Below are 139,287 nucleotides of genomic sequence, written 5' to 3' on the forward strand. Positions count from 1 at the left end.
ACTCTACCTCTGCAGAGTTCACACTGGTCAGAGAGACTATGTGTGAAGTACACGGACTGCAGCAGGGAACACTAGCCTTTGTGGCACGTAAGATGAACACAGGGCTTCAGGGTTGCATGTGAAGGACTCACTCTCAGCCTGCAGCACCAAGATTCTATGTATGCCACTGCTGACTGTTGAACTAAAGGATACTAGTAGCTACTTTCCACAACTGGCCAAATAAAAAACCTCTAGGTTCTAGACTAGGTCAGAGTGCCCTCTACTGAAACAGGGAGCCAGAATTAGATGGGAGGGAGGGGAAAATCTGAACAGAAAAAACAAAAACACACTGCCATATTTGACTTTTTGGTTTTGTTGTTGTTGTTTGTGAGTTTTTGTTGCTTTGTTTCTTAGAAGAAAGAAGCAAAAACCCTCCTCTTTTAACAACAATTCCCCAAAAACCGTCACTAGATGCTTAGTAAAATGGAAAGCCATGGAGGATCATCAAACAAATGTGAATATCACAATGACAAAGCAGGTTTAGAATAACTAGCATATAAGAGCTTCCCAGACATGTTGGTAGATTATCAAAACCTGAAGTGTGTTAGCATGGAGCCTGTGACATTTGTCCACACAGTTTGCCCTCTGTTTTCACTATCTTCAAAGAAAAAGAAATCCAGCCTTGAAAATATTAAGGAAGCTAAAAATACATGTCACCAAGCGACACACAGCTGAAAAGACTGTGCACAGGTGTCCAGTTCTATGATGTTCTGGAAAAAGGTAAACCCAGGGGCTAAAGGGGACAGAGAGATAAGCAGGCAGAGGGCAGGGGCTCTTTAAGGCAACGAAGTAACTTTACAATGCTATAATGGTGACTATGTCTTGTTTTGCATTTGTTAAAGTCTATAGGACATAAAAAGCTGAAGTAGAGCCTAAGGAAAAGTACATACAGGCTTTGGGCAATCGTGACACATCAGGGTAGGTCTGCCCTGGAGCAGATGTTGAAGAAGAGTCTGGCAGTTCTGTGACTGGGGATTTGGAACATGTATGGATTTTAAACTTTCTGCTCAGTCTTCCTATACACTTTAACTCATCTTTGGGGAAAAAGAAGTCCTTTTCATTTTGTTTAAATTCAGACTATCATGAACTAGGCCTTAAAAGGCAACATTTTATAAAAGCACAGTTTGTCTCGCCATCTAAAGAGACATGAATATAAATGTATGTATGTATTTGTGTATGTGCACATGTGTGTGCTCATATGTGCTTTTGTGTATTATGCATGTGTGTGCGTGCATGTATGTACGTACGTGCACATGTGTATATGTGAATGTTTGTGTGTGTTTATGTTTGTGTATATATGTGTGTGCATGTGTGTATATGTGTGTGTGCATGCTTGTTCCTGTGTGTGGTGTGTGTGTGTGTGTGTGTGTGTGTGTGTGTGTGTGTGTGTGTGTAGTTCCATGGCAGGAGGAACTTGGATGAAAGTCGTTTTATTTCCCTCTTCTTGCCTAATCTCTGTTCGAGCAACAATCTATGGAGACAGTGATGACTGTTATTTGTAGTAGCAACCGGTAGCTGTGATCACAGGGAAGTGGAAGCACACACTCAAAAATAGCAATGGCCTTAAGCTCTTTTTCTTGTTTGTTTGAGTTTGTTGACTCATCATGTAGGCCTGGCTGATCTGGAACTTGTCATGATCCTCTTGCCTCTGCCGGTCCTCCAGCGCTGGGATGACAGCCATAACACTTATTTTCAGCATAGGTCCTGAAGTTCAGAGTTCACACTGCCATTCAGACTGAAGTAAGCTACAAAAGAGGTGGTTTGCTTAAATGAAATATCCATCCCTCACAGTGTGTGCTCTGCCTGCTGGTGGACAATGTGCAGGGGACAGGGACATGTCAGCTTCTGGAGAGGGAGAGGTAAAAGGAGTTCCACAGAAATTGCACTGACCTTCCCAGAAAAATTTTAGAAATACTGGCCGACAGACAGGCAGCATGTGAGAGTCTGAAGGAAGGGGCTTCAGATCTATTCTGAGAGGTTTCTGGGAAAAGGAGAGATCCTACATTGCAAGGAAGCAGGTTTACTTCATCTGTATCTAATGCTATGAGACAGAGCTTAGGAAGCAGAGTACATGACCTCAACTACAGGAATCACTCTTTATTGGATGGGGGCAGAGCTTGATTCAACTCCTAAGTGGCAAGAAGGCTAGGTGTGTCTGCCCTGCTCGTAGCAATCTATGCTTGGAACCCAAAGGGCATGGATGTTCTAGCAGTACTTAGTCTTTATATACTGTGTTTACCAGGAAAAAAAAAAGGCAATCCTTTGGTTTATATGAGTAAAGGCTTTGTAAGTCAGAAGCTCTTTAGCAAAGGAAATTCATGTAGAATTGGGGTTACTTTGTTTATAAAGGAGAACACCATGCAAAATGCCAGTGTTTGTCCTTGGGGTTGGGTTATGTGGTATGAAACCTTTGTTCTACTTTGAATTAGCTTCAAAAAATGGATCCCAGATTTTGAAACAATATGGTTAATAAATCTCCCAAAACTGTCCCAAGAGGCACACTACAGTCATTTACTTAACTGGCTCTGAAAAAAAGTAATTAAGAGTCTTACATTCTTCCTAGCCCCTCTAATTATGAAGTGAGGCCTAAATATTCCATCATCCCTACATGATTAGCATCCCAATATAGATGAAACGGGATGAGGGAGGCCTCTGGGGAACAGGTGCGGAGTATTTTACATGCACAATAAACATCCCCAGCCACATGAGACTGGACATCTGGTAGAGATTTTGTAGTAATGAACATCTGGAACTTAATTTGCTGCATGTAGTAGAAACTGCTTCTCTAAGAACATATCTACTTTACTCAAAGCAATTTGCAGACTTACAATCAGTTCACACCCTCCATCCAGCCCCTTGGAAAATGATCTCCACAATGCCTCTTGCAACAACCTTTAGACTGTCTTACAAAATAACAAGTGGATGCATTTCATGCAGAGCTGTTCCTGTTACTGCCTTTATCCCATTGATGAGCACTGGCTTTATAATTAAAGTGACCTCAGATGACTGTCCAGCATCATCAGTTAATGCTGTCATCTGGCCACGGCCTGTGGCTCCAACAGTATATGTTAAGGCACAGCAGGAAGTGGGGAGGTACCAGGCAGGGAGTTCACTTGTGTTCTGTGCACAGTGTTCCTTTCCTGTGCACATGGACTTTTGCAATTACCCTTCCCACAGTTCCTGTTACTGCTTGCACAGCTATTGATAGCTGCTATCAATAAACACCCTAACCTTTCGTTTGTGAGACCAACCTGTACTTCCTGAAGATAACAGTTTCGATTTCAGGACAATGGAAAACATATCCCATGACCTTTCTTGGACAGTCAGAATATTTTTTTTTTTTTTTTTTATTTCCTTTTTTTTTTTTTTCTTTTGTCGATCCCAGTTCCCTCTCCCTCCCTCCCTCCCTCCCTCCCTCCCTCCTTCCCTGCCTTTTACCCTCTCTGCCCTCTCACATGCACTCTAACCACCCTCCCCTCCCATCCCCCCACCCTAATTCCATATGTAGGGGAATGCCATCCATTTGGGGTCATGTAGATCTGACAGGTCCTGTGAAGTAGGGACTAGGGCTTCTCTCCGGACAGTCAGAATATTTAAAAAACGAAACAGGCAGACTTCAGATAAGATAACATTTCCTTTTCTCTTTTCTCCCTCTCTATCCTTAAATACAGGGTTAAAGGAAGCTGTTAGATAATATCTACCCTTCTTGAGTCTAGGATATGGCTACACTTGCCCTGTGAGTGGTGGGGTGCCCACAGGATGAAGCTGACATTTACCCCTGGCGTGCCTTCCTCTCTTTTCTAGGTATGGACTTGAAGTGTCATGTACAATAGCAAGCCTGAGTACTTCTCTGAATGATTTACCCTCCCTTGAAATATCCTGAAAGGAAGTGTCGACTACAAATACTATCAGCATTTCTTGCCATCATCAGGGTACATCTCAGTAATGAAAACTTGGGACCTTTACAATCATTTTATGTTCCTTTTTTTCATCTATTTCTCTTCATAAAGAATTTCTCCTTTGGCTTTTATACCTTAGATTTAGCCTTTGAAAGCACTTATTTGCTCAATAATTGAAATGTGTATTTATTGCCATAAAAATACATGTTCTCCCAGGGAGAAAAAAAAAAGTGTGTGTGTGTGTGTGTGTGTGTGTGTATGTGTGTGTGTGTGTGTTTGAATTAGGACCTTTTGAAATGTAAAAGTTACATATGGGAAGTATACAGTATGGAAATGATTTAAGTTGCTCTCAGTCAAAACCACATGATTTTCTGCTAATCACTGGCCCTCAGACAAGTGAAACCTAAAGCTGAGGGAGTACAAGCGGATGTGGAGCAGTCAACATGGATATACACTTTTTAACAAAGGAAGATGGATACAGTGAAACTTTGGACACAACAAAGGAAGGAAATCTATCTGAGTGTCCATAACTTGCCACTTACCATGACAGTGTCTCAGCCACACCTGATCCGGGTGTCTCTGTATCAGGCCATTTCCTTTGATAATGCATTCCTGTCTGACACACCATGCCTGGGAAATGACAGGATCCTTTACCCCCACCAGGCAGGCCCAAGCTGATGATGTCATCAGAACCCCCCATGTTTCCGTTATTTGTCACAGTGCCGACTGCAGGCTTAGCATCTTTCCCTATTTACTTCCTGCCCATTTAAGAGAAATCAGTAGTATGCTAAGTTTTAGTTTCAAGATGAATTAGCAAAGCTAAGCGAAAAGATGAGACTGAGAGGGAGTAGTTCACAGCTCAATGCTTAGAATCAGAAGCCTATGGAATTCACCTTGCCACTGGAAGAAGGAGACAGCGGCATATGGAATGATTTTAGACAATCAAATTGAGCCCTGCTAGAAAGTGAACTGAAAAGAGGGGTAACACAGAAAGATTGAAGAAGGACATCTATTTAGGAGATGACTATGGATCCAGACAAGAGACATCAGTATCTTGAATTAGAGGGTAAACAATAAGGATGCAGACAAATAGCAAACAAGGCACATATTATAAGAGTGAGTACATTCACTGATAAACTAGTCCAGAGGAATGAAGTGGAAAAACAACAGAAACAACAACCTCTAGTGTGCCTTTCTTTTGCCGTTGGTTGGTTTTGTTCCATTGGAACAATGGAGTTAAAATTATCACAGTTTACTGAGAGAATAGGGTGGGAGATTGGGAATGTTGAGTTTGAATCACTCTGGAGCTATCTCTTCAAAAGTCAGCAAACCAAAGTGTCTGTGATCAAGCCAGAGTTCAGTGAAGAGATTTAGAAGTAGAAAACATGCAGACGAAATGAATGGCAAGAGAATGAACGGAATCGCCCAGAACAGCTAAGGGACCTTTTGTTCCTCAATGGGCCACAGTCACCTGAAAAGCTTGAAGGAAAATACACGACCAATGCCCGCCTCACAAACAAACCAGCAAACGCAGGAGGAGTGGGAACTATCCTCCTAGAAGTCAGAGAGTGGGTGCACCTTGGTCTTTGCTGCACTGAAGCAGAGGCCAAGAAGAGGAGAATCCAGGCGGGACGGTGAAGACAGAGGTAGGAGAACAGGGAAGGCGTGCTTGCTGTCCTGGAAGCTCAGACAGCATCTTCTGATGGATGGAGAGGCCACTTAGCTGCTGCATTAAGACAGATGAGAACCAAGAGTCAGCACCATGGCAAGCAAAGATAAGCAAGCTGCCATCTGTTTGCTTTGAAATGAGAAGGGCAATGATCAGCTGAGTGAGCATAAGAACAGGGATGGTAAGGTTAGAGAGAAAAGGGAAAACGTTATCTTTAAGAACCAGAGAGAAAGTAGGACCTTCATAACAGAGAAAATGGAAAGCTGAGAAATATCAGTATTCTTTTGATAACTATGAACATCAATTTAAAGTGGGACTGTTATGTCAATTTGTATTGATTAATCTGGCCCCATTCAGACATTCTGGGCAAGGAGACAGATGAGCTTAATCATAGTGGTGGTTTTGTTTAGGGGGCTGTTTTTGTACTTTTTGCATTTGTTTGGTCAAGCATGATGTGAGAAGGAGGTGGTAGATAGTTAATAACTTTAGCCTCCCCATTTGCCAGGAGATACCATATGAAGGAGTCATCAGTGTGGAAAGGCTCTCACCGAGCTCTGCCACACACTGTCCTGACGGAAAGATCATTCTTCCAGGAGGCCTAATTGGTAAATAGTTAATAAATAGTAAATATTAATCCAATTTTCAAGATGAGGTTCTGCTTGAACGGGATAGAGGAGAGCAAGTCTAGCAAACTCTCCTAGTAGCAAATTAGGTAGTGCCCACATTCTTGGGATCCAACAAAACACAGGGATCAGTAGGGGGAGTGACCCTGAGGCCCCACATCCCAAGAATTTCAACCCTCCTATTTTTCCTGTGTTCACTGTGACTGTCGCCAGTGGTTCCTCTGTGTAAATAATTTGATTTTCAACTGTGCATGCTCTGCTTTTTGTTCTTTCTAATTTATGTTTCCAATTAAGTTTTATAATGACATTGTTTTGTTTAAGTTGTTCCCTCTGCTCTGAAAGCTCCTTTTTCATTTTGTTCTGCTGTTTGTTGGGGTTGGGGGGGTGATTGTTTTTAGCCTTGTCTCTTTGAATTCTTACTTTATACACTTTATTTATTATTCTTAATAAGGAATTCTTATTCAAAATTCGTTTATGGCCAAAGGGTCCATGGCAGTAAGGACCAAACTAGTCTCTTCTTTTCCTGGCACCACCCACTTTATATTCCCTCTTTCTTCCCTCTGTTCTCTCTGCTTTCTCTGCAATGTTCCTTCCTCTTTCCCTTCACTCATCTTCTCTCTTCTTCTAGCCTTCCTTCCCCCACCTCCACTTCCCCCCTCCATCCCATCCTTTCTTCCTTCCCCCTCCTTGTTCTCTGTTTAACTGGCACTATGGCTCATTTTTTACATATGGTTAAGACAGAAAATTCTGAGCAAAAATTCTCCTTGCATGGGTAGGATGCAAGCCAGTTGGGTCTTGTTGAAACTTCCACTCACTGAAACTGCACAATTTCAAGCCACAATGATTTAAAAGGCAGCCGGAAACTACTGGGTGTTTTACAATGGGCTCTTTCTTATGAGCCAGGCAGAGGCAGCAGAAGCCATACTCTTCACCAGGATCATTAGTGCTGTTCCTCTGGAATTCAAGCTCCACTTCTCATTTCCAGAGGCTTGTTGGGTGATTGAGCCTTTCTTAGTTCCTATCTTTATAAACAGATCAGTAATCTGCAATAATACAGATTGATGGTAACAAAATTAAAATAATATTTAGTTCAAAAAAATCTTCTAAATTCATCATGAACATCTATTTTGGGACACTCCAATAAAGTGAAAAAATGTCTATAATTTCATCATGATGGCATTCTCTTTCTCTTCCTTCCTCTTTTACACACACACACACACACACACACACACACACACACACACACACACGCTGGCTAAGCCGCTTGAGTGTCTGATGCAGAGAGTTCCGTGTCTTGCTTTAGCTCCATTCCTTGGGGCATTCTGATCAGTTATTCTGGCTTCTGGCCCTGCCACTTCCTCATTACGCAGAGGAAGTACATTCTTAGCACTCACACCCACAAACCACACAGGAAATGAAAGGTGGGATTAAGTAAAAACCCTCCACAGCCTCTGGTCTACTATTGCATCTGCCCTTGCCATTCCTATTCCCCAGAGGCTCCTGATAGAGAAACCCACAAGAGCCACTGGGAAGCTTGGATGGAAATGTGCCTTGGTCATGACTGCAGCTGTGTATGAGCCAGCATGATGCTATGGAGTTCACACCCTGCCTGTGCATGGTCAGCAAAGCCAAGATCAGCATTCCAAGAAAATCCTCTTCATTGACAGAGGGAGCACTAGGCAAGCTCTTCATTGGGTAGAAGCCTCTTCATTGATGGACGGAACACTCGGCTTCTACCCAGCTGATATGATAGAAAAGCTGCCGGATGTACCCAGTCTATATTCTCCACCATGCCATATAAAGACCGAGATAATGGTTATGAAATACTCAATATATGTCAAAAATGTTACATGGTCTACTCATATCATAGAAGCTGAAGTTGCATACATGTAACTTGATTTGTGTATGCCAAGAAGGAGCCTGATGAGATGGAGCCTTTTCAGACTCTCCTGTCTTCTGAACCATTTCTGCATTTCTAAGTGCTCTCTTGTCTTCACTTTATTTTTTGCTAAATGTGTTCTTGTGCTGTGCCTTTACCTCAGTTGCACTTCACTTAAAGTTACCACACATCTGCAGCATGTTGCAAGCACTAGAAGAAAATCACACAAAACCAATGTTGAACTTAACAAATATTCATTATTTCATACATAAAGCACAACGTAATGATTTTCAAAGCATCATGCATTGCTTGGAAATACTTGGTCTGAGGGCTAGCAAATGAGAATCAGTGTAGAGTATTTGCTTTGTAGTTCATTAGGCTCAGGTTCAACCTCCAGCACTAGAAAAGTAAAGCCATATATATACTTGTAACATTCAGTGTGTTTTTACTTGTTATGAGAACTGGCTACCATGGGTTAAAAAGAACCCACCACAATTTTTCCATTAACATGTGAATATTTCCTTTATTTAAAAGGCTCTTAGCAACATAATTGGATGGAAGTTATTATAAGAGGGACAGATATAATAAAAATTGGAGGGTGGTAGAGCATGAAATGTGGCTTCCTTTAAGATGGAAGATTAGTTCATGTAATTATATACCATGAAAGATAATATATATGTGAGAAAATGAAGTTAGAGAAGTTAGAGAGCATCCCTGACAAGGATTTTCTGAGACAGAAAAAAAAAAGAAGAATGAGGAACAGATTGCTGGATTAAGTTGATAAGTTGACTGATTGACTGAAGGCCATTGTTGTATAGAAAATGAGAGAATAGTGAGAATCCAACAGATTCCAGTTGGTGAGTTGAGAGAAAGAAGGTATATCTACTTCTAAATTTATGGATAAGTTTGGCTACTATTCTGTTATTATCAGACATCAGCCTCAGTGATGTCAAGGCATTATTTTTTTTTTTTACATCTAGTAAACACTATATTGATGTGGGATGTCATTCTGTACACTGTGAATATGTGTTGCTTGTATTGATGGATGAATAAAGCTTCTTAGGCCTATGGCAAGGCAGGAAGGGCCAGGAGAGAAATCCAAGCAGACAAACAGGAGAAAAGGGGCAGAGCTTGGGAGACACCATCCAGTCACCCAAGAAACAACATGCCAACAGACTGGTAATGCCATGGCCATGTGGCAATACTTACATTAAAACAAAATGGGTAAATTTATATGTGAGAGCTAGCCATTAGCCAAACATTTACAATTAATATTAAGCCTGGGGAACTAGAACACAGAGAGACAAATTTCCAGCTACACTAAGTCAGCTGTGAATAAGTTAGATCACCACTTTTTATAGGTAGGCTTCCTTCAATTGGGGAAAGTCTTTCAGACTAAGTTCTCCAAAGATGGAATCATCTCCATCCATACCTTCAGGCATTACAACATATATTCCCCTAGGAATGCCCACACTGCCAGCCTGCCCTGCAAAACTCTAATACTAGCACAGAGAGAGGTCAGGTGTAGTGGGATATTTACTTTGTCTCCTTCTTTGGCACTGACCACGCCCATTGGGGGTGGAGCCAGAGACTGAAGTGACCTGGGTTACTAGGTCTAAGGAGGAGCAGGGAATGCTCTCTTGCAAGCCACAGGGGAACAGGAGGACTTCCGGAGAAATTCTTGGAAGCAGGAACCTGCTGGTGTTCACCTGTCTATGTTGTGAGTTATTTCTCCCTGAATAAACATCTGTTTGGCCTAATTGTTTATCCTGATCCTTATTAAACCATGATAGTCCGGGTTAAGGGGTACTACTGTTGGGTCTGTTTCTCTGGAGTGGTTTCATTAGGCTTGGAAAGGATCACCTCTTTATGACACTCTGAATAGCATCAGCTGACAGTTTTAGATGCTGCTCAGGGAGCATCCAAAGATTGGTCACTTCTTATGGGATCATCAAAGATAATCAAGAAGTCACTAGAAGTGTTCAGACATTTCTGAAGCAGTAGGAATATGTCACTTGCTCACTCCTATCACAGCAGAACACTGACATCCCTGCTGTAAAGAGTTTGTTAAATATATATATACATATATATGTATGTATGTATGTATGTATGTGTGTGTGTGTATGTGTGTATGTGTGTGTGTTATATTTCTCATATATAATGTATATGAGAAACATATATGGTTTTACAAATGTATTTATGCATCTTCTATAACCCAGTAGGGGTATAATGACCTTTTGAAATTCTAAGCACCCATACATCTAAGTTCCCACACTATATTCAACAAATGTCATTTGCACCCTATTTCTATCAGATCATGTGTTTTTTTCAGAAGTGTATCAGATACCATCAAAACCCCTTCTTCCATCATCAAAACCACTGTCATTTGTATTTCATAATCTCTCATCAAGATATATTATGAATGGACATTTATAGTCCCCTAACAATTTGGTTTCTGGTAAAAGAGTAATGTATGGAATATCCTTAGGATGGTCGTCATTGATTTCATTGTTTAGATAAACAACATCTTATTTATTGCTCATAGTCTACAATTTTTTATTTCACATCCTAATTTTGGCTATTTTACTATATTACCATATATACCTGAAAAATTAGTATTTTCATTATAGTTTTTAGGTTAATAATAGAATCAATAATAGAATCACTCCTAATTTTAATAATAGAATCACTGATTTTCTAAAGTTATACATTCCTAATTTCAATGAACAGTTTTTATCTTCTGCTTGAAACAAGAGCAGAATGGCTACCTGTTATTGTTGTTTTCACTCTTTGGCTCTTTGAGCTCCCCACCCCCACCCAGGCTCCCAAATAAATCACACAGAATCTTATTTCTTATGAATGCTTGGCCTTAGTGTGGCTTGTTGCTAGCCAGCATTTTTCTTTCTTCTTTTTTTTTTCTTTTTTAATTTAAATTTGAAACAATCTTATTTTACATATCAATCCCATTTCCCTCTCCCTCCCATTCTCCCCCACCGACCCCCTTCTTCCTCTTCTGCTCCATAGAAAGGGTGAGGCCTTCTATGGGGGATCATCAAAGTCTGTCACATCATTTGAGGCAGGGTGTCCCCTGTGTGTCTAGATTGAAAGAGTATCCCACTATGGGGAATGGGCTCCCAATGTTCATTAATCACTACAGATAAATGCTGTTCCATTACCAGGGGCCCCATAGACTGCCCAGTCCTCCTAACTGACACCCACATGCAGGGGACCAGGTTCTGTCCTATGCTGGTTTCCAAGCTGTCAGTCTGGGGTCCATGAGCTTCCCCTTGTTCAGGTCAGCTATTTCTGTGGGTTTCCCCCAGCACGGTCTTGACTCCTTTGCTCATCTCTCCTCCCTCTCTACAACTGGATTCCAGGAATTCAGCTCAGTGCTTAGCTGTAGGTCTCTGCTTCTCTTTCCATCAGCTACTGGATGAAGGTTCTATGATGGCATAAAGGTAGTCATCAATCTCATTATAGGGAAGGGGCATTTAGGGTAGCCTCTACACTATTGCTTACATTCTTAGTTGGGTCACCCTAGTATATTTCTGGACATTTCCCTAGTGCCAGATTTCTCTTTAAACCATAATGACTCCCTCTATTAAGGTATCTGGTTGGGTTTTTTTGTTTGTTTGTTTGTTTTTTGTTTGTTTGTTTGTTTGGTTGGTTGGTTGGTTGGTTGGTTTTGGGTTTTTTCCCTCTATTCTTCCCCTAGCCAGCTTTTCTTAATTAAAATTATCCCATCTATCTTTCTCATTTTCTGTATATCTTTTCTTTACTTCTTGCTCTGTGGATGGATGACTGGCCTCTTTTGTCACTCCTGTTTGCTCTTTTCTCCTCCTATTTATTTGCTCTCCTATCCTTTCTTCTGCCTTGCCATTGGCCATCCAGCTCTTCATGAGACCAATCAGGTGTTTTAGAAAAGCAAAGTAACAGAGTTAAACAAATGCAACATAAAAGAATGCAATACATCTTTGCATCATTAAAAAATGTTCCACAGCATAAACAAATGTAATACATCTTAAAATAATATTCTACATCTGTACTGTTCTGTCCTTGGGTTCTGACAGGATACACTCTCATCAATAGCCACTAAGAGTACCACCTGTGCATATTCACTATGTTCCCTTTTAAAAAGGCCCTACCTACTTCCTATCCTTCTCTCTGTCTCTCTTTCTCTCTATTTCCCTCTCTCCCCCTCTTTCTCTCTCTCCTCCTTTTCCCTCTCTCTCCCTTTTTCCTTTCTCCTCTCTCTTACTGTTCCTGTCTCCAGAGGCTGGTTTTCCCTCATCCCTCTCTCCTGTCCCCTTTTTATGATCCATTAAATTGTTCAGTTAAGTGAAGGCAAACAACCCCATGCCTGACTCCCAGGAACTCACATGGTAGAGGGATAAAAGGAAAAGTTACTTCCCCCTCAACACACACACACACACACACACACACACACACACACACACTCACACACACACACACCTTAAATAATTACAATTTTCTAATTTTACAAAATAAAGTATGTGGAGTGAATTACATGACATAGAACATTAAAGAATCTCTATGTGAACTCTCTAGTCATGTAGAACTTTTCATTTTGATTGATAGTATTCTGAGTGAGAGTCCTGGATTGAATCCACTGCTTGGTTTTAGGGTCATCTTATTGCAGTTCTTCCTAATCATAAGCAATGCTGCAAACATTTACAGACACACCTGAGTGTACAAGTTTCTATGGCTTCCTCATAAGTGGGTTTGAGATTCTGGGCAAAAAGAATGGGTGCCTTTGCTTCAACGTGATACAACACCACCCCATCTTTACTAGAGATGGTTGAATATTCCCTGCAGGAGTGCCAGCAGCCTAATCCTAGTGCTTCTATGTGAGATACCTACCTCACCTCATCACACCCCCATCCCCACAAGCTTTCTCTTGCCTGCAGTACAATTTATATACACACATTCTTTTCCTCTTTGGCTTGGAAGATAGATGCAGCCTTTGTTCATTTTTATTTTAAAAATATTTATTTATTTGTATATGTTAGTCAGAATGCATGAATGTATACTACATGTGGGTCTGTTACCTACAGAGATCGGTAAAAGCATCAGATCCCCTCAAACTGAACTTACAGACAATTATGAGGCACCATTTGGGTGCTGGAAATTGAACTTTGAGCCTGTGGGGAAACAGGGAGTGCTCTTAGCTACTGAGCCAACTCTTCATCCTCTGAAGTTTTATTCTTTAATGTTCACTCTTAGGTCTCTAATATGATGCTCAGTTGTATTGTTTTACAAAGGAAGCAAGTTGGACCCCTGGATGTAGACTACAGAGCAGCAGGGCCTCCCTCCTTGGGAACTGTCAGATGCTCCCAGGGGGAGTCCATAATCATACATTCGCAGTGATTTGGAAGCATGCTAGAGCTTGAGCAGCATTCTACCTACCTGTACAATATCCAGCAGACCCCACACCACTCCACCTTCTTTGACATGCCCAGCTAGATGTTTTCTTGAATGTAAGGGGAAGGGGCAGGGAATGTGTCAATGGTGAATTAAGCATAACAGCTTTTGAGAACCATTAGTCTCTTGTTTTTGTTGTTTTGCTTCCCAACCCTTGGTTATCTGCTAATGGTTCTCTCATTAAAAGAAATTTCTTTCTTTCTTTCTTCTTGATTATGTTCCTTTGAACCAGTCTTCCTATGGTCTTGATGTTTGCATCACTGTTATCTGGGTCCAGAGCTCAGTGTTTGCAGTAACTTTCTGTCAGCAGCTTAAAGAAATGACTTTGCTGTGCTCTGGCATCTGGGGCAGATATGAAGTCTGTTGTTTGTCTAATGAGCGCTTGTTAACAGGAATTCTGTCTTCCTCTGTGTGGCTTTTGAGAATTGTTCCCTTTGTGTGAGGTTAGCATCTCCTCTATATGTGCACTTCTTTCTGCCTATCCCTTTCACTTGTGTGTCCTGTTAATTGTATGGATTGATGAATTTCTTCAACTCTGAAAAGTTGGGCTGCTATTTCTGGTGAACATTGCTTTCATCTCTTTTGTTCCCTTCCTTTTGAACATTTTGATGAAGGCATCCTGGGGGTCTGCACCTTATCTTCTCTACCTTCTACTTTCCCGTGTTTTCTCCTTTTAACTTTTGCCTCTTCTGTTGCCTCTTCTCTGTTTTTGCTAAATTCTAACTTAAGAGTTGCATGCACTCTTTTTGTCTGTGGCTGTGAGTTGGTCTGGAGCATTGTGTATTTAATGTTCCTGTCAGAAGCAGCAGCTTAATATAAGAGGGGGCAAATTTCTATGTGTCAGGTGTAAAACACAGAACAAGAAGAATCTAGAGACAATATGTTGATTTTCTGGGGAGACTTGGGGAAGCCCCAGAGGTGGGGTGAGAACTTTATGGCTTCATTTGCCTTTACCCTATGTTTGGGAGATGTGTCCTTACTCTCCAGAGGAGGGGACAATGATTTGGGCTCCTTGAAAAGAAAGAGAAGGATCGAGATATGTATACAGAGCCGAGGAACCTGAATTTATTCCCACTCTTACTTTAGAGTTATGGGGTCCTGTATATAATTCCATAGATCCTTGGTCATTTTCTCACCAAATGGCTGAGTCTGGCCTCATGTCATGCCCCCTCAATTAAAAAAGAAGTCAGCAACAAATTACTCCATCCTTTGCAAACTTATAAACAAATCTATAGAGCTACCTTAAAGGCATAAAGAGAACTGCCTGTCCAAGGACAAAAAAAGCAACAAAACAAACAAACAAACAAAAATTGATCACTGAGATTCACCAGGTCGCAAAAGCACTGTGCCTATACTTGTTGTTCAGCTCTTACAAGCATCCCTGAGGGATGCATGTTACATGGGGAGGGTTGGATTGGGTTTTGTTTTGTTTTGTTTTGTTTGCTGTGATTTGTTTGTTTGTTCGTTTGTTTCAGTTTTTCCAGTTTTTGAACAGGATGACCTGTATAGCTCAGCTCAGGCCAAGGGGTACTGGATTTGTTTCTGTCTCTTCTCAGCCAGGTTCCAAAAATGATGCCACTGGACTAGAAGTCAAGATCTATCAGGAGCACTTCAGAAATAAGGAAAGGGAAGACAGCAAGAGCAAGATAAAGTCCTAAAAGGAAATGGATTATTGACATTTGCACCGCCATGTCAAGGAACCCATTGCCTTAGACTTGTGGAAATAGCAAAAGCTTCTCCTGGTCAATCTCAAAAGAAAGACAAAGCCTTCCTCTGGTCCAAGTATGGATGATATTAACCTTTATCTTAAACCAGTGAATGCAGAAAGAGTCAATCACAGCTCCCTCCTCCTCCATGACTTTAATCTGAAAATGCCTGCCAACAGAGACCACCTACTCAGATTCAGTTACCCATCTCTTCTTCATTCAGCTACATATACACTTATATATGCATTCATACACACACACACACACACACACACACACACACACACAATCCCACCTCCTTGCTAACCAATATATAATAGATAAGTTGAGTTTGGTGCTGTAGTGGGAATAAATCCTTATTACCCCTTAAACAGATGCACATGGATTTCTCATTACAGGGGGGCTGCTGGTGCATCTCCGTCAGAGTGAACAGCTCACTCAATCCCAGATTTTCTGTACATGTGTCTGCGTGTCTGTGATTTCTTCAATCTTTCATTGACCCAGTAAGGTCAAGTCTAAAGCCATGCAGGTCACAGACTTTGTGGTGCTAGAAACTAAACCCAGAGGCTTGTGTATGCCAGACAAACCCCTCAAGCACCAAATTTCATTCCTGGCTCTCAAAGAAGGAATTTATAATGCTTCCACACATAGGTATAATCTGGCAAGAATCTTTGATTTGTTCTCAAAGCCCCTGAGGTATACAGAATGGTGCTGATTTATAGTTTCTAGTTACATGTATGAGCTGGGCAGTTATTATCCCATACTAATAAGTAAAAGACTAAGCAAAGTGAAAATTAACAAATCCTCTTAAATCCACCAGAGAAATGAGGTCACAGAGCAAACAGCAGCCTCTGAAAAGGAAGATCCAGATGGCGGATTACAGAGAATAACACTTTACAAGAAGGTAAAGCTGTGAGCAGCAGCCTCCAAGGGGATGGGTAGGAAACCCTGAGATGTAGCTGGCAGGCAGCTTTGATGTGGACGTGTCTGGGAGTTAAAATTCATACAGGAATCCATCCATGCTGCAACATGAATATGATTTTGTGAGTTTTTCTTCCAGGAACAATCTCCCTTCAAAGGAGCTACTTTGAAACACTCCAGAATATTCTGTTCTGCTCATGTATTGCCTAGAAGACAGATGACTTAGGCTGGTGATATGACTCCACAGGTAAATGACTTGCCATACAGTGTAAAGGCTCAAGTTCAAATCTCCAGAGTCAGCACAGAAGCAAAGTTTAAAACATTCACAAATCTTCACTTTTTTAAAATACACAAACAAAAATGAAAAGGATTGTGAGAAATGAACAGGAGACGGCAACATTGTAGAACCTCACACAAAGGGAACAATTCTCAAAGCCACATAGAGGAAGACAGAATTCCTATTAACAAGCACTCATTAGACAAACAACAGACTTCATATCTGCCCCAGATGCCAGAGCACAGCAAAGTCATCTCTTTAAGCTGTTGACAGAAAGTCACAGCAAACACTGAGCTCTGGACCCAGATAACAGTGATGCAAACATCAAGACCATAGGAAAACTGGTTCGAAGGAACATAAGCAAAAAACAGTTCTTTTAATGAGAGAACCATTAACAGATAACCAAGGGTTGGGGGAAAAAAACAACAAAAACAAGACACTAATGGTTCCCAAAGGCTATTATGTTTAACTCACCATTGACACATTCCCTGCCCCTTCCCCTTATACACAATAAAAAATTTAGCTGGTTATATCAAAGATGGTGAAGTTGTGTGGAATCTGCTCATTGGCTAGGAAAGAGGGCTTTGTGTAGGTAGGTAGACACTGAGTAAGTATACAGATTCGTTGTTCAAAGTCTAACATGCTTCTGAGTAGCTATGAACACATAGGTATGACCAATAGCTAGTATGTAAAGGTCTTTAAAAACAACAACAACAAAATGATAGCATACAAGGTCAGATGGGTAATGTGAACAGAGAAACAGGAAGTCTGAGAATCAAAGGAAAATACCAGAAGTTAAGAGCTCTGTAGTAGCAGAAACAAAGAATTATTTTGCTGGACATAGTCTGGGTTTTCAGGGCATGTCAAAAGAACTTTCTGATAAGCAAAGAGAAAAGAGACTGGAATCGGTGTGACAGAATAGCCAAGGACTATCAGGTAACTACAAAAAGGTGTAAGACACATAATGAGACTAAAAGGAGAATGTTCTCTTATCGTTACTTTCCTTGCTACTATAAACAAATGCCTCGCAGAAATCGCTCATAGGAGATGTTTATTTAGCCCACAGTTTTAGAGGGATTTCAGTCGACCATAGCAGGGAACTCATAGCAACAGCATCAGCTCTGTTCATAATAGCAGAAACATGAGGCCGTGGCTACCCATATAGCACAGACCAAGAATTGGAATAGCAGACCAGAACCTCAAGCACACAAAACCTATGAAGGTCCATCCCTAGTGACCTAGCTTTAACAACTAGACCCAACATAACAAAACAGCACCACTAGCAGGAGACCAAGTATTCAACACACAAGCCTGTGAGGGACATTGTAGACTCATAACAGATACATAGTAACCCTGGAAGATTAACTACAATACTTTCCTGTGCAATCTCTTCATGGCCCACAACAAATACTGTCCTGAAAGTTTCACCATTTATGAGCAATATTGACATCCTTTATATTATAACTGGGAAGGACTTTGAAAGCACTTTAAGTAACTGTGTGAGAACTCACAGGACATAAGTCATGGTTGATTGAGGTCAGCACTGATATATAATTTCCTTGTGTTCCATGTGAGGGCCTCATGACCCATCTTAATATAATACATTTGACTTCTAATTTTTTTGAAAATAGTGCAAAAAATAAATTCAGTTAAGCAACATTTCTAAAGGTGTTTCTGTGGTAAATTTCTTCTGTTGAACATTAACTCATGAAAAATATCAAAGAAATAACAAAAGCATATCAGTTCTTGATCCAGGCATGATGGCACACACTATAATCCTTGCACTTGGGAAGGTGAGGCAGGAGAATTATGAGTTCAAAGCCAGCCTGGGCTACACAGTAAGTTTGAAGCAGCCAGTGAAAACCAACAAGGCCCTATGGATAGTCGATTCCATCTCAAATTCATGGCTTGTCCTTCCTCAAAGATGGGTTGGGCAGAGAAAGAAGCAATACGGGGCAACTTTGTCTTGCCAGGAGGAAACAGTTTACACAGGAGAGTGGAACATTGAATGGGAAAGTAGAACAGGATGCCAGCCAGACAGTGGAGGTTGGCAGTGTGGCATCCCTTGATCTCAGCAGGTTTCAGGTGCCCAGCTGAGAGAGCTGCTAGCAAATGTTATGGGGTGCCCATCACAAACAACCCTGTGCAGAGTAAGTTGGTAGAAAGCAGGTCACCCATTGAGTAGCAGAAGCAGAGCATCTCCCACCTCTGGCAGATGTGAAAAACTCCCTGCTTGCAGCTGAAGTAACAGATTCCAAAGGCCAACCCAAGAATAGAATGCTGGCTCTCAAATCAAGACCAGAGGCTTCTTAAGGCAGGAACAAACACCCTGACTGAAGCAGACACAGAGGGATCCAGGTGAGTTTACCTATGTGTGCTGGGTTTGTCTCAAGACATGTCTTTCTTCTCCTGAGAGCATCAAGGAGCCAAGCCCCTGGCCAGAGCCAGTATCTCTGGCTGAGGACCCAACTCTGGCCAGAAACCAGACTCCTTTCTTCAGGCTTTTCCCTTCAGGGCACGAAGGCTTGGGAATCAGACCCCGACCAGACCTGGGAGCTGGAATGCAAAACCGCTGTGTGCATCTTGTTTATACAAAGCCAGGTGGACCCTGAATGGCTATGTGTGTACTGAAATGTACAGAATGGGACTTATCAGGAGTGAGCTGTCAAAGCCCAAAAGGGAAAGAGAAAAACCTGCCAAAACCCAAATGTTTTCAACCCCGCTGCTACTCTATGCCAACCATACATGGACCCACTCCCACCACCCACTGCCTCCAAGTGTTAGAGCAAAGGCTAGGAAACCAGAAAGAGAAAGGCACAGAAAACACGTTTACCCACCCATTCTGGCTCCACTGTGCAAGAATAGCCAGGGGCTTTGGCTTGGTTCAGCACTGGAGCCATCTAACACAGCCTTGATGTTGACCAGGAAAAACTCTGTGTGTGTATGTGTGAGAGAGTGTATATGTCTGTGAGTATATGTGTGTGTGAGTATATGTGTATGTATGTGTGTGAGTGTACGTGAGAGTGTATGTGTGAGTGTATATGTGTCTGTGAGTGTATGTATGTGTGAGTGTATATATGTGTATGTGTTTGAGTGTATGTGTGTATGTGTGTGAGGGTATGGGTGTATATGTGTGTGTATTGTGTGAGTGTGTATGTATATGTGTGTGTGTGTGTGTATGGCTTAAGGAGGGATTCTGTGCTCTATCACTAGCTTTAAAAAGCAAAAATAAATAATATAAATTAACTGAAAAAATAATAACCACAATCAATCTATATTTTTTATACTTCTTAACATAAGAAAGGGCAACTCACAGAAAAACCACACCCTGGGGAAAATATATCCTTGAAAAATGTTCTAGATATATGAGAAGAACCAGCTTGTCTCCATATTAGGCTTTTTGTTTGTATTTTGTTTTCTTTTTGGTTTTGGTTTGGTTTGGTTTGGTTTTTGAGACAGGGTTCCTCTGTATAGCTCTGGCTGTCCTGTAACTCTTTTTATAGACCAGGCTGGCCTCGAATTCACAGAAATCCTCCTACCTCCTGAGTGTGGGGATTAAAAGTGTGTGCTACCACCCCTGGCTCCGCTTAGGCTTAAACCCCATCTTATAGCAAAGACAAAGTAGGTTCATATTGTTTATGATTAAACCTCTGTCTTTCAAGGACTGGGCTGTAACCATAACTACAAATGGCTCTGTACTGCCTGTTCCAGGAATAACAATCATGTCTTTGTTTCAAAAAGTTGTTTATAACCATCTTACAACCTTACTTTGTTTCAAAAGGTTATATGACTACATTTGACTATCTTGTTACAACTCCTGTGGGTATGACTGTTTTACACTGGCCTGCCCTTGGGGACCAAACAACAGCAGGGCAAGTCACCAGCAGCAGCCAAGATGTGACACTATGGCTATTGCCATCACTAGTCATGAATTCTGCTTATGTGCATGTACTATATCTCCTTATAAAAAGCAAGCACCTTCTCGACACCTCTGTCTTCCTCCCTTCTACTAGCTCAGAGGCTGCTTCTGAACTCCTCCCCTCCCCAAATGTAGTGCCGTTGCATGGTGTGACTTTTTGGAACCCCTTGGCTCCAACCTCCCAAGGTATCTTCTGCCATTAAATCATTGCAATGACTACCTCGTTATGCCCACCTTGCAACCACGTCTTTGTCTCAGATCATTAGGACTAAAGTGTATGCTTACGTCCTGCTCCTGTAACACCTTCTTCTTTTGCCTGCAAATCCCACATTTGGAAACCTGTTGTGGGATATTTGTACACTGTGTGAAGGTGCAGTGTCATGACTTGTGTAATAAAAATCTAAACAGCCAGTAGCTGTGCAGGAGAGATAGGCGGAACTTTGGGGGGAGAAAAAGGAAGAGGCAATGAATCTGGGTGATCAAGAGACTCCATGGAGACTAAGAAAGTTGGACACACAGAATAAAAGGTAAAAAACTCACATAATGAAACATAGTTTAATAAAAGCAGGTTAACTTAAGTTATAAGAGCTAGTGGGACAAGCCTAAGCTAAAGCCGAGCTTTCACAATTAGTAAAAGTCTCTGTGCTATTTGTGAGCTGCTGGCCTAAAGAAAAATCTGACTACAGAAACCTCCTACCCCTGAACTATAAAAGCCTTCCTCACATCCAATGCTGACCTCTTGAACCCTGTCTCAGGGGAAGGAGGCCCATATACACAAATTAAATGGCTTGTTTTAATTAATTGCTTGATTAATTCAGCCACGATGATTTGGGTCAGTGCTTCCCCCCACACACACCCCTATCTTTGGGATTAAGATATGCAAGGCTACATTGTTCACAGGAAGGCCAAGGGTCTGGGCGAGTGTGCCTAATAAAGCAATTAGCTTTAGACCATGCGGCCCTTCCCTGTCTGTGGATGGGTTCAGGGACCAGATCCATCCAGTTATTCAGAGGCTGATCACATCTCCATATCCAGGCCACCAGTCCTCTTGCAGAACTTAAAGCCTGGTCAGCAAAAAGGGAAGAAGAGATGCTGTTTGTTGCAGGTTTTTCATTAGTGTTTTGTTTCAGAACCCTGGTGGAAAAGCTTTGCTTCGACCTGGCCAACCTTCACCCTGCAAAACTTTCCAGACAAGGCTTCAGGGCTTGGAGTTTTTCCCAGGTTCTCTTGATTCCTGTAAACTGCTTGGGCTTTGTTCCCATCACCTCAGCTTCCGTTTCCATGCCTGCTTTCCTATACCAGCTCTTTAGACCGCAGCTTCCTATATCTGCTTCCCAGTTGCATGCCCCTCCCAACCTGGAAAGAGTGAGCCTGAGAAGACGTCACTGGGTAATGTGTGAGGAGGACAGAAGTGGGAAGCGGAAGTGATTGTCAGGAAAAGGGCAGTGAGTCATGTTTACCTTCTCAAGCTCTGTCTACCGCCCTTCCTTACTATGATCCTGTGAATAGGACTCACAAAAGAAGCCAGTGAAGGCCCATAGCAGCAAACACCAAGTTTCCCTTGTGAAACAATTAGCATCGCAGCCAGACATGGGGCTCCAATTCAAAGACTGTCAACATTCCTCTGGCTTGGCTGTCCTGCAAGCCACAGAATCAGCCACCAGAACAACCAATAGCACAAATATTGCCCACTGCCTCAGCCATTTGCTCTTCTTCCTCAAATCCCTTGGAAATTTTCCTATGAAATAGATCAGAGAAGATGAACAAAGAGCTCCCCTTTGAGCAATTATCTTCCACTCCCTACCAGATCACACAAAAAAAAAACAACAAAAAGTCACTCTCAGATTTGCACAAACAAAATTTAGTTCTAAGGCGTATATGAGACAAAAGAAGTGGGCAAGCATTCTCCAGTTGGTTCAACTGTCTGATCTAAATGAAAGCAAATTCCTAGGATTCCCCTTCAGCTAGCATCACAGAGCAAAGCCAGCCCATAAACAAAAACACTGGCCCAACCCGCCAACAGGGACTGTCACCACGAATAAACATCTGTAGACTTAACTCACCCCAGAGCTCTGGGGATCAGGAAATCCAGGCATTTGTTCTTTCCACAGAACAAACCAACCTTGACACAACAAGAGACAAAAACAAGGCAGAGCAACTGAAAGGAAAAGACATAGGTGTGACTGATGGAAGGCAGAGGAGAAACAAGACAGGTGGGGTGGGGGGCGGGGGGAGGGGTCGGGAGGGGGGTTGTTCAGGACCGTGCAGTGTAAGGAACACCTGATTGCATTCTTGCCTTCTAAGCACGAGGTTTTACTTACTAGCAATCCAACTGTGCTTGCTTAACCTGGTTTGACTTTTTTCCCCCTTCACATCAGAGAATAACTGGGAGAAGCATAGCTCATGTATCACACTGTGCACAGTAGTTCAATAGGTACGCATGCTGTTCTAGCACGAGGCCTCCAGCCTCCTTTTCTGGTCCTCCAGCACTACTCACCTATGAATCACTGGATTTCACAAAGTCATTTCTTTTCCTTTCCCTAAAAATTGAGAAGAACCAGAGGCTAGATAGCCTAAAGACCTGGGGTACAACCAAACACCACTTAAAAAACAAACAACAAAAACTAATAAATTAATTACTAATGGTGGTGTTCTGCTGTACTCATAGATGAGTGCCTTGTTGTCATCGGAAAGGATCCCTCTGGCAGAAGATGGGAACAGATGCAGAGACCCACAGCTAAACATCTTGTGGAGAGAGTCTGAGTTGGGAGGTCTCCATCGGGCCCCTCCCCTCAACTCAGGGAAGAGGCAGAAACACTGTAAGAGCCTGAGGGCATGGACAATACCAGAACATCACCTTCTCAGTCAACTAAGCAAGGTTCACAGGAGATCACAGAGACTGAAGCAGCACATACAGGGCCTACATGGGTCTGTACCAGATCCTCTGCTACCAACTTAGTGTTTTTATTGACTCCTGACTATGAGAACAAATGAGTCTCTGACTCTTTTGCCTGTCCTCAGAACTCTTTTTCTCCTGTTGGATTACCATGTCCACACATGGGCACGAAATACAAAGTGTTTATTTTCTCCACTTCCCAGAGAATTGTCTCTTGGGTAGTTCATGTCAACTTAATTAGCATCTATCAGAAGTGCTAAATAGAAAGGAGGAAAGTATTTATCAGAATTATGATTGAATTTTATAAATTTCAATGACCACATTCATATAGAAATTACTTTTCCTATTTCACCACTACTAACACGCACATATCTCTGAATGTGTAGTCCCATCTTTATAATTGAGGTTGTGTTTTACAGTCCCTGTTATCAAGACATAGTGAAAAAGTTGTCACTGTTAGTGCAGACTACACTGAGCCACAGCTACTCTGATGTCACCAGATGATGACCATTCAGACATAGTTTACAGCCAACTGAAACTCTTTATTCCAGTCAGCTGGGACTACACCCAAGTGTTTGGAGACTGAGGTGGAGCCCTGAGTGTGCAGAGCACAAGGCTTTTGAAGGATGAGAACATCTGGCATCCCGCTTGGCAGCTGCAGCAGGGCTTCACAGAAGCAAGCAGTTTAACAGAAGCTGAGATAAGCAGTTAGCTGGAGGGAGGGTCTGTACAAGCAGGCAGTTTAACAAGGAACAAGCTAGAACATCCTGACCTTGGGTCCCTAGAATAGAGTTTGCTAATTTTCCATGAAATTCTCCATCAAGGAGGCCAAATTCTAGTTAAACCTGAAGCAGCCTCGGTAAGAGTACAAGATGCTGGAATTTCTGCACTATCTTGCCCTGTCACAATGAAGGTCAACATCTCTATGGCAATTACACAAACCGGTTCTATGGTGTTGATGTTAACTGTTGCTTAGGTGCTTCTGAAAATATTTCAATATGATCTGACAATTAATCAAAAGGTTTTGATAACGGAGAAAGTCACAGAAGCAGGGCAGAGTAGGATGAACACCCAATGAAATGACACTGAGCAGAAAGATAAGCGCAGAGGGAATGAAAAAAGGAATGCATTCCCATAACAGCTGAGAACTTTGCAGAAGCTAAGAAATATGTGGACAAAGTGTGTGAGTGAGATGCATGAAGAATGACTGCCTATCACAAGCCAATGTGTCAGTTGAAAGCAGGACAGATTATTAAACCTATTGAGATACACAAGAGAAATTCTAAAGCAATAAGATGCTGATGTGACCAATTTATATCCCACCAACATCTCCATATCTGCAGACCAAGCTCCAGGGCTGTGGCTCAAGAACTGGCTTTACCTGGATGAGTCCCTCCTCCCTTCTCCCATCTGCCCTCTCCACACCCACAGGTCTACCTCCAGACTAGGTTCAAATACTCAAAACTGGCTTTGCCTGGCCATCATCCAGTGAAGCAGCTTATGCGCCAGCTTTACCTGGCCTAGCTACAGTCAAATGGTTCCTGTACTAGCCCAATCTAAGGCAGGCTAGAATCTCACTTCAGGCACAAAACCAAAAGCAAGAAATCCACATGTCCAGATCACATGGCTAAACCAAAAACACGAAAGATCAAGACAGCATATCTTCTACCAACACCACTAATCCCATAGAAATGTTCTTTAATAGGAACTACCTACATAAACACCAAGCCACCAAATTCAAAATAATAATCTTGAACTTTATCAAACTATTCAATGAATTTAAAGAAGACAAACACCTCATTGAATTTAGAGGATAACAATAAATGTATGAGTGATGTCCAAGAAAACACACATTACTGGATGAAATAAAAAAAAAAATAGGATTTGGAAACTGAATTCGGTAAATAGAAATATCGGTGAGAAGTCAAGCTGAAATTAGGGTAGAATTGAAAAATTTAATAACCAAATTTAAAAACTCAAGGGAAAGCCGCACAATAGAGTGGATCAGAATCAGCAGGGCTTGAAGATAAAGTAGATTGGAACACTCAAAGAACACTAAAGAAATCTGGAAGAACCATGGGAGATCATGAAAAGACCAAATCTTTAAGCTACAGGATAGATGAAGGAGAACCCCAGGTCAATGGCAGAGACTAAATCTTCACTAAGAACATAGGATGAAACTTCCCCCAAATTAAAGAAATGCATGCCTTTATAGATACAATAAACATGCACAACACCAAATAGGCAGGACCAGAAAAAGACATCCCCCCATGGCACATTATAGTTAAAACACCTAATATACATAGCAAAAACTATATATTGGAACCAGGCAGTGGTGGCATGGCACACATCTTTAATCCTAGCAGGGACAGGAGCAGGTAGATCTCTGTGAGTTCAAGATCAGCCTAGTCTATAGAGTGAGTTCTAGGACAACCAGGGCTACACAGAGAATCCCTGTTTCAAAAGACAAACAAACAAATCTATTGAAAGCTTCAAGAGAACACACACACACACACACACACCAGATATAAAGGAAAACCAATCAGAGCAACAGCTGATTTCTCACTGGAAACTTTCAAAGACAGAAGAGCCTGTAGCAATGTGCTTCAAATTCTAGAAGATCACGGATGCCAACCTAGACTACAATACCCAGCAAAACTCTGTCATAGCAGATGGCGATAGAAAAATTCCTATGAAATGAGAAGAATTTAGTCCAAAAGTCAGCCTTAAAAAGAATGCTGGAAGCAATACTGTGGAGCAAAGGGAGACCTAAATATAGCCAACATTGCCACCTGCACCCACTACCTAGGTACCAAATTCTCTCCTCTGGGCAAACCCATCCTTACCTACCCCACATAGCTTCACCAATTTTATTCATACTTCAGGGTCCTTGTTGTCAAAAACCTTAACTTCCTCTCTAGGAAGCTGGGAAGAACTTCTGGAATACAGACTTTAAATCTTACTTCTGTTCTCACCACATATTCAAAACTGCCTTTTTTTGTGAATAAATCTTTGTGGGGAATCCATATTGGAATCCTCTGAGCTCTGTTGGATTATAATTATAATTAAATGTCACTGAAGACTCTTCTGGAAACTCTTTCCTTTCTGACATCTAAATGCTGCTTTTATTCTGTTTGCTTCTGATAGAAAGCTTTTACTTACCTTTCTATAATCTTTGCCTTGAATCAGTCATAAGTTTAAAATGGTTCTCTTCATGCACACATATTTTCTATTGATCTTGTTTTCTTGTTCATTTTAACTGGCACAGGCGTACGTGTTTTTATGAAGTATAATGTGATGCTTTGTTACATGTATACAACAGGCAATGATCAAATCATGGTATTTAACACACCTATCACATCAAATGCTTGTCATTTCTTTCTGCTAGAACATGTCATATCTTCTAGTTGCTTTGAAGTAAATAGCACACTCTTATTAACTGTAGTATTTACCCTGTTGGGCTATATATATATAATACATTTATGCCTGTTCCTCCTACCTGGCTATAATTTTATCTTCATTGACTTATGTTTCATAGTTATCCCTGTCATGCCTTCTCAGCCTATGGTAACCATTAGTCTATTCTACAGTTCTCTGAAAACAGATATGATTTGACACAGATATGATTTGACACAGAAGTAAGATCAGGAAGTATCAGTCTTTTTAGTACCTGATTGATATCATTTTATATAGTCGTCCAGGCTTGTCCATGCTGGTACAAAAGACAGAATGTCATTCTTTTGTGGCTGAGTAGCTGTCTATTGGCTCCATGCGGCAATGTATTTTCCTTATCCACTCATACATTGGTGGACACCTACCTTGATTTTTATCTTGGCTACAATGTAAATAGTGACAATAAACATAGGAGTTCAGATACCTTGGTGTCTTGTGTGGGAATCAAGATTCACTCGGCTCAGCCCTGTTGAAGTGAAATTTATTTGGGGAGAAGTCACTTACATAAAAGTCAGGTGACTGCCACAAGTCCCGCTCTAAGCATCATATGCCAGGCTGCTGTCAGTGACCAGACCAGAAGCAAGAGAGAGTGCTCTGGTCGAGGGACCCCAGACCTAACCTAACCCTCCATCATGTCCATACCTGTGACTACGCCCAAACAGGCATGGTCAATGCTGCAGGTGCAGGCAGTGTGGATATCTCACTACAGGTGTCTGATTCCATTTCCTTTAGATGGATGCTCATAGTGGGAATGCCAGATCACTTGCTAAGTCCACTTTTATTGTTTGAGGAAATTTCATAATGACCATACCCATTTACACTCCCAGCAACAACATATAAATAGACATTGTATTTCTCCACACCCATGTCAGAACTTATTATTTGGGGTCTTATTTTTATGTTTGCCACCCTAATTAAAGCTAAATGACAGGGCTCTCATCGTGGTTTTAATTTGTATAAATGATGTGCTTTTTACATGTACTTGTTGGCTATGTGTATTCATTTGACATCTACTCAAGTCCTTTGCCTGTGTTTAATTACATTATTTGGGTTTTTGTTGTTGTTGTTGTTACTAAATTCCTTATATTTCTAGACATTAATTACTTTCCAGGGACTTAGTTTTTAAATATTTTTTCTCCCATTTTGCAAGTTATATTTTCATTCTGTTATTTTCTTTATTGTGCAGAAACGTTTTATTTGCTATCACCCAATATGTGCAATTCTTGCTGTTGCTTCTTGTGCTTTTGAGTCTCCCCTCTTCCCCCAAAAAAAACTATCATGAAATTTTCCAAATTTTACTAATTTTATTGTTGTCAATCTTATCTGCAATTTTCAATCTACTTTACTTTTTTTTTTAATATTGTGAGAAGCAGAGGTTATCAATACAAAATGGAGTTCCTGCTTCAATGAGAATAATGATGATTTGTTCTTGAGCCATCCATGAAGACCACTGGCTTAGGGACTGGATTCAGTTGGCAACAGAAGACATGTTCCACTGACAAAACAGTTACGTGAGACCTTCTAAGTCATATTGGCCCTCAACATTCTAGCAAAGATCAACTAGAGATTTTATTCATTCCAGAATAAAGTAAATCATCAATGGTGACATTGACGAAATACATTGGTGGGGACTGCAAGTAAGCGGGTTACAGAAAAGTGAGGAACGTGGCATAGGTCTCAGACATTGTCAGATCACATTCTTAGTTTTTGGCTTGGTGGAAAGCTGGTGGTCTACAAAGAACTGCTTTTAAAGGTTTTCATAGTCATAAGGATGTTAGCTCAGACAAGGGTGTAAAAATGAAGAGGCTTAAGGGGACTAAAAATAGCTGGAGATCACTTGGGCTCTGTCTGCAACATTGTAACTTTACACAAAGAGTTCCTTTGACCTTACAAAAGCTCAAACAGACTTGGCTTTTGTTTCTTTTCTGCGAAGTTCAGGTTTTAGGATCTATTTTACTTTTGTTTTACAAGTAGGGATCAAATTTTTCCTGGAAACATTTGTTGAAGAGTTGAAAACACGTCACATATCACTGGACAGACTGGTTCCTGTTTGCTATGCTCAGTTCCTTTCAGGGGTGCTGGGAGAGCATGAACATGTTACTATGCCTTATTTATGTAGTGTCGGGGTTGAACCTAGGGCCTTGCGTGCTTTGTAAGCTACACCCTGAACCCAGTTTATTGTTTTTAACAAAACAACTATCAGTGTGGTGTGGTAGTGCTATGTCAAAAGGATCACAAGTTCTAGGCAAGTTTGTCAAGACACTGTCTCAAAAAGAAAAATAATAGTAATTCTTCATTTCATATATTTTTTGTTTTACATGTTTTATTTTACTCTGATCATGTGTGTGTTTGTGTGTGTGTGTGTTTGTGTGTGTGTGTTTGTGTGTGTGTGTGTTTGTGTGTGTGTACACCTATGGAGAACAAGTAAAGTTCTAAGTGAATGTGTGTTGTTGACATGGGTGTAGACATATAAAAATCCCAACATCTTAGATCCATGGGAATGACAAAGTATTCCCTAGGTCAGTCTAGCAAATTCTTCTCCAGGTCAGGCTCAGGAGAATGGCAAACCTTCCCCTGATGGTGTGTGGATGCTGACAGTGTGTGCAGAAAGCATGGATTGTAGCTACCCCCTCCCTAGTATGTACAGCCTGAGACCGCTTCCTAGAGAGACCTCCTTCAACATTAGCTAAACCCACCTCCTTGCTCGACTATATCCAGCAACTCCCCCTCCCCCGATTCAGATATATAAAATAAATGTGCCGAGCTTCCTGGCCCCTGCTAGAGCATCTAATCAAAAGCATGTGGCCTACTTGGTCCCAGCTTTTCTGTATATGTGTCACTTCCTCATTTCCTGTCACCCAGTTAGGTCCATCCTTAATCTGTTCAAGTTATAGCACACATGAGTATGTGTTCATTTATGTATGGGTACACTTGTGAGTGTGTAAGTATGTATAAATGTGTGCACACATACATGTGGAGGTCAGAGGTCAAGCTCAGGTCTCATTTCTGAGATGTCATCTACAGTTTGTTCAGACTGACCAGGATTCATCAAGTAAGCTAAGCCGTCTGTTAGGAATGGTAAATTGAATATTTATATCCCGGCCTTCCAAGTTTGAAAGTGAGGCATAGAAATAAAAAAAATAATTTCATTAAGGTCTGCAACCCAAAGGAGGCCCCCAATGAGCATACACACAAATACACATATGCATGCATAATCATTAGCCCCATAAAAGTCTACTTCATGGTCAACCTAAAAGGAGTCTGCAAAGCACATATATGTTCAGCTAGCAACATGAATGATGGCGTGCTGCCTTGCAAGCAGCAAGCCTAAGAGCATCCAGAAAATAGGTACCACTGATCAGGTACACTCACCTGATGGAAAGGAGAAATGGAGGAACACATCTGTAATCCTAGCACTTGAGAAATGAAAGCAGGAGGATCAAGAGTTCAAAGTCATCCTTAGCTTTATATGAGTTCTATGCCAGTGTGGGCTACATAAGATAGTGTCTCAAAAACAAACAAGCAAACAAAGCAAAATGTGCTATGAATAGCCCCAATGTACTCTCAGTGTTTAAACACATGTAGGGTATTCCTTGTCTGTAGATTAAAGTTTGTGCTGAATGTGACATTTCAGGCCCCATTTATTGATCCCAAATCTCTATCTTAAGCTTCATTTTCCCCCATCTTCATTGCTCTAGACACCCTACATTGGACTAAGCAAAATGCCCCATCATGATTTACCAATATACCCACAGTGTAGTGCATCTCTCAACATCATCAGAAAAGCTTTCTTCTACAGTGTATGATAATCAACACAGGAACAAACAACTGGTCAGGGTGCAGCAATCAGGAGACTTTGGAATGCTCATCCCAAACTGGAATTCTGTTATCACACTTCCACCTTCCAAAACTCAGGGATCACTGCAGAAAGGAGGATGGAAGACTATAAGAGCCAGAGGTGGTGGTGACCACAAGCAAACAGTGTCTTCTGGACAGTTCTATCTATGAATTTACACCTGTAGTGACAACATGGACAAGACCTGCACAAGCTCAAGCCAGTTAAAATTCCAGTGTGGAGAGAGGTGAGGGGAACAAAGCCCCACCTAGCTAAGAAGTCATCGACAACTGATCACTGCTGGCAGAGGGAAAGCCAGTTTCCTTTGAGGGCAGGTGGACTACAAGCCAGCAAATGGGCACACATCCAAGAATGTAAAAGCAGCACAAACTACTTGATGAGTTTTAAAAGGGAAAAACAGGACACAAAAATGGATGGGTAGAGAATGGGGAGGGGGGGAGAGTATGAACCTGGGAGGAGTTGGGGTGAAGAGTAAATATGGTCACAATATAATGTATGTATAAAATTCTCAACAGACTAATAAAAGGATGGAGGACAAAACTGTCCTGCCAGGCCAGGCCATTTTACCTTCCATTCCTTCTGCCTGGGAAACACTTTTCCTCACTCTCCATGTTTCCTTCTTAAAGGTCATTTTCTCTTTGAAGGCATTTCCCTCAGTATTAATCCCACCCTGTGTGAGCACACAACATCTTTATGTAACTCATTTCTTCGGGGACGGATTACCTCCGAGGCAAACCACCTGCCTGCCATCATGCTGCAGCGAGAGGCCCTGCACAGCCCCTGTCCTGGGAAGCATACCAGTGAAGGACACAGACAAGAGGCAGGATGACAAATGCCACACTGCAGGGAAAATGAGGTGTTACGGGAGTCCATGGCACTGGGACAATTACCCAAGAATACAATCTGGAGTGAAGCTTAAGTCTTAGACTATCAAAAAATAAATAAATAAATAAATAAATAAATAAATAAATAAATAAATAATCAACCTTGAAACACTGTGTGGAGGAGAGAGACTCTGGGTGGAGAAAAACCCAATGAAACACCAAGATGAAAGGGGGGTTCCTGACAAGTTCAAGAGCTAAGACGCCAGACTTGAGCACGGAGATAATCGGGCATGTCTGGCATGCAGCGCAAGCAAATTGATGGTGGGAGCCCTGAAAAGTGACAGTCCTATTTTCTTTCCTTTGCTTCACTTAATTTTTTATTGAATTTTTATTGATTCTTTGGGAATGTTACATCACATACCCCAATCCCACTCATTTCCCAATCCTTCCATATCTACCCTCCACCCTTATAAAGTATCCCTGCCCCTGAAAAAAAATAATTAAAATTAAAAAAAAAAAATCACTGTCTTAGTTTGGGGTTTCTATTGCTGTGAAGAGATGCCCTGACCACAGCAATTCTAATAAAGGAAAATATTTAATTGGGACCAGCTTAGAGTTTCATAGGTTTAGTCCATTATCTTCATGTGTAGGCAGATGTGGCGCTGAAGCGGGAGCTAAGAGTTCTACATCTTGATCCACAGGCTGCAGAAGCAACAGTGTAACTCAATGAGCATAGGTTTAGCAAAGGAGAGCTCAAAGCCCAGCCTATCCACACGGTGATACACTTCCTCCAACAAGGCCACACCCCCCTAATAGTGTCACTCCCTCTGGGGGGCCATTTTCTTTTAAGCCACCACATTTGCCAAAGCCTCCAGGCAACGGCCTGCTCCTCTATTAATCACACAGCCTTCTCTCACACCAGTCACGGCTGTCACATCTCTACTTCCGCTGTGCTTACACCACTCCTCTGCTCTCTCTTGAAAACTTCCTCACTACATGTTCCTTCATCATAGCGGCACTGGGAGCTGCAGCATACCCTTTTGCCCCTACAGCTTTACTTGCAAATGTTCATTGCAACGAGTCATTGGTCTGGTCCAGAGACTCTGCTCTACCATTAATACTGGGCCCTCACTGGATATCCGTGTTGCCATGAGTCACGGAGATCCTGTGGCTATGGTTCCTCAGGCTGGCCCCCTTCACATGCTCCAGCAGCTCATAGATGGAATGCGTGTTGGGGTAAGCCATCTCAAGGCCCTCGATCTGGGACTGGGTGGAAGCTGAGGTGGTCAGCCCAAGCATCCTCTGAGCCTCCCCTCTCCATGAAGGGTGGGACCAGCTTTCCTTCACCCACCATCACTGCTGATGCTGTGGGCCAGTGAGGGTTAGGACCTGCCCTCCCACAGCCAGTAAGGGGCAGGGCCAGCTCAGCATAAAACTCAGACACCAACATGGCTTCAGGTGGCAGCCATATGGTTCTTGTTGGCAACGTGAGCCTTGGACCTCAACACAGACCCCAGCTGCAGTAGGATCATGGACCCAGACATGGCCCTCAGCCACAGCATGGGCCAGGGCATCGCCATGGCCTCGGTAGCAACACAGGCCACTCGGATCAGTTTGATCCCTGGTGGCAACATGGTCCCATGGACATCACCGTGGCTGCTCAGGCTCACCATATCAGCCTGTTCCTCACTGCTGTCCTGTCTCCGGTTCCATGTCTCCACCTCGAACTAACCATGCTACTTCTCTTCCTCTCCCACCTCTCCACTGTGTACCCTTTCACAAGCATAGTGATGGGGTGGGTGTCTTCCAGCTGTCCTGAGCCTCAGGAACAGGAAGAGCGCTATTTTCTGTACTCAAGATCCATCACAGCAACTAGCTCCTTCAACTGACACCATCGATGGGGGAATTTCTGTGTTTGTGTCTAATACACTCTCCTATTGTCATGCTGTGCTTAATTTCCCCTAAGAATTCTATTAAGAGATTGTTAATATTGTTATAGCAACTTTTATAGCTAATATAGTGTATATGCTGTTTTTAATTATTCTGTAAGTTTAATTATTCTGTAAGTTTATGTACAGAAGCAACAAAAAATATATTTTACTTCTCAATACCATTACAGGGTTCTGTAACCAGTAGTTACAAAACTTAGTAACTAATAGTTTAACCCTTATTCATTTTCATAATTGTTACTATCTACCTACCCTCAGTATTTTATTCTCTGATTTTCATGTTTCTTTTTGCTAGCAAGCACTAGACAGAGCCATTTCTTAACCTTCTTTCTTTCATCAATGTAGAAATTATGCAACTGAATTCATTTTTAGCATATAGTCTTAGATTTCTAATAAAGTCTTATAGTCTAATAAAGTCTAATACAGTCTTAGATTTCTAATAAGTTGACAGAGTCAAGTTCATCAGCATCTCCTTTCTATACTGAAAACACCTGTAAATTCTTTCTCATTTTTACCTCATGATTCCTTCTTCATTGCAGAATACTTTCTTTCCAGTTTCTTATGAAACATGCATAGTTCTGAAGGGACCGTAGCCAGCCCAGGCATGGTAAAAATGGCTCTGGCAGGCCTTGCCCTTCTCTCCTATTCCCTCTGCCTTGCTAAAAAAACAGACTACATTTCTGAAGCTAGCCTAAAGGTTTGTTCCCTTATTTGGCCACTCCCTCCTCCTGAGGCTGACTACAAAGGTCTAGCTATCAAAGTATTGGAATCCAGAAATCCAGAGCCCCTTTGTCTCACCTAACTAACAGGTCCAATTAAAGTTAAACACCTCATCCTAAGATGAGGCTTTCCCTTGTATCTTTATAAACCTCCATTTTCCTGTCTCCTTTCTAGAAGCAGTCCTTTGTATCCCCAGGACAAATATCTCTTCCCCCTTTCTCCTGTTCCCTGTCCCTTCTTCCTTGTCCCCTATCTCCTGTCTTTGTCACTTACTCCCTTCCCTCTGTCCCTCTGTAGCAAATAAATGTCCTTTGTGCTGAGAACTTGATCTTAGAGGTCCTGAGTTGATACTTTCCCTTTCAAGTTCTGTCATTATTTTATGACGATAACTTGTTAATCTGTGGTCTGTTTTATTCCTCCTCTTGTTCATCATTGTTTCACTTCATTAATTTACTCGGCAATCATTTTCATTCCTACTCTAGAGTAGTCCTCCTGGCGATACAGCAAGCCATTCTTGGGCCTCGGCTTCTAGAGTGATAATCTTTGCCAGCCACCTATCCATGATATAAACAACCAGCCCCAGGCCCTTGCACATGCTAGGCATGTACTTTGAGTAGTATTCCCCGGCACGTTATAGGATCTAAGCATGGTGCCTGCTCCCAGGGTTCAAGAAATCTGGGATCCCTAGAAGACACACTGGCTGCACTAGACCTTTTTTCTTAGTGTATCCCCAGATCTGGGACTCTGGGAGCTCCCTGACCAGATGGCAAATGCTATGGAAAAGCTTTTGGTAAACTTTTCTGGTTCCCATGGAGTTTATCTCCTCATTATTACTTAGTAGTGGTTCTGTCCTACTTTCTAATAGGAACACATTTTCCTTTGCTCATTCTGCAGTCAGCTCTGTGGAAGTGTGGGCATATATGTTAATGTGAAAAATTTCATTGCTAAAAAAATCTAAACCCTAGACTGAACAACAGAAGGATTGTTGAGAAGGGAAAGTGATCTTTGAATTGACTATACCCACTGTCTTCGTTTGACATGTAAATTAAATGAAATGAAAATATTTGATTCACACTGATCTTCAAATTATGTTAAGATTAAAATTATCTACTTATGGATTAAGTAACTTTTCTATGGGTCAAATTATACCTTGGGCAATGATTAACTCAGACCTGGGACAAATCCCTATTGTTTTACAATACAATTAGCCCTCCATCAAGGAGATGGTATGGGATGCACACAGTGATTTCCTTCCAAAGACCTTAGCACGGGAGAGGAAGAAGGGCTGCCAAAACAGCAGTGTTGCCCATGAGACCCGACAGGGTGTCCTCCACCAGCTGGTCAAAGGTGACATCAACAGGGTGTCATGTTAACAATACGGACACTTTGCCATGTGATGAGACTGTCACTTCACATTTACATATTTTCCTCCTCAAACCCATTGTAAACACAAGAAAACTATCAACCAAATGCCAATGAGGAACACCCTACAGAATAACAAAATAAGCTGACAAATTCATAAAGAAACAAGATAAATAAAAACAACCCAAGGGAAAGCCAGGTAGATTATCGGAGCTGAGAGGCTTCTAAAAGACAGGAGGAAAAGGTTGCTGTGTCGTTGTCATGGGTGGAATCTAAGACTTAGACGCAAAAATCCATTAAACACAAACAATGAGGGAGCAGATATTTCTCAGTAAGGACAGCATTCATCTAGCACGCATGAGGCCGTGGGTTCCATTTTCAGAACAACACAAACCAATGTGTTGGCACCACCAGCCTCTGATCCCTGCAGGAGGATCAGAAGCTCTAAGCCATCCTCACTCAATTACATGGCACCCACCCTGAGTTGGTGGTGCTGATTCAAAACTCAAAATCAGGAATTCAAAGCCAGCCTAGGATATATGAGATTTTTGCCTCAAAAGCAAACAAAAAATTATGACTGAAGTATAAACTTTATTATATAAGCACAATTTGTTACTTATAACAAAGTAGCATACCGTAATAATGTAAGGTAGTAATAGCATGAGAAATTAAATATGGCTACAGCAGAATCCTCTGTAGTATCTTGGCAGACTTTTCTGTATATGTGAAACTACTCTAAAATTAATTCAACAGAAAAATTACTTACCTTGCAAGCCTAAGGACCTGAGTTCAATCCCCAGAACCCATGTAAATGTGGAAGGAGAGAAATGACTTCCCAGACTTGTTCTGGCCTCCATACAGGTGCTTGGCATGTATACCCACACATAGATAGTACTAATAAACTTTTCAAAAAATAATAGAGGAAATTGTATAAAATAGTCTCTAAGAGAGGTTTTAGCCTTGGCATTCTGAGACAAAAAAATAATAAACCTCCAAACTTAACAAGAGTAGAAAGAAATTCTCTTATTGATGATATAAAATTGGGTCATGAGTTCTCAACAGTAAGTGATAACTCATAAGTATCTTGACATTTCCCATATATCGATTTGCTACCTTCCTTTCTAACATTGTGTTTTCTAAAGGCACGAGGACAGCACAGGCACAATTCACTCCTAGTTACTAGAGCACAGCAGTCCAGTGCATGAGTTCACTACAGTGTGTTTGTGTAGCCCCACACTGGTGACAATCATATTCTAATTTCAGAGTTTTCATCACAGCAATGAATGCATCTCTTTGTTTGCTTATTCCCATGAGCAAGATGTTCACACATCCAAACATAATTAGCAGAACACTTAGGAAATATATGCAGTTTCTGGGTTCAATCACCAGCACAACAATGGAAAATAAATAAGTAGCTGGGTGGTGGTGGCACACGCCTTTAACTCTAGCACTCAGCAGAGGAAAATGGATCTCTGTGAGTGAGAGGCCAGCCTGCTCTACAAATCAAATCCGAGGACAGCCAGGGCTCATATACAGAGAAACCCTGTCTAAAAAACAAACAAACAAACAAACAAATGCTTTCAATCATTACCAGTTGGACTTTGTTCTCAGAATGGTAAACCCTGAGTTGATAAATTTATTTTCCATCCAATACTGTATCCCAGAGTTTCATCTTATACACATGTAATCTTTTGAATGTCATCTCATTTCTAATTATATTTTCTATGATGGCTAACAAAGCTAAACATTTTGTGTTTGTGTCCCATTCAGATTTCCTAAAGTTGGTGTTATAATGAACATTTTCCATTCTTTTCCATTGCTTCCTTAATAATATATCTGTTACACACACACACACACACACATATATATATATACATATATATATATATATTCTTTACATTAACCACTTACTGGTAATACTAATAAATGCCTCACCCAATTATGTGATGTGTCCATCGGCTATCTTCATAATCTCTTTTGTCAGGCAGATGTACTAAATTTTGCTGAGATCTGAATCCTTGTCCCCCTAAATTTCACTTATTGAACTCTCGATCCCAAAGTGATGATGGAAGGTAGTCTAGGGAGATGACTAGGGCATGAGGACAGAAACCTCATGATGAGAGCAGGGCTGTTATCAAAGGAGTACGTACGAGAGCTACACTGAGTCTCCCATCACGTGAGGATGCTGTAAGGAGCTGCTGTCTATGTATTAAAATGTGGACCCTCAGTGGACACTAAATCTATCAATACCTTGAACTCAGACTTCCTAGCCCCAGAACTATGAAATATAGGAATGTGAATGAACTGAGACAGACTATACTGTAGTAGAATTGCCATGTGTAAACTTGCGTTTTATCTAAAATTTATTTGTATGTTTTATATATGTGTGTGTACATCTGTGTGGGGATATGCTTATGGGAATGCAGTGCCCATGGATATCAAACAGTCACTGGATCCCTCAAGCCTCTCAATGGTACTGGGACTTGAACTCAGGCTCTCCACCAGAGCAGTACACTCTCTCAATCTCTGTACTGTGTCTTCAGTCCCTCTGAAGGTTTGTTTTTTGAAGTATTGAAAATATCCTTCCCTGTTTCAATGCCCCAATGATATTCTGATACATTTTCTCCTGAAAGGTTTGTAGCTCTAAATTTAATCCACATGGAGGTTGTTTTCCTTTGTAGTTTGAGGTAAGGATTCATTTGCAAGAATCCAATTGTTCTCACATCATTTACTGAATCATTATGTGTCCTATATCCACTCATTTGTAATGTTGTCTATGTTACATCTAACAGGTTCCGTGAAGTCTTCACTAGTCGCTTGTATAAATGCAGATCTATGAGTTTCAACCCAAGGTGCTAATGCAATCCACCTAGAATATAGACTGAGAATCTACAATTTCTGCTATAAACCTATGGTTCAGGTACAAATGGCCCATTAACCCTACTTGAGAAACAGAATCCACCATAATTCAGATCCCCAGTACTCATGTAAATGGCAGGTAGGCACAGCAGCCTTGATCTCAGCACTCAGGAGGCAGAGATGATACCCTTGCAGCAAACCAAGGCTGGGTAGACAAGCTCAATCAAAGAGCTCTGGTTTCAAGTGAGAGGCCCTGCCTAAGTACATAAAGTGAAGAGCAATATAGGAAGATACCCGACATCGACCTCTGGCCTCTGCACACATGAACACATGCATATGCAAACATACATACAAATGTGCGTACCACATACATGAAAGAAGCATGGTCCCTGGCATTGATGAACAGGCTGTGTTAAGAGTCCAGAGGAAAGTGTTCTAGAATACAGAAATCCCTCCCCTTAGCAGCCCATTCTCGCCCATGTGGCACCTGGCAATTTAACACCCCCAGTCAACAGCTCATTTCAAGGCAATTCGACTCAGAGAAATCTAATCAGAGATGCTAAACCATCCTTCCCTCCAAACTTAGAAGCTAACTCTAAGCAGGTGGGTATATCTGAACAGCTAACTTCAGCAGAGTAATTAGCAGGAGCCTTGACTCTGCCCTTGAACAGGACTCTTATCTCCCCCACACAACAGTGTAACAATAACTCTGCACTCCTCAACAAGCTTATGCCATTGGCACAAGAAATAAATTATCAGATACAGCACACACACACACACACACACACACACACACACACACACACACACAGTGATTACAACAGGCAGAATTTGCTTTTGAAAGTCTCCTATCACACTCAGCAAACTTGGAAATTAAGTAATTAGTCCATGAGCTCCCACTTGCTAATTTAAAAGAAAAAAAGAAAACACCTGACTCATTTGGGCCCACAGGTGACTAAAAGCAGAGTATAATCTTGGCATCCCTATCTTAATTTTGCATCTCTCTCTTTTGTCTTAAAGCTGGACCAGATTCTTGCTCAGCTCTGCATGTAGGTGCATTAATCACTCCAGAAGTCTCTGTCTGAGCTACTGCTACCTTGCCTTTCTCATGCCTCTTCCAGGCTAAAGGCACAGAGATAAAAGTAACTGAGGTACGTTACTGTTACCTTTTACAGTGCTCTGTCCCACATATCGAAAAGGAATATGAAGATCTCCAGTTACTGTCCTAAATCTGTAATCACCTTGGATCCCAGGAAGAGCAAATCCTTGTGCTGGATCAAAGGTCTCACGAAAACCAGTCTGTCCCCACAAAGCAATGATTTCTTCCAACTACCTTTCAAAACCAGAACTGAGATAATGCTCAACCACGTGACACACCTTGACCAAAGTGGCTTAATTACAACTCCCACCCCCAGACCAGAACTTTCTCCCTCTATCTAAAACCTAAAGCTCACGTCGCCAATGGGAAAACTGGCTGAGATCCCAGTCCTGTGTTCCCAACACCGTTTTGTTGATTTAAATCCTTTCCTACTGTTGCTCTTAAGAATTATTTTTAGTTTTAATTATGTGCATGCAGGGTGTCTATGTATAGTTATGTACACCTGAGTGCAGGTGGCCAGAAGAGGGTGTTGGAATGCCTGCAGCTGGAGTTGCAGGAAGGTGTGAGTCCCTCCTCTGCCCACCTTCACATGCCATATGGGTTCTGGGAACTGAACTCACATCCTCTGCAAGAGCAGCAAGTGACCAGAGTGTCTCTTAACCTTTAAGCCGTGTCTCTAACACCCCTGTTTGTGTTCTTTGGAGGCAAGCTGGACCCAGCATGCTGGAATAACCTCTCTCTCCTTCCCCAGTAAGAGTCAGAATCCTCCATGGTTCTTTCACATCACTCTTTACTCCAGTTTTATTGTTGGACTGGGGAGGTAGCTCTGTGGGAAATGCACTTGCTATGTGAGCCTAAAGGCCAGAGTTTGATCCCTGGAACCCATGTTAGACTGGGTGGATTGAAGCCTACATTTCAGTGCTTCTAGAATGGGGGAGGGATAGGAGGGGCAGAGATGGGATAACCCCTGAAATCGTGCAGGCCAACTAGCCTAGCCTGGAGTATTCACCACAATTTCAAACAACAAAGAGATCCTTTCTCAAACAAGGTGAAAGAAAACCAATACGGAAGCTGTCTTCTGACCTCCACCCCAGCTCCCTCACACACACACACACACACACACACACACACACACACAGAGAGAGAGAGAGAGAGAGAGAGAGAGAGAGAGAGAGAGAGAGAGAGAGAGAGAGAATGGAAGTCCCAATGTTATTACCCATTAGACCTCCAATTGGCTAGCTTTGTGTTTCCCAATAATCATGTGTCTCATTTAAAGAGATAAGGCACCAAACACAATGCTGTGTCATCTCCATCAAACAGGATAGACATATGCATTAAAGAGATGACTTAGAAGATGACTTCCTGATATACCCAATAGCTATCCAGTGACTTTGGATTCCTCTAGTTTAGATACATTTTTTAATTGAAATAAAGTCAACTCATTCCAAGGAGTTGTCCAGAGCTGGAAATTGGGGATCAGTAAAACAACTCCTCCTCTGAAATCATTCATGTTTATGACTGACCCCCTCCCCATGGGTAAACTGCACAAGAAGAAACTCCGGGACCCCCTGAGTCTCATCTTGTTTGTGTAGCATCTCCCCACTTGGATCATTACCCAGCCTTGGTAGCATGTGTTTCCAATGTGGAGCTGCAACAGGGAAAGTTATAATTACCAAATCTCTTCCTTTTAGCTATTGAAATAAGGTGACTTACAGAAATGCAAGGCACTACAAACAAAAGACACTTCTGGAAATATGTTGTGGTAAATACACTTTCTTGTGGCTAAATCCTGGGCTCAAATTCAAGAGGACTTTGTGCTTCAGAGCCTGCCAGTGTCTTTTGTCTGGTCTGTGTTCTTGGCTCGTTACCTAAAACAAGAAAATCGGCAATCATCTACAACATGCCTGCTCAACAGAATGGACCCCTTTCAAACCCAATTGCTCACATCCTGTTGCTGGTATTGACTGAATTACTCAGTGACTCATTCTCCAAGATGTGGCTCCTCCAGGTTCATAATTCTCCCCACACTCAGATGGCTGCACTTTTGCATTTAGGTCAATACATGGGAGGGCAAATTGTCTTACAAACCAACCAGATTAGATAATTAAAACTTTCAGGTACACATTACTTTTAGCACTGTAGGTATTGTGGGCAGATATTTAAATGGAATTACTGCCCAAATAAGAAAGAATTTGGGACACGGAACCCGTTTCTGAATTAGTTTAGCAAGGACTAAAAATCCTGAGTGTTGAACAGGGAACTCATAAACAGGACAAGGAGTTACAAAAGAGATCTGGGAATTCATTTTGCCAATAACTAACACACACACACACCACCACCACCACCACCACCCCCACCACCACCACAACCATCCCCACCCCCACCACCACCACCCCCACCCCCACCCCCACCACAACCACCACCACCCCCACCACCCCCCCCCACCCCCACCACCCCCACCCCCACGACCACGACCACCCCCACCCCCACCACCACCACCACCACAACCACCCCCACCCCCCACCACCCCCACCCCCACCCCCACCCCCACGACCACGACCACCCCCACCCCCACCCCCACCACCACCCCCACCACCACGACCACCCCCACCCCCACCACCACCACGACCACCCCCACCCCCACCCCCACCACCACCACAACCACCCCCACCACCACCACCACAACCACCACCACAACCACCCCCACCCCCACCACCACCACCACCACAACCACCCCCACCCCCACCCCCACCACCACCACCACCCCCACCCCCCACCACCACCCCCACCACCACCCCCACCCCCCACCCCCACCACCACCACCACCCCCACCCCCACCACCACCACCACCACCACAACCACCCCCACCACCACCACCACCACCACCACCACCACCACCCCCACCACCACCACCACCCCCACCCCCACCACCACAACCACCCCCACCCCCACCACCCCCACCCCCACCCCCACCCCCACCCCCACGACCACTCCTACCTCTTGGAACCTTGAGCAGAGGGCAAGAAGTTTTGACATGATATAAACAAGAAGAAATGTACAGAAACACAGGCAAGTATGCTAGCAACAGCATTCCTTCCCAAGTCTGCAATTTAGTTTCAGCTTATTACATAAACCATAACTCAAAACCATTATGCTGAATATTAGCCATTTCTCCTCTTGGGCAGAAGTGAAAACATGGGTGATTGAAAACCTGACATGACTAGCCATGAGTTGTTTTCATTCCATTACTTTATGATAAAGGGGGTTGGAAGAAACAAACTATTAGCTAGACTCCAGCTTTCCCTCGGAAGAATGACAAGAGCAGAACTCCATTCGGCTCAGCTGTGGAATGAGTGTAGCCACACATTTTCATTATAGAAGAGTCATTTCCACATTTCCTAGCTCTGGTCTGTAACACCTGGGTTAGTGAGTCGTGGCACCCTCCAAACCACCAGCATAAGTGCAATCCTCCTGTGGGTGTTCAAACCAGTTCCCTAACAAGCACTGCCTGCCCTCTGGTACTGCTGTCCAGATACAAATAAGACATGGGCCTAGGCTCAGCACAAGGCTGCCTGGTGTGTCCCCCCCCATCTTGCAAACTTGCTTTAAAACTGAGTTCCTAATTCTTAACTGCTATAAAAATACTAAAGAATTTACAAGTATCAGGAACTCCAGCATAGATTTTTAAACGACCCACCGGGTGTTTGACACTGCCAGCTGTTTGTGAGCCAAGGCCACTCTCCTTCAGGGCCTCCTGTGATTACAAAGTGTTTATAGTCCCACTTGATCGTTGACAAAGCAGAGGGTCAGGAGCAGGATGCTGCTCCCAGTACCACCACCAAATGCCCTCACTGGCATCAGACCTAAGCTGCTTACCAAAGAATCCATAGTAGCTGTAGCAGTTAACTTCCAACCACTTCCCTGCCCCCAGCCATTAACTGCTAAGAGCTGTCTTCCTTAAGCTGTCTTCAGGAGTGGTGTGTGTGTGTGTGTGTGTGTGTGTGTGTGTGTGTGTATGTGTGTGTGTGTATACACGTGTTTTTGAAGTAACCAACAAGGTTTCTCTTCTCATGGAACTTCTTTGCCATCAGAACTTGCTCCTCTTTTTCAAGGTCGGAAGTTACTCATGTTTCTTACACTGAGACACAATCTCCTCCTTCAGAAGCCTTCATGGCCTGCGTGCCTCCCCCAGGAAGTAGGTGCTGATTAGCTGATTGTAGAAGAGAAACTGGGCGTGCACACCCAAGGTCCCACCCTTTCCCCTGACAAGGATCAATTTCCTTATCCCCACGTCCATCCAACCACCTCTTGCCAGTTTCCATAAAGTTCTTGTATTAAAAGGTATTTGCTTACAAAACAAATGCTCGTCATTTGGTCATTCAGCTGCCTTAAGACAACACACTTGAATTTTTACTAACAGAGCCTTGATACACAAATACAAAATAATTCTCTCTATACCCAAAGCCAAGGCACTTGTGCCCGTTATTCTGCATTCTAATCATGGCTACCTGCATATTTTTCTTTCAACTCTACAAAAGCTAAAAGGAATTGCCTGAGATTTCTAAGCAGGAATAGCCATAGCCAAAGGAAGAATTTTAACAGCGAGCATTTCAGACATCATTAAGGGGAAACCTGAGCATGGGCTTCACATAAAAGCTTGCCTCAATAACTGCCATATACTCCAGTGTGAATCAAATCTGGCTGGCAGCAATCCATCAAATTCTGGGAGAGACATGTAGAAAGATGGAACCAACAAGCCAAGCATGTACAATACTCCAAATGTAGGTGAATGTGTTTCCACTGCAGGAAGTGTGGGGAAGAATGAGCTCTTACTCGGCCCTGTGGGGTTTTCTAACTCCATCCTTCTTAAGCAACACCTGGAGAGCCTTCAGTGCAATTTCATAGCCAGCTCCACCTGCTGCCGATGCCCCGGGGTAGGGGAAGGGCAGAGCCTGTGCTTTCAAGTGCCTCATGAGACTCTGTTGCAGCCCCTCCCACACCCTCACTATTTAAGTTCTCTACATGTTGACAAGTTTAAAGACTAAAACAAGGAATCTGACCCGTGGGCCCTTCTTCACGATCAAGGCTCAGCAAACTTTTCCAGGAAAAAGTTTAATAGTAGGAATCTGGGGGCCTTGTGGGCAAAAGCTTTCTTCAGCATTACCAAGACATCATAAAATCAGCACTAGTCAATATGACAATATGAACTTGGCTGGGTTCCTTCCAGACACTGAAACAATAATTTACATATAATTTTCACATAATAAAAGGCTTTCTTTTCCATAACATATCTAAAGCCAAAAACTCATTCCTCCATCAACAATAATGTATTAAATGTTTCAAAGGGATGACAGGTTTGAATGTATTCACCATAATGAATGATGAACCTTCAAGTGATAGATATGGTCATTACCCAAAGCAGAGCATTACCTAATGTATACATATCAAAAACCTTATGAAGTACCTTGTGTGTGCCATTATGACACTAGAAACACTAGAAAATAAAAAAGCAAGAATTCACCATCATTAACTCAAAAGTGGAGGGGGGAGCAACCATAGTAGTTTGGCAACTGGAAGTATGGGACCGTGATCATAGCTCCTGACCTTTTCTGGGGGCAGCCTTTGAGTGTGTCACTTTTCTTATATAAGAAAATAATTTTATCTATTTAGGCAAATTTAAAAAAATAATCTATGAATAGACTTCCCAACTTTCATAGTATTTTCAACTAAAACATTTTCATCCTGTGGCTAATGTTTTTGGAGCTCCTCCGGGGCAGAGCTGCTCATTCAGAAAGCAAACTTTAGTCAATCAGTCTCCAATTACACCATCTAACAATGAACTGTATACCAGTGTTAAACCGTAAGTTAACCTGGCCCAAGGACTAGGTAACTTCCTGGGATTCTGGGAGTTGTAGTTCTTGGAAAATAACAACAAAGCCTCATGGGAAAGTACAATGGCCTATGCATATAAGCCCCACCAACACGAGTCTTGAGGTCACACAGCTGGAACGTTTTCAGGTGCTGGTTCTAAGTTCCATCTTGGTCACTTATCAAAATTTTAATAAAAACTTGCTTAAATTGGGCCAAAATGGTGGAACTGGTTTTTCTCTGGAGAATTTCAGGATTGACACCAGGACCTGAGTATTTAAATCAGCTAGCTTCTTCACATTGAAACTAAATAAAAGTGAAAAAACTTCTTTTCCAAATGGCTTGAATCACCCACCCAATAAACTGTAAGTAACATCTTGTTCTTGTACACAAGGAACTGGGATGGTCTCTGAAAGACTTTCAGGGCTGAGAAGGGTTGGGGTCTAGATGGCAGTTAGAACATTTACCTAGCATGTGTAGGCCTTGTAGTCAACCCAGTATTAGGAGGGAGAAAAGGATAAGATATGATAAGAGGTAGATGAAAAGTTTCTGCACCCCAATAAGCCTCTCCACCAATGCAGCAATCCAAATCAAACTGAATTTTAAAAGCCCACGTTTAATGAATACAAGACTCCTGCATGGTTTTCCAGCTCCCCAGAGAGGAGATGGGAAAGAGAGATCAGGAAACCACATGTCTATTTTCTAGGGACAGTTTAAATACCCTGTGGGAGTAGTCATGAGCATCTCTGGGGGTGGGGTCATGATTTCTCAGGCTTTCTGAGATACAGCAAGGTTTTGAGGGAGATGGGGAAGGGAGACATGGGTGAAACTTCCACCAGAACATTCCAGACTCTTTGGGTATATGGATGCCAGGGACTGGGGTGAAGCTTCCACCATAACAGGAAACAGAAGGGAGATAGAGAGAAATGTGGTGGGGTGAAGACACAGACAAGCCCCAGTCCAGACTGTCTACTCCCATTTGTAGCAGCCTGAGGCAGGTCATCAGCAAGTCACAGTAACAGTAATAATACATTCTGTTACCCTATTAAATTCTTTACTCTAGAATCCCTCAGGTTATTAAATGTGGCTAAGTACCCAAAACCTAAACAAGAATCCAGAGGCCTAGCTTGTACATGGCCCTAGACACAGCTGGGTGTTGGAACTATCAGTATCTCCAGTATTCAGCAGGCTGGGAAGCAAAGATCTCCTGAGCTACATAGGCAGGTCTACCTTCAAATGGTAAATAAAAAGAATTGCAAAGGATAAATGCCAAATCTTCAAGACAGAGCTAGTAAGCACTCTCAGTGGTGTCCAGGCACTTGTCTGCCATAACAGAATGTGCTGTGGAGTTAAGTGCACGCCTTTCTAAGGAATGCCTTTCCATGGGGCTGTACTAAACATTCCTTCACCCGCTAAGGAATGAAAACCCGTTATCAGGAGCACTCAACCCTTGCCCATCTCCTCCATGCCCTCCCCTCCTCCACACAAAGTAACCTGCTTAATGGCATAAAGATATGAGAAGGGTGTGGTGAAGTTAGAAAACAGGAGCCCTGAGCCTGTCTCCATCCTAGGCTGAGTAGCTTGGGAGGTTAGCTTGGGAGTCATCTCCCATGAGGCCATGCACCCGCCTTTCATCTTCTCAGACACACAGTCTTCACATTTCAAAATAATCTTTTCAGCACTGGCTCAGGTGGATCTTCTGTCAAAGACATAAAACAACCATTGGTTGAGGTTGGCATCTGAAAGCCATTGTGTTTCTCCTCAGTGGACAGCCTCATTTCTGGAACCCAGGGGATCCTCCTTGCCTGGTAGAAAATGCCCACTGAGTTGTCAACCACATTTAGAATACACTCTCTCTGCACAAAAAAGAACACAGAGAAACCTCAGCAGCAGTTTGCGTGGCGAATAAGCAGACTATTGCTACAGACTGAAAAGTACTTTTTAAAAAGGCTTTCAAATCCATGCTCCATCTGACACAGTTCCGCTGAGGCCAGGACTATCCAGCCTGGGTCCTCAAGGCCCTGGCTGGCAGAAAGACAGCCATGGGCCCATCCGGCGCCAGGCAGATGGCCTCGTTATGATAAGCAAGTATGTGGTGGAGAAAGAAAGTGGGACGGATCGTGCGCTGCGGAAAGACACGGAAAAGAAGAAATGAAGGTGGTGAGGAGTGGGCAGACACTGGAAGCCTGCTAGCCACCTTGGGCCATGGTAAAGGTGCTGAGTAGACTGAGGGGGAGACCTGCTTGCCACCTGTAGTCATGTTGATGGCAGGGCTAGGTTGTTGCCAAGGTCCTAACTGGGGTCCTTGTCCTACAGGAGCCAGGGCCTGTGTTGATATCCATGGTTCCTGTTGCCATCAAGTGCCATGCTGATTCCAGTGGTCTGGGCCACCTCCTGGGGCTGTGTTTGGGTTCAGGGACCACGCTGCCACTGGGGCCATACCAATCTGGGATGTCTTCACTAACACCTAGGCCTGTGGTGACGACCAGACCCAGGCTGCTGCCAAGGACCATGTCTGGGTCCATGGTCCCACCACAGCCAGGTTTATGTCCATGTCCCATGTTGCTACCAAAGACCACATTAAGCCTGGGGTCTAGGCCACAATGTGTGGTCTTGATGGTGTCTAGGGGCCATGACGCTGCCAGAGTCATCCTATCCTTAGTAGCCAGGGCTACCACCAGAGCTAGAGTGACAACCAGGCTGAGCTGCTTCCTTATGCCATGTCTGGGTCCGAGGCCCAGCTACAGCTGGGATTTGTGTTGAAGCCTGGTGGCCCCAGTTGCCCCTAGGACTCACACAGAGGCCCAGGATCTGGGCCAGAGCCTATAGCTTGGTTGGAGTCTGTCACCATGCCAAAGCAGGGGCCACACAGATATGGGTGGCCTGTGCTGCCCCCTGGGAGCCATGGTGTCATCCAGGCCCAGGCTTCTGCTGAGGGCCATGTCTGGGTCAGTGGTCCTATAGCGGCTAGGGTCCAGATTGACGTATGTAGCTCCTATTGCCATGAGGATGCCCAGGGTCAGATCAGCCACCCGAGTCCTGGTTAGTGTCTGAGGGACATGATGCAAGCAGCTGAGTGGCCTGTGCTAGTAAATGTCATGGTGACGTCTGAGCCAGAGCTGCAACTGAGGGCCATGTCAGGGTCTGTGCTGTTCAGGTTCCTATTACATGGAAGGCCATGTTGGTGTCTGAGAGACATACTGCTGCTGGGGGCTGTGCAGACCTGAGTGGCCTGCACTGCCTCCTGGGTCAGTGGTGACATCCAGACCCAGCTACTGCTGAGGACCAGGCCCTTGCCTGGCTGGTGTTTGTGCTGAAGTACAAGTCCCGTGTTGCCACCAAAGGTCACATAGAAGCCCAGGACCAAGATGTTGTCTAGCCCAAGCTACTACTGAGGGCCATGTCTGGGTCTGTGGTCCAGCTGTAGCTGGAGTCTGCATTGATGTCTGTGGCCTGTCACCTCAGGAAGCCTTAGGAACCATGCAAGATGAAATCAGAGAGCCATGCTGAGCGGGCCCCACCCTTCAAAGCCCTGGGAAAGCTGGCCTTGCATCTTGCTGAACATGACATCAAGAGAGCTGCCCACCCACTCCTGAACTCAGGAGAGGGCTACCACCCCTCACCACACTGAGGCCATAGAAGTATGGGAGCTGACTCTGCCCCCCTTACCTGAGATGGGTGGCTCCAGTGGCCTAGACTGACCTGCTCAGCTACCACTCAGGCCCACATGCTGGCCTCAGGCCCACATGCTGGCCTTGAGTTGGTCCACCCTACATTTACCCCATCTAGGACCTGCTGGAGCTCATGAAAGGACTGGTCCTATAGAACGATACCCGCAAGATCTCTATGACTCAGGGTGGCCACGGGATATCCCAGAGGAGTTCTGGTGACGATCCAGTGATTATGGTATACCAGAAACCAGAGGCCTTGAACCAGACCAGTGACTCGTTGCAATTTGCATGTGTAGGGTGATGCCTTCCTGGAGGGGTCATCTAAATCTGTCAAGTCATTTGGAGTAGGGACTAGGCCTTCTCTCCTGCCTCTAGGTTAAGGAAGTATCCCTCCATGGGGAATGTGTTCCCAAAGTCCTTTCGTGCACCAGGGATACATCCTGTTTCCACTGTCAGAGGCCCCTTAGACTGCCCAGGCCTTCTAACTGAGACCCACGTTCAGGGGGTCTGAGTTGGTCTAATGCTGTTTTCCCAGCTATCAGTCTGGGGGCCCATTAGCTCCTCCTTGTTCAGGACAGCTGTCTCTATGTGTGTTTGTAGCCTGGTCTTGTCCTCCCTCTCTGCATCTGGAGTCCAGTTCAGCTCAGTGTTTAGTTGTGGGTGTCTCATGCAATTGTTTTTTAATCACAACAATTTTGCACATGCTAGCTAAACAGTGGGGTTCTATGTAGTATGACTAGGAAGCTTAAAAAAAATCAAAATAAAACACCTCAAATGCCCCAGCTACACCTAAAATCAATTAACTCATTAACTCCAATCTCAGAGTAAGAGAGTGGAGTCCTCCAGCCCTGTGTATTTTTTATGACTCTTCAGGTGATTCTAGCACACAGCCAAAGCTGGACTCCTCTCCAAGGTAAAACTTGTTCCCTGACCTTTTAAGTCAGTCTTGCAAATCTGTGTGGATGGTCATCCTTTATTTCTACCAATAAAGTCTTTAAGCAGAAATAGCAGATATTCACAAATATACATAGACAAAATACATGCACACATATTTTTATTTATTTAACTTAGGCCCTAATTATTAGTACATACATCAGAAAAACTTGAGTGCCCTGAAATTTGCATACCTTCTCCAAATTTTTTTTTAAAAAACCTGAACTCTAAAAAAGCACACATCAAATATATTTAAGTCATAATATAACACACACATCCCCACACACAATTCAATCACCTTCAGGAACCATTACCTGATAATATATTTCATAGGTAAGATCTCGCTGTACAAAAAAAAAGAAGAAAAAAACGAACAGAAACCCACATCTGGAAAAATACCAAACAAACAAATCAGCAGACTTTGATTAAGACACGTGCCCCTTCTGTGAGCACTGACAGTCAGCATGGTTTGTCACAGCACTTTGAGGTAGCATGTTCTGCAAAGAAACACAAGTCAGGGAGACACGAAGTATAGGCATCAGCCTCGGCCCTTCATACGGGGAAGACAGCTAGTCCATATTCACGGCTAATCTCAGCCCAGACATGCCTGGCTGTTCACCCACCCACCCTTGTGCCGCTCAGCAACATTCCAATGTATCTTCCTTGTCTGCAAGGCCAGCCTCCTTTGCCACATGTGTCCCCAACCGGTTGGAGGAAAGCCCAGTAGAAGGGGTACTGGGCATCATGATGTCCCTTCTTCTTGAGTTTGACAGCTACATTCACTAGAAGAGGCTCCTCTTTTTAAGGCTGCAAAGAGGTTCGTGTTGTCTCTATGATTCTAAGACCTAAAAAGGTGTCTCTTTCCTCCCCTTGGATACAATATTAATGGAGAAGCAGTAAGCTCTCTGGGATTTTCTGGTAGGATGGTGAGCAGAGAGCTTAAACCCTGCCCCCCCCCCCCACACACACCAAAACAACAAAACACAGGTACAAGATCAAAACCAAGGACAGTTTCTTTTTGTAAGTTAACTGAGGGAGAGGGGTATGGTTTCTCTACGTAGCCATGACTGTCCTGGAACTCGCTATGTGACCAGACTGTCCTCAACGCAAGAGATCCATTTGCCTTTGGGAAGCTATGAGTGGAGGCATGTGGCACCATAGCCGGCTCTCTTTTAAAATGACAGGGGTTTACAATTTGGGAAGTAGATTGTTTCTTTTAAAGAAAAGTCAGTTTAGGTCTACATTTTAAATACAAATATACAATCAAGACAGGTTAAGAATTAAAGCTGCAAAAAGGCCCACCAACTTCAGACCTGAGGGACAAGTTTTGTTTTGTTTTGTTTTTGCTCAATGGTCACAGATTTCAAAAGCCCTTTGTCCCAATATGATTCCCTCTTTGAAAGGTGAACCCTCAAAAATAATGGATATAAAAGTGAATAAAAAGAGTACATGTCCAAGCAAGAAGGGCACGTGTTAGGCCCGAGCTGCCACTTAACATGGTATCTGGCATCACAGAAAATCTCACAGGCTGCCCAGAAATGAGTCCCCGGGGCATCACTGACCAAGTCAGCCACTAGAGTCGCCTGCACAATAAGCATTAGACTTCAAGTATCGAGGTGCTTCAGCAGCCGCTCAGAAGCCCTCTCGCACCCAGCTCTGTAAAAAGGGAAGTGCTGCTGACTGGCTTATCAATGTGAGGGGCAAGAGAACTACTCTCCAAACTCAGCAGCCTCGGGAAGACAAAGGATGCTTTACCGCCTGTGCAATGCCAAGGTGCGGGAGCTTGGCACTTGAGCTATTGCTTTGAGTTCTTTGTCTCTCTCCCTTTTGTATCAAACAGGAAAATGGTTCCGTTGGGTTAACAGTGTCATCTTAAAATGCCATAAATTAAATAAGTTAGTTCACATTTTTTTTCCTTTCCCAGCACTTAAATTACAGTCTCTAAAGCACTTTCAAAGCCTGCTGTAACAGTTGGAGATCTCTTCTGTGGACACTGCTGGCCCTGGAGCACCCGTAGTCCTCCATCTGCAAAGGGAGGTACTGCTCGAGCACCCCCAGGCCATGCTCAGAAGGACTGGTGAACAGCTTAGTCCATGACGGTTTAAAGTTGCCACTGAATCCCAAAAATACAATACTGCCTATAAGGAGAGAGAGAGAGATACGTATAGTGTACAGCTCCCAGCTCCAGCAAGATAATGAGGGAGGTGAGTCAGAGTGGAGCATGCGCTGGCGCATACACACACACACACACACACACACACACACACGCACACACACGCACACACACGCACACACATACACATATTGATAAAAACACCTGCACTTCCTTACATGATGACACGCCGTAATCCAACACACTTCCTCTGACACAGTCCCTTATGGAGAAATTATTTCAAGGGAGAGCTCATTAAAACAGTCTAGCTGATAAATGCCCCCTTCAAAGTATTTTCACTGCCGCATGAGAAGGAAATGGGATACTACAAATACAAACCTTTGCTATACAGATGTGCTGGCTTGACCAATCCCAGGAGTACTAGTGAATCAGAGATATTCATCTGTTTTATTTCCCCCTCTTGTGCTCAAAAGAACGAATGACCTGTGGGCAAAGTTAGACAATCAGAACCAGTGCCAGTCACTCAGCACGGATTTGCTAAAGATCTTTCTGAACTGAGAGCTATGGAGGAACACTAGACATAAGCAAATTTAGAAAGGAAAACAGGCCCGATGCTTTTCATCCCAGCTGACACAAGTCCCAACTCCCTGCTGCAAAGGGAACTTCTCACGGTCTTAGGAGGGTCGTAACACAGGGAAACCCAAAGGTGTGGAAACCAAGAGTCATGTAAGTGTGAGGGCAGACTAGAACCCAGCCTTTCAAGGGTAGGTCTACTCAGAGGCAGTCTCTGGGTTTCTCTCTATTACTCTGCGTCATTACCTCTTTATTGTGAATGGGTAAACACAAACTTAAAACAAAGATTAGGGTTAGAGTGCAGATCATTGGTGTAGTGTTGGTCTAGCATAGGGAGGCCCTAGACTCACTCCCCAGTGCTACAAATAACAGCAACAAATAAAAACAAACGTGAGCTTTTATCCACCTTTTGAAAAAGTTTTTTTTTTTTTTTTAAATTTGTTTCTTTCAATTGCCATCTTTGGGGATATTGAGGTAGCTTAGCAGTTGAGAGCAGTTGCTGTTCCACTGGAGGACCGGAGTTTGATTCCCAGCGCCTACATGAAAGCTAACAACCACCTGTAACTCCAGCTCTAATACATCTGATGCCCTCTTCTGGTCTCTGCAGGCTCAAGGCACACACATACACATAAAATAGTATAAATATTTTTAAAATAACATCTTCAGTGTACAGTAAATCAGCATAATACTCAGAGCTGTTTGTGAATTCCCACTTCTCTTCCTGGTATAGTTGCTATGGCTTCGTGGTTTATTTTAGTATCTGACCAATAAGCTCTTTGTATTGGTATAATTCCTTTAAAGAAAGAAAGAGCTCACCACACTTCAACATGGACTGACTGAAATACCAGCTGCCAAGTACAACTGGAAGGGAAGCTGTTTGCTCCCACGAAAGAAAGTGTGCTACTTGTATAATTTAATTTAATGAGGTGGATCTTGTAATATGAATTTCCATTCAGAAAAAGAGATCCTCCTCTAAACTCTGCCTGCAATTCCTTTAGCAATGCAGATGCTGTCTTAATTTGGGCTTTGACAAGTGCTTACGACCAAAACTATGGGTATAGGCTCTTAGTTGTAGTCCTCCTAAAGCAGTGGTGACTGGATTCAGAATTACTGCAGAGACTTGGCCACAGAAATCCTGCAGATCTGAACTTCAACAGCATGGAATTATCAGGTCAGTTTGGAGAGATCCTTACCAGGCGCGCACACAAAAGTACAAGCGCAAGCACGCACACGCACACACTCACATACACACACACACACACACACACACACACACACGAACGCAAGCTCTCAGAAAATTACTGTCAATTGCACTGTAACTTCATTCTGAAGTCCTGACTGGCTGGACCTTGCTAAGTATACCAGATTGGCCTCAACCTTCTAGTGATTGTCCTGTCTCTGCTTCCAGAATGCTAAGATTACCACTACTCCTGGCCCATGGCCTATAACTTCTTGACACTGTATTAAAATGCAGTATATGCATGTAGCAATCCTAGGGTCCAATGCAAAAGCTTCTGCAAACTAAACACAGTAATAGAGCCAGCAGGCAGCTGTAGAAATAGTTCACTCTAAAAAGTCTCTCCTTAGGTACTTGTTTTAAATCCTCAATGTAAATGGTAGCTTGCAAAACTATGTTTTCTACTATTTGGTAAGATTTATATCCTGGGTTTGAGGGAAAATGAGTATAGGGATTTTAGATACTGAGAAATATCTTTAAATACTGAAATCTCAGAAAGGAATCCTCTAAAGTCATCCTAACAATAAGATAGCCCTATAGCTGACCTTCTTATCCACAGGCTCTGCATACATAAATTCAACAAGTCACTCATTGAAATTATTTGGGGAAAAGCACCACTCTGATGGCAGTGGGTAAAGGTACTTGCTGTGCAAACCTGATAACCTGAGTTTGATTCTCAGAACCCACGTGGTGGAAAGAGAAGACTGCAAGATATTCTGATCACATGCACCTTGGCATGCATGGCAAACATTCCCATCATATACAAAGGAAACGTCCCCTAAACAATACACTATAACAAGTATTTACATGGCATTTACATGGGTCTTGCCATTATTCAGAGACAGGATTTAAAGAAAGTGTACAGAAGGATTATGAAGGTTATATGCAAATATTGCACCATCTTAAATAAGGGAAACAGATAGATATCTGCAGGGAGGAACTAAAACCAAACTTCTCTGGATACTGAGTGAAGACTACTGAGGAATGATCTCCTCCACACATACCATGCCCCATGCCTTACACACACACACACACACACAGAGCGCATGAACACATGCACACAAGCTATAACAAAATAATCTAAAGGCTTTATGGAACTTATTGGGAGCCAGTTCTTCAGGTTACAAGAACATATATCTTCAGATTAATGGAAATGACTAGAAGGCCAGGTGAGTCTCAATCTACAGGAGACTTAAGCTCTTTCAGTAAATGGCTCCACTTAATATCTACCACAGAGCAGCAAGGATCTTGAATTCATCTCCTTGTACTCACGCCTAGTCTGGTCAATCCAGAAAATGAAATGTTCTCCAGGGCCCCCCCCTTTTTTTTTTTTTTAAGAGATGAATGACAACAACAAATAACAGACCTTGCTCTTAAAAGAGAGCTGGGACACATCCACTTAAAAATTAAGTTATCTTTTCCAGATACCAAGTGACGTGGGTGATGGCGTCCTGAATCCCAGTCACTGTACAAAGCTAAGGGAGTGATCATCAGTAAGAGCAATGGCCACTGAAGAAAAAAACTACTTCACAGAGCCTGAAATGCTCATGGAGTAAACAGAGCTCAGAAGTAAGCATGGTCATGAGGATTCATGTCTTAAAGTAGCTTTTCTCTGGTACAGAACAAGTTTGACCTACCTTGGAGGGATGCTAGCCTTTAAATACTCTTCCATCTGACTGACATCAGCAGCAGGGAACATCTTTTTTTCCGTCAACCGGAAAGGAACACTGCAGGCATCCACAATAAGGATGAGAACGCCTGCACTCCGGAAGGTGAAGTCTGTACCATTGACCTGAGAATACAAAAATACCTTATGCTGTCATCTCCATTTCAGAAACATCCCTAGGATGCTTGAGTTTTCTCTAGCTCCTTCTAAGCCCAGGACTCAAAATAAATCATGTTTGGTTTACTGTCTCCCTGCAATGCCTAAAATGGTACTCATATTCCTCCAAATTTCAGCTTCAACTGTAGGTCATGACCCCATACAGAGTCCCATGACTGAAAAGTTTCTGGATGCACAAACAAACAAAATCCTTTAGAAAGTAAAACACACAATGCACCTGGGGTATTTCTGGCTGTGCTCAGCCATGTTGCAGCATGCGACTTTATTGAAGCCTTAATTCTGAACACACAACATGTATACTTTACACTGCATGTTACCATCCACCCAGCTCCAAGAAATGTTATTTCAAACAACTCAGCTGAATCAAGGACACTGGATACTACCATCTGCAGTATGCACAAAGTTTTCTGCCCAGGTAAGAAAATAACAGTTGAATTATGGAAAACAAACACCTTTAATATTTTCCTGCCATCATTCCTCTGTGTATAAGCATCAACTTGCTGTATCTTTGGATTGGATCATGTTAGAATATTTGGTTTTAAAACCTTGCTTGAGATGCTGACTTATGTCTCATTTAAAAAAAAAATTTTTTTTTAAATCATCAAATAAAAGTTGGCCTGGGATTAGGACAGAATTCCCAACAATTTCTAAAATGGCCCTAAAGATCCTTTTACCATTTTGTACCATGTATTTATGTGAGGTGGTATTCTTAGCACTGATGACTCTAAAAATCAAAATATGGATAAACTCCAAAAAACAGTGAAGATGTTCTATATCTTAAAGTATCAGAGATGCAGCCAAAATTTAATTCCTTTTGTGAAAATGAACAAACCCATCCATCTCGTTATTCAATTCACTTTAATCTTTGACAATACTTAGTAAAATTATGTGTAGACCAAGGAACTATTTAGAAATACATTTCTTTTCATAGTGTTTTACATATTTATATGCCCAAATTTTTATAAAAATTCCTCTGCAAAAAGAAGCCAAGAGGTTCTGCCCTGGGGAATCATTGCTGGCCATATAACACACACTCTAAGCACTATAGGGCAGCCCCCATTCAGCTTCAGGCTTTCTTGCTTTTCTGTGCTCACTCTTATAGATTCTCCCCTCCCTCTGAGGTAATTTGAATGAGAATGGCCTAGAATGCTTGGTCACCATTTGGCAGGATTCAGGATTCTTGGGTAAAGATTAGGAAGCAGGGTCTTGTTGAATGAGGTGGGTCACTGGAGGGTGGGCTTGAGGTTTTAAAAGCCATTACCAGTTAGCGCTCTCTCTCTCTCTCTCTCTCTCTCTCTCTCTCTCTCTCTCTCTCTCTCTCTCTCATTAGAATTATTCTCTAAAGATGCCTTTCCTATGTAATGGTAAATGAAACGTAATCTAAACAAATTTTTAACACTAGTCTAAGACAGTGATTCTCAACCTTCCTAATACTGTGACCCTTTAATACAAAGCCTCATGTTGTGGTGACCCCTGACCACAAAAATATTTTGCTGCTTCTTCATAACTATACTTTTGCTACTGTTATGAATTGTAATGTAAATATCTGATATGTGATCCCAAAAGGGACACTACCCACAGGTTGAGACCCACTGGCCTAAGAGTAATCAATAAATAATCCACTTGAAAAAATAACTCTAAAACACAATGGTGTGGGAGGCATTTACACCTCAGCTGCATCCTTGCCACCAGTCCATCAAATGGGATGACATACCCATGACTGGTCCCAGAAATAAGTATATTACTAGGATTGAAGATCAAAGCAAGAAGCCACAGCAGTTCACAGACTGCACTTGGCTAAAGGAAAAGAAGGGATGCTGTGGTTCATTATCTGTGCTCCTACAAATTCATAATTTGAGATTCTAATCCCCAAAAGTGATGGTATTAGGAGGTAGAGCCTTTGAGGAATGAGGGGAAGCCCTTGCAAATGAGACTTAGAAGCTAAGCCTGAGAGACAACAGGACTCACACAGGGAGGAGGTGCCTGGCTCATAGGTTTTCTATGAGCCAGGAAACCTAGCCCCACAGTACTTTACTATAGCATCCAGCTCTAAAACTGTCAGCAGTAAGTTCTATTGCTTCTAAGCTACTTAACTGTTACAGCAGCCCCAAAAGACCAAGGCAATACCAGGCTGTACTTACAGAAATAACAGATGGATCTCCACGCTGCGTTTCTGCTTTACTGGGTGACTGGAATCGTACAGGGAGGTAGCTCTTGTGGGGGTCACTGCTAAACACCATCTAGAAAAGAACACATTGCATCTTTGAAAGCAACTATCCAAATCCCACAGGTCCCTCAAAACACAATCAATCCAAGTGGTTATTTCTTTATCTCAACTTTTTACACCCACTTCATGACCTGGAATTCTAGCTCATACATTTCATACAGAAGTGTATGCCTCTTGGTTTGTGGAACAATCACAGTTTTTCAAAGAAGTGTAATCTTGTTAATGAAATCAATAGGGGTTGGGGGTCTAGCTCAGAGGCACATCACATGCTGAGCATCCATTCCCACACACAATCAACAGAATTAACTCAGTAATATGTGCTAAATGCAAATCACTGTAAACATTTCATGGAAAAACAGGCACACATCTTTTAAAATATGATTTCTTTTTAACTGTTTGTATTTATGTCAGTGTGTGTGTGTATGTGAGTATGTACTCGTGTACAGGTGTCTATGGAGGCTCGGAGGGGGCATCAGATCCCTGGAGCTGGACATACAAATCATTGTGAACTGAACTACCCTATATCAGTACTAGGATCCAAAGCTGTATCTTCTGCAACAGCGGCAGTGCTAGTAACAGCTGAGCCTCCTTTTTGGCCCAGGGACACATCTTTTTAAAAAGATCTTTCTTAGATCAATTATCCTGTACTGGGGTTCATCAATCTAGGACCAAGGAACATCTCTAACATAGGGAGGACTATATTCTAGTGTCCTGAACAGGGCCAGATGCCAGGCCCTCTCCAATGTCTGCAAAGTACTTCATAACAGAACCAGTCAGTACACACAGACCCCCATTTCCCTCTGTCCTATCACCCCAAGAGCCAGGGGCCTCCACTTTCCGTAAGCATTTCCCATTCTTTCCCACCTCTCTGGTTTTTCTGATGCTGTCCATTCCACCTTCACCTTTCCCTGCTCCAGTTTACTCTTGGTCCCTCAAGTCTACCTCCCCTGACCAATGTGTCTCATTCACCAATTCCCAGGCAGGTGAACAGCAAACAGTCCTGATAAATCACCATCAACAATTCCATGGAAGAATAATCATCATTACCACCAAACAACATTTGGAAGTTGAGTTGTTGTTGTTGTTTGTTTTTTTTTTTTTTTTAGCTTGGGGCAGAGCTGTGGGAATCTTTCTAATTATTTCTAATACGCATGTGTTCGGCTCTAAGATACAATACACACAACACACTCTTCTCCAATTTCCAAGTAAACATGATGCTCCCAAACACTTCCAATGCTTTGCAGCTGCTAAACATTCTATAGTAGACTAAAATTCAAGAGGTGTCCGCATGCATTTATAAAGTTGCACAATATACGTTTCAAAGCCAAGTGTTCCCACTGCCAAAGGAAGAAACTCTGACTTCCCTCCAAAGGCTCCCTCCTCTTCCCTGCTTACCTGGTGGGTGCCACAGCCTTGACAGAGTCCTGTGAGCATGGTAGGCATGCGCTTGACCGCCGAGGGCTTTTTGTAATACTGCGGATACGCCTTGGCCATGCAGTTACTGATGTCTTTGGAGTCTGTTGCTGCCTGAATCTTGACTCTTTCACATCCCTGAGATGAACAGTAACTGTGACCATCTCTGTGGCTATGGGCTCTGAGATACAGAAACAATAACCTGCAAAATAAAAACCAAGCCAATTGATAATTAGTTCCTCTCAGAAGCATAAAATTTCTCAACTTGATTCATGGCCAAGGGGATATTTCTCCAATAAAGAAACTCTTCCTTAAAAGAAAAATAAGCTGCAAAGCTAATAAAATGTTTCACTTTCCTCCTTATCCCTCTAGTGTCTCAGGTCACTGCCTTAGGGAGAACTGTGATACTTTGATTCAGTTATCATGAAAGACATCAAAGTTGATTTCTGGTTTACATTAGTTCAAGGGGTCATCTGAGAGGAAGGAATTTAGTTTGCCTCAAAAACTTGAAAACTATATTTATACCGACTTTAGAAATGGGACATTAAATATCAACTATTCCTTTTGTTGCTGCCCATAAATCACTATGGAATCAGGATAATAAAGTAACAACTATAGCCTGTTTAACTAAGGCCAAGACAATCAAAGCTTTGTGATGCTTCCCAAGAGCACATGGGTCTGGGGTCCATCCCTCTCCACTGGGCCAAAACCGACTTTCTGAGAAATGCTGAAACATTATATGAAAACCCAGTGTTCCCAAACCAAAGGAGTCAAGATTCAAAGGACTTGATAAAATGTGACTTAATCAAGAGTTCCCATTTTAAGATGAGATCAATGGGCAAGGCAAAGTTACAACTGAATCAAAATACACTGTACAAAATTCTCAAAGAATAGAAACATTATAACAAATTGTTTTTAAAAGGTAAGCATCAAGCATGGTGGTGCATGCCTTTTACTACAGCACTCAGAAGGCAGGACAGGTAGATGGATCTCTGTGAGTTCAAGGCCAGCCAGGTCTAGACAGAGAGTTCCAGGCCAGCCAGAGTTTATAATGAGGCCTTGTCTTTCTCCCCCACAAAAGGTAAGAAAATTGGTGATTGTCCTAACGTCTAGTAATTTTTGCACAAATATTTAAAAAGTAACAGGAGCCTAAATGGACAAGAGCCTTTTAATATGTAATTTGAATTGTCAAAATGAATAGAATTAAAAAGAAATGAATCTTCAGAAGCTGGATCTTTTTAATAACCTAACTGGAAATAATGTCCCATCTTTGTATAAGTGTGATCACTAATATGTGGCCACTGGAATGTCCTTACAAATCTGGTCGTTCCTTTTACTTTTGTGAAAATTCAATTAAGAATGTGGAAATTCTGTCATCAACAAAATAAAGGTCCAGTTAGACTATTTATATTTAATTAGAGATTGAAATTTGGAGACGCTTACTTAAGCTTACTGCACTGGCTGCCAGGAGTACTAGAGGGCAAGTGAGTTGCTTCTTAAACAGAGGTTAATCGGGTGATTAACAAGTGAGCCCCAACTTTTATCCCCCAGGCAGCTCTGCTCCCACTTCTTCCCATTCTGAGCTTTGTGTTGTTCCCAAACATGCCATGCCAATGTTAGTCCATGCCTCCATGCATCTGTGTACCGCTTTCTTCTACCTGAGACTCCTCACCCAGCTGTTTGTATCCCCCCCCAATTGCTCCGTAATTAGCTAGTGTGGCACCCTTTTCAGGGTGTCCCTGTACTGTCAGCTAACATGTGAGTTACCCTCGAAGGCACATTAACTACACCACAGTTGGACTCATAGCATTTAAGCTTTCTGCTCTCTAATAATTTGCTTCAGTGACAGAATTCACTGCAGAGATGAATCCTATCTGCACTGGTGTCTTTATACCTAGACAGTAGATGGTCAGCTTATGGATGGCATTTGGAAGGAGCATGCTACTTGCTGGAGAGAAGAGGAGATCAAGCCTACCATAACCCACAGGCTGAGAGACTGTAACTGGACAAAAGCAGACAAAGCCACCAGGACCCCAGGAGAGCAGGTAAGAATTAAAAAGTGGAAAGATGCAGCCTAGAGAAAGTTGGAAGCAAATATGCCATGGTTACACAGTGATGTTTAAAAACTCATGGTCAGCTTGAGAACTAACCTTCAGTTAGAAGGGGGAATGGGTTTTCAGTGACATATAAACAACTATTATAAATAACTTACATAAATAACTATCACAGAGTTGTTGCAGAAGAACAAATTAATTTTCAACTGTGCCTACTGATAGCTCTTGACAATGAAAATCTCTTCCCTAAATTGCCTTAATAAGTAAATAGCAAATATCTTCACTTGAGTCCCCCTGCCAACTATAGTTATGAGTCATCTGAACTGTGCTCCTAGCCCCTAATAGTAATGTAGACAGCTGCCCACGCCAACGGCTCTGCTAAGGATCCGTCACATCCCGTCCGTTCTTAGCTATGCTAGAGAAGCAGCAATTTCATCCTTAAAGAAAAGCAGCACCCATGAATTACCCTGTGCCAGAGTCAAAATAGAATTTTCTTGAAGATGGATTCTTCTGTAGCTCTTCCATCGACTGTGCGGACTCATACTCTTCAATTCTGGATAAAGAACCACTCTGCCGTTGCAGGAAGCCGAAGGTAACCAGAAAGCTTGTGTTGGATGGGTAACAGAGACCAACTCGGATCCAGTCATCCCTTTGAGGAGAGACAGAAAAAAAAAAAAATCACACTTGAGTTAGAATCTGTGCATGTGTGTGTGTGTGTGTGTGTGTGTGTGTGTACATATACATACATACATGCATACATACATACATGAAATATGATCTACCAAAGAAATATAATAAACAAAACTTGGTTTCAGGAGAAACTGGAATGTATTTTTGAATTAAATTTAAATAACATATTCTTCAAGTTCCAGTTGGGTATGGGTACACTAACATGAAACCTTCAACATCCTGACATACTGAGGGAAATGAAGACACATGCCATTATCCATCCCACCAAACTACTATAATAGTCTTCCTGAGGACTCTTAGATACAAAATTGTTTCTTTTTTAAAAAATTAAAATATTTTCTTCCTTTTGACATTTTCTTTTGTGACAGTTTTATTGTGGTGAGATAAATACACCCTAAAATTTACCATTTTAAATATTTTCAATTGTACAGCTCAATGCACTAATTACATTCACGAGGTCCACCACCCCTGGCCTTGCCATAATCTTTCTCTGTCATTCTAAAGAGCCTTAACATACAGCAAGAAATTAACACTGTTCATACATTTTACCAAGTAATCTCACTAAGGAAAAATATGCATGTAGACAAAAGCTTTAAAGCTAAGGTTGTTCCATAGGATTCATTCATAACAGCAGAAGGGGTAGAAATCCTCAATGTTCATTACTATTTAAACAGCTATAATCTATCCACAGTTCAGAAAAACCTGAGGGTAAAGGGAAAGGGAACCATACTGTTTATCTGCCTTGCTTTAGTAAGGGTTAAGGATAACCTCAATTGTCTGTATTTTCCTTATGTTTAATAAGTACAGCATTTAAATTGTTCCTTTCAGAAGTAGTGTTATGACCTCTCTGCAATTACACTAAATTCAGAAAAATTATTCATCTCTTCCTCTATCCTCTGCCCATCACGTCATTTTTATGAACTTTTAGCTAATTAATTAGGCACGGGGAAAAAAATGACTTCATTTCAAGCTCCTGTTGATTTTTGAAACTCCTAGGCTCACTCCATTTTTCCTTTAAAAGTCTTATTTGTCCAGAATTGAATGAAAAGATCACATTTGTACAGAACCTCTAAGTGTATATCTCACCCGCAAACCCATGATCCAACTCAATATAACTTTTCAGAACCCTGGTTCTCTTTGGCATCCCTCCCCATCCTCCCTACTGTCCTTTTCTCACTGGCTTCTTTGCAACTCACTGGCTGGGCCTGAAGAAATCTTACCAGGAACACAATATGAACTAGGGACTGAAGGTGGGGAGATTGAGCAAGGAGCTGCTGCAAGGATCTGGGCAAGGATGTTGGTGGGCTATATTCAGCCATAAACTATGAGGACTGGAATGGAAATACCTGAATGACATTAAGGAGCCAGAAATGAGAGGGAATGATTGGTATAGGAAATGAGTTGGGCGTTAGGAGTTGACAGTATCAGAAGGACACAGGGAAGCAACAAAGTTAGAGAAGAAATTGATGGTTCATTTGTAGCACTCACTAATCTCACACCAAGGGCATCCACCACCATGAGCACCCAGCCTTGGAAGTGAGCTACCTAGACCCAAAGCCCCAGCCCTCTGTTTATCTCAACTGCCTGTTAAACAAAGACAACAACTCCAAGCTTCATGGCCAATAAGAGAAACAAGCTAATCAATTTTCAGACATAGCTTTGAGCAACTGCATGGAATCCCAAGAGGTTGGCCACAACATAATTCTACATTATTTTACCCCATGGCTTCCACATAACGAGATTCAACTGAAAATTGAAAATATGTAGAAAAATAAATCAAACCACCGTAATTGTTCTGAAAATATAAACTTTTCTCTTGTCATTGTTCTTTAAACAATACAGTGCTTTAACATTGAAAGCAATCTACCAATGATCAAATACAGAACGATGTATATATGTGGATTACATGCAAATACCATGTCATTTCACATAAGTATGTGAGCATCTCTGAAGTTTAATATTTGCAAGGTTTCCTAAAAACCAGCTTCCCAAAGACACAAGGCAATAACTATTGTTCTCCCTCTTTTCTAGTTTAAATTTCTAGCCTTCCTATATTCCTATACCTATATTCCTAGTCACAAAATCTACAATTCTAAGGTGAGGCCCTTTATTGGGCTTTTGAACAAGATTAACAGTTGTTACAGAATATCACTACTTCAGAGCTCTTCTCCCCTGAGCAGAGTGCTGAATTAGTAACCCCATCCTTTGTCCACTAAAGAAGGCTTGGAAGATGAGGAGGAGGAGAAAGGGGAACAAGGGGAGGAGAAACAGACATTTATTTACTTGCTCTTCCCCCCCCCCCAATGTGAGTTCATTCATTTTTATAGCAATTGACATGCAGTAAATTAATAAATTAGTGAGAAATACAACCTTGGATTAAATGTGACATTGTGAGGACAGACAACTGGTTAGTTGAGACAGTATCGTGAGATATTATTAGGAAAATCTCACATTCTAAGATTCTAAGAGACTGAATTTTTATTTATTTATTTAGCCGCTAAAAGTAACCTTTATTTAAAGAGAGAAAAATAAAACAAGATGTTCATCCCTTGGTTTCCTTCCCTCCCCAGTTGCAGCTGTTCTTTAGTCCTCTAGGATTGAACCCTGGCTAGGGCCATGACCAGGACAGCCCCTCAAATGAAGTCAACAACACTGGGGTGGGGGTGGGGGGAACATCTTTTCAGGGAGAGTTATAGAAAGTCTCAGTGTCTTAAGAGTCTTCTTGTCTTCTGCTGTCACCTTGTTAAAAGCCATACCCTTAAGGTCAAACTCCCCACCATTACCAATTCTGTGGAAGTAGTTTGCCCTGAGGGTGGGACAGTCATAACTGATAGCTTTCAGCCAGCCATCAGTAATAATTAACACTTTCCTAGAACCAGGCTGGAAATCCCTCATGGACATGTCTCGTTCCTTTTGGCCTATATCTCTATGCATGTCAGAAACAGTGAAATCCCAGGCATGTATCTTCTCAGTGAGCCAATCCACACCTTCCTGCTGGTACTGATGAAGATTACTGCCTGGGTGACAGTCAGTGTATCATACAATTCACAGTGTGCTGAACTTTACTCCTCTCATTCCACATTGATGTATACTGGCAGATACCTGCAGGGTCAATTCTTCCTTCTTGACAAGAATTTGAATGGGTCTCTCATTGAACTTCTTGGTCACCTCAAGGACACCAGAAGGCACTGCAGCTGACAACAAAACTACCTGGTGCTGTTGAGCTTTAGAATATGTCCTAGATAGGGTCCTTGAACCCATGGCTTAACATTTCATCTGCCTTATACAGTGCAAACATCTTGATGTATTTGGGAGACAGGTTATCTCCGGTTAAGTACATCAAACACTTGACCAAGGGTACTCAATACTGGGGAGCTTCCATCTACAGCTACTGCCCCTAAGCATGTTCGTTAGTGCCCCCCAAACAGGCAAGACAAGAGGCACACATGCAGTCTCCTAGTGCCATAATTATATTTTGTATCTGCTGAGCTAATTCGTGAGTGGATGCCAAGACCAAAAAAAAAAAAAAAAAAAAAAAGTCATGATTGGCCTTTAGATGTGCCTTTAGAAGAATTGATATGCAAATGTGATTGTTTTCCCAGTCCCAGAGTGGGCATAAGCAATCACATGGTAACCCCCTTGACAGAAGGAAGAATGGCTTCCTGCTGGGTGGCAAAGGGTGTTTCAAACCATAGAGGAGGTCTTCTGAGAGATTCATGTCATCCAATATCATTCCAGTTACTCTTGATGATGTCTTCAGGCTCCATCCCATCAGGGCCATTGTCTCTGGACCAAGAATCCTGACTCACAGACATGATCCTTAGTGAGACTGGAACTTTTGCTGGACCTCACAGCCAAGGTAAGAATACTCCTTGAGGCCACTTAGGATTGAAGACTGCTACCCTACTGTGTCCTCAGCCTCAGCAATGTAGCAATCGACCTTACTTGCCCTGAATTTCCTATGTAATCAACTTTTACAAACTAGGATGTAATTTTGAGCTATGTACTCTTCCGCGTTCCTGCCCCAGAATATGTTATGGTAATAAATGCTGAAAACAGCAAGTAGGTTGAAAACAACCTTATCAAGCAAATATCTACCACAGACGTTGGAAGCCACATGGATACAGGCTGAGAGGATTGTTTGCAGTGATGCTTGCAGTACTATTTGTTATCTGGGACAGCTGGGTTCAGTGAGTCAATAAAGCTTCATTCCATGTGAAACTCTATTTAAGACTTCTCTAAACTGTCCTCATTCCTCCCCCAGGTGATGTTTTCTACGATGTGGAGCCTGTTGTTAAGGACACAGATGCAGACTCCGGGACAGCGACAGGGGCAGACAAACAGCACTCAGGCAGGCAGATTCAGACTCATACAATGGGCAGACCACAGAGAATAGGTATAAAGAGGGAAAAGTGGAGAATCCAAATCTGAGCTTGGTAAACATACGGGAAGGAAAAGTGTTTTGATTTCTTTCCCTTAGAGCAACATCAATGCATTTTGGGGACTTGGGGGTTATTATTGATGCACTTAAAGTAACACAAGACAGGACAAAAGGACACTTCAACGCAAGACTGGGAAATGCCTGGTATTCATGCCCCAACATGCCTTCCTCTTGTCCTAGAAGCCATTACCAACTAATCATGTCACTTTCTTCTGTCCTGTGTAAGCTTGAACTCAAAATTCTCTCAATATTGTCAGCTGTTGTGATTCACACCATAATCCTAGCGCTTGGAAAACTAAGGCAGGCGAACTGTCACAATTTCAAGGCCAGTATGGACTACATAGCAAGACTGTGTCAGTCCTCTTCCCCACTGGGAGAGGGAGGGTGAAAGAAAAGAGAAAAGAAAAGCAAGCCAGCCTTTTAGTTTAATTTTCCACAAGCTTACTCAGAAAACCACATAAAACTGGGGCCAGCTTTAAGAAACTGCAATACTCAGCATATGGTATTAAAACCTATCTTTTGAGTAGATGATATCACTTTGAGTAGAGCTCTTGCTAATGTGCTTGAGGTCCTGAATTCAATTCCAATTACCTCAGATAACAAAACAAAACAAAGCATACTAGCTACTAGCAAAAGCATGCTTATGACACAGTCTGCTTAAGCTAGACATGGATAAAAGCAGACCCTCACTGTGGACTAGGCTTTCTGTATACAACACTGGATAACAGAGAAAAAGAAATGATCTTAAAAGCCAACCTGGTCTGTATAATCAACTTAGGCAATCACACTTCCATCCTCACAGCCTAGACTACGTCTCCACAAGAGTAAAGTGCGTGCAACAGCTTCATAGCATTCTTTTCTCTACTTTGACTACCTGCTCAACTGTTTGCAATGACAGAAATAGAAGCATTACTTGTTGAAGTTCACGAGGTACAAGAAAGTGATATGTGGCGCCGGACCATTCCAGTGGATAGTGTAGCCCTTCTCCAGCATGACAACGGGCTGGTACTGTGGGGAAATGGCCCTCTGGTTGATACCCCGAAGCACCATTGGATGGGATGGGTATTCATCTCGTGTGATGATCATGCTAAGATTTGGAGTACTCCATGTCTGAACATATACCTTTAAAAAAAAAAAAAAAAAAAAAGTTAAGAATTGAAGGGAAGTAAATAAAAGATTACACAGCTCTAAGAACTTACCCAGCACATGTCAAGGGTCTATACTTTGAAAAGAGATTCTGTGATAAGTGGCAGACCAAACAAGCAGTGACCAAGTGGCCTAAGCCGTGCTTACAATGCAGACTGCTTAAGCTAGACATAGCTAAAACCAGACTCGTTCTGCCAGCCAAGATCATCATCAATTCCAGCACCACAGGCTAGCTTATTCATCAGGATGGAGAATGTCTGTGGTTTGCACAGCTTGTCACAGAAACCACTCCATCTGAAGAACACAAATCCAAAGCAAATCAGCAAACACAGAGAAACTGATATGCCTCCAGGCAAATCTAAGACTCCCTTCTGATCCATGCTGTGGTAAATTCATAGCTCTGGCTTTAGTCTTCCATGACCTCCACTTGCCCAAGAAGTTATTTTTCACCCATTCAAAACTAAAAGTTAAAAAGCTCTCTACAGCATCTGGAAAAACATGCTAAGCTCAGAAAAATTGGAAAGCTCTGATTTTTTTCCAGTAGCATTTGAGCCACGTTCCAGGCCAAATGAAAGCCTTCTGCCAAGGCATCCCCCACAGGACACGCCTCAGAACAATTTCCTAAAATAAATCAATATCCAGCAACACATTCTCCAGAATGCAGAATGCTGACATTTTACCCACAATTCACTGGACTCTGCTATAACTTTGTTCATACAGGTTCCTCCATTTATGTTCTTGGAGTCAGAATATCTTCTCAACACTCATCCCTCTGGAAAATATAACCCTGTTCCAACACCACTTACAAATTCAAAATAGAAGCAGGAAACATAAGACTAGCAATTGCAATTATGTTCCTTTAAACACATTTTTGGGACATGTTGTGTGCTCATATGTACATGCTTGTGTACTCTTATATGCATGCAAGTATGTGGGCACATATGTGCATGAGATGGTGGAGGCCAAAGGATGCCATCAGGTGTCATTGCTACTCAGACACTATCTACCTCGTTTCCTAAGATAGGATCTTATAGGCATGAGCCTCATCAGAGTTAGGCAATGCTGGTCAGCAAGCCCCTGGCACCCACCTGCCTCTGCCTTCTCAGCACTGGGATTACAACTGTGCACCACTTTACTATGTTATCCCCCAGCCTTTAAATATACAGTTAACTACAGACATGGCATGCATGATGGATTATCGTAAGTGTATTCATATTTAACACGTGACTATGAACTTGAGAGGGAAACAGGCAGACACAGGACAACCTGAGGTAGTATGCATAAATGTAGGCTCCCTGTGTTAACACTGCTCTTCCTGAGTGCCACATCCTTCAAGCCAGTCTGGAGCAGGTGGAAATTCACCTTAAAGGACTTACAAGCAACTGAAGAATAGCAATTCTGAAAAGCCATGCATGGGGGCACATATCCTTAATCCCACCACTCAGGAGGCAGAGGCAGGTGGACCTCTGTGTTTGAGGCCAGCCTTGTCTACAGAATGAGTTCCAGAACAGGCACGAATACCCAGTGAAACCCTGACTATAAAAATACAAAAAGAAAAAACAATCAAACAAAGATAAGATAAAAAAAAAAAAAAAAAAAAAAAAGAATGGCAAGTCCATCTTGACATCTGTACCAAAAAAATACATAATGATTACTTCTAAATGAACAAAACAGCTACAGATTTGGGCTTCTGCCCAAATTTCAATCTCCAGTAAAGAATTCCTGACCTGTGGTTCTCCCATTCTTAGAGTCTCCTGGGAAGCATAAATGACTCAGGCCTTCCTTCAGCTACAAAGAGAAATAAAATGACTACCCTGCTTCCCAAGGCGGAATGATTCTGTTCCTATCTGAAACAAATCCAAAGGGCCCAATGGCTGGCTGAGTAAATGAATGAAAATATATAATATTTAGTTAAAAACTGGAACTTATGAAAATTATGAGCTACATAACCATATACCACATACTTCAGACATATAACATCTTCATTATACGTTGAGTCTAAGTATTGATGGGGACATTTAATTGTAGATATGGGCAAATCTGAATAAGAACAAAATGAAAGACAGGGATCACATTTTAAACCACTTTTCTTTTTATTAACTCTCCATCCACTCCTCATCCTCCCTGAAGGACTGGGTGCTCTACTACTCCCCCCACCCCGACCCCACCTGTTCAAAAGAATGAGAGATTCCCACAACAAAGGAGCTAAAAAACCAAACGGGAAATGCTATCCAGTCTTCATCCCTCTTCAGCCTTTTGCTTATCCACAGAGAACAATCTAGACTTTTTTTTTTGTTTTTAATTTAAGAGTAGCAATCTTTTGCAGTCATTTCAAAGTTGGAAGAGTAATGAAGAATTCTACTCCAAGTCATTCTAAGCCAACTACAGAAGGCTGAGGGGATCAAAACCACATCAAACCTGGGCTCCTTGGGGAAGCACTGAGCAAGAACCCACAAATGCACTCACTTGTGCTTAGGGGGCTGCTAAGCCCAGGTCAGCGGCAGGGAAAAACCACATAACAAAGAGAGGCATCTGGTGTGGGCCTTCACAGTCCAGTGTGACCTACAGTGTCCCTTATCCCCTGTTCTTCCTTCTTTGTGCTCAAATCAGCCCCTTCTTTTATTCTTTTATCCCCTGATTTTTGGTTTTTTTTTTTTTTTTTTTTTTTTTTTGAGACACATATGTACTATGTAGCCCAAGCTAACCATGAGGTAGAGATCTATCTTCATTAGCCTTGTGGATGCTGGAATCACGGCCATACACCACCATGCCTAGCCTAGCAATCTTATTATTAAATTCCCCACTTTTACTACCCTAAATATGGGGCTAAGGATTCAGATCTCTCCCTCCGCATTTCTGGGAAATTGATGCCTCAGGTCTGTGAGATAATCCATCATCCCAAACCTCACTGTTAAAACCAGCTTTGTGACTTACAGCTCTGTTCTTCAAACGGCAGCTGGTACTTCCAACGAGGCCAGACCACATGTTAAATGTGTTCCATGAAAGCATCCTGTCCCATCACTCTCCTCCTTATCACAGTCATAGAATATCTTTTAATGTACCCATCTCTCATTTCAGCAAATAACAAAATCCAGGGTTCGAATCCAGTCAGCCTGACTCCAGAGTCTGTGCTCTTAACTATGCAAACTTTGCAATTAGGCCTCTCATCTGTTAAAATACAGACTAGCTTAATGATTTCAAAGAAGTATTTTCCCATTTATCTGTGCTATCCCTTTCATGTCTCCACAGACTATCCTATCATTAGGATTTCCCTGGCTTCCTTCTTGTCTATTTATTGCCAAACCTCATTTCTTTCCTTGGAACATTACACTTTCTCAGTAACTTCATTGATATTCTCTCAAAGTCATATTTCACAGAAAGAAGGACCCTGAAAGCCAAGGACATACTTGGAATATGGTAAGAAAAACCTGAGGGTCAAGAAACATCAGCCCACAGGAAGAACGGCAAGCCAGGAGGACTGTCACAAATCCCAAGCCAGCCACGGGAGACCTTGCCCCAGTAAAAGGAACGTGGCTTCTCATGTCCAAGCTATCTCAACTATATCTAAGTGTATTCACCTCCCCTCCCCTACTGACTCGCTTCTCTGATTTAACTGGTTTGGAGGAGCTTTTGGTAAAATGTTCCTCCTTATCCATTGTCACTTGCTTTCCTCCCCTCCCCCATGGAAAACCCCCAGTCACCCTGAGGGCATTGCCATCCTTCCAGAGGGTAGCACTGCCAGGAGCTGTGGGCCTACCTGGGCATAGGTCCCACTGCAGACCACTGCATTCCACTTAGTGACGTTAACACAGTTTGGGTGGCGGATCAGGTAGTTGTCCATCCTTCCCACATAGGCATCCTTGTATCCTGTCACAGAGCCGTCGATGTCATGGAAAATGGAGTTCTTATCACCGTCCAGTTCACAATCCTCAAACCAGGGTCCAGGCTTCCCGAAGAAGACGTTCAAAGAGACCTGGCAGCAGAGAAAAACAAAAGCATCACAAAGGAGGTTCCTACTGCACTGCAGCAGGAGTCACAGGTCACTGGCATCATCAACCATGGTAGCTAGTTGGTTTGAGTTCTACAAAATGACATGCTTGAGTGAAAACATTTCTAAAGCCTCATGAAGCTTGACTGTGAGCATTAAACTGCTACTTCATTCTTATTCTTTTCCCCCATCTACTTCAATGATAAGGCTGGGGGGAGAAAGGTATATTGACATGAAAACTATTATACACTCCACATGTAGCTAGACATTGGTGGTGCACACCTTTAATCCCAGCACTGGAGAGGCAAAGGCAGGAGAATCTCTGTGAGTTTGAGGCCAGCCTGATCTACAAATTGAGTACCAGGAAGGCCTATTACTCAGTGAAATCTTATCCCCAAAACCAAAAACAAATAAATAATCTCCACATATGAGATTTTGTGCATTCCCCTGTAAACAAATTAAACCTGATTTAAATAAAAATATATTCCTACTATGCCAATAATCATTTTACTTCACTCCAAATGACTTAGTTACTTATCCAGCAAAAACTCAGAGGAGTCCAAAACCATCACACAGTGTGGGTGCTGGCTGAGGATGGCAAGGCGCTGCTGAGCACACTAGAATCTGCACCAGGACACAGCTGCTGCTGTATCTCCTCTGAGTGCAAAAGATGCCTGGCTCAGGAGTTACTTTACAGCCTTCCTAGGAGGCTAGAGATGTTGCTCAGTTTGTGGAACCCTCGCCAGGGTATAGAAGACCATGGTATGAATCCATAGCATAGCAGATGAAAAATAAGATGAAATAAACTCTTTATTAAATGCATATTGTTCAATTAGAAAGCAGGCTGTGGGTGACACCATTTAACTATTGCTCATTAGGCGCAAACATTTGTCAGGGCACACAAAAGCACTTCTAAACACTTCTGTGTACTCCTCAGCCAGGTATGCCTGTGTGTCAACAACAAATGTAAATGATGAGCACCTTGATAGAAAGCAGCATTGCTTGGAGTCGGCTGGCTCCGGGTTCTTGACTACTGTCTCCCTTTCTCTTGCATTCACAAACTATTCCCACAGCATCCCCACCATAGTGAGGATGCAATCACTATGGATTCTCTTATGCCATGGCTTTGGAAACCCTATCTCAAAACCCATTTTAAACCAGGCCACTCCAAATGTTATGTGGACATGATGAAAACAATTGTAAATTATGTTCTAGTTTTGGCTGACTGTGGGTCAAGCAGCTGGAGGCTTAGTCTTTCTCATACCACTACTTTCATGGAATCAGCAAGGTGGACCTGGCCTGAGGTTCCAAGAAATTTTTTCTGTATATTGTGGGTAACAGCAAAACTGCTAAGAAAAATATTCTGGGGGCAACTACAACAAATACAAATCCTAAGTCTTCTTTATCATCTTCTGTCCAAACCCAGTTTCTATCACACTGCCCCAATATGCCTCTTTATCCTAACTCTGTATCGCCCAGTTTGCTACAAGCCACAGAAAAGTATCTCATTGGAGATAGGTCTATTTCCCAGAGTACTACTCAATGTCCCAAAATCATGTGCCATCTTATTCGCCTCACATCATCACTCTAAGTCATTATCATTTTGAAGGCATCATCTCTTGTCAAAAACAGCCCAAGTCACATCAGACTTGTGTTCGCACCCTGAACTCAATGGTATCTCGTGTATTAGGAGTTGCAACTATAAACACATTTCTTCCTGTCATTCAGACTCAGCAGAAGTCCTTTGCTTGGACCTTGTCTTTGGGTGTATGTTCTTCCCCTCCCCCCACCACATCCCTGTGAAGGAGCCACGAGAGCATACTTACCTGTGGACCAAACTTCACAAGTGACACGTTATTCCTGGGTGTGGTCTGCCAAGAATTCTTCATGAGGAAGCCAATGGCACTGCTGTACCTATCTGGAGTTGGCACGTACTTTTTGAAAGTGCTCCTTGTGAGATGAATAGGCCCATCATAAATCTGAAAGCCTCGAATTGGGAATGTCCTATTAAAATACATGATGCGTTTAATAATCCCTTTCATAGCACTTGTGTCTTATGAATACTGCAAAGTATCCTGTAAGCAGCAAATACAATTCCAAGACACAGTGGAAAGCAAGACACAAGTAGTAATAGAATGAGAACTACAATATCCTAGAAGAAACTAAAATAAATAAATAAATAAAAATAAAGATAAATGCAGATAATTGGTGTTGTGGAGACAATTAAGATACTGTAGTGCAATAGACTGGGTGGGGAGAGACAGGCTGTTCTGAATACAACAGAGATCTCTCTAAAGAACTTCCCTGAACCAACTTTGTTTAGGGCTTTGTTTAGGGCTGGGGATGTAGCTTAGAGTGATACAGTTGTAGAGTGATTGCCTTACATGGTCCTGGGTACCAAGCCAAAAAAAAAAAAAAAAAAAAAAAAAAATGAGAAGGAAGAAGAGAAGAAGGAGAGAGGAAGAAAATGGAAGGAGAAGGATGTTTCATTTGGTAACTCTATATTTTTGTTTTAAAAGAGAAATCTGTGTGAGCACAGAAAGCCTCCTGTGAAGCCACAGAACAATGACAAAAAGGCAAAACACTGGGGAGTGAGTGGGGAATGGGATGGGAGGGGGCATGGGAGGATGGGAGGGAAAGGGAACTGGGATGTAAAATAAGAAAAAAATCATTTTAAAAAGGCAAAACACAGAAGCAGGTGATGATGTGCAATCTAAGTCCTCAGGCCTGAGCTACCACAGGGACCAGAATAATGTTTTCCATGCATCCTTCTTCCTCCTTCCTTATGCTTGTGATTACTAACCAGACTTCATGCATGAAGCTAATGCTCTATTTGGTGACTTTATGATAATAAAGTGGTCTTTTCTAAGGCATAATATTCTGAATTCTCTGGGTTTCTTCGCCTATTAAAGTTGTTACTAACAGTATTGCAGGGGATTTCTACAGCAGCTGGACTGTACCTTGGCAGGGTTTAACAACAACAATGTTTAGACTAGCCAGGAAACCCAACTGTCTGATTAAAACTATCCTTCATGCATTGACTCTGGGCACATAAATCAACATGATGTAACCCTCACAGACAAGACTATAAACACAGTCAAATAAAACCTGAATTCATTCATCCAGGAGCTAGTTTCTGAGCAAGATTTTGTTGTTTCTTTACTCTTCCTAAGCAAAGATACAAAAAGCATTTTGAAATGAAACTAGATGTCTGTGTAAAAATAAAAAAATAAGCTGGTCGCCATCACACTACAGCCCATACCGCCAACAACCTGTGTTTCTATAAAACACACAGTTAGAAGGAAGCACAGCACAACCATGAAGCACACAAAGCTGAAGCCAAGCTCAATGGGTTCAAATCCCACCTCCACTACTTAACAATCTGTCGTTTATAAAGCAAGAAGATGCAGTATATACCTGCTTGTGTTTTGTGGGGGTTAAATGAAGGTGAGCTATTTAAAAGAGGCCTTAGAAGTCATTTGATAAATAGCTACTGAAGATTCTTGAAGTAAAGCTAGTGATACATTTGGGTGTAGAGCATACATTCCCCAAATGTATGCATCCTTGGGTTCAGCCTTCATCACCACAACATACAAAACAAAGAGTTCTTTTTCTACTAGTATTTATGATCCAACAGGATTGCTACAGAATGTACATTCATAAGGACAAGAGCCTAGACAGGATCCAGCAGAGGATACCAGGAAAACTGAACATCTGTCTGTGCCTCCTGCCTCACCCTAAGCTACACTCAGAGAGCATTACCACAAGGGCCTGATTCTCGGCATCAGCTTGGAACTGAGGTCTTGAGAACATCACCGAGTCTTTCCTCTACCTCAATTTCCCACATACATAATAAACACCACTCCAAAGTGAGTTTCAGACCTGGGTGCTGGGTTAGTGAGCTTGGAAGGATGTTCTAGTATTACCTGCTGCCTTAAGTACTCTGATTGTCAATATGGCAATTCCTCAGAAAATTGGGACTGGATCTACCTCAAGACCAAGCTATACCACTCTTGGCCATACACCCAAGGGACACCCCATTCTTCTGCAAGGATAGTGGCTTAACTATGATCACTGTGACTTTATTCATAATAGACAGAAAGTAGAAACAACCTAGATGACCCTCAACCAAAGAATGGATAAAGAAAATGCAGGACATTTACACAACGGAGTTTGTGTAACTCAGAGTTTGGGGGGGGGGTAATTTTGTTTGTTTGTTTGTTTTGTTTTTCAAATGGCATCATGAAATTTTCAGGCAAATGGATGCAACTAGAAAAAAAAATCATTCTGAGTGAGGTAACCCAAACTCGGAAAGACAAACATGATACATTATTATTTGTAAGTGAATAATCAAGCTACAACCCACAGACCCAGAGAAGTTAGAGTGGAGGGCTATAGGGGGTAGGGAAAACAGAATAGATTCTGAGGGTAACTGGAGGCAGATAAAGGGGGGATGGAGGGAAAGCGTGTGGGGAGAGAGAGCTGGAATTGTGGGGCTCTTTGGAGGTGATGTGGAAACCTAGAACAGTGGAAACTTCCTGGAAATCTATCAGGGTGACCCCCAGTTAGGATTCCTAGCAATGGAGAATATGGAGTCTGAACTCGCCATCTTTTATAGGTAGGCAAGTCTTCCTTCCAATGGGGAAGTGGTTCTGGGGAACACAGGAGGTGTGGGGGAGCTAGGAGGGGAAACTATGGTTGGAGTCTGTTGTATGAGAGAAGATTGTATTTTCAATTTTAAAAAGTTCACCAAAAGAAAAAAGAGAGAAAGGACTCTGATTGTGATGACAGAAAGCCCGCCCCATTCTGCCCCCCCTCCACCTACCCACCATCTCAAACACACTTAATTACATGGCCTCAGTTGGTTCTGAGTCGGCTTGGCATCTACCAACTTTCATTTTCTAGGACTCTTTTCAGAGGTAATTTCCCTTTTCTAGTGGCTATTTCTGAAAAACCAGCATCAAGAATTGCAGGGAAACTGACCCAATGTCATAGTTTATGGTTTGGCAACTTCTATTTCTCAAGAAAGAAAAAAACATCAAGGAAAAAAAAAATCCACTTATATAAGGTCTTACATAAGGGATAAGAAACAAGGACAACTCCTACATAAAACTGACAATAAAACCTATGACACAGATAATTATTAATGCTCTAAAATCTCATGAGGTTAACAGACAATAATAATAATGGTAATAGCAAATACTGTTAATAAGACAGGAAAAGAGCCAAAGTAAGGCAATTTATTTCAGAAAAAGGCTATGTCTTCACTGTTTAATTCTCCATGCCAAAGTCCAACTCACCTGTTTCTGGGTAGTGTCCGAGGCTTCTGGTCTATTCCCCCTGTACCCATGTACTTGTTCTGGCCACCTTGAAATCCATAATTCCTACTCTCCCCAACAAAGAGGGATTCTGACACCTCCTGGCTGGAACCTTCATCACTTGGGAAGCTCCCATCACTGTAGAAATCAGGACAGTGCTTAGAGACATTCTTGGGGAAGTTTAAGCTGCCCCCCCAAAAGAAATCAAGCTACCATTTAAAAAGCTAAAAAATAAAAATTTAACCCAATACCTTTTCCTAATGTACATTAAAAAACCCTCAGAAATTATCTTTATACTATAAAAATTCCTTTTATCAATTAATGAGTTATTTGAAAATTACATATAAACACATGAAGTTTTAGGCTAGAGGTATAGGGCAGCTGCAAAGTGCATCACCAGAGTGGACCAACGTGATCCCCAGCACTGTGGGAAAACATACAAAAGACTACACAAGAGACCCATGTAAGTACATACACACACACACACACACACACACACACACACACACACACACAAAGCTTCGTTCTCAAAAGCTTATTTCTAAGTTAAAGCAGGTTTTAAGAGGAAAATTACAATTTCTCATCTTCACCCTGTCTTCCTCTTTCATCCTCTATTTTTAAGGACTTTTAGCCTAAATTTCAAACATTTTCTTATAAGCACAATTAACAACTACTCTACCCTTTTGAGGAATTTCATTGAAATTAACCTAAAACTTTGGCATAAATGCAATTAGTCTACTTAAAAAAAGAAAAAAAAAAAAAAAAAAAAAATGTGGGTGTTTTGGCCCTCTAGTGGTACCAGGAAGAGAGAGATCATTTTATTTTCTTTTTTATTCTAAGAAATTATAAAACATACCCACACCCCCATTCCAAAACATACAAAAACACTAAGGGTGATTTTACCTTACAGCTTTGAAATAATCCAATGTTTTAAAGCATTACAAACCTGGCAAAAGTCAATCCCTTCCCATTATCTGCAAATCTGTAAGAGGAAAAAGATGGCAGTACATCTAAGTCATCAGGAAACGTGGAAGCGGAAACTCCCTCAGTGGCTGACCATGAAAAGCCACAATCCCAATGCTCACTCCCCCACCCATACCGAGTTCAACCTCCCAGTCACCACAGGGTCCATTCCAAGGCAAGGGTGTCGGGTTCAAATCCTCACTCTGCCAACAGTGACCTGTTTATCAACCCCTTCCCCTCAGTTTTTCCATCTATAGTTTAAAGTAATAATATGATCTTTCTCATAGGATTCTTGGTCTCTCTTAAAATCATGCAAGGGAAAAATAACAAAAAAACAAAAAACGAAAAACAAGTGAGCACTTCCTGCCACCAGTAAGACACAAGTCAACAGGTGTATTAAAATGGACTTAGGAAACTTTCGTTGTGAGCGGCATGGCAAGATCCGACGAACTTTAAAAAGTTTCCAAGAACAACAACAATAAAAATTAAATGAAATAAAAAACCTCAGGTAGTTTCAAATGTTTTATTTAGCTCTTCACCATAAATTGCATTTGCTACATAAAGCTAAATTCGGAGTTTCTGGTCAACCCACTGAAGACTTCTCATGTCACCAGACAAGTTCGGTTCCCATAAAAAGCTCCAGAATGAGAGGATTCAGAACATCTGCAGTCTGTGAACTGTAGTATTCATCCTCAGACCACATCCTGTACATTAATGGTACTAATAATAATATTAGTAATTGATTAATAATATAATGATCTCAGAAACTACAGCTGTGCCTTCATTCTGCTCAGTTTACAAACACAAAAAATAAAAACCAACTGGCGTGTGGCACTCACTTGTAACAGTACTTGGAAGGAAAGTGGAGACAGAAAGATCAGGCCTTCAAGGTCATTGTTACACCGTGAGCTCAAGGCCAGTCTGGACTACCTGGGGCCCCGTCTTCAAAAATTAAAAATAAAAAAAAAACTTAACATAACCAGCAGCATCAGCAGATGTTATCTTTGTAGACAATACTCACGCTGAGTTCTGGACAATAATGTCTCCTCCTCTGACCCAGGCACCGTTATCATTGTTTTTAAAAGCAATTAGCCTGTCGATGACAGCAGCAACACGTGGCTTGTCAGGGTCTGCATCCTGATGAGGCCGGAACCTGTGAGGTGAAAAAGTGAGCAAAGGAAATAGAAACTGTCTATGTATGCACACGCTACGGGTCAAGAGGACTTAATTCTTTATAGTTCAAATACTCAAAACAATTACATTTATTTACATGTAAGTTTCCAGGGGGAAAAAAATGCTTTCATGTATTCTTTTTTTATTTCTTCTTCTTTTGGTTTTTCAAGACAGGGTTGCTCCTTGTAACAGCCCTGGCTTTCCTGGAACTCACTTCATAGACCTGCCTGCCTCTGCTACCCAAGTGCTAGGATTAAAGGTGTGCGCCACCACTGCCTGGAGCTTTCAGTATTCTTAAAAGATTAATGTATAGAAGGCTTCTGAAAAAACACATGCACACAGAAAGACAGCCATATGCAGACCAGGCACTCCAGTACATCATCAACAAAATTTTACATTACTAACATGTGCTCACTGAAATAAATTAATCATATATTTCAACATGATTATGTTCTTAAATTGTATGCTGTTTAAATGTCTTTAGCTAGAGAGACAAATATAAACTCAGTAGATGACTTAGAAATGCCTAAACCTAAAAACCAAACTGAACTTTTTTTTTATTACAAAGACTTCATTTATTTCCTTCACTCAACAATATTTACAGAGACCTTAATGAAAAAGTCAAAAACTGGTCATACAATAACTCAGTTCCATAATGTCTACCACTTTATTTAAAACACTGTGTTTCAAAAATCAATTCACTGCTTTGAAGGAGCCTTTTGCATGTTGTTGCTGCTGTATCTATGGGCCCTTGGAAGATGCTCGAAAATGGCAATAAGGGAAGCATCTTTGTGAAAAAAACCCAGCACAGGTCTCAGGCGTGAGTCCCACATACGACACCAACCACTACTCTATACCAAGCCAGTCACATCGAAGAAGAAATGAGGTGGAAAGGGGGACTAGAAAGTCAGATCCCCTGGAGCTGGAGAAACGGGTCCTCTGTAAGAGCAGCACACACTCTGAACCACTAACGTCTCCCAGTTCCTTGATTGGTAATATTGATGACAACTTGAGAATTACAATCATTATGGAAATACATCGCTGGCCATGTCTGTGATGAATTTGCTAGACTGGGCTAACTGAAATGGGAAGACCCAGCCTAAATGCCAATGGTACCATTCCATGGGCTGGGGTCCTGGATGGAACCAAAAAGAAACAGCAAGCTGACACCAGCCTCTCTCTCTGCTCAGTGACTGTGGAGGTGGTGTGACCAGCTGCCTCACACTGTTGACACTACGCCCTCCTTCCCTGCCATGATGTCCTTCCTTAAACCGTGAACAAACATAAACCCTTCCCCCGCTTGAGTTGCTTCTTGTAAAATATTTGGTCACAACAATAACAAAAGTAACTAATACAATCACCTCCCCTGATTTAAATGTATTAATTAGTTCTAATGCACTAATTGGTTACAATGCCTCACTCCACCCCTATGAAAGAGTTTTGTGACATTCCCCAATTTCAAACCAAGTGTTCTTAAGAGTCCCCATATTTGCATTCCCACCATTTCACATCTTGAAGTCATGGAGAAAGACTCATCTGACAACCAGTAAGATAACTTCCTCCCTCAGGACAGACTGAATATATCTGCTGGGTCCTACAATCATGGTGTTTAATCCGCAGCCTGACTTATTGCTTATTTGTGCTGTCATTTTTACTAATGTCTGGATTGCATAAACACATGTGGGCACAGTCTACACATCAGTTCACATAAAATTAAACATATACCAGCTGCCAAGGATCTTGTTGTTCTTCTACAATTAGTTCTTTCCAGTTACAACTTCCTAATGGAGTCAGTCTAATTCCTTACCGATATGGATGTAAGAGAACTCATGGAGTGCAGAAGAACCATTACCATTTTCCTAGTATGCACATGTCCATCTCACAAAGACCTTCTGAAACCATAGTGGGTAGTCCAGCTGTAATGTCAACAGCTTCTTAAATACATTGACTCTTCCATTCATGCACATATATATAAATATGAACAAACATGTACTAAATATATTATGTGCCTCTGCACACATGCACACATGTGTGAGGGAAAATACATGTGGAAGCCAAATGTTCCTGTCTGCTGGCCTCCTCATTCACTCCGCACATTATTTTTTGAGACAGGGTCTCTCATTGGACCTGGGTTTTTTGTTTTGGTTTGCTTTGCTTTGCTTTGGTTTTTCGAGACAGGGTTTCTCTGTTTGGGGGCCTATCCTGGCACTAACTCTGTAGACCAGACTGGCCTCGAACTCAGAGAGATCCGCCTGCCTCTGCCTCTGGAGTGCTGGGATTAAAGGTGTGCGCCACCAACGCCGGGCTTAATGACTCAACTAGACTGCCTGTTCAGCAGTTCTCCAGGGTTCCTCTTATGTCTGGCTTTTATGTGGATGCCAGAGGCTGAACTGGCATCTCATATTTGGGAAGCAAGCACTGAGTCAGCTGAGCCTTCTCCCTGCAACCAGGTATATATTCTTTCAAAGCAGGAAAAGGAGCCAATTGTTTAATCACTTTTGTGACAACACCAAATTAACAAAGCACACCTCACTAAAACTACCAATTCTATAAGATTTTTAAAAAGCATGTATGGCCAGGTTGGTGGCTCCTGCCTATCATGCCAACATTTGGGTCACAAAGGCAGGCAGGTCCCTGTGAGTTCTAGACCAGACAGAATTCCACAATGAAACTGTCTCATACACACACAGGAAAAACAAACAAACAAACAAACAAACAAACAAAAGGGCAACTTTCCATAGCAACTTCGTTATTCTTTTGGCTTTGCCAATATGCTGATTAGTTTTTATTGTCAGCTTGATATAAAATAGAGTCACCTGGGAAGAAGTTACCTCAGTTGAGGAATTTCCTCAATCAGACTGGCCTGTTGGGCTGTCTACGGGGCATTTTTCCTGACTGTTAAGTGATGTGGGAGGACCCAGCCCACTGTGGGTGGCACTATCCCCAGGCAGGTGGGCCTGGGCCTGTAAGAGGCTGTATAAAAAGCAAGCTGAGAGAGCTGGTAAGTAACAGCATTCCTCCAGGGTCAAGCTTCAAGCTCCTGCCCTGAGCCCCTACCACTGTTGCTCTCAATGTGGACTGCAAACCCGTAAGTGGAACTAAACCCTCTCTTTCCCACGTCGCTTTTGGTCATGGTGGTTTTTTGTTTTGATTTTTCAAAACAGGGTTTTTCCATGTTGCCTTGGCCATCCTGGAACTCACTCTGTAGACCAGGCTGGCCTCCAACTCACAAGAGATCCACCTGCCTCTACCTCCCAAGTGCTGGGATTAAAGGTGTGGGCTACCATCGCACAGCTTGTTTTTTATCACAGCAATAGAAAGCAAACTGGGCCAGCCAATACTTCCTAGTTCATCACTTTACTGTCATCTGCTTGCTCCTTTTTCTTAAGTTCTTCTCCATTCTTCCTGTGTCAGGTTGCTCATCCAACAGGGTGCATCGTACCTTGGTGCCTTGTGTTTTATTTACTTAGTGTTCTTCTTGGGGCCTTCTTAATGTTCCCTGATCACTGCTCTCGAAGGTTTGGTACTTAACTTGACCTTGAGGAATCCTGATAGGTGATTCACCAAGTGCACTTTCCCTGGTTTTCTCCTGACCTCACATCTTAGCAATGTACGGCAAGCAGCCCTGCCTTGCACACTAAGTCACATTCACCAACCTCTGGTGTGGCTCCTGGTTTATTCTCTTAACTAAGCCAGTCATTATTCTTTCCAATGTCTAGCAAAAGCCTCTGCAATCTATCACCCATTCAACCTCATAATCTGCTCAATAAACTTGAGGTATTAAAAAAAAAAGTATGTTCATGGTTTCTACTGAATATGACTTCAGGTTGCCACATTATCCAGAACATTTTATTTCCACCCGAGATGTTCTGTTTGCTTTGGCTGGCCCACAGCACATGAGAGAGCCTGCTGCAACACTGACCCACATCCCAAACACATTATGTGGTTACATGGGACAGTAACACAGCCTGCCAGGAGCTGAACCTGAGACTACCAGCAAAAACCAGAGCCAGCTCAATCATCATATCTGGGATCATTCCCTTGAAATAAATCCAATGCAATGTTCCATTTGACCACTAACCATGAATTCTAGATGCTTGGGTTTTGGGGGACTGATTGGTTTTTCAGTGACTCAGACTTGTTTCCAATTGGAAACCTTTGTTAACCTCTCTTCTGTTTCGATTTCTTTCTGTAACTCCCTCTAACATCAATTTCCACCACAACAAAGGAGAAAGGCATCAACTTTCTTGGCATTTCATTAAGACAAATAAATGCCTGTGCTCAGGACTGAGACAACAGAGCAATTTCCCAAAACTCTTGCATGAGCTTTCAAAACTTCATCTCTGCATGCTGCCATCAGGAAGAACACCACGTACTTGAATCGGAACACTCTGCCCCGAGAAGATAAGCCTGGATGTAAACTGAAAAGGTGGCCCTACCTTGCACTGTTATCCAAGCAGAGGTATTCCCTTGGGTCGGCAGCACTGGAGTTGGTTGTTTTGACACCTTTGTCTACAAATAAACCCGCCTGAAAAACACAACAATCATCAAAAATGAACATAGATCCTAAGGTACATCCCACATGTATAACAAGGTGTGAAAATACTTTCAGCTTATTACTTCATCTGAAACTGGGAGTGGGGCTGGGCCCAAGAAAGCAGAGATGTTGTGAAAAGCAAGCTTTCCTGGATATTGTTAGCTTATTCATTTGGTAATTCAACAGACACTTACCTATTTACACATATAATGGTTTATATGTTAATTAGCAAGTAAAATATATTCCCTGCTGTTACTGATATAAAAACTGTCAAGGGGGAGGGGGCAGGCAATTAAACAAACAGCTATGGCCCAGTACTATAAGCATGGGACAAGGAAACAGGAGACACTGGTGGCTAAAAGGCACGGAGATGAATCATCCTAGGGGCAGGTAGAACTCCACATATGTCTCGTACATGATGCTGAAATCCTCAAGATGAGGAAGAACTGACTGAGCACAAGAATGGGCTGGGGGTGAGCACGAAGCAGCTGGAGGTCTCAGAGAAGAGCACTCACATGAGGAGTCTATACAAAAATGTCTAAGAAAAGAGATGTTGTGGAGTTAAAATTAAAGACCAAGTCCTAGATAAGACAGACAAACAAGAACAAGGGAGGGAAGAGAAGAGATGAGCACACATCGGGTCATGCACACACACACTTACACCTACCTGCACTGTCATGGCACATGACACCAAAAGTAATTAGAGACTGTTTTGAATCATACAAGTAATTTATGCCAAAGATGTAAGACAATGGGAATCTGACAAAAGCATCCATAGCAAGAAAATTTATTACAACTAAAGATGGGTTAAAGCGGGCAGAAGGGAGACATTGTTAGCCATTCAGGAGGAAAACGAAATGACCCGGGTTTGTGGCAAGGTGAGTGTGATGGCACGATATAATTGATGAACTATCTGGAGCCAGGAAAGAAAGCTTAAGGTGTTTGTTTTGTTGTTGTTTTTGATTAGGTCAAACATGGAATTAACTAGTTGTTCAGTTCACTGAAATAGAAACAGAGAAACAGGGCAAGCATAAAAAGGAAGGAGTCCATATTGAACATGATTCTAATGTGTCCATAAAACGCTGAAGTGTAACCCAGTAAGCAGCCACATAAACACAGCTGACCTGGACCTAGGGAAAGGTTTAGGAGGCCTCAACAAGCATAGCCACAGAGGCTGATCAGAGTGTGCACATTTGTGATGAGAGATCCCAACATGGCAGGTTTTTTTTCAGGACTCCAAAGATTCAATTACCTTTAGTTATAAAATATTCTGCACAATCATTCCCAAGTTTAACAAATTAAAACATAATTATATACTCAGATGTAATGCTCTTATAATTAATAAGTACATATTGCCATGTCATATGACACTAAGAATTAATGAGACAGTTTTCATATCACAAATGTAATTTGTAACCATCTCACAACAATCACATTAGTTTTTTCTTCTCTCAGTTCTTCAAGTGATCCAAAGCTTCTCAATTCTCCTAACACTTAGATGTGGGTGTCTGAGTGTTGTGTGTGCACATGTGTGTGTATGGGGGAACCTGTGTGCACATGTATAGAGGTCAGAGAAGAGTATCAGGTCCATCGCAACTCATCTTATTCTTCTGAGACAGGATCTCTCGCTGAACCTGAAACTAGGCTGGTGCCAGGAAGCCCCAGCCATCCTCTTATCTCTGTTTGCAACAGCTCTGGGGTTACAGGTGCACACAGCCACATCCAGCACTTTGACAGGTGCTTGGATCCTAACTCAGGTCTGCATGCTTGCACAACAAGCATTGTATCTACTAAACCATCTCTCTAACCCCAACACTGACATGTGTTTTAAAGGATCCTCTGATAGTCATACATGAAAATGTTAACTGAACTGTGATATGAGTCATATCACAGCAAAAGATCTAAGGATTACATATAAAAGAAGATTAAAGTGACTGTGAGCAGGAAATGAACTAAGGATATTCATCATGATGGAAGGGCGGGGTGAATGACAAATTCAGGAGTTTCTGAATGACCTTCAGGTGACTTAAATTAAGTGCAATGTTCTTCAGTGATATTCCACCATTTAATTATCTGGCAGTAGTAAGTGGCCAAAAGGCACTCAAGGAGCAATGTGGAGAGATGCAGGGAAGCAAAGCAGGGGTCTTAAGCTCCAGACATGTAACCTCTGATGTGTATGATCCCAGAAACCTCACAGTGAAGACAGGAAGGTGAGAAAGAGGGAAGGCATACAGGTGGAAAGCAAGAGACAAGAGAGGAGAGGACCAATCAGTCTATGATAGATTCACACAGATCACGCATGCAAGTCTACGCTGCGCCTTGGGATGATGCGACCAGAGACTAGCTCTTACCAGATGCCGGTCCTTGATTAGGAGTCCCAGCCACCAGAAGCCTGAGCCAAGTGAACATCTGCTCATCATAAATTACTCTGCCTGTGCCACTCTGTCACAGCAGCAAAAGGAGGAAGGCCCCATCGCTGCAGTGAATCTAGCCTGTGCAAAATACATACTTCAAAAGTCAGAAGCCTACCTTAAAATTTGAATGAACCCTGTTGTTATAAAATATTCCCAGTGGGGTGAGTTCTGGTTTCTCCAACAGCTGCATCCCACTGGATTCCCCAGTGGGTTCCTTGTGGAATAAATACCATATTCCAGCATCCTACAAATGAAAGGGCAAGGTCATTAAAAACACTATTTTTACATTTTTTTAAAAAATGTATATAATAACAGGTTTCATTATGACATTTTCATATGTGTGGATTGCTACGCCTCACTCATATTTATCCCATCCACCTCTGGCCCTCCTCCAAGCTCCCCCTCTTCCCTGTTTCCCCCCACAAACAGTTCCCTCTACTTGGATATTATATGCACAGACATGCACATACATATGTACAATCCAAATTCTTTCCATGAAGAAAATGTGTGGTATCCATCTTTCCTCCTTGCTTCCCTTCCTTGTCTCCCCTCCTTCTTCCTGACCCCTTGCTGTCTCCTCCTTTCATACCATGTATACACATATTTGTATTATATCTAGATCCTGAATATGAGAGAAAATATACAATACTGTCCTTTTATGTATATAAAGCCACCATGTGAAATGCCCTCATAAAACACTCTGTAACAAATGTTTTCCATTGTTTTATGTTCAGCATTGTGTGCAAAAAGTTGCCCACATTATAGAGCACCCCCCCACCAAGCAGTTATATCTGGTTATTTTTCTAAGCAAATACAATTTTGCTTGCAGGATTGGACAAAAGACATGGTTGGCAAATAACCAAAATCAGCTTTCCCATTATTATATGTCCAAAATGCTATGCAGATGGAGAGCCCTGCTTGCCTTCTGTATGACCGGGACAACACAGTCTTTAAGCAATGTGGTTTCTCATGTTTACCTCCAAACCTGATCAATAGATGAGTCATGCCCATTAAACAACTGTCTGCTGGCAGACAGAGCTCACTGGCTTCTTTCAAACAACTCCAATGCCCTTCCTGTTCTCAGGCAAGTTTGTGCCAACGTGGGGGAGAAAACGCCACATGTATGAATCAGGGTGCTGTCTCTCAGTGTGGGCCCTGTCTGTTTTACTGGAGGACTACTGGCCCGAACAGAACAGTTTAAAAGTTTCTGACATAAAGTGAAACAGGAAAACAGAAATAAAAGTTCTTATTAACTCTATTCCCCCCCCCTTTTTTTTTTTTTTATTTTATGGCTGAATTAATAATTAGCCCAAACTAAAGGATAAATTCACACTACGGAACATTGATAAAGCAGCTTTTTAAAACTTAAACATATAGCATAAAAAGATATTGTTTCAAATTCAGCATATGTTTATTTAGTGCCCACTATATGCTTATGTGTAGTAAGATTATTGTCAAGTAATTCACAATCTAATGGAGGAAAAAAGATAATTAAAATATGACATATGTAGTATCCTGTTAGTTGTTACTAAAGTCCTTTAGGGACACAGAGGAAACATGAAGTGTGAAAAGTATATATACCTACACACCCAAATGACTGTAATGTCAACATTTTTCCATGATCAAAGTTTACAAATGGGTCTTAAGAAAACCAACTATTCTGTAAAAACTGTTGGCCACCTCAAGATATTGGATGCAATTCGGACAGCAGAAGAAAACGTAACGGGGCTAGAGAAAAGGCTTGAGACCACACCCCTGCAAGCAGAGGGCAAAGCCAAGATGCCATGGGTTTGGGGGATGAGGGAAGTACAGGCATATAGTAGCTGTTTGCTGCCAAGCACTGTCATGTCTAAACAGGTAATAGCAGCTTGGTAAAAAGCAATGGGGTGCTGTAATGAAATGGTTTTGCCTGCTCTGGGAGAAGAAAGCCTTGACGAATGCTATCTTTACTGAAGCAGTTTTTCCAGAGAGAAGAAAAAATTCAGGAATGACCGGAAGAACATGCCTGAGACACAGCCCAAGATCAGGAGGCGTCTCACTGCCTTGCCCCAGGCTTTTCTGAGCAACTGCTCTCCTCTGTGGCCCTAGCTTCTGGCAGAACTAAGAGGAAGCAGAGCTCTGGCTGCTGACTTAAAGCAGACAAGGCTGCAGGCTTGCCTCTCTGCCCTAACTTTCCACTAAGAAAGGCTGAACACAAAGTTTCTCAGATACTTGATGGAGAAAGAATGAATGAAAATTGACATCATCGAATGTCCAGTGTCTTCCCAGTCAAAAGACAGTCTTCAAATGTGAGAGTCCTTCAAGTTACATTTCATGTAATTTCACGCAATCACAGACACAGGTTCAGAGGTTACACCTTGATGCCTCCATCCAGGTTTGCTCAAGGAACTCTCTTTAGCTCCCCTCTTATACATGTCTCAGAAATGATGGCCCACGCTCTACCCTTTTTAACATGTTGAACAACTGTGATGTGTACATATGGATATTTACATGTTACTGACTGTTCACAGACCTACACTGTAATTTTCAGCCCAGTTACAGTCTTGGTAGTTTCATTAAAAACTCATTTATATAAATCAGTAATTTTAAACTACACTCAACTATAAGGATAAAGTACTCCATGTTTATCCATGGGACAATTTCTATTTCTACCATTTAAAAACAATGGTTTTTTTGTTGTTGTTGGTGGTGGTGTTTTTGTTTGTTTTTTTTTTTTTTTTTTTTTTTTTTTTTTTTGGTCTTAGGAATTGTTCTCTTGTGTGTATATGTGCCTATTTGTCTGCTTAAACAAATTGTAGCTGAGGTTTTAGCTGACTTATCAAGATGTCCCTAAATATAACTAACCCCTGCACTTAGCAAAAAGATGTGTTCCTTGGCCAGAGTGACACAGTATTATTCTACACACTGACACATTCCCATAAAGACATGGAAATGCTTTCTTTTTTCATAAGTGCTAGAGTTGAAAGTGATGTGTTTGTCCACCAAAGATGTAAACACGAGAAACCAGAAAGATCACATATAACACGTTAACAATCCATCCTGGAGAGGCTACACTCCTAAAGAACAGCTCCCCTCTGTTCTTTCATGTGTCTTCTTCTCCAGAGAGAAGCTCCTAACTGGCAAAGATTTGGAGACTTGAAAGAACCTTCTCAGTTAGCATATTCTTCAATTAGACAAGCAGGACCAGAAAACAGTGTCACGTTTTCATCACAAACACCCCACCCATATAAGGCAGAGCAGTCACAAGCATGAAGACACCCAAGAAAGTGTCATTTACCTGGGAGCCTGCCGCTGCGTTATTGATCAGGTGGTTGTTGGGGTGGGCAATCCAGAAAGTTGAAACAGCCCTGCAAGGCATTGTTGAAGGTGATTGAAACATTCTTCCCAAAAAACCCTGTCCACTAAAATCTCCCCAGCAACAGCTTCCCCCAAAATCAAATATCTTGACCACCACACAACTCCCTGTCCACTAATTACTCACATGCAGTCTGCGGTAGGCACAGGAATGTAGTTTCCAAACACCCCGTCACGCATGACGGTGCACATGGAACTGTTCCTGTCCGTGGGAAGGAGAGTTCCTGGCTTGGTAAGAAGCCCCAGGTTGTGAAACAAAATATTTCTCTGTTCAACACCATCTTCCAAAAAGAAGCAATGACCTAGTACATCGAATCCAATGGTGTCTTTGATCTGCAGAAATGTAGGTGCAGAATGTCAATGGACACAAGACTGTTTGGGGCTTCCATGAAAAGTGATTGTATCAGACAATGTAAGTGATTTTAAAAAGACTAGGCTTCTACAGATGAAAACTCAGAATCTTCAGTAAGAGCAGTTAAAGCATAGCATGTGGTCAGACAGTTTACTTGTGTAAGATGAAGGAGTCATGATGATCACGGAGAGCTAGCATTTCAATAACAGCTGTTACAAGTCAGCACAATGTGAGGCTACTTACTAGCAAGCCATTGGTCCCATGCACAGTGATGCACCTTGAAAAACTGTGATGAATAGACAGGCCAGCCACAGACGCTGGCTGGCTGTACCCTCCTTTAGAGTCCACATCTCCGCACAGGTGAAAATGCACAGGATAGCGTCCCAGGTGCTGCTGGCCCATGTGTTTCAATTCCACATAAGAAAGATGGACTGAACTAAAATTCTTCTCTATCTACAAGAGAAAGTATTCCGAATCAAGTAGATTTCTTTTCAAGAGAGGACAAAAGCAATAAGTATGCATATGGATGGGGTCTATGGAGGAAACATATTACAACATTTTGGGGCTTGGGAGATGGATCAGTTGGTAGAATGTTTGCTATGCAAATGTAAGGGCTTGAGGACAGTCTCCAACCCCAAGTAAAGAGCTGAAAAAGGGCTGTAAATGTCTGTGATCCCAGAATTGGGGAGGCAGATATGCACCAGTCTAGCCTAACTGGTGAGTCCTAGATCCCAACGAGACCCTGTCTCAAAATCAAGGTGGCCTCCACAAACAATAAAACACACACGGGAGCACACACCACATACACACACGTACCTGCACTCCACACAAACATACATACATCAACAAGATAAGAACATTTCTTTCCCTTTTGTGTTTTACCAGACCCTCACTTGATAACTCAGCACTTTGGGGACTACAGATGAAGCGCAGTAGTAGTATTTGATTGTCTTGTGTGAGGCCCCCAATTTGATTCCCAGTACTGGGAATGGGGAAAACAGTAGTAAATGCTTCTTTATATAAGCACATGTTTCAAAGAGCAATGGGACTAACTTCTAATCAGAAATAAGGAAAAAATGAAACAAGGAAAATCACAAACTGTGTTCTTGGGGTGAGGAATGGGACTGGGTAGGATATGGAGTTGTGAGGTAGGACTGGCTTTGTTTTGTTTCATTCCTTAGACAAGGCATTGCTACGTAGCCCTGGCTGGCCTGGTACTCAGTATGTAGCTCAGGCTAGCCTCATCATTATCCTTACAGGGATCCTCCTATCTCAGCATAACAAGCCCTGAGAAGGACTAGTGCACGCCACTACACCTGCCTGTGTATCTTGTTCAAATACACGTAATACTCAACAGTGTCAGTACGGCTACGACATGACAAAACCACTGCTGAACTAAGAGAAAGATGTACTTCATCCCCATAACCACAGACCATCCTCCGTAGTGAAGAAGAGCAGCAGTGGAACTTTGTAATATGGTGACTACTAAATGCACTCACAATGAAGCCACGATAATTAATTATTAAACCAGAACAGAGGCCCTCTATACTTGGTCATTCAGAGTCTCATTTACTTTCATTTCTATACTCTCCAGCACAGCTGGATAGCTACTTATTTCTAAATCCTTCCCCGTGTTTAGTTGGTGAAAGCTCTCTTTGAAAATTCACCTATGGGAAATAAAACTCCCCTGTAATGCAAAGTTGGAGCGCTCTCACTATCTTCAAGCACTGGATTTTCAATCACACAACTAAAAATAAAGCAGTGATGCTGCACAGGCATTTCTGAAGCCAGAGATCCAGGAGCAAAGCTAATAATCTAAGGTCACCCAACACAGGAAGAGCTCAGACACTCACAGTCAAATGTGGATGAGACCCAATAACTGGGCACATAGAATACTGTCACCATGTGGTAACTGCTTGTTTTCCCTCCAGAATAAAACTCTGCACACAACCATTTTTACAGAGCCAGATTTTGATTGTGCATATTAGTATTGCCAACCATTTAGTAATATCAGGTTCTTAAGAAGCCAAGAGATTCTGAGAAATTGCAGGCATGGCTATCGAGGTCATCATAGTGTTTTCTGTGTGACTGGGTTCTTCCTGATGTATAGTTCTTAATGGATGAACTACAACAGCCAGGCTATATAAAGGCACAACTTTTTTCTTATTTATTTGTGTGTGTGCGCATGTGTGTGTGAGGGTCTTACACAGCCCAGCCCAATATAGTAGCCAAAGCTAACCTTGAATTCCTTGATGCCCCTGGTTCAGCCTCCCAAGTCTGGGATTACAGATGTATACAATCGCACCTTGCTCTCTTTTAGGTTCGTTTTGTTTTTAAACATTCTCCAATATTTAAAAAAGAATTATACTTTTAATATCCATATATATGAATAACACACACACACATACACCCTACCTAATTCCACCATTCAAAAGTTCCTTAGCAACTTAAAAATTTCTTAGTACTTAGCTACTAGGTTTCAAAAAACTCATCAGATCCTTCCACCCACCATCACATGTCCTCCAAAGGTGTCGTAATCGAAGAACTGGCATTGATTCTCAGCATAGCATGAGTCCTCCATTTCTCCTTGGATCACAATGTTCCGGGTGAGAATTCCTACCTCAGCTCTCATGTCTATCCCGTCTATGATCTCACCAACATGCAGGTACTGAGGGGTCTCTGGTGATGTGGATGGAGGAAGGATAATGTCAGAACAAAGAAAAGAAAATGAAAAACCATCCAGAAAAGCATTCTCCATCATTCGACAATCTCAAGGCATTATCTAACACTTCTGCATGTCAGACTCCCAGAAGCAGGGATCTTAAAGACTATATGTCAGTCCAACTGCCCACCCAAAGCCGGAACTCCTGCTGTTGCCCTCAGCCCCAGGCACTCGGAGAGCTTGCTCTGCGCTCTGTAGCTCAGTCCTTCCATAGTTAGCAGTGAAGGCATGGGACTGCCATAACACTTTCTCCCTAGTTCTTGCACTCATTCTGCAGCCACCCCACAGATGTCTGAAGAACCAAATGCCAAGGAATCTTACAAACAAACGCTCTTGCAGCCCTTGTTATGGCATATCACACTGTGCTTCTACTTCAAACTAAGCAATCAGCATCTGCACACTAGCCAATGGAGATTGCCCTCACACACACACACTCCCCCCCTTACTGTCTTTTAAATAGCTATCTTTCCTGGAAGTTTACAAGCAATTTCAAAGAGGTTTCTTTTCTCCTGCTGATGTTTTTCTATGAAACTCAGGAAGGAGTATGGGACTTTCCACAGAAAGTAATGATGGATGGTATCACCGTAACTTGGGAATTTCCTTTTTCTTCCCTGTATGCCTAGTATTATCAAAAGAAGAAAACTAAACAAAACATAGAGGGAAAAAAATGCCAACTCTAAGCTAAGAACTCTATTAACATTCTACTACTTCATTTTTTGTTTGTTTTTGTTTTATTTTGTTTTGTTTTGTTTTTTGAGACAGGGTTTGTCTGTATTGCTTTGGAGCCTGTCCTGGAACTCGCTCTGTAGACCAGGCTAGATTCGAACTCACAGAGATCCACCTGCCTCTGCCTCCTGTACTGGAATTAAAGCTGTGTGCCATCAACGCCCGGGTCTACTACTTCTTTTTTTTAAAGCACAAAAATTTCATACTTCAATGTTCTTTACTCAAAAACAAGCAAGTACTCCTTGAAGGATTGTCTGTAACTTTTGCTTTGTGGCATCACAGTATAATGGTAAGTATAGAAACAAGAAAGCAATGTGAAAGACAGAGTGTGCTAAAAACCCACAAGGGAAACGAGTACCAAAGGGGCTTTGGGCGGGACCCAGAGCAGAGATGGGAGTAGGAATGAGTACCTGGCAGATGCTAGCCATTCTTTCCACTCACAGCTCACAGTAAGACTCTCGCTCTGAACTGCTCTCTTCCAAAAACTGTATTACTCACAGTTACAGCAGGAGATAAAAGTCTAATCAAATTACCTTATTTGGGTCTATTTTAAATATGACTAAAGATCTCTTTTCTAGTCAAGCAAGCGGAAATTCAAAAAATACTTTCTTTCCTTAAGAAGGGCTAACATTAAACACTAGGCAGTAGTGGTGCATTCCTTTAATCCCAGCACTCAGGAGACAGAGGCAGGAGGTTCTCTGTGAATTGGAGGCCAGTTTAATCTACAAAGTGACAGTTCTAGTCTTCCACGATGGACAGGACTACACAGGAAACCCCTGTCTTAAAAAACCAAAACAATAACAGTAATAATAATAATAATAATAACAACAACAACAAAAAGACTAATATTTTAAAATTTTGTTAGTTGTTAGGTGAGTTTATTATTATCTGACAGTAAAAAAAAATAGTAAAAAACTAGAATGGACTTTAGAAAATGAGTTTGCCCATTGTCATCTTTTTCTTTTAATAAGGAAATGGAGACAAAGGAGCACTGATTAGCTGCTAGGTGTCACCATGGGGGGAACACTTCCTGTAAGGGTAGCATTCTGTCACCATCCTCTAGACTCCAGCGTTCAGTGCACTCGCCACTAAGGTCAGGGTCCATGCTGACATGGGAGTGGTCAGGAAAAAGGATTACAGGAATCAAAGGCCAAGAAAAGAGCGTGTTTCCAAAGGAGTCCAGTACCTTTAACTTTGACCTGAAAACGGCTGCACTCGGGGCACGGGAGAAGAGTGAACTCCTCTGCTTGGTACATGGAATAGTCAGTGCTGGCAACCACAATGCGGTCTCCGGCTTCCCAGCTGCTAACGTCATCCAACAGGTGAAGCTTTGCTCCATCTGCAATCTCCACCCGGAAACCTGAAAGAGAGATCCCTAAACAAAAAAACAAACAAAACAAAAAAGCATACAGGCATTAAGAGAAGTGTTTTCTTAAACAAATGAACAAATAAGTATGTGTCCCTGAGTTACAAATTAAAAACTGAAATAACTACAATTTGACCACTTTTTTTCCCCATAATGCTAGTCATTTGTCCCTAAATGATAAAAATAAGAAAAGATGGATTCTGGCCCCCAAAGGAAAAGAGTCCAAATACTACTAGCTATGTACAAATTGTTACATCAGTAAACTATTCTTTATTAGTCTGAAGATTCTCAGTGCTGACATCCTGTGCTTATTTCATCTCAGTACAAGAACTGTAATACCGCCATCCCCCAAAATATTCACATGGACCAGGAACACTTGAACAGAAGTGGTCAGACACAGAAGAGGTCTGGAATAAATGTCTGGTGGCTTTATTTGGTTCATGTCATCAGAAGTGACAGGACATTAGCACACAGACCATCTTTGTGCTAGGAATGAAAGTACACTACAAAACATGCCTCATTTCTGTGCTTTGTGCCTGCTTTAGTCATTTCTTTTAAAATTTATAAACAATAAAATCTATTTTTCCCAGTTCTAGAAGCTGTAAGGTCCAAGGTCAAGGCACCAAAGTCAGTAAAGGCTGACTTCCACATGGACGCCCCCTTCTCTTGGTTCCACATAGTGGAAGGACAAACATTTTCTGCATTCTTTGCCTAGAATGAGTTTCCACTCTTCTTCACCGCTACCCCATTTATAAAATGTTGGGAAGTTGCTGGGGAAGCAGCTGAGTAGAATGCCAGTCTGGCATATAAACTGTGCATGGATTTGGTCCCCAAGCACCTCAAACTGAAATGACAAGGAGTCTTTAAAAACTTCTGGAACATCCTTGCTGGAAGTAACCTCTGCTCTGGGCCTGGGCAAGCACTGGCATTATTTATTCCTTCCTCATCCTTGCAAGGGGCATCAGTGAAGGTAGCAGGGCAAAACCCCTTGTGTATTCACTACTCTTCCTCTTCTTCACAGTACAGGTCACTGATGTCCACCAAGTGGATAATTGTAGCGTTTGATACACTGACCTACGAGGACATGATTGTGACCTGCTTGCCTTAGCTCCTTTGGGGAACGACATAATGTAAATGATGGAAACGTCCTACTAACAGGTGGTATGGAACTTTGAATGAGAATGGCCCATGTGCTCGCATATCTGAATACTTGGATCCCAGCTGGAGGAACTATCAGAGAAGAAGTGGAGGAGTGGAGGGGGGTGTGTCACGGGTTTTGCGATTTCAAACGCCCATGCCATTACCAGTTGGCTCTCTCAGCCTCATGCTTGTCTCAAGATGTGAACTCTCACTATTGCTCCCACATGGCTGCCTGCTGCCACACCCCCACCGTGATGGTCATGGACTCTAACCCTCTGAAACCATAAGCCCCAAAGGAAATACTTTACTATATAAGTTGCTTTGGCCATGGCAGTTTATCATAACAATAAAAAAATGATTAAGATAGGTGGTATCTTCAAATACTGCCTTTCAAAGTCAAAGCTGGCGGAGAAGAACTGAAGTTCTTCTAACTTACACTTTAGTTTGTTGCATTCAGTGCAGTGTTGAAGTATTTACTATCCCTGCAATATCTGTGATTTTTAAAAAAAAATGTCATGAGCAAAAAGCTTCTCAGGGAAATGTGAACAGAATAAAAGACAGCTACTTTACTAAATGAATAAACGAGAAAACCCTCCCCAAAGACTCATGTTCAAAAAACGCTTCTCCGGCATCATCTTAACTAGCATCTTAACTTGCTAGTTAAGATGATGCTGACTCTAATGAACTGAAGAATACATCTACTACTTGAGTTGGGATTATAAAAAGACAGGAACAAGAACAATATGGATGGTCGCATAGTCTTAGTCAATTGCCCAGATAAAAATCTAACCAGGTCAAGTGATGAAGTCTGTCACTGGGGGCTAATCTGCCCTGCCTGTGTATTTTCTGCAAGGTACACATGTGTATGCATATATGCAAATACAAACAAACATTCCCAAGTAAACTTTGGGTATATTCTCAGGATGTTTCTTGGACTCACATTTACTAAGATAAATAATTCCACCAATTATTATAGATTTTTTTACAATATATCTTGTTTACAAATGAAAATGTTATAAAACAAAACAAAAAATGTTTATTTACAAACACATTTTCATTTCATATAACATATCCTTCCAAAAATAGAAACAGGAACTTAAGAACAAAGACCATCAGAAATCCCACCACAAATCATTACTCCAAATTTAAGGTTCCATTAAATAAAATCCTCCATAAAAAGTTTCACATTAAATTCCAATACTTTTTTTTCTAAATTTTGACTTTAAAGGCATTAGAATTTATTTCTCTTTTTTTAAAAAAAGTCAGAAAGGACTTGGGAACACCTTAGTGTTTGATAATTTCTCACTTTTTTCTAAGCAGAGGACAAAATCCTGCCTACAATAATCTACTCATTGAAGTCTAAAAGGAAGTGCGTTCAGTCTTGTGCTTCCTCTGGAGAATTTCCACCCTTCCAGAAAGCAGGGGTGACTGAGGAGGTCAGCCCATGGCAGATGGCATGAGTTCCACTTCCAGAAATGAGCAGCCAAGGTGACGTGGAAATTAAGGTCCCTACACAGGAAAAGCTGACTCAAACCCTGGTGTAGTTGCCTCCAGCCTGGAACTTTCCTGTAGACAGGACTGTTGAACACATACAGGCCCAAACTCGTGCTAGGGCTGGGGCTCAACACCTGTGCCTGAGACCACTATGGAGGCCTGAAGCAGGGCGTGGTCCAACTTCTCCCCCATCATTGATATTGCTTGTTCTCCAAAACCCACATTGCTCAGAAGCAATATGTGAAAAGTTCTTGTCTCATCTCAGAGATTCCATTTATTTGTTTATTTTTTTTAACATTTCATCTATGTTTTTTAAATGTATACGTGTTTCTATTACTTGTCTTAATTACTTTTCTGTTGCTGATGAAAGCAATGTAAAAAGGGGTTTGTTTCCCTCACAGTCTGAAAGAACACTACAACATGGTGGGGACCTCAAGGCAGCAGGAACTTGAAGCAGCTGTCACACTGTGTCCACCCACAGAAAGAAGAGAGGGACAAACCTGGGCAGGAAATGGTGCCACCCACCTCAATGAACCTCTCCCGCCCACGTGCCCAGGAGACAGGTGTCTGCAGAACTCATCAAGCTGACAACCAAGGTCAACTATCACACTACTTAATTAGACACTATGACTCAGGATCCAGAACACAGTCCAAGGAGGATTGCCAAAACTAAAATAGATCAGTAGCTAGTCCAGACTTCTTGAATTTACAAGACTTAAGTTTAGTAGGGAAAGCAACTCTAACTAGCTGTCAAATCTGCCAAGGTAGACTGATGTTTGAACACAGTAATGCCCCTCAGCCATCTGTCACAGTCCTTACCCATGTCTCACAGAGTTTAAACACCTTCGCCTACCTTCAATCCATTCACTATAGGCCGTCACGGAGAACCTCTGACCATCCAAGGTGTAGAATTCTCCCTGAGCCAGGGCCTTCCCACCTGTGCTGTGGTTTTCATAGTTTCTCACAGATTCGTTGCAGGAAGAACTTCCACCGTCAATGACACCGACTAAAGCCCAAGCTTGCCTAGCAGGAAAACAGCAAGCACATCTGGTTATTTGTCACAGAATGACCCAAGCCCTAGACACGGATATGGTGCGAGGCTGATTTTCAACATCTGTATTTCATTTCTCACATTTCCCATGAGGTTGCAGTTTCTAGGCTTTTGCTGAGGTACCTGACATCACAGCAGCAAATGCACCTGATTTTCAAAGACTTGTTTTTCCAGCTCTCTCAGGTGAGACAGTAATGACTATGGCATCAGTTAATCATGGACTTCCTTCCTGGACACACACATGATCATGTGTCATTCTAGACATAAATCCCCGACTGTCTCCTAAAAAGACTGCCTTCTGCTCTTTAGTGGTTGTTTTGTTTTTTGAGTCACTCACTATATGAGGTGGAAAGCCATTGAGGGAGACACTAAATGTTGTCCAAGCACCCCCCCCCCGACACACACACACACACACACACACACACACACACCTCTAATTTAGAGGTCAGTAATTATCACTCTTTTGACTGGGGTCCTACTCTTTGAAAACATGATCTAAGACATCCTGAGTATTAGCAGTTTTTAATGTCTCTGTATTTAGGCACAGTTGAGAATCAATGAGTTAGAAGAAGTTTCTAAACATCCCTGAAGCCATAGGATTGCTATCCTATAGATTTTCAGTTTCACAAACCATTCCCTGTAGAAAGCAACGTGTTTTTAAAATGCCATTGGACTTTCACAAATAACAAATATTTAATGGACTTGCCCCAGCTCGTGCCCCAAGTTAGTCAAAGAAAAAAATATAGTAACAAAAGCCAGGAAACTTGCCTTAAGCCTCCTAGTTCAAAACATGAAAAGAAAAATGTGAACTTCATACTTTGAGAAAAAAAAAAAATACCAAATGTAATCTATGCCAGACAGATGGCCAGATATTCAGAAGAAAGGTTCACTAAAGCAAGCCTATGGCCTTCTAAGTCCAGCAGCTGCCCCGGTGAGGATTAGGGGCTGAGAACCAGGCAGAGCCTTTTATACCTTCAACACAGCAGAAAGGCTCAAACAAAGAATATCGCAACTATTATCTCCCAGTAGTGAGGAGAGGAAGAATGTTAGAGGCTCCCTTTCCTGCCCAGAACTGCCTCAGCAACTATGAAACAATGTTCTGTTCTATTATCTCCAGATCCCACTTCCCCCTCCACTTGTGGGAAATTTCAATGCACTAGAACACGATTCAAAGGGGTGCCTGTTCATGTACACTGGAGACAACGTCAATATAATGGAAGGCTGGTAGACACCGTTCTAACTTCTCCATGAAATGAGTAGTGATATTTTAAAGGGAATTCAGAAGCAAAGCCAAGACAGTGACAGCCAATGGTGACACAGGATCAGAAGTAAGGATGACTCGGAAGAACGGAAGCTGTGACCGCTTACACCAGCGAACAAAGGAGGTACTCTGTGCTGTGGAATGTCATTTTAAGATGGGTTACATTCATTTATGTTGTGGATCATTTGTTTAATGATGAATGCAGAGATATGTTGCATTCTTATATGTTGCATTTGTTTAACTCTGTGAAGCTCTTGTTACTTTACCTGTCTAAAACACCTGATTGGTCTAATAAGGAGCTGAACAGCCAATAGCAAGGCAGGAGAGAGAGTTGGCAGGGCCGACAGGCAGAGACAATAAATGGGAGAAATCTGGGAAGAAGAGATTCAGGAGCAAGCAAAGGAGGACATCAGGGGCAGCCACCCAGTTACACAGCAAGCCATGGAGCAAAAAGTAAAGAAAAGAATATAGGATAAAGATAAGAGCTCAGAGGCAAAAGGTAGATGGGATAATTTAAGTTAAGAAAGGCTGGCTAAAAATAAGCCAAGGTAAGGCTGGGCATTTATAAATAAGAATAGATTTATTTGGGAGCTAGGTGTGCATGGTGCGGGCCCCCAAAAGAGCAAAAGAATGGAGTTAAACAAACAAACAAAAACTACAACTCTGTTTTGTATCTTCAATATTCTCCAAAAGGCCCACGTGTTGAAGGCTTGTTTCTAGCCTATGGGGCTACTAAAGAGTAGCTGAACCTCTAAAAGGTAATGGGGAGAGAAGAGTTGGGATGACTACTAATGGCTGTAGAGAAGTCAAGGGCACCAGCTGCTCTTCCAGAGTACCAGTCTTAATTCTAAAGGACTTGTACTATAGGAAGTGGCTTAGAACCTAGCTCCATGGGATTTGACACCCTCTTCAGGGCTCTAAGGACACACAGACACACACAGACAGACAGACAGACACACACACACACACACTTCTGGCACCCCAGGGTCCCTCTTCACACTCTGCATCCTAGGCACCATGGGCTTAGCAGCTTCACCCACCATCATAACTGTTGTAATGTTCTCTGCCTTGCCATACCTAAAGCCACAAGGCCAAGTGACCACTGACTGAAATCTCTCAAACTGTGAGCCAAGTTAACAGTCTTGAACATTTATTTTGTGAGCCACTGAAAGTTGACTAGCACAAGCATCTAAATTTGCCAAGAACATGTTTCTATTCTTTGGTCTATGCATTACAGGAACAGGTACACACACATATCAGTAGATAGGTAAAGGAACAGTTACAGAAGCACAAGCCGGAAAGCCATTTTGGTATCCACAGTAAACAAACTGTAGTATATTCATTCAATAGGAAATAAACAATAGTGGAAGGTGGGTTTAGTGGCACACGCCTTTAATCTAGAACTTGGAAGGCAGAGGAAGGTGGATCTCTATGAGTTTGAGGCCAGCCTGGCCTACATAATTCCAAGACAGCTGGAGCTACACAGTGAGACCCTATCTCAGAAAATGGATGGATGGATGGATGGATGGATGGATGGATGGATGGATGGATGGATGGATGGATGGTAGTGGAAAAAAAAGCCAGCCCTATATGTGGCAATATGAAGAGCCCTCATGCAAAAATAGCCAGATACAAACTATTTAGTCTACCACCATTTATCTGAAGCTCAAAGGGGGAAGGACCTAAACCTTAGTGTGTTCCCTAATTCAGGAGGAAGCTTATCTTTGGAGATGGAAGGAGTGACAGTCATAGCAATGGTGGAAGGAAGACCAAGGTCTGCTGGCAATGTTTTGTTTCTTGGCCTGAGTGATGACTACATAAGGGTCACCTTGTAATCTATCATTAAGCTTTGCATTCCTATTATAGCACTTCTCCATGTGTGTTAGCAGGGTAAAGCCTCTGAGGCTTTGCTCATGATGCTCTGCATCTAGACCTACCTCCATTCTTTGCTACCTATACAGCACACCCCTCACATTCCTGAGGCCCCTTGCCTCCCTCCGGAGTATGCCTGTTATTTCCCCCGGCCAGCTGTGGGCTGTTGGTTTTTCCTTCTTGTGTTTTGATATCTCATAAGAAACAATTCAGGATGATCACAGACCTCTTTCCTTCACTAACATTATCTTCAAGAATTTCCATAGTTAATATTGTGCCCAAAGGAAAAGCTAAGTGTGTCACATTTCAGTATGCAGTCTGGAGGCTGTCTCACTTCTGTCATTGCAGATATTTCCCAAAGTTCCTAAGAACATTCAGCAGAATCACAACTTCTGGGTCTTTGTTTTCCTTTCTCCTCTCTCTCTCTCTCTCTCTCTCCTCTCTCTCTCTCTCTCTCTCTCTCTCTCTCTCTCTCTCTCTAAGTTAAATGGTGAGCCAATTACTTCCTTCAGCCTCCAGACAATACAGTATTAGGAAATCAAGGGTGAAGAGGAAAGAATCTTCTAGAGAATTAGTGATTGGCTTAGCTCTGCAACTTTGGGCTGCCTCTCTTATGGCAGAATTGGACAGAACTCAGCCAATGAAGCAAGTGGAGTCAAAACAAAACAGCATGTAAAGGGTTCCAATCAAATTAATCTGGAATCAAAAGATTCCAGAAAAAAAAAAAAAAAAGAAAATGGAACCTAAGCATGCTACCCCTTAGGGCTTTTCTAACAGCCTGTCCACAGAACTGTGCCCTAACCTCTCAGCTGCTCAGCTGTCTCAATTAGCCTAGGCTTCGAGGTACCTTCAGTTTCATTATGCTCAGAAGTTAATGGTATGAGGAAGTCTCTTCAGTGGCACATTATCTTCACTCCACCCAGTGCTTTTCAGAAGCACAGCTCCACACTTTCCACTGCTGAGCAACAATTCACAAAGGGCTTCATAAGTCAAAGCCAAGACTGTTCTGTGTGCCACATCTAATAGTTAAATCCATGGTTCGAACAAGAGGCAATCTGATGCACCGATAGGAAAGGCTCTTTGGGGGTGGCCATGCAGCCAGCTAAATCAGCAGCAGCTGTCTGTGGTTCTCTGCCCACCTTCTCTGCTTTCACAGGATATAAACTTTACCACGGAGCTGGAAAGAGAGGAACAAGTTCTACCTACCTGTAGCCCAGCCCGTGGATCAGCTTGCTTCCCAACCGGTCCTGAATCATCTGAATTGTTCCCTGTAACAGACTCTTGACTGCTGAGTCTCCAACAGCAATAGCTACAATCCGACCGGGATCCTGAGCTCTCAAAAATTCCTGAAGTCTCCTGCTCTCATTGTGGTACTCGTGGGTATCAAACTTCTCATATTCCAAAACTTTGGCTGTGTCTTGGTCAATGACCCTCACATTAAGGCCCCGGGAAAAGTCCTTTTCAAAGGCATAGGAACCAAAGGGCAAGCCTGAGGAATGCAGAGTCCTTGCCAGCATGGTCCATGATGTCCTCTGTGCCCCATGTAACTCCAGTGTCCCGCCAGCCTCCCACACCAATAAACTTTTTGCCAAATGTTGGCATACTTTCACCTTCATCTGACTTGCCATACAAGGTAATTGTCGCTTTGGATCTATAGCGGCATTTTTCTGCTCCAATATGAAGCGCCCCACCATCCTGGATCAGGATGTAACGAGTCCTCAAGGTAATATTTCTGGATCCGTCTTTGTCATCCCCAAACACAAGCAGTCCTGCAAGGAACAACACTACTTGAACCTTTGGAACTGTGTTATAGCTAACACACGTGGGTCACTGGGGGTGGCCTATGTGGGTGATTGGCCCCCTGGATCCAATGCCAGCTGCTTCCTGGCTCTCCTGTAACACCTAATCCCAGCAATGAGAAAAAACTGGGTATTCCTTTGTCTTTTGTTTTTCTGTTTATGAATAAAATCTACCACAGATATTCTATATGCGGGACAGCAAATGACCCCCACATTACACAGCATCCATGGGGCTCCCAAAGACAGGGATTATTACCTACCTCCATTCTGAATGACTATAGAATTCACTGTAGCATCTGAGGTCAGGCGGAACATATCTCCCTCCTTGATAACAACCCGTTTTGCAGAATCTTGTCCAGGATCCCAGTTCCTAAGACGAGGGTTTTGATCTGGACAATTCTCTACAAAACATCACAACAAAGATAAAGAATCCAATCCAACAAAGTGCAAGAAAACCACATCACCAGCCAAGCCCAAGAATTACTGTCATTGAACATGGGTCTGCAAGGAAAGTGCAGTGTCACTGATCTTCTGCCACTGGAATGGAAGTCCCACCTGTTCCCAAATACAAGAATATTGAATTCTTTACTTCATAAATTTAAAAAAAAAAAAGTTAGCACATTAAGTCATCACTTAGTTCAGATAAATTCCACAAGATAAAATGAAGTTACCCTCACTACTTACTTTGGAAATAAACAACAGTAACAATGAATTTCTCATGGATCCACACTGTAAAGATGTTTTAGAAAGAAATTAATAGGCTGGCAATGTAGCTTATCATGCCTGAGGTCTTGGATTTGACTCCCATAATCTCAGCAAGACAGATAGGCAGACAGACCTCTGTGTGTGCGCACGCACACGCGCGTGTGTGTATGTGTGTGTGTGTGTGTGTGTGTGTGTGTGTATCTATGTGTCTCTGTCTGTCTGTCTGTCTCCCTCTCTCTCAATGCCCTGACTAATGGAAACAGACATCACAGACATTTCTAATATGTATTAGGTATTTCAAGCTCCTTCCTAAACACAGAGAATCAGAGAGTAGGTGGTAACAGCACCTCCTTCCCCACATGCACACTTTCCCAACAAAACTACAGAAGGCAAGTGGCCAAAACCATGACTTCTCATTTTCAGAGATGAGGAAATTGCAGAGTAGAGAAGCCAACACAAAGATTAGTTAGCAAGTTGAGTGATGTGGTAGTTCCTCCTGAAGAAATGAGGTCTGTTACTTGTAATCTTCCTTTACCAGAATTATAACTTGCCTCTTGAATAGTAGATAATAAAACAATGGCTGCTTGTATATGAAATACTTCTAGGGAAAAGAAAACTCGTAGCTTCATTTCTGATAAGTTAACAACTCAAGATTTGCTGGAGATCATTTTGTCCACTCTGTAGCAGATACTATTTTGTAAAGTATAGATGGGGGATGGCATCTACAAGTCTATAAACCAGCCTAGGAGAAAAACCATCATGTATGAAATAAATAAATGGTAAATAATGTGGTCCTTAATTTAGGGGCAAGTGTGCTCAGACAAAGGAAGAACAAGCTGGAGGTCCTGAGGCAGCTTCAAAGACTCAGACCCCAAAGGATGAATAGCACTTAAATAAGAGGAGTATGATGAGGAGACAAGAATACAAGGAATGTTGGGGCTGGGAAATGATGGAACAATAAACAGCGAGCATGGACCGCTCTGACAGAGTTCGGTTCCCAGCACCCACATCTGGTTCACAATTGCCTGAAACTACAGTTCCAAGGGATCCGATACCCTCTTCTGGCCTCTGTGATCAACCCACATATGTGGCCATTCACTCACACAGATGCACACACACATATACACAGAAGTAAAAATAATAAAATAAACCTATCTTTAGAAAGAATAGAATTATATTTACATATGATATAGATATCTCCCCCTGCCATCCTAGTCCATTTGTTACTCAACTCACCTGTATTTCAATTAAGCACCTGTGTTTAAATTAAGCAAAGGTAGGAATGAGTGACAAGTGCTTGAGGTCAACAAGGAGAAATACAAGTGAGGCTGAAGGCTCACATGTGAACGTAGAGACTACTGACAAAGGAGCATCCTAAATTTACATTTGAACCTGCACACCCTAGTAGCTTAAGTAGCCTAGGCTGTCACTCTGAAGTGAGAGCAACTAGAATTAAATTAGCCTCACTAACTAAGGCCTTGGCAATTACTTGATGGGATTATTTTTCTCATACCAGATTCATAATTACTATTTAACTCTTCATTATTAACCATTATACTAAAGGCACTCCTTGGAGCTGGCAGTGTAGCTCAATGGTAGAATGCTTGTTTAGCACAGACAAAGCTCAGAGTTCAATTCCCAGCCCTACAAAAAATAAAATGACTTTTCTTCAAGCTCCCTATCTCATAAAACATAGAGCTGGAATTCTCCAGAGTGTTAGATAAGAAGCAAACATCACATGTCACAAGCTACTGAGAAAGAATTCCAGTTTGTAGAGACCTGAAGCCCATTGTAAGAGTTATGTATGCAATTCCTCTTAACTGCTTGTAATCAGTTCCTAGAGAGCACACTCCATTAGACTATCACTCTAAAAATTCCTGAGTTGTTCCTTCCAGCAAAATATACTGAAATGAGAAAATGAATATGATGTGCAGAATCACAAAAAAATCAACTCAGCCAGCCCCATGTCCTGGGCTAGCCCACTTGTGAAGTAAGCACATTTGTAACAGCAAAAAAAAAAAACCACTGTGAGGCTGACCATAAATCACCTCAGCATTCTCAATCTTTCCAGCAAGCATCTTGCTTGTATTGCCAACACAGGGAACTAAAGAACCCTGACTCAAGAAGCCACATTTGCAGCCCAGGGCTTTGGATGGACTAAGAAAATACCAGGGAAAGCCACAGATTGCAGCTCTGATTTCCCATTAGTCTGGCTTCCCGCTCCTGGCGATTATTTGGAAAATGTGAATCAGAACTTGGTTATTGTGTTTGGAACTGGAAATAGAAAGTCAATACAACAAGCAAGGGAAATCAATGTTATAAATTCAAAGTGTGGCCAACTGGCTTAGTCAACAAAGATGTGGACAGGCTCATCTCTCTTACTCCCTGTTTATTCTTTTGGAAATATTGGTAACTACTTCCTCCAGGACCTTAAAATTGACAAAATCCGGGGCTGGAGAGATGGCTCAGTGGTTAAGAGCATTGATTGCTCTTCTAAAGGATCTAGGTTCAATTTCCAGCACCCACATGGCAGCTCACAACTGTTTGTAACTCCAGTTCCAAAGACTCTGAAACCTTCCCACAGATACCAATGCATATGAAAATAAATTTAAAAAAAAAAAAATTTGACAAAATCCCTAACGTATCCTGAAAATCAAAATAAAGTGATATTTGTAAGTTTTACAAAGAGCAAAGGGGGCTTCAACTGTTACACTATTATATCCAGTTAAGGAGACTTCTACTCAGACAAAAACCTGCAGTAGACTTTGTCCACAAGAAAAAAAAAAAAAAAAGACAAAGGGATACTCAACTCGGGTTGTAATGGTCTGGAGTCCTCTATGTCACAGCCATGGAACCTCTGAGTTTTAGACTGTTCTATGAAGCTAATGTTTCTTCAAAACCAATAAGAATACATTTATTAGCATTAAATAAATTCTCTCTCTCTCTGTATCTTGAGCATGTATGTGTGCTTGTGTGTGCTTTTGTGTGTGTGTGTTTGTGTGTGTGTGTGTGTGTGTGTGTGTGTGTGTGTGTGTGTGTGTGTGGAGTAGAAAACAAATGATGTGGAACAGAGATAGCAACCCATGGAGTGACTCCTCAGTTGGACGAGGCTGGCTCCATTCAGACTCAGGAATTCTGCTGGTCCCACCTTCCCAGTGCTGAGATTACAAGCACATGTGACCACATCTGGGTTTGTTTCATGTGTATTTGTTTGTGAATGTATGTCATGTGTATGTCCAGTGTTGAGCGTTGAGCCCCTAGAGCTCCACGTGGTTGTGACCCACTATCCCACCCTTTATAGGTTCTGGGAACTAAACTCAGCCCCTTAGCAACTGAATTATCTCCTCAGCGCTGATCACTACATTTCTGACCTGGCTTCTTGAAAAGCAAATATCATTAAAGCTCCCTACATGATATTCAGCTATGGACAGGATGGGTTGGACTGGACAAATGAATCAACTTAACACAAGTGGACAGAAGTTTCTTTTAAGGATACACTCCATAACTCAAAAGTATTTTTTAAATGTTTTACACTGTTTACCAAGGCTGTTTCAAATCACAAAACAATTCCTTTTCTGGTCACTTATTTGTTGTTTAAACGAAGAGCACTTTATCACTATGTGGATGACCAAATAAACTTTCTGCAATCCAGAACTCTCGGCTCCCACAAAGAAGAACCTGCACTCCCTGGGAATTACTAAAGACTCTGAAGAGCTTTTAAAGAGATGCTCCAAGAACAACTTGAGCCCTGAGACACAGTGCAAGGCCAAAAATGCTAAGAAAGCCAAACCTTCAAATTTATAATTTCCCACAGATTCCTCAAACAACTGCTCTCATTCATAAGATGTTACATCTCATCCTACCTGTGAATTAGGTAGTTAGAGCCAGCCTGAGCAACAAAAGGTTATTTTTGTTTTGTTTTGTTTTGTTTTGTTTTGTTTTGTTTTTTAGTATTCTATCTCCTCAACTTAGCTCTTTTTGTTTGTTTGTTTGGTTGGTTGGTTTGGTTTTCAAGACAGGGTTCTCTCTTGTGGCTCTGGCTGTCCCAGAACTCATTCAGTAGACCAGGCTGTCCTCAACTCACAGAGATCTGCCTGCCTCTGTCTCCAGAATGCTGGGATTAAAGGCATGCACAACCATGGCACGGAGCCTTAACTCTCCTTTTTAGGCTACGTTTGATGTGCGCCCACGCACATGGGTACATACCATCTGGAGCATATTTTGAGGATATTCCCAAAATGACTGCAAGCGCCACGAAAAACGAGAAGCTAGTTATAGCAAAGCAGATGAAGGTGTTCTTGTGTCTCTTTTGCTTGCGGTTCTCCCTCGGTGTCTGCTGCTCCTCCGGGGAGAAAGCAAAGGTTGCTGGGGCTTCTTGGCTGGTGGAGGTCAATTTGGCTGAAGCGTGGTTCTTTGGAGGAGGAGGAGGACGTAAGGGAACCACTTTCCCAGGAACGTAACCAGGTGAGCGATGGCCGTTTCCGTTTTGAGGTTGTAGGAAAGCAGGGGAGTGTCCCCTGGAACCAGCTGCATACATGATACCTTGTCACTATGAAAAGGAAAAGAAGGTTTTAAATGCATACACTGTAGCGGCTCTAAAATTCTGTTTGGAGACAGGGTCCTGTAGACCAGAGTAGGCTAGAACTTAACATGTAACCCGGGCTAGCCTCAAACAATTCTACAAGTAGGCACCATTATCCCACTTTGTTCATGAAAAAGCTGAGCCCTAGAAAGAGATCCACACCAGCCCAGGACCCTGACTCTAAAAACCGGCTCTTTACAGAAACTAACAGGCCTCAAAAGTAGCATCCTAATCTCTGGAATCTCTCATGAATAAATGCAATCAACCAATGATTCGTGATTCTTTTTTAGCTGAGAAAAATTGGAAACACACAAAGGCCCTCCTCTTTATGTTCACTATAGTTAGCACCAAGAAGAACAAGTTGTGAATGAAACTGTTCATTTGGTAGGGAGAGAGGGAAGAGAAAGAATACAGAAGGGAAGGAACAGGAAGGGAGAGCCAGCTCCACCGCATAATGTCTTGCTACACTAACTGTTGATAACTATGACACCCAACCTCTTCCATTGTTTCCCTAACAACCAGGGCATCCTAAGTCACCTGATTTCATGCAATACCCTCACAATAAATTCCCCATGTCTGCTACCAAAAAAAGAACAAGAATTTAGTGGTGCAGGGAGCCTCCAAATTACAAACCCATTAAACATAAAATGGCCCACTAATAAGTATTTCCAGGACCCAAATGGCATGGAAATTAATGGGGAAATCTAATCAGGAATTGATCATGAGTGTACATGAGGCATACAAACCCATTAAACATAAAATGGCCCACTAATAAGTATTTCCAGGACCCAAATGGCACGGAAATTAATGGGGAAATCTAATCAGGAATTGATCATGAGTGTACATGAGGCAAAGACCATTCTCAGAGTCAGTGTGTCTGTCAAAATGACCAGGTCCACGGGGCTCGATGTGTGAATAAAAGCCATTGTTTAGATGAAGAAACTTACACTTCAGACAAAGAAAAGCACAGCCATCCAAGGTGCTTGTGAGGAAACTGCCGTATATGACCCAAGCAGCAGACCCAAACAATGAACACAGCAAGCAGAGTGTGACCAAAAGAAAAAAAAAAAAAAAAAAAAGCCATCTATTAACAAGGGATACAGGATGTTCCTGAATGCCAGGTTCACTGGAGGGCAACACAACTGTTATGATCTGCTGTAAAATATCAGTAGAATCTAGGCCCCTGGAGCTTTAATCCTTCTGCCTAATTGTCTCAGGGTGAGAAGGGCTGGTGTTATTTATCAAGCTGAAGAGCCCTTTCGGGAGATAATGTGTCACACCAAATAATGTAGCCACCAAAAGAAAAAATAAAATAATAAAATAATAATAATAAATAAATAAAAAATAAAATAAGAAGCAGTGAGAGGCTCCAGGGAGTCACCAATCAACTAGAAATAACAGAGCATGTCCTCAATGTCACAGAATGGCAACTTAATGTGAAAACTCAGAAGGCATCTGCCATAAATGAATCCTTCTGAATCCATTAGCCCACTGGCTGACAACTAAAAATGAGCCACTACTTTTGTCCTAAAAAGTAAAATAGTACTTCCATATTTTAGAATAAACAATGTGGTTAAAAAAAATCTTATTTTCAATTCATAAAAACCATTAAAATTGTAAAACAGAAACATGTTTACATGTTTCCTTCAGGTCTCATTTCACACTGATGGGTTTACTCTAGACATGGTACTATGAATACATTACTTTAAAAAATATCGATTGCCACTTAGAGATCTAAATTATTTATGAAAAACAATGTCTCACGAAATCAAGAAGCAGCGGTTCTGACACCGTCAGAGAAACACAAAATGAGGGTCAGACAAAAGCTTTGCAGCAGCATCCTCAAGAAATCTAGCTCCCAAACTCAGTTTTAAATCGCTTGTTTGGAAGATAAGGTAAAATTCACCCACAAAATACTGCCAAAATGTGTTCAGCCTCCCAAACTCTCAACAGCTGTTTAACCCTAAAAATCATGGAGAGAAAGGGCATTGAAGTTTCCTCTAGTGTCCCAGTCTCAGTGTGAGCATCAGGCATAATCTGGATTTTACTGGAGCCTCATGTTTTTATTTTATGTAATTTTTTTTTGTTTTGCTTTGCTTGTATGTATATCTGTGTGAGGGTGTCAGATATTGGAGTTACAGTTGTGAGCTGCCATGTGGGTGGTAGGAATTGAACCTGGGTCCTCTGGAAGAACAGTCAGTGCTCTTAACCACTGAACCATCTCTCCAGCCCCCACCAGTCACATTTTACAGGTCCTTTTTGTAGTGAAAATCAGATTATACAGAAGGGGCTCATTCACATTTTACTATACTTTGCTTTGTTTGTTTGCTTGGTTGGTTGGTTGGTTTCTGGAGACAGGGTGTCTGTGTAATAGCCCTGGCTGGCCTCGAACTCAGAGATCTGCCTGCCTCTATGTCCTGAGTGCTGGCATTAAGGAGTGTATGCTACTATGGTATGGCGCAGCCCCTGAAGCAAACAAGCCACCCACAATGGGAATACCCAAATCTTTCATGTAGAGATCAGAAAAACATCCCACAGTTTTTAAAGCATAATTTTCTAGCATTTATGATTAATTCCTTTGGAAGAATTTGTGGTTTAAAACCAGCAATTACTTATTGAGTAGTTAAGTGAAAACACCAAGTGAGACAAATGCATATGGAAGTAAATTAATTGAAGCATAAGGCTGAAAGGAGACTTTAAACAGTACAGGAAGAGCAAACGCGTACCTAGAGATTTGAGATGGCCTCTTAGACAAGACAGTGCAGTGTTTTAAAACCATCAGTTGTTTAATCCCTCCCCTTCAAAAATACTGTTCTTAAAGCCATGCCCCTTCTTATAGCTTTAAAAACAATTTTGCCCTTAAACATGATGGTAATTAAAAATAAGTGCTTTCTGTGGTAACTGGCTGTACCAATACCACATAAACTAATATGTGGCTCTTTATCAGCTGTATGTGTTCCTGCAGCTTTGCCACTATTTGAGGCATATGCATCTCAAGAAAAATAATTAAAGTAACAGGGAGGTTTTAGGGTTATTTTGGTGGGTGGATGAGAAGGGCCTGAGAATTGAAACAAAATACTACACATCCCATACTTCTTTGAGTGCTAGGAGAGAGGGGTGTGTGCGCATACATGTGCATGTGTGCTTGTGTGTGGTGTGTGTTCCACGTACAATAAGGCATATATTTAATAAATATCTACATATACACACATATTGGAAGGAAAAGAGAGATGGGTAAAAATCTGTCTGATTTTGTGTTGCATTTAGTCCCAGAAAATCTGTTTAACTACAGATATCTATTTTCTCTCTTCCCTTCTCTCCTATTGATCCCCACTCTTCTCCCCACTGCCCAGGAATTTTCCATTTAACACTTCAATATTCTTGAGGCTCTGAGAAACTTAACTAATCTGTGTCACTGACTGCAACTGGGAGAAATTAAGAACATTATTTTGAGAGAAAAAAGAGTCAGTTCTTGTTTAACTATTACAAAATACAATTCTAGCCTGCAGTCTGCTGACTGATAGGTTGATTCAACATCTGCAAGCAGGAATTCTACAAACTAGCTGGCTAAACGTTACCCCTTTCCACAATGTGCTATAATGGATTCAATCACACAGTATGAAATGTGGTAGACACAAGGAAAATATGGAAAAACTTCCTTCCACTTCTTGCTGACAGGAAGAAGTGATGAGATGGATCAAGGGGACATCCTCTGTATGCAGATACAGCAGATGCACACCAAGATGCTTATTACATTGATGGGGGACACCTGTTCTCATTCTGCATCATCATCAATCCCCTATGTCACCCAGCCCTCTACCCACTGCCCTTCAGCAGACATGCACACACCCAATCATATTGAACACTCAATAAGAATCCAAAAGCCAGGCATAGTGGCACACACCTTTAATCCCAGCACTCACTTGGGAAGCAGACGAAGGCGGATCTCTGTGAGTTCAAAATCAGCCTGGTCTATGGCATGAGATCCAGGACAGCCAAGGCTACACCTTGTCTCATGGGAAAAAAAAATCCAGTCCTCATGCCTCATTTACACTCTTTCATGTTCCTCCGTGTGTGTGTGTGTGTGTGTGTGTGTGTGTGTGTGTGTGTGTGTGTGTGTGTGTGTGTGTTGGGATTAAGCATGTACCACCACTACCTGGCTCCTCCTATAATTTTAAAGAAAATAGTTTTTTTGTTTTTGTTTTTGGTATGAGTGCTCTGTCTGTATATAGATGGTTGTGAGCCACCATGCAGTTGCTAGGAACTGAACTCAGAACCTCTGGAAGAGCAGCCAGTGCTCTTAAATGCTGAGCCACCTCTCCAGCCCCAAGAGAATCTATTTTTAAATGGAAACCTTAGGCTTATAGAAACAGCCAAGATATCAGCATAATCTAATCAAAGATTTCCTAAGCAAAGTAGTGAGTTTTGAAACAACAATCAACTGAATGGCCACCAATCCTTGCTTCTAAGAATGTCTGTGCAACTTGTTAAAATTTGGGTAGGCAATCTTTCTTTTTACTAAGATCTTAGAAAATCTCTACAATGTAATCAGTGTTGAGTCCAAATAGTAAAAACATACAACAAAAAGTAAAATATTCCAGAAGAGGTATACTCAAATTATAAAAGCAAATACTACATTTTACTAAAGTCATCTGAACTTCTGCCCAGTTAAGCTGTTGGCTCCCAGCTGCTTTGAATTTTCAATTAAGATACTATAGTCCCAACTTCCTGTCTTAGAATCTGAGACATGACAGGAAATAACATCATAGTGACTTTCAAGTTTGCAGTTTGGTTAATTTAAGGGATAATGTTAGATGTCTTACTCAACCTTTATTTACATAGATTGTGTCTGCTGCTACACAATGAGCTCAGGCTTGAATACACAAAGCTGCTCAATATAGAGCGGTGGTAGCGCATGCCTTTAATCCCAGTGCTAGGAGGCAGAGGCAGGTGGAGCTGTGAGTTCAAAGCCAGCCTGGTCTACAGTAGAGTTCCAAGACAGCAAGAGCTACACAGAGAAACCGGAGGTAGGAGGGGGGAGGAATAAACAGCACCCAGGAATTTTTTAGGATCTTTAATTTTTCAAACTTCCAACATAAAAATTGTGTATTTGAACACATAGATTTTTGTGGAACACAGAGAGGTTGGAAAGGGGTAAGTATAAAAATAACCACTATGAGGAATTCTGCACGATCCTGTCAATACATATGATGGCCACTTGGAAGAAAACAACAGGTTGAAAAAGCTGTGTGCGCTTTCCTCTGAGATCTCAGACTTGAATAAACACAGCCCCAGAGAACTGCAGGCCCCACAGTCCATATGCACTGCTGCTACAGGGCACCCCCTCCACCAGGACACTGCATCTCTTAATCCCTGCCATTTCCATCCAGTCTCAACACCAGGGTATGTCACAATCCCTGCAACTGTCTGGCTTTGAAATCTTAGCAGACTTTATTGCAACTAGTTTACTTACAGTGATCCTGTTTCACTGTCATGAAGCGCTGTGATCCCAGTCAAGGGTCCCAGGTGCGAGAGAAACAGATGTGCCCTATTACAAATGGCCCCGTGGAATGAAAGGATAAGGGATTCAGAAAGTAATTATTGTATACTTCCCTGTCTGCCTTCTCCACTTGATCAGTGTAGATGCATAGGATGAATAGGACCAAAATTAAGTACTAAGTATTATCCACTGTATCTTCCTCACAAAGAAACACTCCTCGAAAATATACTAAGTCTACTTATAGAAAATGCAGGGAAATTATAAAGAACCTACTAAACACACAACCCTAAAAAGACTAACTGCACTTAAAAAAGAAAAATTGCTGCCACTAATCATTTACATTGGAATAACAAAACAACACAGTATTTACATTTAAAAACCAGTAAGTGTTTCTAGTGAAATTAACCAGTTAGGTACAGTTTCACTGAGTATGTCCTCAGCAAGCTGCATTGTAATCATCTGGGCAGATATAGATCCCTCATGGAAAAGACAATTAGGGGCTGGAGAGGTGGTTAGAGAATATGTTGTTCCTGGAGAAGACATGGGTTCAATTCTTTAGTACCCACATGGTGGCTCACAACCATCTATAACTCCAGTTCCAGGGACATGATGCCTCCTTATGACCTCCCTGGGCACCAGGCATGCATATGGTGCACAGATAATACATGTGCACAAAACATTCATAACACAAAATAAATTTTTAAAAAAAAATTTTAATGATATTTCCAAATACCTGAGACCAAAAGTCAACCAAGTGAATATTTTCTAACTGTAAAGTGCTCTCTTTAAGCAACAGCAAGAGAGCTGGTCCCTGCACTCTAGAGAGATGGCCCCCACCCCTCACTGCAGGCCAGGGTGAACCCATGCTGAAGGCATGCACATAGGAGAGCTGACTCCACCCCCTCACCTGAGGTGGGTGGCCTGATGGCCCCAGGGGCTTCCCTACTATGCAGGCCCACTGCCAGCCCTTGAGTTGGCCCATCTACCCCATCTAGGACCTACTGGAGCTAGTGAAGGGACTGATCCTATGGAACGATACCCCTCCAAGACTCAGGGCGGCCACAGGCTATCCCAGAGGAGTTCCAGTGAGGACCCAGTGAGGGTGGAGTACCAGAAACCAGAGGCCTTGAACCAGACCAGTGGCTCACTGCAATAGACATTTGCCAGTAAAACTGATGGGGCAAAAAGGTGCACTGATAGCCATGACACCTCCATCACCACCAGGATGAAGGAAGGGATGTCAGAGAATCAGGAAAGAAGAAGCAAAGAGGTTTTTGTTGTTGGGGTTTTTTTGTTTTGGATTTTTTTGTTTTGTTTGCTTGCTTGATTACTTTGATTTGTTTCCTTATTGGGGGGGAGCTGTGGCAAGGTTGAGGGAAAGATATGAGGGGACTGGGACGTGGACAGGTTGGGATGCAAGATGTAAAACTACCAAAGAGTCAATAAGAAGTTTGTCGTCGTTGTTTTTAAAGTGTCCTTTAAGCATTTTAATAATTCTTATGTCCCTACCCTTCAAGCCATATGAGGAAGATGTCAGACAATAAACATCCTGAACAGCCCTGCCCTTTCAACTCTGCTAATGGAAGTCCATAAGAAGCAATGGGTGACAACCCTAAGTCCTCAACAGCTGAAGCAAGCCCAAGGCTGAGGTACACCTTCACCCAGTGTTAGGAAAAATACTGCCTATCTACAGAGTGGAGGGTTGAGGCAGCAATAAATACAGCTAATTCCACTTGCCCAAGCAGAAATAGAAGCAAAAGGGAGCTGAGCACACGGCCTCCAGGCGTACTGCAGAGCTGTGGATTATGAATGGCATTCTTCTAGACTAAGATCCTCAGGAGGACCAAGCACCAGCCCAAGCTGGATTCACTCACTCGGGCTCAGTGTCACATAACCAAACTGAAATAGAAGGCAAAAAGATGTCAAGACAAAAAGTTGCCCTGAATAAAGGACCCTTGCAGTCTACCTGAGCCCTGCTGCTTGGCACAGAAAACCGGAACCTGCCTTAGGCAGATGTTAGCCAGAGCAACTTTTACTGACTCTGTTTCCTTGTTCCTACCTTACAAAGCTGGCCTTTCTGCAGAGTGGGACCTGCTCCCACTCACAAATCCAAAGAAAAGCCCAGGCAGATCCACAGCTATATGTTGTGTGGTTCCTCCTTCCGACAGATCACAGATCGAAAAGGTTCCTCATGCTGAAGAATCAGACAAAGGCAGAAGAGTCCTTTGCATCTGGTCCTCTGCTGTTTCTTTTAATCCCATTACTCTTCTTCAGATTCCTTCCCTCTCCCCCCCCCATTCATTCTCTTAAAAAGTGACCCCCCCTTCCAAGGCTCTCTAGGCCAGTCCCCCCCCACTTCACCCTTGTTCCCCATTGGCTAGAAAGACACAGAGGCTTCCAACCTGCTGACAGAGACAGATGGCTGTGCAGTGGCCCACAATAGAGGCCCCCAAGCGAACTAACGTCATCCCCTTGCAGCTGACCTTCCAAAGAATAACCCAAAGCTGGAGTCTGACCTGAAGGAGGCCGATTTAATTAACACAACAAAGGGCTGAGCTGCCAGAACCTGCATTGGCTGGCTGCATCCTCTACAGACTGACAACCCTTTAAAATGTTGCTCCAGAAGAAAGTGCAGGGTGGGAAGTTTGTGGGTAGAATTAAGGTAGGGGACAAGCTTTACTAATAAGGACAAATACACCAAGAGCTCATGATCTAATAACACACTAACATTAAAACGCTATGGCTTACAGAATAAACACTATGTTATGGCCTGTTTTTCAAACGAAGGACAATTATCAAAGATGCCCAAACTGAAATGATCCAGGCTACTCAATCATGGGACCAGGACCCAAGTATACCACCACCCCTTCCCCCTAAAATGAAATGTTCTAATCAGAGAACACAAGAACAAATTCCAGTTTGTTTATGTATGGTTTTTGAGACAGGGTTTCTCTATGTCCTGGCTGTCCTGGAACTCACTATGTAGATCCGGTGACCTGAAACACAGAGATCCATCTGCCTCTCCACTGAGACTAAAGGTGTGCTCCACCATCTCTTGACACAAGAGTTCTGCCTCACAATGGACATGGTGGTTACAACATACACATTTTATACACACACATTCATGTAGCATGCACATAGCTGGCCCACCAATCAAGAAGCTCTAAGTCTGCTAAGCCAAGGGTGGTGGGGAGACAATGGGAATCAACATGTAACAGAGTACATGTGGGACAAAGAAACTAGCTTGTTGGATCTGAATTTATGCGATCTCATTCAGTTTCCATGAATACAACACACTTTATGTTTCCTAACAGCCCATCACCTGGGACCACAGCTGCAAATTCTCCTTCTTTGTGAGTGTACTAACAGCCATATCTGAGCTCTGACACTGACTGGCAGTGCACCAGCAACAACAACCAAGATGGTTGAGGAAACGGAAGTCTCTCCTAGTCTTTGGATCCTGAAGGCATGATGGCAATTGCAGGTAAGTTCTAAGCCAGGCTACAAGGCATACTCCATGTTTTTCCCCAGAGAATGTGAAACATCAGCCAAGCAAAGCAGCCATATTACATCTTGTAAGCAATTGCCCTGATGTTCAGCAAGACTGCAGGCCTGGTACTCAGGAGTTACTCCTTCCAAGAGCAAGATGATGGCTGGAGTTTGTACAGCTAAACAAGGGTGGGCTGAAAACCTGAGAAGCATGACCAGGTCAAGTGTCTCAGACTCAATAACAAAGGCAACAAGAACAAAAAAGACTAAAAGGTTCCAGGTCAAGATAAAACAATGTGGGCATCTAGAAAAAGCTAGCTACTGGCTGATCCTGGTGAAAATAGCTGTAGGTCAGGCCATGTCTACATTTGACCTTGTGAGCTAGACCTTTGAATATATCTGATTTCCTTTCACAGGGCTAGCTCCTCACCACAAACAGCAATTATTTATATTTGATTATGCCATACAGTGGCTGGGGAGTGGTTATCAATGCAGTCTCAGTGAGCAATGAAAGCCACACACTTAATTTCATGAGTATAATCTTTCTCGAGCTTCTTAGTCAGTCAACAAAGTTGATTTTATAGTAGTGGCCTTTTCAAAGAAAAGACACCATGATGATCTTTCTCATTTCTTATGAAATGAGATGTAGGCATATTTTCTGCTACTAACTAAACTTGCCAAACTAGTCATTCTTTGGAAGAGTATTGGAAGCAATAGCCAAAACTACTATAATGCTGAAGGCTTCCCAGTGTCTCAAATGAAAGCCAATGACTAAGTAAAAGCTTCCAAATCAATAACTGGTTCGCTCAAGAGACTTGGCATCCAGATCTGAACAAGACGCTGCTCAGCAGTTAAGAACAGTGTCTGCTTGCTCTTAGAAGACCAGGGTTCAATTCCCAACACCTACATGGCAGCTCACACCTGTTTGTAACTCTAGTTTCAGGGGACCCAACACCCATGGCAAAACACCAATGCACATTAAAAAAAAAAAAAAAAAGACAAAAAACTATTTCATCAAACTCAGAATCGATAAGGATAATTTCTCAGTGGCTCAATATGAATTGCCTTAAACTACTAATTCTTTCCAGCAACCATGCCCCAATATTCTACACAATGCTAAAACTATCTTAATACACTAAAGCTAAGACCATCTCCTCAGCAACTTGTGTAGCATAAAATTCTCATCCATGTGACAGGTGCAAGGAGGCAGTCTCAGAGTTCAAAGTTTAAGGCCAGCCTAACTACTTGGTCAATACCTCAAACAAACAGAAACAACAGCATAGGTTCTTAATAAATACAATTTTCCTTTTGCCTACTGTCCAAATTAAGAAGGCACCCTGGTGCACCTCATGTGAAAAGTCATCATTTCACACCTGTAAAGAGAATGTCTTGTTACAAAATCTGTCGACAGGGGAAATCCACTAATAGTTTCAAAACAAATGTGTCCCATAGATCAAAAGACTCATTTGTAAGGAGACAATAATTACAGTTTCCTGATCTGTTTCACTTTTTTTTAAGAGACAGTTTACAGTAAAGCAATGGTGGCCCATGCCTTTAATCCCAGCACTTAGGAGGCAGAGGCAGGTCAATCTTTGTGAGTCTGAGGCCGGCGTGGTCTACAGAGTGAGTTCCAGGACAGCCAGAACTACACAGAGAAACCCTGTCTCAAAAAACTAAAAAAAAAAAAAAAAAAAAAAGACATTTTACTAAACACCCTACACTTCTATCTGGTGCCATGTGCCCTGCCTAATCTAAATATGCAATAAGGTATTTGCTGAACACAGGTCTTAACAACCAACATTAAAGATTTCTCAAAATGAGCAAAGAGAAAAGAAAATAAGAACACACACACAATAACCTTAGCATGCTATTTACCCTGATTCACAAAGTGTCTGAATGTTTCCAGGAACTTGCTTCTTAGGGAAAAAAAAAAAGTGAACTTCTACAATATTGCAAATTTGCATCCTGTTTACAAAAAATGCAAGTAAGCTAACATTTTTACAGAGTTCCTTATTTGACAGAAATTTATCACAACTACCACCCTGCTACATGCGGCATATCTTGGATAAATAAATATGGGAGATGAAAAGACATGGGTCTACCCTTTAAACTTAGGTACAATGGCTTTCTAAGCCCAAATGAAAACTATTTGAACACTTAAATAACTAACTGCCAACAAAAGCAAAATGGAATAAAAAGAATAAATGGGGAGGTGGGGAAAGTCACCGTCTGGAAATACAGAACAAAGTGGGTCTTGTCCCTGCTCAGTCATCAATTTACTACATGACCTCACTAATTAGTGACCCCTCGGGTCTCCACTCCCTTGCTTTATCATTATTTTTAGGATGTCCTGGAACCACGGGCCAGGATTCGGCATGTACAGCAGTGTCCAATACCCTGGCTCACATTCACATTACCCAAAAGAACCACATTTAACTTTATAACTTTAAATATCTGAGTTTGGATTTCCATCCAAAGCAATTTCTAAAACATCAGCTAACCTTGTGTCCATTTCAAGTAGAGAACTAAAGCAAGTACCACTTATAGTTTTAAGTTGCACCCTGACAACAGCTGCCATTAGGAGAGCATTTAACTGTTGAAAATTATACTCTTTACAAATGGAGAAAATAAAATGATTTTTCATAGTCTCAGATATGCAGCTGCCCTACCTCACCCCTTTCCTATGTTAACCTTGCTGGGACAGCCAGTAGAAGGGAGCTGGCTTGGGAGACAGACTCAGACAAGGCCCTCGAGTGATGCCCTGGACCAGACAGCCCCTCCCTCTCACAAGCCTAGCCAGTAAAAGCTTTTCTGTGAGTGAAAGGAGGTACATCACGAACTAGCAACCAGGCGGCAGTCCCCAGCACCTGCTTCCATTCTGGAAAGACCCAATAATGGAAACCTATGGCTGAGGCCAGTTTGATTAAGCTATAATTTATATTTACTTATAGCTTCCTTAAAACTACAGTATCAAGTACCTTTGGATTGGCAGTGTTGATTCTGTAATTTGCATGTCAATTGTAAACTTAATTGGCTGCAGTATATGCAGTCAACAAGCAGTTTAAAATTTATCTCATAGATGAAGAAATTTAGTGGCAAACTGTTAACAACTGCCAAAACCTTCTTCTGAAGCTGAGCCTGACTTCCCACCTTCAGTTTTGCTTGGGTGTAGTGGCAGGCCAGTAACCTGAACAGCCATGATGGCTGTAAAAGAGGCAGCCTGTCTTAAAAAATAAAACAGGAAAAAAAAAAAAAGTGGCCTTTCTTATGCTGATTTTCTGTCTCTCATTGTTTGTCTGATTTAACAAACAGTTTCAGAAACCATTCTACTGCCCAACCTTCAGCAGGCAACTTCCTTTGTCCTCCTGAAGCACAGGTACAGTGGGTCTCCATTCACACACTGGTAAGATCTTAATGTTCTTGGTTTGCTTGGGTCCCCAGCTACACTCATTTCCTCAGCTGCAGCCTTACTCATCTTTGTTAGTGGAAAACACCAGGGCTCTCCTGCCCTCTGGCTTCCCCATCTGCAGCCAGCCACTCCTTCCACTTCCCTCTCCCACTAATAGAAAGTGCCACAGAGCATGCTGAGAGCCCTTCCAAGCTGTCTGTGCATGATGACTGATTCAGTTATAGGATCCAAAGCAGATGGACAGATGAGTACATTACTAATAAGTATTTCAGCATACTTTATAAAGTATAGACATTTACAAATGTGGGTCTTAAACTATAAATTTAATAGTGATTTTGGTTTTCACTTTCTGAAATGTGGCACACAACTATTAGGTATGATCTTTTCGGTTTCTAATGGCCCACAAGCCCAATTTACTTTGCCATTTTCTTGGTAGCTGTGAGGACAGGCGTGGCTAGTCTCCTAGAGCATAACTGGGATGTTGCCACATTCCACTTTCATTCGATTCTAATGCTTCAGGAAATCCACTAGTTACAGGCTAGATAGGAAAGAGAGACCTTCCTCAACAATTAGCCATAGAACAGCTATTGCACAGAACGTCATGGGAGTCCAACAAAGAATGTATACCCTAATGTCTTGTATACACCCAAACGCACACAGATATACATACTCACCACAATTCTCAGCTTACTCTCATCCACAGGTGGCCCGAGAACAGGTGATTGATCAGAGTTCACTTCTAACCTTAACTTTCTGTCCTGTAAGGCAAACAGTATGAGGCAGACTGAGTTTAAAGTCAGAAGACAAATTTCCAGTCCCAACCCACAACTTCCTTTGAATCTAGACTTAACTAGGTGAGTTATTTCAAAGACAGGAGAAACACCATCGCAAGCTGGCCTCTATTTCCAAGGGAACAGCATTCTGGGTAAGCATTCTGCTTTCCCCAGAAATGGCAAATTCAAAGAACTCTTCCATAGATATTGGGGGACACACCAAAGTAGGACTCCCAGACCACTGCTGAGGTTCAAGCTTCCTTAATCTTTAGGGGTCTCTCTAATTTGGGTTTAGCAGCCATTTCCAACAGATGTATCTGGTTGCAGTGGGAATTCAGCTCGGATGGAACTTCTCTCCAGCCTCCTCTCCCTTTAAACTCTTTTTCCTGGCTAGAGCTCTCAAGACATCTGCACACCTTCAACTTGTGCGACTGTGCAGCATCCCACTCACACAGGGAGTCCAAGCAGTGAGTGGAGTCGAATAGAAGTTCCTATAATACTAGACACTCTATCTTTAAATGCTGATGAAAGGGAAACATATATCAAAGTCTGTTTTCCTAACCTTAATCGGAGGACTTAAGTGAGGTGTTTCCGCTCCAGAGAGAGGCGGGTGACAAACATCAACCCTCAGCAGAGGATATGCAGGCAAGTCAGGACCTTGGTTCTATTGCTGGAGGATAGTAAGTAGCATTAAGTGCAGCCCCTCGGGGCACTCACAGTGAGAACCCCATTCTTTGGCAAGTCATTCGGGGTAAGGGGGGAACTTGGGACTGTGGTCCTGTGCTAAAACTGGTCCCCAGCTTTAAAGATGCCCAGATTCTGAAGCTTCGCCTTACCACTAGGATCAGGGTCACTGTAATTCAGGGGGAACAGGAGACAAAGATCCCCCCACAAACTCTACACAAGCGCGCTCGCGGGCGCCTAGAGCTCCACAATGCACATTCCACCAATCTGCCACTACAGTCCGCATCCCCCACGCAGCCTTTCCAGAAAGTTTAGGGCTGTTCACGCCAACTTTAAGAGGTCCATTGTTACCCTCTCCGGAACGCAATGTGGACGGAAAAAAAAAAAAAAGGATCAAGCCCCGATTCCCAAGGACCCCTTTTCATGGAAGAAGGTTGAGTCTCGGGACGCACAGAGAACCCCGGAGGAAGCGCCGGCAAAGGCGGACGCTGGGACCCATTGGATGTTGTGCTTCTCCACAAAAAAACGCCAGCGCAGGGACTGCCAGGCCTTCCAGGACGCCAAGGTGCGCGAGTCGGGTCCGCGCCCTCCGGGTCCCGGAGACCGCCAAGGAGGCGGGGCTGGGGACCCGAGACCGCCCGAGCCTTACCTTCCCCTCCCCCTCCTGGCGTCGGTCTACTCAGGTGTCTACGCGGTGGCCCGAGGAGCGGGAGAGGGCTCCCGGAGTCCCTGCGCGCGGATCGCCCCTCCATGTCCAGGAACCCGGGACCCGCCGCCTCTTTGAAGCCAGCGGCGGCGACAGCCCAACCTCCGCCGGAGGAGAAACAGTGGCGACCGGGGAGTAACGCTCCTCCCTCCGCGGCCACCTCCTCAGCCAGCCCGGCTTGGCGTTCTTGGATCTTTCCCTCCCGGAGAAGAGGAGGGGAATCGCCGTCAGGCGGCGCGAGCCCGTGCGGCTCTGAGACAATAGCGACAGGGCGCGTTCCCGAGCCGCGCTGGTCCCGGGTCGGCGAGCGCCGCAGCTCGCTAGGGTCCCCCTCGGCCGCCACCGGCCACACAAGCGCCGGCTCCGCTGGGCCGAGAGTGCCGCGGATTGGGCAGGCGGCCGGGAGCTAGGGAGGCTGGCGCAGAGGCGGGGCCTACGGCGGGTGGGCGGGGTTTGTTGTCCGAGGGGCGGAGGCTCCTCCCACCTCGAGCATCACTCGAAGGTTCAGCGCCTCCCGCTGACTCCAGCGGGGAACGGCTCACACTGGCACTGCCAAGACCAGGGCTCCAAGCCGCGCCCTGGACTTGACTACAGACGACTACCTGGGCGTTCGCGGGAACCGGCTGGGCTGAACCTGAGTCTGAGCTCCTCAGTAACCTTAGCTGAGCCTAAATCTGTTCCCCGTGGTCTCCTGCTGACCAGAGCCTGCGACCCTATCACCTGCGAAGCGACCACGCTACTGGGCATCCATCACCTCCAGGGCTAAGCCGGACCCTCTACCTTCATACCCCTAGCTGAATCTAATACTGCTGCCCTGTCCCTTCTTGACAGAGCTGGTGTGAGCCTACAGTCTCCATCACTCGAAACTGAGCCTGCATTTTCTCTGGTCTGACTAAGCTGCTGAACCCCCATAGCCACCACCACCCATCCCCAGGGTTAATTTCAGTTCTCCTCGGTCATCACCCAATAGCTGAGTTAGACATCATCATTGATCGCTCCCCTAATGAAGTTGCCTCGGCACCACATTATCCACCAATAATTTCCCGCAAGCTCCCACACACACCCCAAACTTTCTGAGCCTCAGGTCACGGCGTCTCGACTGCCCCCACACAGCCAGCAAGGGATCTGTGTTCCCAGCTCTCCCCGCTGAGGCAGCGTGCTCTTCCCTTTAGACTGTTGAGTTGGGAGACTGAAGCAGCCCCAGCATCTCGCTCAAGGGACCAGAATAAATATACCTAGGTCTGGCCACGCCTTCTATCCACGATATTCTAGAGTGGCTGAAACTGCAGCAGGCGGAACGAAAACTCTGAAAACCACTCCTCAGCCCATCCTACACCCAAAATACACTGGAGGGATGGATGGCTTAAGTAACCCTGCCACCAGCTGGTCCCCTCGCAGAAGTTACTCTTGCAGAGGAAAAGCCTTGCCTACAGCAAAGGGCGCAACCTGGCTTAATCTCTTAGACCCACGAGGTCTGGAGCTAATGACAGCTGCAAGACTGCCAAATTGGGACAGTCATCATCTGCTATTTAATTCAGAGTTAGAAGTGTTTCCCCTAGGGAACTGTCTCAACGAATACTGTACAGATGGGGGTGTCCATTTTTCAGTCTTGCTTTTTGCTTTCACCACCCTTCCAGTAAAAATTCAACCATGTAATCATGACACACCAGCAGGCAGGAAGGGGAACCCCCTATTTCCAAGGTTTGGTTCAGGACTTTGTAAAAGAACTGAATCAGTGTTTCCAGACTGGGGCAGATAAGAATCTCCCTAAGATCCTGAAAAATTTGGATTCCCCCAACAAAGCTCTATGCACTGAGTCAGAGGTGTCTGCAAAATGCAGAATTTGGAACCACTCTAGAATGCATCCACTAACTAAAATCCTTGGAAAGATGCACCCAAGGGCCGCTCCACCTACTTCTGAGATGTCACAGAACCCTTCTTACCTATCTGCCATCTCCAGCCCCACTCCCTTTTTGGGAGAGAAAAAGGATGACTTAAAAGTAACAGCGAAGTTTGTTTTCTGTGACAAACTGTGAGGAAGAAGGACAATTTCAGTGGCTTCAAAGTGAGATGTTTAGATCTTGAGACCCCCCAGGGAGTGGGGAGTTCTGAGTTATGACTCAGCAGTTAAAATTTACATCTCTTCCAGAGGCCCCAGGTTCCTAGCAACCTACAGGCCAGCTCACAACGGTCTCTAACTCCAGTTCCAAGGAATCTGATACATCTTCTGGCCTCAACGGTATTGGTACACAGACGCACATGCAGGCCAAATGCCATAAAATAAAAATAATTCTTAAAGGGAGAGAGGGAGGGAGGAAGGGGGATCTGGGATCGATATGTAAAATAAAAATAGACAAGTAAATAATTCTTTAAAAAGTGGAGTGGCAGGCCTCTCTCTCTCTCTCTCTCTCTCTCTCTCTCTCTCACACACACACACACACACACACACAAGGCCCTATATATCAAGATTCTAATCCTCTTACTTTCTTGACGTGAAAATGGCATCTTTGCAGATGTGATTAGATTAAGAGTCTTGAATGAGATTTTCGGAGTTGCCAAGGTGAGCCCTAACTGTAATCACACTCACGAGAGGAAGGCAGAGAAATTTAAAATGCAATGGTGTGGAAGGTGTGGAACCAGGGAGGCAGTGACAGAAGGGACACACCCAGGAATCAGGGAGGAAAGCAGCCACCACAAGCAGGAAGGGTCCAGGAAGAGTTCTCCTTAGAAGCTGATGTAGTCACTAGTGTACTAGCTGTGATGTAGTCACTAGTGTACTATGAAACTGAGTTCAAATGTCAGACTTCTAGAAATACAGGATCAATTCATTGCTCTGATTTATCAATTAACAAATAGATAATATGGTTCTGAGCTACACTGCATCCTGACTTGCACCAAAGTTGTTCAAAAGTGCCTCTCTTCTGGATCTCTATTGAGCACCAGGCACTTTGCTTGGAGTTCAAATATGTTATATAAATCCTCCCAAAAGTCATTAAGCCAATTTTGGAGATGTAACGCTGAACCTGAAATGTTTAAATAGCTTGCCCAAGAGTGCATTAGAATTAAGTGGTCCAATTACTCTGTTGCTAAAAATAGTCATCACGAAATTCATATAAACTGTTTTACTAGATGTTTTTATGTAAAGAGCTCTTCCACTGTTGCATTCATTGCCAAACCAGGGGCAGGGACGCTGAGAGTCAGGAAGACTAACTGTCTTCTGCTCAGTTTTCCTATGAAACTAAAACTGAACTTCAAAACTAAAATCTGTTAAGCGGAGTAATTGGATGTTTTTTTCATAGACTACTTTTGAAAATTTTATAAACTTTATTTTAGATGTTCATCTGGAACAGGAGCAATCCAAAAGAAACAGGTAAGAAAGGAGGAACAAGGAGATAGAGTGGTGAAAGCTTAGAGACTCCGCATGCGTGAAATTGACAGTGGCTCCCAGGGAGCCAGGCTCTGAGCAGAGTGGCAGGGTGTCCTTTAGGCCTGTCCACCAGGTGGCACTTGAAGTGGAAGGGCCCGGAAGCAGTTGAGAGAAGAGAAGCTAGCTGTGTGGCAGTGTGCTCTCAATGCCCACCACCAGCCACCAACCCAAGGGAGGTTTTCAACTAGCATGGCCCAGCAGAATGACTGGGTTTAAATGATAAGTTGGATACTCTCTGGAGTGGCTACTAGGCGTGGTCCATCCTTGGAATAGCACCCACTTACATGGTATTTGTTGTCCTTACCACTATTGTCAAAGCAACAAGGAGAAGGGGGTGCTCAGAGGATCCCCCCACTCCCACTCTGTATGACTATGTCTTCACCGTCTCCAAGCAAAAAAACTCCTTGTCTGAGGGTTAAGATCCTTTAGTCAGATGACCTGGGTTAGAATTCAGGACCACAGCCCAATACTATAACTCTGATCAAGATGCCCAAGGTCTCTCCTCTTTGGGTTGCACATTTGCATTTTAAAAGAGCTATTCATAAACTCCCATCAGTTTCTGCTACCGGTTCTCTGATCATCTCTTCTTTAGCTCCCCATGATTAGGCCAAACTGGAATTTTAAATCAGATTCCCTTTACAGTGGTTTAAAGGGGGCACAGGAAACTGGCTGCTCTTGGAACCCAGGCCATTCCTGAAGGCCATGAATAAATAAACCCACTAGCTCCTGTTACCTGCCAGGTGGATGAAAATGGATGTGCCCTTGGGAAGGTGAGGGACCTCATGCTGAGACAGGGAGAAGATTAGAGTCCCTGTGTTCAGCATGCCTGTCACCTCCACCTTCTTATGACAGAGCATCCCTTGACTCTCATCCTCTCTTCCTCTGGCAGTTTTCCTCCAGCCTGCTAGAACTTAGTACCTTCACAGTTTCACCCTGAGAAGGTCATATGGCCATTTTAGAGTTGTGTAGACCAGGTCATACTTGTTCCTGTTAGCACCAGTGAGCGCATGGGTGTGGAAATGATTTCATGAGGAAGGTGTTGATAGGCCATTTCCCATCCACACCTTAATTAAGTTTTAGAAGCCATGCAATAACATTACAGAATGTTAGTGTGACCTTTCTCCACCCAGCCCAGCTGTGTGTCTACAGACCATTTTTTTCTTTATTTCCCTGTGTCCAGCCAACTACATTCTCACACTTATTGATCCTAATGGAGGCTGCATGCTTGCTGTTGAGCTTGCTGGCCATTTGCCTTAACTTATGATGTAAGTAATCCTGGTGCAACCAAGAGCTTCTACTCTGGGGAAAAAGTAACCTCATATAACATATAAAAAAAAGTCACACAAAATATTTTGTTGTGGTGGTGACCGTGTGTGTATGTGCATGCTGTATGAACTGTATCAGAGTGTGTGCACACATGCACATATGAAATCAAAGTGGATATTGAGTGTCTTTCTCTATCACTCTTTCTCCTTATGTTTTTTTACACAAGATCTTTTACTGGACTTGGGGCTCACTGATTAGCTAGACTAGCTGTACAGCAAGCGGCTGGGATCCCCATGTTTCTGCCTCCTAGCACTGCTGTTACAGCCATTCAACAACACCAGGCCATGTACTAGAGTGCTTGGGATCTGAAGTCAGGTTCCCATAATGTGCAGCAAACGCTTGACCATACCATGAACCATCTCTCCAGCCCCCTATAAATCTTTTTATTTTTAAAGATTTATTTATTTATCGTGTGTATTCAGTAATCTGCTGGCGTGCATGCCTGCACACCAGAAGAGGGCACCAGATCTCATTATAGATGGTTGAGAGCCACCATGTGGTTGCTAGGAATCGAACTCAGGGCCTTTGGAAGTGCAGTTAGTGCTCGTAACCTCTGAGCCATCTCTCCAGCCCCACTATAAATATTTTTAAGTGATATATTTTCTTGATTTTTTCTTTTTTCTAGCATTTTCTTTCATAACTTACAGCCACAATTACATATGTGGTGCTCTTTGCTCCTGGCACCTGACCTAAGAATATGAGAGCATCTCTTGCTGCTGCTGCTCCTCATTTGACAGTTGAGGACTGCCCTTGCAAATGGTTATTCGTTGTTTCAAGTAACTCAATTTGAGTGAAGTTGCTCCTGTAGCTTTATTAAGATTTTCTAGCATTTTTGCCTAAGATACATGTTCCTTTATTGTATGTATCTTGTGACATCTGTAAAGAGAACAAAACAAAAGAACGGTGGCATCACTTCAGTATGCTCATATGTGCAGTATACTGAGAGATTTCTAATAAGATAATGAATTTTTGTAAGAATAGAGAGTACATGTTCACACACACACACACACACACACACACACACACACACACAGCACAGCATGTGTGGCCCACAAAGCTCTTGTGCTAGAAGCTAGCTGTCAAGGTGGTGATGGGGGAGGTGATGGACCCTTTAAAAGCTGAAGCCAAGTGGAGGATCTAGATTAGGCTGGGGAATTACTGTACTTCTCTCCTATCCAGACTCTGGGGTTAGCTCCTCAAGGGAATAGGTTATTATAAATTTTAGAAAGGGGGACTTGAGCCTCTGATTCCGGAGCTTCCTGACTTGCCATGTGGTCTCCAGAAAGAGCTGTGGTGCCTCCTCCCCCAAGCCCTTCCTCAGCTTTCAAAACTGTGACCTCCCTTCTTTATAAATTGACCAGGTGCTTTGTCATAGCAAACAGAAATGGAGACATCCAGCACATAAATTTCAATTTGGAATAATACCAATGTCCTGAATCACGTGTTATTCCCTGGATTTTATTCCTTCCTTCCAGGCACTCAGAGAAGTATAAATCCACTCTGCCTTGTAATGTTAGAAATCCTGTGTTCTCTTCAAACAGGCACATTAGAAGGAAACGTGCAATTTCCAGTAATGTGTGGCTATTAAAATAACCCCAAAATGCATTATTCAAAAGCTCATGCTTCCCAGAGTTATTACTGAAAACCAGTTTAAATGTGAAAGTCATAATAGATTCCCTCAGCATCCCCAGAACCTTTGGGTGGGAAAAGAGTTCTCTAGGATTGTAAGTTCACCTTGACTTGAAAAATCATAGTTAATGAATTTTTAAAGTTAGCATTCAATTAAATTTTAAATTACTTTTTTAAATTGCAAATTTTAAATTATTTTTCTACATTTCACTCTGAGAAAATGAGCATGAAACTATTTTGAAAGACGTGAAGGTCACTGGCCTACTATGTGTAATGGGCCCTTACCCAAGATCCATGTGTATCAAACCTTCAAGTGTATGCTTTCAATATTCAATATTCTTATGTGTCAATTATGCCTCAATAAATCTAGATACAAATCACTTAAATAATATTGACAGACTAACAAGACTTTTAAATGTCCCATGTTTCTAAAAAAGAAGAAAAGAGAGGAGGGGAGGGGGGATGCCATTACGTGACAAAGTGGAAAATCTTATTTTATATTCCATTTGCATATAAAGATTTGCTAAATGCAGCCAGGCATGGTGGCACATGCCTTTAATTCATGCACTCAGGAGGCAGAGGCAGGAAGATCTCTGAGTTCAAAGCCAGCTTGGTCTACAGGGTGACTTTCAGGACAGCCAGTGCTAGAGAGAAACTCTGTCTCTAAAAAAATAAAAAAAAAGAAAAGAAAAAAAAAAAAAACCTACATAGTTAATCGAAGGCGTTGTGGGCAAATAAAATGTGTAAGTTGAGGAAAAGTTTCTAAGCCTTTCTGTTGTTGCATCACTACATCTCTTATGGGTGAGCTACATTCTGTTCATTCTACATCATTTGCTGCTGTTTCCCCCTGTGCTAAACACTGAAGGATTCCGGAAGGTAGATGGAACCACAAAGTCCCCCCCATTTTATAGGGTTTGTGATAAGTTAGCTTTTGTCTACTTGACACAAGGAAGTTACCTGGGAAGTAACTGCCTCAATCAGATTAATCTGCTGACCTGTCTAGAGGGCATTTTCATGGTTAATGATTGATGTGGGAGGGTCAGTCCAAGCTTGGCCAGGCGGTCTTGAATTACACAGGAGATCAAGCTGAGCAGGCTATGGAGAGCAAGCCAGTAAGCAGAGCTGGGCTATGGTCTCTGATTCAGTTCCTGCTTCCAGGTTTCTGCCTTGAGCTCCTGCCTGGCTTCCCTATAACCTGTAAGGCATATTAAAACCATCCCCTCTCCCCCAACTTGCTTCTGGTCAGTGCTTTATCAAGTACCGAGAAGTATGGCGGGTTCTTCCTCATGTGAGCTCATAGCTCAATGGGAGAGCTCTTTCTGAGTATGCACAAGGCCCTGGATTTAAGCCCTAGCATTTGGGGGCTGGGGGAAGGCAGGGGTGTGCACTGTTATCGGTTATTTTTCTGTTGCTGTGATAGAACTCCATAACCAAGTTTGTTTGGCTTACTGTTTCAAAGGATTGGAGTCAATAATGGCAATGGAACGTGCCAGCAGGCAGGCAGTATGTATGTCTGATAGAGCAGGAAGCTGAGGCCTACATCCTTTACCACAATCATGAATCAGAGAACAAACTCAAAGTGCCACAAGGCTTTTAACCTCAAAGCCCATCCCTAGGGGCATACCTCCTCCAGCAAGCCTGTACCACCTAAACAAACATAAACAAACAGTGCTATCAGCTTGGGATCAAGTGAACAAATAACTCTCATTAAAATAACTACAATGGCACAGACTGTGACAAACTCTAAAGTAAACAGAAGTCATGATTATTGAGTAAGAAGGAAACTATATTTGTAAGAAATGATCCAGGGTCAAAGAACACGACAAGGCAAACCAGTTTGTCAGCAAGGCGAAAAAGCTGTCCTGCTGTAGAAGGGTGCATAGCTGTTCTAAATCTACCAAGCAGTGACATCCAACCCAACTAGGTCTCCCATAAGGTTTTTATTCCTAAATCATCGGGTGCTGTACCCCATTCTGAGTGGTCAGAGCTTTAGGCTCACATTCTTGCACTATTGGCTAATACAGAGCAGCATGGTTTCTAGGGAGAAATGAAACTTGAGCATGTATTTTGATTCCAAGAAATGCAGACCTTGGAAGATTTGAATTCCTGCCAAGTAACTTCTTCCGAAGTTTTTTTTTTTTTCTTTCTTCTTCTTCTTCTTCTTCTGGAGTTTTGTTATGTAAGAAATTGGATGCATTTCTTACATTTCCCAAATATTGATGGCCCTGGCATCCACATCTTTCCCATTGACTCTGGGCTGGACATATAGCTTTCTCTGGGTCACACATACATTCTATAAGGAGAGCATTTACAGCAGAGAGACAGGTCTCTTGATGGGGGAAGGAACAGTTGTGATAATAGGGACAGGAAATGCTTCTCCTAAAATGTCAAGGTTAAACTGAGATCTAGAGGAAGTAATTATCATTCAAGAGAATGTTGACAAGAAAGATAAAATGTGTTGGTGAAAAGGGATTAACTGAGGTCTGAGAGTCTGGGGAGCCAGGCTTGAAAGTCTGTGCACCTGGGAAAGGCCAGCTATAAACTGCTTTGCTGAACTTCTGTTTGAGTTGCCTTCTACCCAGATCCCACACTACACCAAGGAAGTCATAAGTATCGGTTACTTTTATGCACAGTGTTTCACTCTATGGAAATATGGAGAAATAGGCTGCTTGGTTGAAAATTAGCAATAGCTGCATGCATGCCAGGCAGGGTTCTGTGTCACTGGCAGCTGATAGCTACCACACGAACATTCTGCTAGAATGGGGATAGACCACAGCATCTTCACTCAGCCACTGGACTGAGAGGCCATGTGGGAAAAGAAGACCACATGTGTCAGAGAGAAAGATCCAGCAACCTCAATATTCCAGTTGAACCTAGTCCTGCCTGTCCTATTGAATAAATTCAGCCATTAATGTAACCATGCAGGAACATTGTAGCTAGATCCAAGAAAACAAAGGATAAACCTAACCCATGAGTGTTCATTTCCTTTCTCTTTAGAACCAGTCTCACTCTTAGCCTAGGATAACCTCCAACTCTCTGTCCTCTAGCCTCCAGCTTCCCAAATGCTGAGATTACATACTGCCAGCTCCACCCCCCAAATCAATCAGTACCTCTTAAATATGGTGATCTTTTCTCCCACAGGGTATCTGGCAACTTCTGAGGCAGTTTTAATTTTTGCATTCAAAGGTTTGGGGTAAAGTGCTACTGGTGATTAATGGGAATAGGCCAGGAAAGATCCTAATATCCCCACTCACAGAAAGAGGCAAAGACTCCCCCAAACTCTCAATAATATCTATTATGTTAAGAAACTCTGACCTAAACAAAGCTGTTTCCTATAATGTTTGAAAGGTCATTGCCGCCCAGTCCCTCACAGGGAGTCAGGCCAATGTATTTTACCAAGGGCATTGAATAAAAATCCTATGTTCCTGTTCCTTCACCACACAAAAAGAAATATATTAGTAGAGTATACATAGTATTCCTATATTTCAGTAGAAAACAACTGATACCATGATCATACAATCTAGCTCTTTAGAAATGAGGCTGGATACATTTTCCCATGTGGGAGTCAGTTATTTTCTTTCTTTCTTTTTTTTTTTTTTTTAAATTTTATTTTTATGCAGTGCTAAGGATTAAACCCAGGCAAGCACAGTCACTTGAAGTCTCCAATCCTTTGTGTTGATTTGTTAAAGCTTTAACGCGGGTTTTTTGTGTCCCTTTGTTTATTACTTTAAACAAAACTATGTTCTAACTGTTTAGCAAATGGACTTAAAGTGGTCAATACTAGAAACCAAACTGTACCAAGGAAAGTACACATAAGTGAAAAAATATGTTTGCATACTGTAACTTGAACCAGTGAAAGAAACCAACAAATGCTGTGTTGGAGAAATAAAATACTAATATTTGCTGCCAAAAACTGTACAGTGAGGTACAAGAGCAGGCATATGTGAGCAGGGACAGATTGACTACGTGCCTCAAGGAACAAGTCACCTATGTGGCCAGGCAGCTGAGGATATGAGAAACTGGACTTCAAAATGCACAAAGCTGCTAAAGGAGTTGTGAGACTTGGCAAGTCATACTCAAGTTTAGTCTCTTGGCTACCCTTTACTTTCTGACCCTTGTGACTCTTCTTTCTCTTTCAGCCACCATCCCATGGCTCAGATTCAGTCTTAGCTCTGTGGGGACTAGCTGTGTGACTCTATAGGAGCTGCTTAAGCTCCCCATATCTCCACTTTAATCACCTGGAAAATGAGAATAATGCTATTTAGCCCACATGGCAGTGAGGTGGCAATCAACTTGAAAACAGGGGTAAGGCACTTAAGTTAGCTAATATATCTGAATTTTTAATCTTCTGTTGAGGATCCATCCTCATTTCACAGCTAGACTGAAACTCAGAGATAGTAAGACTCGTTTTCCTCATCAACTTTAGGTTACTCTGCAATATTAAAGAAATAGTTATCTTTACAAGGTGTGGTGGTTTAAATGAAAATGCCCCCATACCTCCATAGGGAGTGGCAGTATTAAGAGGTATGGCCTTTGAAAGACACTTAGAAAGTGCTCAACATCCTTAGCCATCAGGAAATGCAAACCAAAACAACTCTGGATACTCCTGTCAGAATGGCTAAATCAAAACACCAATGACAGTTTATACTGGAGAGGATGTGGAGAAAGAGAACACTCCTCCACTGCTGGTGGGAGTGCAAACTTGTACACCGCTGTGGAAATCAGTATGATGGTTCCTCAGGAAAATGGGAATCAGTCTACCACAAGATCCAGCAATTCTACTCTTTGGCATAAATCCAAGAATACATTCATACAACAAGGACATCTGTTCAACTACGTTCATAGCAGCATTGCCTGTAATAGCCAGAACCTGAATGCAACCTAGGTGCCCCTCAACTGAAGAATGGGTAAAGAAAATGTGGTAGATTTACACACTGGAGTACTACTCAGTGGGGTGTTGGGGGGGAACCAATGGAATCTTGAAATTCACAGGCAAATGAATGGAACTGGAAGAAACGATCCTGAATGAGGTAACCCAGTCACAAAAGACAAACATGGTATGTACTCACTCATATATGGATTTTAGACATAGAGCAAAGATTACCAGCCTACAATCCACATCACCAGAGAAGCTAGGAAACAAGAAGAATCTAAGAGAGACATACATGGTCCCAAGAAAAGGGGAAAAGGGCGAGATCTCCTGAGCAAATTGGGAGCATGGGGAGGGAGAGAGGAGAAGAGAGAAGGGAGAAGAAGAAGGGAGAGGAGGACATGGGGGAGCAGAAAGATTGAGTTGGGGGCAGAATAGGGGAGAGCAAGAAAAGAGATACCACAATAGAGAGAGCCATTATAGGTTTAAAGAGAAATCTGGGAAATGTCCAGAGATCTACAAGGATGACCCCAACTAACAATCTAAGCAATAGGGAAGAGGCTACCTTAAATGTACTTCCTAATAATGAGATTAATGACTACTTATATGCCATCCTAGAACCTTCATCCAGTAGCTGATGGAAACAGACACCCACAGCTAAACACTGAGCCGAACTCCTGGAATCCAGTTGCAGATAGAGAAAGGAGTGATGAGCAAAGGGGTTAAGACCAGGCTGGAGAAACCCACAGAAACACCTGACCTGAACAAGGGAGCTCATTCACCCCAGACTGATAGCTAGGAAACCAGCATAGGACTACCCAGATCCTAAACGTAGGTGTTAGTTAGGAGGACTAGGCAGTCTATGGGGCCTTTAGTGTTTTATCCCTAGTGTCCAAATGGACTTTGGAGACCATTCCACATAGAGGATACTCTCAGCCTAGACACATGGGGAGGGCTTAGGCCCTACTCCAAATGCTATGACAGACTTTGAAGATCCCCCATGGAAGGCCTCACCTTCCTTGGGAAGCAAAGGGATGAGATGGGGGGAGCAGAGGAGGGGAGGGAGACAAAACTGGGATTGACATGAACAACAAGCTTGATTCTAATTTAAAAAAAAAAAAGAAAAAAAGAGGCATGGCCCTGTTAGAGGACTTATACCACAGGCAGTAGGCTTAAAGCTTCAGATGATTAAGTCAAACCCAGTGTCCTCTTCTTCCTGCTGCCTCGTAATCCAGATATAGAACTCTCAATATGTCTCCAGAACCATGTCTGCTTGCATGCCATCATGCTTCCCACCATGGTGATATGGGTTGAACCTCTGAACTGTAAGCCAACCCCAATTAAATGTTTTCCTTTATAACAGTTGTTTTAGCCATGGTGCATCTTCACAGCAGCAAAAATCTAAGACACCAGGAAACCCAGGAAAACAAAAGTCTTCATCACACAGGCAGTTGGCAAGGATCTTCAAGGACTTGGACGCATTGTGAGACCAGAAATTCACCTTTATCTCTGCAGCTGATCACAGAAGTGATGCCAACAAGGAGATCTACTAAACCTCCTTCAGGTCTCATCTCTGATTGTGTGTCTGTTGAACGAATGGATGAAGCCTAAGAAATCAAGTTCAAATCCCGACTCATCCATTAACTCATTCTTTCGCCTCAGACAAATTTATCAATTCCTTCATGCTCAGTTTCATAAATCAATAAAATAAAATCAAATAATTTCCCAGGGAAGACACACTATTTAAAAGATACATTATCTGCCAAGGTACCCAGCATAGTCCTGGCACTACACTGTACTAAGCTCCCCCCCCCCCCCCAGATCACACAACGCAAAAGCCCAGGTGACAGCTGGAGTTGAACAAAGATAAATATCTAGCTTCAAGACCTAAGAGTCTTCATCTCTGGTGGTGATTTTTGCTTGCTCTTGTTGCATTGGTCTTCACGTTGCCACTTAGCCATAAATCAAAAGCTGCAAATAAATAGTAGCATATATGCTGTCACAATGAGCCAGGCACTCTGTGTGTGTGTGTGTGTGTGTGTGTGTGTGTGTGTGTGTAGAAGTGTGTGTCAGTAAAGTGGATTCTGTTGCTCCACACCCCATCCTTAGAGTAGGTATTAGTGGAAGAACTAAGACAGAAAAGCGAGTTTATCTCCAGAAAGTATTCAATTGGTAAGCACCAACAATATGAACCGAGAGTCTTGCCTGTTAACCACTTCCACCTGCACCAAGAGAAAAAAAAAAAAAAACAAACTGCAAATGATCTCAGTGTAAGGGCAATTTGTCATGAGAAAATGCGGCACATCATTCACTTGATTTCCCTTCCAGGAAGCACAGAGATCCCAGTTGGCTATGGACAGCTCGAGAGTTAAGCGACCAAAGTACAAAATAGTAAGCTGGACATGGTCTTATGCCAAGAGAAATCCTGCTGGTTGGAGTGAGACCTTTCCCCTAGACCTCACTGCTCAGACAAAGTCATGGTTGGGACCATTGGGGTCACTGCGCGACATGAGGCCCCAATGTACATCCATTCACACAGGAAGTGACACAATCATTGACCTAGTTCCTTTCATTGCAGGGATCTGATACACGAGGAGGAGGAAGACAGAGGTGGAGAGCTGATACTTGTGCCAATAGGTTTTGCCTTCTTGGGGCCTGTTCTGTCCCCAACCATGTGGGGCAAACAGTTCAGACTGTATACAGCCGAGGAGGATGAACCTCCATTGCGTATCTTGACATCTTGATTAAAAGTCTCTCCCACCCCCATTTAATATCTACAAATCATTTTTAAAGTTTTAGCCCGGGTTCTATTTTAGCTAGATTTTAAAGACCAAATGGGAAGAAAGGGTGATATGGTCTCAACAGGACTCTGCTTTTGCTTTTAGAATATTTAGATGTAATGTTGTGCCAGGCTTTTCTTTTGGGACGCAAACCAGCTCCCAAATCATCAAAAATTGAATTATTGTTGTGAGTGCTTGGCCTAATCAGATACTTTTCCAGCAACTCTTTTTAACTTAAATTGACCTGATTGTCTTTATCTCCTTTTTTACCTCAGGGCTTTTTTTCTTTCTTCCCTTCTGTATAACTTCTTTCATTGCTTCTCTATGTCTAGCTGGTTGGTGTGATCTGGCTACCTGGCCCTAGGCATCTCCTATTCTCTCCCTCTCTTCTTTCCATTCTTCTAGTTCCTCCTCCTTTTTATTCTCTCTGCCTGTCAGCCCCACCTATCCTACTCTAAACTACTGTTGACCATTCAACTTTTTATTAAATAATCCGTTGTCTTAAGCCTTCAAGGTGAAACAGATACAACACGTCTTTATAAGTAAACAATGTTTTGTAAAATAAACTTAGGTCTTTATGTTAAATAAAGCAGCCTAAACAAATGTAACACATCCTCCAAGGGTAGAAATATTCTACAGCCCTAAACAAATGTAGAACATCTTTCATAGTTAAAATAATATTCCACAACATAGTATCTTGTGATAACCTCTCAAGTTCGGTGGTTAAGTCTTTCTGCTAGAAAAAAACAATAGTTCCAGTTACTGTGTGTTTTATCAGTGAAAAAATGCCCACACACATCCTACACTTTCTCAGAGGCATGAGTAAACTGTCACTACCATTCCACAATGACAGCAGTGAGGACCCTGATGATAGCTAACACTCTTAAGAGTTCCATTTTTGCCATTCTAATTAGAAAAACATCCTTCCTTTTTAAATTACAGTGTGTTTTGGTAAATACCTATGTAGTAAAGACTTATTCTCAAGCCACCAGTTATCCAGCAATGAGGACAGAAGAAGGAAGGTAGGAGGAGGGAGAGAACAGCTGGGAAAGGTCAAGGTAATGTGTGCTACGTTAATTCTAAACAAAATGTATACATTTGTGATCAAGTGAATACTGAACTTGAGTCAAAGCAATTGGAGGTGTTAAGGGGTCCACTGTTAATCTAGTAAGGCGACCAATGCCATCCTAGTGCCTAAATATCCTGATGACCTTTTTTTAAAACATTAGCACAAAACGAATGTAGCAGTTTGTGGTAATTACTAATTCTGGTTGTGAATGGATGAGTGTTGATTTATGCAATTCTCTATGTATTTTCCTATATATTCACTGTCCACATTAAAACTGTTACAAGTTGCTTCTTTTCTCTTGGATGGCCTTGTGTTTTATTTTGAATTTACACCTTTTGCTTTACTTTCTTTTATAGAAAATTTGGTGTGTATGAGACATGAATTTGAAGACTAAGACTGATTGATATTTTAGGGGTGTATCTTTGATAAATTCCCCGGGTTAGAAACTTTGTTCCAACCTCATTCTTCCAACAGAAAGCCCCTCGAGAGGTTGGCTCCACCTCCAGGCTGACCAAGACCACACCTATAGGGTATTTAAAGACCTGTCTATGCTCCCGGCCATGTCTCTCCACCTGCCCTTCCTGAGAGTCACCCAGGAGTGCTCTACTTGCCTTGCCCTGTTTATTAAATCTGGTGTATTAATTCAGCCAGTCAGATTTATTGCTCCAGCGTAGACACCCCATGGGAAAAAATACTAAGGCCTTTTTCCTTTCTATTTATTTGTTGTCTCTCTCTCTCTCTCTCTCTCTCTCTCACTTTGCATATTGTAGTGCCTAGAAGACAAGTGCTCTATAACAGATCACTAAGCTACATCTCAACTATACCTACTAAACTCTCTTTATTTAGTTATTATAGTCACTGTATTGCTGAGACACTTGTCACTAATTTGCCCAGACAAGCCTTGAGCCTAGGACTGTAACAGACATTACAGCCAGACATTACAAGTCACAGCCTCCACAAACACAAATTTTCTTTTTCATTTTTAGCATCATTTCAAACTTACAGGAATTCTAAGGATAGTGTAGAAACCCCCTTAGCCCACTATGCATCAATGGCTGACACTTTACCTCATGTCCATCTTTTACTCCTGACTTTTTCTTCACATTTAGATGTTTTGTCTGAATCACTCAAAAATAAAATGGCAGAGGTCATTCCCTTTAATACCTAAACAGCACATCTCTTGAGAGCGACTTTAGGACACAGCACA

The 139,287-nt window shown here is 42.4% G+C and overlaps 1 protein-coding gene across 1 annotated transcript; it reads right to left on the reverse strand.

Moving 5' to 3' along the window:
- Nucleotides 1–50,828: 50,828 nt before the first annotated feature.
- LOC127233614 (cell surface hyaluronidase-like) lies at nucleotides 50,829–121,508 on the reverse strand. The gene is given in 26 exon segments (XM_051200156.1): nucleotides 50,829–52,002; nucleotides 52,356–52,434; nucleotides 52,436–52,460; nucleotides 55,425–55,579; nucleotides 57,772–57,870; nucleotides 59,253–59,472; nucleotides 61,791–61,973; nucleotides 67,369–67,577; nucleotides 71,359–71,574; nucleotides 73,416–73,593; nucleotides 76,890–77,045; nucleotides 77,854–77,889; nucleotides 78,892–79,023; nucleotides 83,483–83,571; nucleotides 86,110–86,238; nucleotides 89,272–89,341; nucleotides 89,476–89,681; nucleotides 89,944–90,153; nucleotides 92,210–92,379; nucleotides 94,335–94,523; nucleotides 98,002–98,171; nucleotides 102,539–102,900; nucleotides 102,902–103,101; nucleotides 103,392–103,532; nucleotides 108,043–108,385; nucleotides 121,491–121,508. Coding segments are annotated over 25 exon segments (4,152 nt in total). The 5' UTR covers nucleotides 108,374–108,385; nucleotides 121,491–121,508; the 3' UTR covers nucleotides 50,829–51,805.
- Nucleotides 121,509–139,287: the final 17,779 nt, after the last annotated feature.

This window comes from Phodopus roborovskii, unplaced genomic scaffold, assembly GCF_943737965.1.
Source record: "Phodopus roborovskii unplaced genomic scaffold, PHOROB, whole genome shotgun sequence".
NCBI classification, from domain to species: Eukaryota; Metazoa; Chordata; class Mammalia; order Rodentia; family Cricetidae; genus Phodopus; species Phodopus roborovskii.